The sequence below is a fragment of the Chanos chanos genome, chromosome 7 (assembly GCF_902362185.1).
Source record: "Chanos chanos chromosome 7, fChaCha1.1, whole genome shotgun sequence".
Lineage (NCBI taxonomy): Eukaryota > Metazoa > Chordata > Actinopteri > Gonorynchiformes > Chanidae > Chanos > Chanos chanos.
Window position 1 is genome coordinate 27,078,579 of NC_044501.1, and position 105,876 is coordinate 27,184,454.

The window sequence follows — 105,876 nt, forward strand, 5'->3', positions numbered from 1 at the left end:
CCCTCAGGTAACGAGCACTCTCTTATAGATAGCTTTGAACGTGTACACCGCCCGCTCACAGAAATGACGACCTGATTTTGGGCTGAGGTCTCATAAGAAAAACCTGAAATATAGACAGTGTGTTAGCTTGGACGATTCTGTTCTAGTAACTCAATTTCATTTTTCATTTAAATATTACTTTATTATTATGTATTACTAAAATATTTGAGTTGATATAATCAGTAATTTGATTTAACTTAAGTTAAATAGTACAAGCAATTCTAACTTAAAGAAATTAGCTTTGAAAAGTTCTCACTTTTGAGTTAATTTACTTAGAAACTTTTAAGGCAATCAGTTGCCTTAATTTCTTTAAGTTCTGCTAACTTATTCGGGTGTACAGTGTGGCTTGCTTGCCAACCGTATAGCTAGCCTTTACGTGTATGACAAAAAGGAGCTGATGAGCCTGCTGTCAGGTATGAAAGAAAGTGGTTAGCTAGACTTTTCATGTATGCTGAAAAGCAGGTAGCTAGCTAGTTGACTAATTTGCAGCTGAGAAACTGTTTATGTGTTGCTTGACAGCACATGTAAGTTCACTACTTGAAACAGCCTTGTTTGTAGAACTTTGCATAAAAACAATATCACACTCAAGGTCGTGTTGTTATACTGTATATAAGTACAGTATATAAGTATATACTATATATAAACTGTGATTATCTAAGGCACTCTGCCTGCAGCCTCTACCTATGGCCAAATCACATCCGTGCTGATGTGCAGTTTAAGAGTACTCCCTCTTATGTTATATTGCTTAATTAATCTCAGATTTATCCAGATTTTTAAATATAGGAGGAAAGGCCTGTTAAAGAAGTGATTCCTCCATTTTATTTGAAGAGCTCCCCAAGTAGTGATACACTGAAAGAGGCTTAAACAGTTCAGACATGTTTTGTCTTAGCAATAGCATGTGGATGATATTCTTACTTTAAAGAAAACACTTACAAAGTGAAACATCAGATGGATGAAATAATAAAACATCAGATGGATGGAATATTAAATATAAGGAATGTTTAATGTAAGAATATTAAAACATTGTTGCATTAACATGAAATTAAAGCCAAAACGGGGAAGCAAAGCAATGTGTTAATTACAGATGAGAAACTGTAGGGAAAGAAGAGCCAAATCCAGAGACAACATTCAGTAAAATGCTACATGCTAACTGTACACATACACATGAAGATTAATCAGTCACACTCTGAGGAACAGCTGCACAGCTATGCTATTCAGAGAAGAATGACCAGCTATGTGAAATAGGAATCGCCGAGCACCAAAACATTGTAAGCCTCGTCTATGCATTTACTGTTAAATGTTATTGTAGTCTCAGCTCTGTGAATGTTAAACCAATGTGATTAGATGCCATGGGCTAATTCACACTACATACCGTAAATTTGTGATGGCTTTCATTCTTATTTAAAAATGGAACTGTCTACTTTTTATCATTTACTCATACACCAGTATCTGTATTTCCTTCTTAATTTTTTTTCGAGGGGATATGTAACATGATTTCTCATATGTTACTAAGATGGCATGAGTCACTGTAATGGTGGAAGTCTGGAAGCAATTTAGCAGATTCTGTTCCACACATTTTTAGCTCACAAGAGAATTTAACCAAAGTTAAAAACAAACAAACAAACAAACAAAAACTGTTCTTTGTCTGGGCAATATCAGTTGTTTTCAGTAGTGTTTCAGTGCAGACTATATCAGTTGTGTTCAGTAGTACTTCAGTGCAGACTATATCAGCTGTGTTCAGTATCGTTTTAGTGCAGGCAAAATAAGTAATATTCAGTAGTGTTTCAGCTTGGGCAGTATTGAATAGTGTTTCATTATACACTGTATCAGTTGTGTTCAGTAATGTTTCATTGCAGACTATATCAATTGTGTTCAGTAATTTTTTATTGCAATATCACTTTTGTTCAATAGCGTTTCAGTCTGGGCAATATCAATTGTGTTTTGTTGTGTTTCAGTGCAGGCAGCATCAGTTGTCTTCAGCTGTGTTTTAGTCTGGGCAATATCAGTTGTGTTCAGCAGCAATTCAGCGCAGGCTATCCTGGTTGTTTTCAGTATTTTTCAGTCTGGGCGATGTAAGTTGTGTTCAGTAGTGTTGCAGGCTGGGCAATGTTGTTTGTGATCAGTAGCATTTCAGGACAGGGAAGGTACATTATGGCAGACCAGTGGGATGCAGTGGAAGTCATTTTTGCGGACTTTAATCAACACACCCAGTGGACTGCATTTCCCGCTCCATCATTCCCCCATCATTGCTCTGAGTTTATGACAGAATACACTTTTGCAGATATGTTGTGTATTACACGTGTGCAACATAGCCCAGGCATTCCATGTTTTCCTGCCTGAGCTGAGAAGTTATGTGATCTGGATGTGATCCCAATACACATCAGGTATCAGTGTTAGAAAGAGAACTTACTCTGTTGTCTACTACTGTTTGTTTTGTATTTACCCCCAGGGTCAAATCAGACGGATCTAAATTCAGTAACAACACTGACTGATGTTTGCTTTCAGTTTTTCACATGTGCAGAAATGTTACCTGATTACCCACGTTAGATTCCTGAATCAGTTTTACCGATGTTCCAATGAACAATGAACAATTTTCCAGATACTACCTCATATTACATTAACAAACATATTCCTAAACCTGGAATGGATGATGGAATTGATTCTTCTCTGACTAGTGGTGTGAATTTTTATAGGATGTTGGCAGACAAATATCAAACAAGCATCCTTTCCAGCAATTCAAACAAAGGTGTTTTCATATTCCTAGACATGTTAGGGTCCAGATTTTTTTTTTTTTATCAGAACAACTCAAGCAGAAGCAGTGGAGGAAACACCTTACAGCTTAAGATTGCCAAGTGTTAATTAATTTCCTGTGTATTCATACTCCTGCACCTCATGCCTGTGTCCTGTGCAGTCGCTCCAAAAGGGCGAAGTCTGCATAAGGTGTTAACCGTCATCTGACTGCACAGCCAATCACAGGTAAACTACTCCACTAAAAGTCACATACAATTACAAATTTAAAAAAAATTATATACATACATACACATATTTACATATATATCTTCCCCATCTGAAGCTGTGTGTTGAGTCTGCAACTGTGGTTCATCACTAGACTGTGCAGGTGGTCAGTGAACCACTGAACCACCTTACCACATGTCACTCTCTGTTATAGGTGAAATGTCTGTATTTGAGGGAAATAATGTATTGTACTGATCTGTGTGAGAATGTTATGAAAAATCTAAAAAAGATTTTTGCTATGAAGTTGCTTAAGATTGCTGTCTGTTCTGATATTACTGAGGTCAGAGTGACATGAAGTTGCATATTTGGGGGTTCCTGAGTAGCCAGTTGGCTGTCGGGTCATGTCTGGGTCAGCTGATCAGGGTGAGTATACCTCCTGCTGGTCCAACAGAACTCATTCACAGTCAGACAACTGACCGTTACCATGGGTTAAATTCATTCTCTGTTTTAATTATAAAACAACCATATAACTAAAGATATTACCGCAGGATGTAGATACTATTTTTTGTTTTCAACAGTATGAAGCAATAAAAGAACTTGCATGTTAAGCAACATTTCCTGTTCTAGATTTGATATTTTTATGCGTTGCTGTTTAGCTGAGAATAGCAGAGATATACTGAACTGCATAGCAGTGAATTAGCTGGTTTTCTGATGCTTTAAGATCGCGGGTATGCTGTGGTGTAAGTTATGGGTTTAATGCATGCAGGAGGAAGGCTGTGCTAACGTCACTCACCCCCAACTGAGATAACTGCCATACAACATGGGGACTTGCATAATTAGATAGACATAGATATCCCAAAACTGGAATAAAAAAGAGAAATTCTACTATATGTATATACTGTAATTACACTCTTTATATATTGATATGAATACACTTACATATGTGTAGTGATATACTATTTTTTAGCCTATTTCAAGGGCCTATAAGAAAGGCCTAAGCATAAAACACAAATCTGTACATTTTGTTGTGAAAGATGAAACGAAGTGCAGAGACAGAAGGGAATAAGATGAAAAACTGTCTGTTGGTGTTACATACATGTCTCCCTTGTTAACCAAAGTCAGCCACCCAGAGAAAACGCTGACCCATCTTTGAATTTCATGCACATTTTTATTGAACAGGAATATAAAATGCTTTTTCATAGTTACGAGTGCATGCGTCATATGCCAACAGTTTGGAAGTTAAATTACAAAAGCACGGCTTCATATCGTGTAGTGAATTACTTGGGCACTTAAGCAGTTTGTTAAAAAAGAGTGATGGAGTTTTTTTTTTCCTTTTTGTCTTAAAGTATTGAGCAGTAACAAACCTGTAACTGATATACAAAGCAGAGTTCCTAATAATAATAATAATAATAATAATAATAATAATAATAACCAAATTACATTTTTTTTCTGTGGCACGTTTACAAAACAGAACAAAAAAGAAAAAGAAAAAAATTCTTGTATGACACTAACAACTATTCATGCATTTTGAGTTTCACATGTAACCACAAACTGATCTCACAAGAATAGCTAGTCATGCTTAATTGGACTACATGTGCACTTACAAGCATATGCTAAAATATTATCATTCCTCATCCATTTCGAATAGTCCAAATGCTTTTAAATGACAAAAAAGAACAGTTAAAGGCTCAAAGCATTACTGTGGTGTTTCGATACAGAATGGCCTTGTCCATTTCCAGCACATGTCCCCTAAACACACTAGAGTTTAAAAACAGGCCTCCACAGCCAAAGGTAATTGAATTTATGTCTATTTCTTCTGTTTCATTTTAGAAAACATGCATAGGCAGATACTTTCAGTTTGTTACATTTTTTAATAGAATATAGGTGCTTTATATGTACGTTTTTTGTTCGCAATACTTAAAAAGAAAAAAATCAACACTCACAAAATTCCAGCAAGCCACAATAAATCCATTCCCCCAAGTAAAAGAAAACATATTTGCAAATGATAGATAAATGTAAATTCCAGTTTCTTTTTTTTAAACTCCAAGGGAAAAAAATGGGGATTCATCAAGTTAATTAGCCATTATACAGAGATAGGATGAAAGCACACACCAAAGAGACCTGAGATACACACAGTCTGTACAAAACCATAAAACGTTCCTCTTTTTTTTCTCTTTTTTTTTTGGCATTTTCAACAATGTTGCAACATTCTTTTAAGACTGCCTAATTTACTTTAGAGCTATTTTATAAGAGTAGCAAAAAAAGGTATCAATAAATAGTCCTTATTTAGTTTGTACACCCCTTTATGTTAAAAACATTTTTTTATGTTCTGTCCATTTTAGTGCTGTATTCTGTAAACGTACAATAGTTAGTAAGAAGTTACACATTTTTTTTGTATTATTATTATAATTATCCAGTAAATGAGCAAAGGCGGTTGACATAGCATCCCTCATTAAGATCTGATCTCTCTCAGACATGCTCCAGATACAGAACTGATAAGTAACCCCCCCCCCCCCCCTCCACCCCACCCTCCCACCCCACAACCATTCAGAAAAAAAAGTGAACCAACAATAACTTTTCATGGTTTCTACAAGCAATAATTTCTTTTTTTTTTTTAAAGGCATATCCAAAGACTAGAAAGTGACACATCATTCGAAGTGGTGTTTTTTTTTTTTTGTCTTTTTTTTCTCTTTTTTTTTTTTTGAACGCTGCTCCCTGCTTCTCCCGCTTTCGCCCCCTCCCACCTCTCTCTCTGTCTCTCCCTCGCTCTCTCTCTCACTCATATTCTCTCTCTCTCTTCACCCATCTCTCCGGCCCACAATACTAAGCATCCCCACATGCCCTCTCTCTCCAGCGTGGAGAGGGAGGGAGGAGCGTGTGGCCATGGGAACCCTTGGGCAGAGCGACTCTTTCCCCGTCGCCCTGTCACTGGATGTTGCTGCCACTGCTCTTGGCGTCCGTGCCGTTGGTTTCGGAGGACAGGGCTTTGTTGAGCGAGTTCAGGCTAGCATCGGAGGGCAGGGCATCACGCCGTGGGGGCATCCGTTCGTTGATGCGGTCCAGGCCCTTGGCCTCCTCGAAGCTGGTGATCTTATGCTGAGGGGAGAAACCCTTGATGGCTGGAGGTCAGAGGCAGGTTTGGGAAGATGGGGTTAAGAAAAGGAGGAGGGAGGGAAGAAGGAGGAGGAGAGGAGGAACAATGTTAAAAAAGACGTGTGGTTGTCGATTTTTGAAACATCAATATAGTTCATCTGTCATGTCCATTCATCCGTCCATCCATCCGTCCATCCATCCATCCAAGCATCCATCCATATGTTAACTTTTTTTTCTTATATTCCTTTTACTGCCGATAAACGATAACTGGACTTGAATGCATGGGTGTTGTTTGGCACAACAGCAAAACACTCACTCAACCGATCACTCACTCATTCACTCACTCTTCAGAAATTATTTCAAGATAAAGCAGTAAACCAACCAAACTAGCAAATGACAAATTTAGCTCACCAGTCACCGTGAACTAAGTAACCTTAATTACCTTAATTACCTTGCATTGACAAATGGGTAACAGGGTCCAACTAAACCACTCAGTTCTGGAAAGCCATGGAGTAAACTGGTTTTCACCATACCAGTGCTTTCCAACTAGTGATTGTTTCTTCACTTCACTGATACCCAATGAAAATCAGTGGACTCTATGACCCTCCATCACTGAGTTTCCTTCTACACTTTTTATAGAGCAACAACAACTGAGGGAAAACGTAAAGAGGAGGTAAGAAAGAGGAAGGGGAGAAAAATACAGAGTGGAGCTCACTGAAAAAAGCACTACAAAATAAATAAAGTGGTACAGTGATATATACAAATAAAAACTACCATCACATGGAAGACTTGGCCAAAATACAGAAACACTACAAAAAGACGTAGTGCTAACCACATGTTTTGCCTGTTTGAGGCATGCAGCAAACTAGGCTTTTAAATGGTCATTATATCTGGTGACATTTTGGGGTGGGGGGAGTGATCCTTTCCTGGCTTAGAGATGCCATACTAAAGAGAAGATCAGGCCTTTTGGGAGGGGGGCGGGGTCGGGGGGGTACTGTGGGGGGGTCTTAAAATGTACGACAGGCTTTATGTTGCTGCATAGCACAGGTCAGACAGGTTTTTAGCAGCTTCACGGAGTGAGACACACAACAACACAGCAAAGGGCCATGGAGAAGAACCACAAGAGACAGAAAAAAAAAGCAATAAATAAATAAATAAATAAACCAACCAACCAAACAAACAAAAAAATCCCACAAAAAACCCAAAACAGAGGTTTGGGCACATACGCACACCTTCCTCTAAGATTGGCGCTTAGGAGGAATTCTCTGAATGGTTCTGACGGAAATGAAGTTGGGTGACTATTTTGTGAGCAGTTGAAATTGTTTTTGTGACATTTACTTTGTGTCAACATTAGATATCAGAGAAATGCTGAGAATGAATAGTAAAGAGTCTCAAACCAAAGCTGTCAAAGCTTTTTTCCCCTTAAAAAAATAGGAAAAAAATTTATAGTAAAGTTTATTGTAAATTCCAGCAAAAACAAGGTCCAACTGCAGAGGTCACATTGTTTTAAAGGGGAACATCTGTTTGAGCAACATGCACTGCGTTCAGATGTGTGTATGTGTGTATTCACATGGTGTACAGCTGTACACACACACACACAGCCAGCGTTCCTATTTCACTCATTATTAGTGTAAATACTCACATGTGACAGTGACGCTGCAGAACAACATACCCCACAACCCAAAGTATTCAAAAAGTTGATTTAGAAGCTATTCTAATGTTGAATCTTTATTTGGAATTAACTGGAATGCCTGAATAAATTAACAAATAGGATGAAAAAACTGAACCAGGTTCCCTGTATTACAAATGTTACATAATGTCAATGTCCAGTCTTTTTGTGTGTTTTTTTCAGAAGTTAGGAACTAGCTCATAATTGAAGTGTACTTTACCTACAAGGCTATTGTGTGGTTTGATAATCTAACATTCAAAAGTGCAACACACATTGTCCTGAATAACTTGTGAGGTTTATCAGATCCGCTCTCCTGACTATGGCTAAGAACATCCCAGTTCGTCATGATACCTAAGTGATTTCCCTGAATTATCAATATGGGTTATGTATGTTTGCCTCATTAAAACACAATTCCCAGCCCTCCTTAGTTTAGACACTAACGCAACGTCAGGACAGAGGTAATAACCGTCTGATTGGCTTACTAACTGTTTCTGCGGGTCTAAGACAACGCCCTGCTGGCTACATTTACATCTTACACAGAGAACAAATTACAAAGAGGTCTTTCCTTAGTGACTAATCTATGTGGAATGTCAACCACAAGGTGTTTCCCTTTATGGTTCTAGACACCCTTTCCACTCAAAGCAGGACGTATAATAGAGGCAGCTGACAGACTAGGACACAAGCAAGGTAACAAACACCTGTTCCCCTTTAAAACCACTCATGTCTTAATCTCCTGTATTTTTCTTTTCTTTCTTTTTTTTCCCCATTTTGGTTAACACTGTGGCACAAAATTGGTGAACTTCAAAGGGAATAAATAAATGAATACATAATAAATAAATAAACCAATAAATATTAAATCAATAAATAAAAACAAAACACCCAGCACGCTCTAGACAGGCTACAGAAAAATGAATGAACCCAGCGGAAGGGAAACCCTTGTCTGTTGAGCACAGACAACAGAAAGGGGGAACCGGCCTATTTACCTTCATCAGCTTCAATAGCCTCAACAGTAGCTGAAGAGAAAAAGAGGGGAGGTTGCAAAACGTGTGAGAGAAGTGAGCAGAAGAGGGAAATCAATTCATCCAGGAACAGAGTCAAAAATGAGTAGCAAAGAGAGCCAAAATGCACACATCAACAACAGTCAACAACAATAACGGTTAAAAAACAAAAGAAAGAAAGAAAGAAACAAACAAATAAAAAAAGAGATGACTTTCTCACGCTTTAGACATGGAATACAATGTAGTGGGATGGATGATTAGTTGGGGTTGGATGTTTGGGGACATAGACGGAGGTGCTGGAACAGCTGAGGACAGAAGAATTTCGACAACATCTTCGACATGAACGTGGCGCGAGCTTGGCGAAGAACGTGTCCTAGCCAGAGCCCCATGTCGCTCGCCACGCGAAGATACCGCTCTTAGGGAAAGAGCCGAATCTGAAGGCTTCACACAAAAAAAAAAAAAAAAAAAAAAAAAAGGGCGAGTGAGGAACATCTGGGGCGGGGCCAAGGACGAAGCAGAAACTCGCTTTTTAAAGCCATCAAAGACACCTCAGGTGTTGTGAGATGGGATTGTGTCTTTCACTGCTTTTGAAGACAAAGCTTTCTGCTTTTCAATGGAAGAGCCAAAAAAGCTTTGGCTTTCACGCACACAGCGCCAGAAAAGAAAGAGTGAACAGTGTGATACATAAAGAATGCTGAGAGAAGAATGAAGAGACACAGGTTGTAATGTGAGCAAATAGCTTTGCTTAGCCCAGCATACAGGACTGCACTGGAGAAGTCTATGGTGGAAATATCCCGACTTCACTCATGAGAGGGAGCAGATGACAATGAAGAGAGAGAGCAAGAACATTTTGATGTATTGTCTTGTGTTTTGAGACACATAGAGTCTACTTAACGCTCAGATAGCTCATCTGCACAGACAGCTATCTGACATCAAATGTAAAAATATAACACTGCTTTGGTACTGCACAGGAAACTGATCACTTAACTACTGATATTTACCAGAAAGATCCGCTAGCACACATATTCACAACACACATGTACAGCATTAAAAAAAACAACAACAAAAAAAACAATACACCAAAAGGATAGCCCAGCAACTGTTAGCTATAAGCTGAAAAAAAAGAAGGTTAACTAAGAAGGTATCAATATCAGTGAAGGTACGGTGGAAAGATACAAAAACGGCACATGTACAAACATACACATATGAGATCCTAAAATAAGGCAAAAAAAAATAAAAAGAGTGAGTGAGGAGATGAGAGGAAGCAGGCTTGCTGTGGAGGAACACTGTAGTTGGTATGGAGGTAATGCTAATTAAACAAAAGCCACTCCTGTTGCTCGACCTCTGCCCTGGGATCTGCTGTCTGTCCATAAACCCTATCCCATTTCCAATCCAAAAAAGCCTCCTCCACGGACACCCCACTTTTTTAGAAAAGCCAATTTTTATGTGTGGAAGATCATCTATATCTAGGCTGATGAAAAATCGAGATCTGAACATACGTGAATGTCAAATGGACAATGTTGTGTTAAATCCATTATAGTCTCCATTATATTTCTGATAGACATTATTAGTTTTGCTTAATCTTTTGCTTGTTCCAACATGATTGTTTTCACAAAAGTCTTCAGATCGAATAAGGTCAGAAATTCTGCACTGACACTGGTGTGTCACTTCTTCAATGTGTTTAATGGCTTAACAAAAAACAATCGTTCTAAAAAATGTCCACTGTATTTACTTAAAATTGACAGTTGTAAGTAAATACAAATGTAAAGGAAGCATGCAGAATCCCAAGGCAGAGATGGCCACTGCACGTCTAAAGTGGCGAATCCGTAATGAATAATGATGCACATATATGTACATTGGATAATACTGTTCTGTAAACAAACAATGGTAAAATGAGTTTTGAGTTAAAGAACGAGAAAAGCAGATGATGAAATGTTGAATTCATGTGAACTGCTGAACACTGCGTTAAGACAGATGTAAGCACAATAGCAGCCAGAGGATGTGTTTTTTCTTTAGCCTTTGAAACTGTGGATGACGGGATCAAAAGCATTTCCTCCCTTTCAAATACAGCGGTTCCGAAATTAGCCCTGTCTCTGTCTTTGTTTGGCACTACTGTCAGAAAGACAGAATTAAACACAAAAGAAGTATTTGTTTATGGTAATCACTTAATGTCAGGTCCAATCTCAAGTATTTGAAACTCAATAGCATACAGAACTCAAGGTGAAATCCACCCTCCCCCCAATAAAAGTTGACACTTATACTTGCATAACAGTGTATACCTGAAGAGAGGGAGAGAGAGAGAGGAGAGAAAGAGAGAGAGAGAGAGAGGAAGAGGCGACGTTTTAGATAAGCAATTGATTGCAAAGCAAAAGAGAGAGAAAGAAGAGAAAAGGAAGAATTAACAGGGAAGAAGATGAAGAGGAAGAAGAAGAGGAAGAAGAAGAAAACCACAGGTTTTCCAGGTCAACATACAGCAGAAAACACATCACAGGTAACTTTACAGAGCCGTCATAACATTCAGAAAATCAATAGAGACAGCAGATTAGGGGAAAACAAATCCTGAATTAGCTGCTTATTAAATATGTACATAACTAAAGCCTTTGGTTTAGAGTGTGTAGGGAGGTGTATGTTTGTGAGGACACGAGTGAAGGTAGAGAAGTCACGTGTTTGTCCTTGTTTCTATTTAGGTGCTTCAGCAAAGTAGTCCTCACCTGTGACGGTCTCCTCTCTCTCTTTCTCTGTGTGTGTGTGTGTGTGTGTGTATGTGTATAAGAGAGAGAGAAAGGGGAAAGAGAGAGAGTGAGTGTGGGATGAAGTGAGGTTTGTAAATGTAAGATATTGGTAAGTTTGTGCGTTGTAGGTTTATCCCTGGTGGAGCAGCAGCGGATGACAGACAGTGTGTGGATGTCTGTAGGGGGGTGGTGTGTAGGGGTGTAGCTGTGAGTGGGTGTAGTTCTTACCGTTCTGGAGCTTCTCTTTGCCTCCAGACAGCACTCCACTGGGCAGCATTCCGGTCGGCGTGAGGCCTTTGAGAGTCAGCACGCTTTCACTCTCCTCTCTGCACCACATGACATCAGTCAACATCCACCTTTACCCCAAAACACACTCCCCTTTCCCCCGCTAGCCACGGCGTTCCCCTGTCCACCCTGTAACTCACACATCTTTCCCTCTCTCACCCATGATCTTTTTTTTTATCCATTTTTTTACTCTTTCACTCTCTTTCCCCTGCAACCATTTAATGACGAGCATCTAGGCATGTGGCATTCTGCTATGTAAAATTAAAACAATTAACACATCTGCTTTCTGTAAAAATAAACTAAACTGTAGAAAAAAAGCTTTAACGATTTATTAAAATTTAATGATTTATTAAAAAACTAAACTAAAATTCACAAATCAATCCCAACCTGAGGGGATCTGCTCTAATGTCGTGCTAACAATATTTCAACTCAATCTGAACTGCCCTGAGGCAAGATACAGTGAGTAAAACTCCATTTAATTAAGGTAGGCCAGGCTCAGCTGAAGAATGCTATGATAAGGTAATTAAGATTGGCTGACCTCAGCCGAGTCCCAGACGGAGTGGGTGAAAGTGGATAACAGAGTGTCAGGTTCTTACCGGAGCACAGAGAACACTCTGGCCATCTTCCCAATGGCGCGAATCTTATTCCGAATGACCTCCTTACGGGCAGAGGCCGTGGCACCTGCCGCACGTACAGATAAAACACACACAAACACACACACACACACACACACACACACACACACCAAAAGTCAATGAGAACCTACAGAACAGGTGGGGAAAAAAGGCATAACTCGCTTGACTGTAGGTCTCAGTTTACAGTACCACTCAGACAGTGTCTCAGTTAGGAAAATTAACTAATTTAAAAAAAAACAAAAAAAAAAACGTAGAACAAGAAGTTTTGTACGGTAAGGCTGAGAGATTTATCAAAGGTCATTTTAATACATTCATTCATTCAAAGGCAGGGACTCAAGGCAGAGGGTGGCTTTTGCAGAACAGGGTATGTAAAGTGTAACACGCTTGGCCAGCCGTTTGGAGTGGAAGCGTGCTCAGCTTTGTTGACTAAGCACTGCAAGGGCCTCCGCGACTGTGATTGGTGCGGCCCGTCTGTTTGACAGCCTCCCATTGGCTCATTTATGGGTGGTGAAAGGCATGCTGGGTACTCTGCTATTGATTACTTTAGCCGTCAGTGTGGCGGCCAGAGTGCAGTGTGGATTTAAGCAGGCTGACTGCCACACACTCAAACCCACAGCCAAAAACATTCACCTCTGTCAGCAGAAAATTCACAGGCACTGCCATAATCAAAATGAGTTTAGTGTTTCCACATCCATGTTTGTCTTTCTCAGATCAGAAGACTAAAAATTATTATTATTATTATTAGATATTATTATAAGATGTCCTCAACATGATCCAGGTGAAAATACCACACCCAAACAACGGCATTTAGAAGAGATGATAATTATTGACATTAAACATTTAACATCTATTAGCCTTAGCCAATCAGGGATCAACACTAGTGTTTTTAATAAATCTGGCCCAAATATACACTGTTATTTGAAAATAGAAACAATCTTCACAATAAAAATCATTTAAGATCCAGATCCAGGACCTTTTTGTACCTTGACTGTCCATTTTGACACAAGTTTTGCTTTCATTCTGGAGTCAATCAGAACAGATATCTACAGGTTTACACAAAAAACAAAGCTTTACATTTCAGCTTTAGCTTAACAGCTGGGAGTGTGACATATGACATACAAAACAGAACAATCAAACTGGTGTTGGGGTGATGGAGGAAGGTGACATATGAAAATGAATTTGAATTTCTTTAACAGAGTTTTTCCAAAAGGAACGCAATTAAACGTTCTTACCCATGATTTGTAATCTGCATTCTTCAGCTGATAAGATCATCTTTTATGGACTCACACTGAGTTTGCTGTCTTGGGTTGTCTTAGGTTATGCTTAAAAATAAATAACGTTTGATAACACATGGCCTAAACTACAACCAAGAATTCCTGTCCATTTCTGTGAGCCGACAACACAAATCGAAATAGTAAAGAAACTATCAGATCTGCTTGCTACGTTGACTTGCCATGTCGAATTGTGATGCACACACAAACACTGTAACCTGGAGATAAGGTCCATTAGGCTTCCAGGATGCATGACGCCCATGTTAGTATGAGAAAGCAACCATTACCTCAACCTATTGTTATTCAACCTAATTAGTACAAGCAAGCAATCCGTTGCATGAGGCACAACAAGGCATAGTTTGAGGGTTGTACCTTTCTTGGGGGGATATATTAGCTGGCCTTCTCAAGAACCCCCAGAAGAGAACAGAAAAGAGAGAGTGATCAGTGGGTGGCTGGAAGGATGACAGAAACGGAAAAAGGAAGGGAGGGAGGGAGAGACAGAGAGAAAGAGAGAGAGAGAGAGAGAGAGCGCGAGCGAGCGAGAGAGAGAGAGAGAGACAGACAGAGATAGAAGAGGAAAAAACAAGTGCACACTCATGGAGTGATAAAGAAAACAAATGCTTGTCACAACAATTCTGGAAAGAAAAACAGAAAAGATAAAAGATACATTAGATGAGCCAACAGAGGAAGTGAAGAAATAACAGTACGATAATGAGTGAATGAATGAGTGAGCGAGAGAGAGAGAGAGAGAGAGAGAGAGAGAGAGAGAGAGAAAAGAAACAAGAGAAAAAGAACATGAAAGAGAAAATATTAAAACAACGGATATTAAACCAAACTGAAGCAGAAGTGTAATGAGTAGGCAGAATGAATGAGAGAAATGAGAGAGATGTTAGCGTGTGTGGGGTATGCTCACAAAGCCCAGACCTGACACCCTTTTCTCCACTGCCAGTGTCCTGTTTACTCCAAAGACCCGCTTCATTCCAGACCACAGAATTAGCATGTTCCTCACGAAAATATAAGATCTGCTTTCTTTACTGGTTACTGCCATGATTGTGTTTTTCAGTATTAACATAGAATAAGCCAGAATTTGATGCGAGTTCCACGTGTGGTAATGCACTTAATGAGTTAAAACCTAGAACTCCATTGACACTGTAAAAGTCTACTCTGTTTGAGTGGGTGTGTCCTAAGTGGGTGTGTCTGATTGTGTGGATCTACCCAGTTAGTACAAGTCTTTCCTGCCAGTGTGCCCTTACAGGGCTATGACTGATCAGGACTGAAGCAGAGAGAGATTACACAGGTGGGGGTGGAGAGGGTTCTTTTGCATTGGAAACTGGGAGTTTGGAGTGACAGTGTGTTTGGTTACTGTAGTTACTGTATTGGAGTGAGAGTATGTGTGGTTACTGTAGTTACTGTATTGGAATGACAGTGTGTTTGGTTACTGTAGTTACTATATTGGAGTGACAGTGTGTGTGGTTACTGTAGTTACTATATTGGAGTGACAGTGTGTGTGGTTACTGTAGTTACTGTATTGGAGTGACAGTGTGTGTAGTTACTGTAGTTACTATATTGGAGTGACAGTGTGTGTGGTTACTGTAGTTACTGTATTGGAGTGACAGTGTGTGTAGTTACTGTAGTTACTGTATTGGAGTGAGAGTGTGTGTGGTTACTGTAGTTACTGTATTGGAATGACAGTGTGTGTGGTTACTGTAGTTACTGTATTGGAATGACAGTGTGTGTGGTTACTGTAGTTACTGTATTGGAGTGACAGTGTGTGTAGTTACTGTAGTTACTGTATTGGAGTGAGTGTGTGTTTGGTTACTGTAGTTACTGTATTGGAGTGACAATGTTTGTGGTTACTGTAGTTACTTTAGAGGAGTGACAGTGTGTGTGTGTGTGTGTGTATATGTGTGTGTGTGAGCTGAGGAGACCACACAGTGGAGTTGCAATAAGGTTAGAGCGCAGTGGAGCCCATTGTTAAAGAAAAGAACAATTAAAAGAACATTCCTCAAGAATCCTATGCACCACCCCACGGGACCATGTGGGTTGTGTTTGTGTGTGTGTGTGTATGTGTGTGTGCATTTCAGACACAGTTGAGTAATTGTCACCTGCTCTAAAGGATGTTTAAAGTTTTTGCTAGCTCTATTCTAGTCCTTTTGCCTGGTGCTGTCTGATCAGTATGTTTGTCTCCATTTGGTGAAGGCTGGAGTACACTACAGCAAGACCAGCTCTGTATGCAAAGGGCTCCCTCTGGTGGTGATGCATGGTAGATGCATATTGAGCGTGAAGATCCTACTCTCTTTTACTGCTTTACTGTGGTGTATGGTTCTAGTGAAGGACAGGTAAAGCTTGGAAGTCTGCATGTTCAACAGACAACCGGAAACTCTGTGCCAGTGTGTGTATTCGTTACCTTACCATCAATTTCATCTTCAGTGGTCAACTCATCATTGGAGCATATGCTTAGCACGTTGACCAGCATCTCTGTGACTGAAGCAGAGAGAGAGAGAGAACCATCAGAACGGCAAATATGTTAGGAATGTCTGCTTCTTTAAAGATAGCATACAGGGCCATCACCATGGAAATAGGAGACACCGATCTATGTTTTTTTTTTGTTTGTTTGTTTATTTTTTGTTCTGTTCAGTTAGTTTCAGTCAGTCAGTTTCTGTTCATATTTGACTTGTCTTGTCTTGGTTGATAATGTGTAAAAAGCCTTTGTTTGGTTAGACGACCAAGTGTTTTGTAAATGAACCTAGGTCCACCTGTACTTACGCAGAGCTATATAAAGAACAGAGAGTGCTTTGAACCAACCCAACCCATCTTATAGAGGGACACAATGTTCAAGTTATTCTCCAATTATTCAAACAGAGCTTTTTACATTTCTGGGCTAATCTTTCATCTTATAAAAGATTCTTTCCTATATATGTGTATATATATATATATATATATATATATATATATATATATGTATGTATATATATATATATATGTATATGTGTGTGTGTGTGTGTGTGTATATATATATATATATATATATATATATGTATACACACACACATATATATATGTGTGTGTGTGTGTGTGTGTATATGTATATATATACGTAGTGATAATTTAAATACAGAGATGCCAAACTGGGTTCAAATTAACACCAGCACACAACTGAAGTTTGATCATTTCAATGGAAGGTTTTAAATGGAAGGTAATGGCAATAATGGTGATTTGACATGTATGCTAAGGTGCATGTAATCTGGTAATTTTTATTATGATATCAAAAAAGTAAAAATAGTTGACATATGTATGCATTACTCAAGTACATTGCGTCTGTGTGCTAGTGTGTGTCTTTAATAGCACAAAGCATTTAACTGTTACTGTTTTGTTAAGACCTTTAAGGAGAATGTGTATGTGTGTGTGTCTGTGTCTGTGTAAGCGTTTGTGCGTGGCTCACCTTTCTCCCCAACAAAAGGCAAGGACCAGGTGAAGACATCCATGAAGTTTGGTAGCCAGTATGGATGAGGAGAGCAGTTAAACTGTCGGATATTCATAACATTATTCTCATATTTCAGCACTGCAGCTATAGGAGAGTAGGAGAGAGAGAGAGAGAGAGAGAGAGAATTTTTAGCTAAGGTACTTCAGGATACTTTGACAGTGAGTTTCAAAACTGATTTATAATGGTTATGCAGGTGTACAGTTTCTTCTCTATAAGACGCATACACACAACACACACATGCTCTGCACACGCACGCGCGCACACACACACACACACACACACACACACAGAATGCGTCCAGTTTGCTGGCAGGACCCGTGGAAAAGACCAGAAGGGGAAAATACATGATTTATGCTCAAACCTCAAGTATGTTTTCATGAAAGAACAACACATCATAAATCCCATTCAAATCTTTATAAAACAATGACCTGCATATAGTAGGAGACCAGACTGGTTTTACCCGAGTCTGTAAATATGACAAGCATCTGGAAATTAAATTAAAATAATTACAAAATGAGATGTATTTGACCCGGGTGTTCTGCTGTGTGTACAGTTATAATAAAACAAACAAAAACACAAACAAACAAACAAACAAACAAGTAATATAGCTGCAAGCAGTGATGTCAACATGACCACTTGATCTGATCACGTTAAAAGTGTGGCTTTAAGCACTGAACACAAGTTTTATGATAACTGACCTGATACAAGAATCAGTTTTGCTAAGAGAAACACATGATAATTTAAGAGGCACAATGATATTTTTGCTTATTGCAGGGCCCACCAGAGGTCAAATGACACAAAAATTTTTTTTGCACATCCTCAGGAAAGGGTCCTGTGTCCACATACCAAGTTTGGTGCCAGTACATCAAAGCAGAGATACGCCCTCGCTTCCTGTTTGGCGGCTTCACTGCTGATTTTTGATCAGCTGTAAAGTGTGAATGGTTTCAAAAATCAAAAATCCATCTGATAACTTTTGTGAGCCTTTGTCTGAAGATCATCTGTGCCAATTTTGGGGAAAATTGCTCAAACTTTGTGGCCTGTGAAATTTTTTTTAACTCTTCCATAAAATCCAATATGGCGACCGCATCAATTAATTTGACATGACAAGGTACCTTTTCTCAGCCTTGGGACCTCCCATGGTATCACCAGACATGAGAATCAATTATTTAAGGTAAACACATCTACAGTTATTATCCAAAACACATTTTTGCTTATTGCAGCACCCCCCAGTGGTCCAATGAGGCAGAATTTTTTGTGCTTCCTCAGAATGGGGTCTTGAGTCTATGGACCAAGACTGATGTCGATACTTTACAGTCCTGCTGAGATATGCCCTCAGTTCCTGTTTGGCGGCTTCACCCACGGTTTCGAATGTCTGTGATAGACGAACGCTTTCAAAAATCAAAGATTTTTAAACTTTTCAACAATATCCAATATGGCGGCCGCATCAATTACATTGACGTGACAAGTTGCCATGTCTCGGCCTTGGGACCTCCCATGATCACCAGACATCTGCCTCAGTTATTTAAGGCAAACACATCAACAGTTATTCATTTTTGCTTGTTACAGCGCCCCACAGTGGTCAAATGATGCAGAATCTTTTGTGCTTCCTAAGAATGGGGTTCCGAGGCCATATACCAAGTCTGGTTTTGATACATCAAAATGTTGCTGAGTTATGACCTCATTTCCTGTTTTGTGACTTTGCCGATGAATATAATTGCAGAACAGGAAATGGCAACATGTCCAGATCTCATCCACAAAGGCATGATTTCAAATAATAATCACAACTTTAGACCAAACGTGAAGAGTAATGAGCAGAGCAAAAACATGTTTTTTCTTATTATAGTGCCCCAGAGTAATAAAATGCAGCTATTTTTTGGACTCCCTTTGGGTGGAGTCTTGAGTCAGTCTACCAAATTTGGTGATGACGCATCAAAGTGTTACTGAAATATGACCTCATGTCTGAAAATCTTGAAAATTTTTGAAAATCAAAAATCCATCTGATAACTTTTGCGAAACTTAGTCTGAAGATCATCTGTGCGAATTTTGGGGAGGATTAAAATTTGTGACCTATGAAAAATTTTTAAACTTTTACATGAAATCCAATATAGCGGAGAATCCAATTTGGCGGAAATTGACATCATGGGGTGCGCTGAACTCGGCTTGATTCAAGGAATCGAAGGGTACCTCATTGGGCATATGGTTCAGAAGTTCCATGTGTAAATGCACCTCCAACTTTGACCCACTGGTGGCGCTAGAGTGCTCAAGATGCAGTCATGAAACTTGGTGAAAAGAATGAGGGGACTGTCCTTAATCAGTGTGCCAAATTTCACAACGTTTTACCTTATGGTTCTAGGGGCTGCCATAGACACCCTAGCCAGAGGAAGAAGAAGAAGAAGATGAAGGAGAAATGGTAGAAACACAATGGGTGCCTACGCAGCTTCGCTGACTTAGACTTTGTGCAGTGGAATACAGACTGAAGACTAGAAGAAACAGGAAGCAGTAGAGCTGACCAATACCACAGCAGAGACGCACTGTTTTCAGTGGTGTTCAGTTCACATAGGGTGTGACACAGGGTATTATGCAGGTTTAACATACATGTTAATGTCATAGTAATTCTAAAGAAGGCCAGTGTCAGACAGCACTCTTTATTATTAGCGTGTCTGTGAATGTTCATGAAAAAAATAAATAAATAAGCAAATAAAAATAAAAATCTTGTCACGGTTAGGTTTGTAATATTACTGGAATCAGGGCATGTCAGGATAACGTCTGCCACTGATGCCACAAATCACAACAGTCCCTGCCGCAGTAACCATAAGAGAGTGTGTGTGTGAGTGTGTGTGCCCTAGATCTGCTGAAATGCGACACTGTAAGCAAGAGGGTCGTGCAGCGAGGGACTTTCCCACCCTGGCATCCGAAGGGCGTGTTGAGAATAGCAGGTTGTCAAACACACTGTGCTCTTAGAAATGAAGGGGCGTAGAGGGGAGGTTGGGAGGTCAGGAGTCGTACAGGCTGATTTACATGGGGACAGGAGGGGACATTAGCCTACCCCCCCCCCCCCCCAAACCCCAACATGACTGTCTGACACACGCCAGTCAGCTGTCTCACCTCACTCCTCAAACGGTTGCTAAACACACTGAACACATTCTCTCCCATTAATGTCTCACTTCTCAAAATATAGGCTATATCCAGCACTGCCCATAAACAGTCCATAATTTATCAGTTGCACTGTAAACAGGCCATAATGTGCAGTCCCTCTGACAACCACTAGGTGTCTCTGATGCTCATTCAAACAGTCAACCCCCTGCAGGCTTAATTAGCGCACAGAAGTATCTGAGTCCAGTTTGGATTTAGGAGTGCAGAAAATGTAGGTGATTAAAACACAGGATTAAACCTTTCATATGTAAAATCCGATGCCAAATATCAGTTAAAGTAGCTACACACACCTGTCCTTTTCTTAAAATGAGAAATTGCAGGCACTTTGAAACAGTCTACAAAGTCGCGTTTCATGCATGTTTGTGTTATCATCTGATGTCCTCATTCTTCCCTCCCTCTTCTCACAAACTACATAGTAGAAGTATTGCACTTAAGCCCTAAATCTCATCTATACAGCTACAGGGTGTAGAAAAGTGACAGATCCATGCATGGAACGTAAGCCTGGTGAGAAGACTATGTGACAAAGTCACAGACAAAATCCCCCACGACAGGCAGCATATATTGCTCTTCTTACATTATTCACACAATTAACATACATATTACGAATTCATTTACATACATATCAGTGGAGAAACGTATGGTAAATGCCGTGTTAATACATGGCATTTTGAAAATGAAGATGCAAATAAATTACCACAGTATTAAAAAAATTACCACACCACTCAAGCATATTCAATGATGTTTAAAAAAATAAAAATAAACAACATGACAGAGGAAAACACTTTCAGTTAGCCACGAGGACTTGGTGATGAAAAAATAAATCACATTTGAAAGAGCAAGGATGCTAACTATTTCACTTGCAACATATATCAAAATATTTAAAAAATAACTTTTTTTAGTGGTCATCATAAAAAGTTGCCAAAATATAAAGGACACAGGATTTAAACTCTGTGATGAGTTAATTAAGCATAAACCTGTTCACAGATACAGATCGTTCCTTCGGACAGTGAATTGTGTGGCTGTAACTCACTACATAAAGCAGGTAGAGAGACATTTGATTACTGCTCATTGGCACCTCAGGAGGGGAGACAATGAGAGACCAAACTGACATAGAACATGTGTCAAAGGCACTGGGGTGGCCACAGTGGGCACATGATTGCCAACACTCACACCAGTTTGCAAGTTTTCTTCTCCTTTCTATCCTTCCCTCCGTTACACTCCTGTGTTCCAATGTAGCCATTAGGCCAAAAGCACAATTCCCTTACACTGGAGCAGAGCAACACTGGCCACTAAAAGGAACAGACAGAACTGCACCCTGGCAAGGGTTGTGTAATGTGTATCGTGTGAGTTTTACAGAGACTTCAAGTCCCATGATGCTTTGCAAATGTATGATGTGGGATTATCTGAGAGAGTAAAGCACGTTCATGCAATTTTCACCTTAATGCTGTCTGTCTCCCACACATCACCTACTATCTAGCACAGTTTACACTTCTGTCCACTTTTCAAATACCAACACCATACATCCTTCATTTACAGGTCCTCTAATTTTTCTATCTCTCAGATGGAACAATCAGCCATGTTGATGCTTGGAAAGTGGACAGCGAGGTTAGTGAAAGTCCCTCATGGGAACCTGTGGAGAGTGGAGCCTCTCCATGAAGAGTATGAAACCTTCCATCCCACACCCCTACCCCCATCCCAGCTCCAGTGCTAACGCACACGCCCACGCCCACGTCCACGCACACACGCACACACGCACGCACGCACGCAGGAACACACTCACAAACACACCACACACTGTTCTTCACTATGGTTTCGACAGAGGAATAAAACTTCTTCCCTCTGCAGTCATCTGTCGTCCCGGTCATCACAAAGGGGATGTTCAGCCCTTCCCTTCACTGAGTAAGTTACATATACAAACAGTAACACACAGGAAAAAGAGGCCTATTATAACAGCTTGGCAAAACACACGTCTCCTCGCGCGGTTCCCCATAATGCCTTTACCATCTCATATGGCTCCCACTCTGCTCTCACAACTCCGTCAGACGAGAACCTTGAAAATTTGTTCCGTCTCACTCTGGAGTCTCTAAAGTCCAGTTACTTTTTTGTATCATGGTGAGAATCCACACTGCTGTTCTGCTGTTCTGTGTTTCTGTTGGAAAAAAATAAGACATGTTCGAGTGTCGTTCATTTCTCTCTCTCCAGGGAGTCACGTTCATTTGGGGAGGTTATTTTGTTACTCTAAAATTGTGGTCATGCTACATTACCACAGCTTCAAAACAACTGATCACCCGCATTTGTATCCAAGCTCTGGCTAATTTCTCTTCAATGAACGCTTGGGGGTGGGGGAGCAATTCAAAACCAATTTCCTGCCGCATCTGCTGGGAACCGGTTTCGGAGAGTGGAATCAATATTTAGGTGATATGCTGCTTGGGTGATGTCAGCCACAGATAATCTAAGGCATGGATTTTGGTGGGGGTGTGGGTGTGGGGGGGGTGAGCAGGCAAGTTACTGCATTCAAAACTTGCTTCATCACTGTGTCGCTCTCTTTAGCAAGACAGACAGGAAGGAATTTACCTAGAACTTCAGCCAATCACCAGGCGTGGCCATTACCAGTAAAACCACTTATATACTCGATTCTGATTGGTCAGTGTGGACGCCAAGTTTCAAGGGGTGCTGATTATTTCCAGATTACCAGAACATTAAACAGGGCAATTAACTTGCCCAAACACAAACTTGGGATAAAAAAAAAGAGAAAGAAAGAAGAGTTCTGTTTGTGATCTTGATCTCATCTGTCATACATCACTAAACATGTACAATGTTTCCCACTGAGTGATTTGATAACACGACCATAACGTATGGGCATGCTGGGAAACCTCTCTAAATGGCCAGAGTGTCATTAGCACCTCCTGCCTGGAAACACACCCCGTTTTTCATTTCCCTCCTTCCCTCTGTCACACTCCAGTGCTCCACAATGGCCATCATGAGAACAACACAATCCCCCCACACTGCACCTGAGGAGTAACATTAGCTACTTATAACAGTGGACAGAAACGGACCCTGGAGAAGACTGTGCGATGGGTGTCGTTGTATGAAACTTCAAGTCCCATGATGCACTGCAGATGTATAATGTGGGGTTACCTGGGAATAAAGAATATTTATGTGGTTTATGTCTTTCATGTTTTTGGTCTCTTCCGCACTATTTGCTGTGGGAGGGATGGAGGAAAAAAAAAACTCCAAGACCCAAGCGTGAGGGGGAAAAAAACCTCCAGAAAGGTATGTGAGCACAGGATTTGATAAGATCTGCAAAAAATGCTAATTAGCCATAACTGAAGCGATAAAATCTAGACGACATGCTATGTATCTGCATAATCTAGCACATCGCTCACTCATCTTATCAAAACGACATCGACTGTCATATGCGAGACGTGGTAACAGCGAGAACAAAGGGAGTCGTTGTACTTTTTGCTTAATGACAGTCGATACCTGACATTATGGTGTAGAGCCATGATCAGAATGGTCAATGTTCCATAGAAAGACACTCTGGAAACAGGTTATCCTGCACCGGTTTAGACACAAACCATCCATAGTCAAACAACAAACTGATCGAAGAACAATCTGTGGCTTCTCTCAGTGACGCGTTCATCATCTTCACCTAGAGCACCCTGGTCTCTGATGAATGGACCAACTCAGTTACGCTTTAATCAATGCTTTCAATTAGACCGCACGCTGGGCGCTACCACCTGTTACATTCTGCTTCATTACAAATCTTATTATTATTGTTATTAGTCTAGAGAAACAAAAACTGATGAAGTGTTGATGAGGTTAAATAGGAAAAAAATGAAGATGTTTCAGCGATTATGAAAGGGCAAACAGTGGCTTTGGCCTGATGGCTTTCTATCGAATGGAGCAGTGTCCCAGGGCGAGGAGACTGATGGGAACAGCCCCCCCCCCACACACACCTCCCTACTCCTCACCCCATGATGGATGGCAGGGAGACACGTCCCTCTTTTGAGATTTACAATGACAGTCGATTGCCATCAATCACGACGTACGCTTGCTCCCTCAATCTGGGGGAGGAAGAGAGAGAGAGGAAACCAGAGAAAGAGAGGAAAATAGAGAGAGAGAGAGAAAGAGAGAGAGGGAGAGAGAGAGAGAGATAGAGAGACAGAGAGAGAGAGAGACAGAGAGAGAGAAAGGGAGACAGAGAGAGAGGGAGAGAGAGAGAAGATCGATCCTGGCTTGACTGGTTCCTTTAATTTAGAAGGGCTAGGCTTTAAATGAGATGGGCTCTGAGCCACACCAGAGCAGCAGATGACATGGGTGAAGCCAGAGTGAAATCAGAAGGCATTAGCAAGCAACATGCTTATGGCTCATGTCTCTCCACAGATCCATAAATACTTGAATAAACTGATTAGGTCAGTGGAACACAATCATCACAATGTTGACTCTGCTTAAAAAAAAAAAAAAAGACATTTACTCCGTAACAGTAGCTTCAGTGTGATTATTATCCATGTACAGTAAGCAAGTTCTCATCAAAACATTGCAAAATGGCAAAACCGATGGGACAGAACAAATGCCAAACAGTGTTTTGGCAAAGCTAGCATCCACACCATAAAAAAAAAAAACAAAACCTTCCACTAAAAACAAATTTAAATGTTTTTAAATTATTCATCACATCACGAGATATGTCTCAAAGCTAACACAGATGTTCTCAGTGAAAGCACAATTAGATGAGAGTGTGTATGCTTCTCTTCTGTGTTTGAGAAGAGAGACGTAGTCCAGTTCCCCCCTAAGGTATTTTCTGCCTGTGGAGCATGAGGGCATGACCGTGTTGTTCTTCTGATGTGTAATTCGAACTCATTTAAGGCCTTTGCCTTTAGACTGACAAAGCTTAGATCAAATATTAAAACCAGAGATGGATTACTGTCAGAGCATACACTTAAGGGATCTACGAGTACATCCAACACGCAAAAAAAAGACTTTTCTTACAGCTGAAAGCTGCCCCCCGAAGCAAAGCTCCGAAAGCAAACGCTATTTATTATTCATGTGGTAAGCCCTACTCATGTTCTATTCTATTCTTTTTATTATTTCTCAGACAAATTCTCATTGGCTGGAACACGGGGAATGACAGTGTCATTTTCATTAGATTAGAGAGGATCTGATCCAGAGGAATCTTTAAAACACACACACACACACACACAAACACACATCCCCTCCTGACTTGCTGCCACTGTCCATATCAAAACAGACACTGTGAACGAATCAGAGAAACTCATCAGTGTGCGTGCGTGCGTGCGTGCATCTCCACGTCAAGTTGCTGCACTGTCACGGCAGATCTGTCAATACCTCTTCATTACCGAGACGACAGATCCAACCTGATGAGCGAGTGTAAGGCAGTGTGAGGCACTTTGTCTCTATCTGAGTTCAGTATGTTAAGACATGTACACAGAGTGTAAAGCAGTTTGTCTCTATCTGAGTTCAGTATGTTAAGACATGTACACAGAGTGTAAAGCACTTTGTCTCTATCTGAGTTCAGTATGTTAAGACATGTACACAGAGTGTAAAGCAGTTTGTCTCTATCTGAGTTCAGTATGTTAAGACATGTACACAGAGTGTAAAGCAGTTTTTCTCTCTCTCTGAGTTCAGTATGTTAAGACATGTACACAGAGTGTAAAGCAGTGTGAGGCAGTTTGTCTCTCTGAGTTCAGTATGTTAAGACATGTACACAGAGTGTAAGGCAGTTTTTCTCTCTCTCTGAGTTCAGTATGTTAAGACATGTACACGGAGTGTAAAGCAGTGTGAGGCAGTTTGTCTCTCTGAGTTCAGTATGTTAAGACATGTACACAGAGTGTAAGGCAGTTTTTCTTTCTCTCTGAGTTCAGTATGTTAAGACATGTACACAGAGTGTAAAGCAGTGTGAGGCAGTTTGTCTCTCTGAGTTCAGTGTGTTAAGACATGTACACAGAGTGTAAGGCAGTTTTTCTTTCTCTCTGAGTTCAGTGTGTTAAGACATATACACGCAGCGTGAGGCAGTTTAAGGCAGTTTGTCTCTCTCTGAGTTTTGTGTTTTAAGACATATACATGGGTCTGATCATCCTGGGCGACTCCATACCCAGGCAGAGTCACCAGTTTACAACAGCCCTACACACACACATACACACACACACAGGCACACACACAGACTCACACGCACTGCACGTGCAGATACAGACACAGACACACACATGCAGACACACGGAGACACGCACACACACGTACACAAACACACACACATGGTGCAGGCACACGTGCAAACGTGAACACAGAAACACATGCTTCTCTTACCTTTATTATTGTAGACATCTAAGTAGTTTGGTGCAGAGAAGATGGTGATGAGGGAGGGAAAGCCTGTGGTCTGGCTCTTTCTGTACATACGATACCTGAATGAACAGAGCAAAAACCCAGCATTAAACATTCAAATCTACACATACTATTCATAACACACAAAGGTATCACCCACACAACTGTCAACACTGTCTCCTTTAAGACTGAGATTGTCTTCCTCCTCCTCACCACCATCATCATCATCATCATCATCATCATCATCAGTCTCCTCTTTTTTCTCAAGACTGCTAACACTACCTCCTCATCCTTACTGACAGAAACACGACCACTGCCATCATCATCATCATCATCATCGTCAACCACACTGGTTTTATTACATCATCATATTCTTCATCATCTGGACCATCACCAGTATCTCCTCCTCTTTCCCGTCATCAAAATCACCACTATCATCATCATCATCATCTTCACGATTATCACTAGAACCGTCCTCCACTCACACACAGGCCAAACCAAATCTCAGCGGCTCTAGTTTAAGCAGTCTGTGGATTCTGTGAACATCTCTCAGCAGTTGTAATGTAGTCTTGCGCAGACTACTTGGACAACAACTTCAAAACACAAACAGACAAACAAACATCAAGGAGACGACCTGCAGAGCGGGCTGCTAAAATAAGCGAAATGGGCCAAAAACGAGACAAAAATAGCCTCGTCACTCTGACGCTTTGGAGCTTGTTGGATTCAGTTGCTTTGAACAAAATCTGTCTCTCACGTCTTAGATATTTGGCACCACTTCGGTAAACAGTCGGCACTTAGCTCTGGCATGAGGACGTACACAAAAAAAAAAGAGGCCAGAAAAGTCTTCTGTCAATAGCTATGACTTTAAGAGTCAACTCAATTTGAGCAGTAATGCACAGTTAAAAGTGCACACGTGTGTAAGGAACACTTTATTCTGATCAGGTCCCCACAGTGTGAGCATGCCCAGAGACCTCTGGATTCACTTAGGTTTCTGTAAACCTGTGCCTGACCCTTGACCTTTAGCACTGTGAGTCGAGCACTACGGGGAGGGGCAGAGTGTGTGTATGTGTGTGTGTGTGTGTGTGTGTGTGTGGTGAGTTCTGTTTGCGCAGACAAGGCTGAAAAAAGAAACATACTGCACTGATTCTCAGCAGGGGTCTTGCAGTAAACACACACACACAGACACATACACACACACACACAAACATACACACACACACACCTCTTTCCTCTCCCACATTCTATTACACAAGCTCTTGTCAGAATCAGAGCAAAACCTGTGTGGAGGTTTACCACCATTAACTCCCCTTTGACTTTCAATGAATTATTTAAGAGGCACATGAAACAAGAAAAACACATATACATTTTCCATAATAATTTTCCCAATCTATGAAAAATTCTGATGAACTTCAGTCATTAAGTGAGGAGGCACTCTTTAGAAATCAAACATTTTTTTTGGGAATATCCTGAAATATTCCCTTGTTTTTCCATCTTAGCTCCGCAGTGAGCTTCACTGAGTACCAAACGCCTGTATCTGGACCACAGCTCTGCGTCCTGATGGAAGGAACTTCATTAAGAACTGAACGTGTATCGTTTTTTTTTTTTCTCTGACGCTCTCAGGGCTTTTTCATTTCCTCTTAGGGCAGACAAACTAAAAAAAAAAGACAAACTCAAACTCACCCAGCATCCTGTGCTTCGTGGGCTCGGATGATGGATAATAAGTTATTGTGTTGTAGAAAGTCACAGACAGCGGGGTAACTGGAAGGAAAGAATAGATGAGATCGGGTTAGCTGGTGTGTGTGCGGCTGTCATTAATGGAAGACAGAATTGTGAACAACATGCTAATTCTTGTGTGACTTTGTGGTTTGTACAGATATGGTGCCAGTATCGTACTTATACAACATATACACTGTTCCATTAATCCTTATTAAGTATTGAACTTTGTCTCCAACTCAGTTTAACTGGTTAACAAGGGAAAAACAATGTAGTCAACTATGTAAACTATTTACATAAAAAGTCCACAGGCTCAGGGCTGTGTGGTACACCGTAGGTCGTAGAGTGGGGTCGGGGGTGGGTGGGTCAGCTTGCTGACCAGTGCTTGTAATACAAAGGTCCGCTTTCTGGGGACAACACTTGTTCTACTCGGTTGGCTACAGCACTGTATACAGTGGGACTGAACCCATTCACTTTGGAGTGGACATTACCAGACCTGAATACTGATTGGCTGACATGTGTTCAAAGCTATGGTTATTATACTATATAGTTGGACTTTTGTGCTCAGTCTCACCTATGACAAGCTTACATGCTTACCTAACCTAACTTAGTCTGACTTGGCCTTCTGGTTTGCTAACAAACACTGGGCAACACAGTTGCAAATGAACGTTCTGTTGTCATATGAAAATACAGCACTGGCAAAGTTCTCAGTGCCAAGCATTGCTTTTGGTTGCAAATCTGAGTCACAAACAATTCACCTGATAAAGTTCAGTTCAGTAGTGTGTGTGTGTGTGTGTGTGTGTTTGTGTGTGTGTGTGTGTGTGTGTTGGGGGAGTGGGAGAAATCTTAACACTCTTGAGAAAAGCAAAACACAGAAGAGGCCAAGACTAATTAAGCAATGCAAAACTAGGATGTTTCCAGAATCTTCCACGCCACCACCTTCCACCAGCCAAAACCCACTGTGAAAGGCCCATGTTGACAAACAGACTCAGAGAGGAGGGTGCTGGTCTTCAAAACCTGTACAAAAAAACCTCAAACCCTCTTTTTTCAATCCGACCAAACCTGGCTTTCTGCAAAAATCTGTAGATTGCTTTCAAAGCATTCAGTGTCCAGAGATGTCAGATTCAATTCAAAACCATGTGTCCATTCAAAACACACCAAAAAGAAAAAAAAAAGGGAAAAAAGGAGCTTGCAAAGACAGAGCCATGTTTCCATAAGCTGAAGACAACTGTGAGGTGAGTAATTAGCACGTGTACTTAAGGTTAATATTTAATAAAGAAGGCCTCACCGTAGACAGCCCTCATAACAGTTCCAGACAAAAACGCCCACCAGGCCCTTTCAACTACCGGCCGCTCATGTACATCAGTAATTAACGCCAGTAAGACGTTGACGAGACACTGTTGATGGGGCCTGATTTACAGCATGCAAACATCTCAGCACTGGAGGGAAGATAGTGTCTTGCTTTTCTTTCATTAAACAAAGACTCTGCATTGTCATTAGACGAACACAAAGAATGTGAAGGAGGACCTCGATGGTTGGAGGCTGTTTACAGTTGGAGGAGGTTCTCTTCACAGTTCCGTGATGTAAGTTCATATGTTAAAGCCGCTACGAGAACACAATTCTCATAACAACAGCAGGAAGAAAAGAGAAAAAAACAGGGAAAAAAATGCTTTCATGGTCACAGAGGTGAAAAGGTTGGCTTGTTTTGGTGTCATGCATAATTTCACAGAAGCAGCTATTGAGGAGAGTTGCCAAGAAGCTGCTAGAAGTGGCATAAAATGGGAATTTACCAGTAACTACACAGTGATTCCAGTGCTAAGTCCAGTTCTTGGTCATTCACAAAAAACACTGCAGTCAAAAAAAAAACAAAACAAGGAAACATGGCAAGCTGAAATCAAAAGACCCAAACTCAGCATGACTCTTTGTCATCCCATGGTTCTGATGTCGGGTTTCAAAGGCCGCAAATTTGATACGAGTGCAATTACACGCCTCGCTAGCATGTGTAAAAGTTACGAGGGCTTCCTGCCAGGGCGGGACAGGATGTTTGTTTGCTGGGAGTCGAGGAAGAGGCACGAAAGAATCCCTCTCTCGGTGAAAAGAGTCTGCAGATTTTAGGGGACTGGCTCGTAAAGTCAGCAGTCCAGTGTGCTTCCAATTACGCCCCTACCAGCCTCCAAACTGCCAGCCAAAAACACCACTACAAAGGAGCAAAGAAAAGATGTCAGCACAGACAGAGACAGATAGAGAGAGAGAGAGAAGAGAGAGAGAGAGAGAGAGAGAGAGAAGTGTGTGTGTGAGAGAGAGAAAGAATAAAGAATGTGTGTGTGTGTGTGTATGTGTGTGAGAGAGAAAGAGAGGGAGAGAAAGAGAGAGAGAGATAGAGAGAGAGAGAGAGAGAGAGAAAGAGACAACCCTTGGATAAAAGTTAAAAAAGGGAAAAAAAAACAATTCCAAGACTTGTATTAGACCCACAGTGGAAGGCATTCTTTATTTCCATGACTACAACGTCATTAGCGGTGTGACATGACATGACTACAGTAGCTACTGTCCAAAGCATATGCTGCTTCCTGTTGATTTTCTCACTCACATCTTACCCCCAGTTCACCACTTCATTTCCCTCACAGTCCTGATAACACACACTTATGCTTGGCGTCCTCACAAACAACTGTCACCGAACACATGTGTCTCTTATGATCTGAGTTATCCATCCTTTCCATATGACCATACCATCCTGAAGATGGAGATTCCGGCAGGAACGGATGCTGTGATAAGCAAACGTGAATTGCCAATCTCTCTGCTCTCCGCCAACACTCGAGTCATCTCTTCATGAAATGGAAGCCTATGCATAAATCGGCTGTACGTCAAATCACATGAGGCATTCTCGGGCGCCGGCTGGGGGGGGGGGGGGGTGGTGGGCGATGGGATTCATTCCAGACAGAGCCACTTCATTGGTGTAATTTCAGTTATATGATATGGAGCTGCCTGCTTATCAGAGCATCTGTGAGAAATTGGAAAAATCCAAACCTATTTGTGCACAGGTAAAGAGAATACAGAACATTTCTTCCGATACACAGAGCCGGGACGGATTTCTCCTCTTTGTGATCCCGTCTGCTTGACCGCAGTGGGTTGATAAGGGATTTTCTTCGCGATGGGATAGACTCAGATGGGATTCTGGCCCAAACACATTCAGTGTTGAAAATGATTCAGTTCCTTCTGCAAGGATTCTAATTAGGATCATCAGTGCCTCATCAAACATGATTTTCATCCAGGACATGAACACGACCGAGTGAAAGGAGATGTTTTATGTGTTTGGAGTCTCCTGGAGAAAGGACAGGACTGAGTGAAAAGAGTAAGAGAGGCCTAACGATCCAAACTCCCCACAGAACCTGACCCAGTTTGGCCATAACCAACTGCAGTACCATCTGTGGGAAAGCTGGAGACATGGTCAGATATTACTCACAAAACCAAGACTACACTCAAATATTTGGCTGCTTTTCACAAGCAGGCACACAAAACAGAGCAAAGCACCAGACGCAATGGATAGGTCTTAAAAAGTCAGTCAGCATCAAAAATGCTCATTCTTACTGTGTAGTTTTACACATTTATTTATGTGTGTGTGTGTGTGTGTGTCAGAGAGAGACAGAGAGAGAGAACTACTCCACAATTAGAAAAAAATAAGAGCAATTATGAGTAAACAACACATTAGTTTAAAAGGCAGAAAATGCGCTGAATGGTTGTCTCTGTGCTGGCCTGAGGGTTGTACCTGTAGAAGTAGGAGCAGCCTCGGACTGTGTTGTGTGTGAAGTGTTCTTGGGTCTTCTCATTGCCGAAGTCTTCCAGCGGATCTGACCAGAGCAGGTCACACATTGGTCCGTACGCTGGGGGCTCTTTGAATCTGTCTAACTGATGGGCAGAAGAACAGTGCCGTGGTTAGGTTTGTTCATATGCTAATTATCTCCTGTGTGTGTATGTGTGGTGTGTGTGTAGCACAGGCTGTGATGTCAGCTGTTCATGGAAGCAGCAGTTTTGAGTTAACCTCTGTCAGAAAATACAGCACAGGCTCTGTGAAATTATGTGAACTTATACTGAATCACTCTACCCTTACATAAAATCAGTCTGAATACTCCTGAATACGCCAAGTGTAACAGAAGTGGGGGGGGGATCTACAGGGGACAATAGAATCCAATCTAGCACTGAACTGGGTGCAGAGCTCATTCGCATTGGTGATCACCTTCACGGCAGACGGTCAATTAGGTCTCCGGTTTCACCATAGAATTTCCCCTAAATCATCTCCTGCATTGTGTTTAATGAAATCAAACTGAAGGGGGTGCAGATGGGTTTTTTCTTTCTCTGACAGAGATCTCCTGGAAGGGGAGAAGCAGATCCGTAATGGATCCTACAAGTGGGCTGATTCAATTAGTGAAGGACTATGATTATGAAAACCCTAGTAGCTTTATTCAATTTGAGGCATTTGCCACGGCTGATTCTTAAACATTTTTTAATCAGGGGGACTGGCCCCTCCAGCCCAGCTGGGCCCCTGTTGCATTTCTGTAATTTGGTGGGTGGGAGAAGAGGGAATGAAGAGGTGTGGGGGTGGTGTAGGGGAGGGGGGTCTTTGGTGAATGACTAAAGGTTCCATTTCAAATGAAATAGTTTAAGGAAATTGAAAAGGTGCAGTCGCAGTCGGTGGCTGGAAAAAAGGAAAAAAAAAAACCCAAAAGAACTGAGGCAGGACACAATTATCTTTTTTTTCCTCCTGTATTTTTTTCTTTCCGGCTGACCCGACTTTGACTGTCGATGATTAAAAAAAAACAGCTACCACTGTATAACATAAAGGCCTGTTAAACTGACTCATATTGTGGTGCCTGAACAGATGTGTTTGTAAATTACTGCATCTTTTCCTTTGTCTTTGTTCTTAGATCTCTCAACATCCTTCCAGCTGTATGGAATGGCCTGAAACTTTAATAGCACAAAACATTCAGTTGTTAATGTTTTGTTAAGACACTTAAAGAGAATGTGTGTGAGTGTGTGTGTGAGTGTGTGTGTGTGTGTATGTGTATGTGTAAGTGTGTGTGTGTAAGTGTGTGTGTGTGCGTGTGTGCGTGTGATTTTCAGAGGCGTTCTGAGGCTCCATTCAGCTGGCAGAGATCATTACATCAGTACTGCCAATGCACAGTCCCAACCACTAACATGCGTCCAGTGGGAGGCAGGAGCCTGGCCCTGCTGTGGGGAGACTGTCGGCAGACACACGTACTTTCCTGATGTCGTCGAGGTTTGTGATCTCTGGGGATAGCCCTCCGTGTACACACAGGAACTGCTGGTTCATGAGAGCAGCCAGTGGAAGGCAGTCAAAAGCATCCATACACGCATCATACACTCTCTCGGAGTACTTAATTCTACCTGCAGAGAGAGAGAGAGAGAGAGAGAGAGAGAGAGAGAGAATTAGGAAGAGAGGAAAAAAAAATACATGAGCCAATCAAAACATCGTTGGACTCATGCGTACACACTGGGCTACTGTGCTGCTTAAAGACAGAAAAAAGGGGCATTTGAATCACATCTGCTGGTTCTTAAAAAAAGCACAAACCAAACCAAACCAAAAAAACAAAACAAAACAGGTTTAATCTGGGCTGGGTTCTCTTTGAGCTGAAACAAAAAAAAAAAAAAAAGAATAAAAATAAAAGTAGCTATCCCATGTATAAATATCAGGATAAGCAAAAACATTGTGTGCTACCAAGAAACATTTTTTTTTATTATTTATTTTAAATACCATGAAAAAGGTTTCGGTATATGTAAACAAAACAAAAAGAGCTCTGACAAGCCTGGGTTTTACATTAACATACATTAAACGTGTAGCTTACCGATGGCTATAAAAATCTTTTAAATGTCAGAGTTAATTGGTGGAGCTGGTCGTAGCCATACTTACATTCCTGCTTAAACGTGAAATATTCTGTTAAATGTCTACATTCATGGTTCCCACGAAGCAGAAACAGCGTTTTGGGATAAAGGATTTTTAAGGCCCATAAGTACAACACACACTACAAAACAGGAGAAAAAAAAACAGGAATTTTAGAAATAAAAATACATTTCATCTATTTAAATAATGAGCAAAAGATAGTCATGAACTCATCATTCATAATATATTGAATATGTATATTTTTTATATCATTGCTATAAACCTGTGATAAACCTGTGGGAGAAAGCAATTTATTTTGCATCGATAGAAAATGACTTGTTTGAAAAATCCTGCCTGAGCAGATTTTGAAAAATCCAACACAGTGGGTCATCTGTAACCTCAGATAACATGCAAACAACATTAATGCATTATTTACTTAGTCCAAGAGAGAGAGAGAGGGAGAGAGAGAGAGAGAGAGAGACTCACAAATGGCATCACCCTACTTACTTCAATACTGAAATAACCTCTGTCCACATAATCACCCAGGAAAAGGTAGCGTGTGCTTGCTGGCGACCCTCCAACTTCAAATAGCTTCATCAAGTCAAAGAACTGTCCATGGATGTCTCCACAAACTACCAAAAGAACGAGAGGGAGAGAGAGAGAGAGATTTTTTAAATTCATGTTATTTCGCTTTTACCGAACCAACACTCACAGTACTATCATCATCATCACCATCACCATCATCATCAACGCCATGTCATTCAGACTGGGGCTGCTACTACTACATCTACACAATCAAACTCCACCTGCACTGTTTCTCTAAATAGACTCTCAACAGCATATTGTTCTGGGCACAATACTAAATATGTGTCAACCTTTGAAGTCTTCCAGTGGTACAGAGCAGCCGTTTTGTTTCTGTTTTTTTTTTTTCTATCTGTTGCCTGCCAACGGGCCCTTATGGCTTTCTGAATAAGGATGTCACCTGGCGTCTCCTTTCATGAATAGTAAACATGGCACATGAAGTACAATGTATTTTCAGGATTGTATTTTGTTTTTTTGTGGACTAAACAATATGGGCAAGCCTGGAGCTAAAGCTCACATTTACTGCAGAAAACGCATGAATAGAACCAGTCTGTATCTATCATTGGCAAAGGCCAATACTGCACCTTTGGTTTTTTTTTTTTTTGTTGTTGTTGTTGTTTTTTTGGACTCGCATCTTGGGCCCTGAGCAAAAAATTGTAGTTGTACACTCAAAGGTCACCGGTTTATCTTGGAGAAACTGTTTTTTTTTTTATTTGTTTTTTTTTTTGGCAGTATACGATTTCAGTTGGTATATGAGACATTTGACCAACCCTGAGCAAAAAAGGATGTTTGTCAGAGAGCTCTCGCCATATCTCAATTGCAAACAGCTGGCGCTACAATGCTAACATCTCTATAGCTGCTTGATCAAACAAGAGAAGAGAAAACAGCTGACGCTACAATGCTAACATCTCTACAGCCACTGGCTCAAACCAGAGAGAAGAGAGAACAGCTGACACTACAATGCTAACATCTCTACAGCCACTGGATCAAACCAGACAGAAGAGAAAACAGCTGACACTATGATGCTAACATCTCTACAGCCACTGGATAAAACCAGAGAGAAGAGAGAACAGCTGATGCTACGATGCTAACATCTCTACAGCCATGTGGCCCTGGCTTGAGACAGACAGACAGACAGACAGACAGATAGATAGATAGATAGATAGATAAATAGATAGATAGATAGGGGAGACCTCCATTGTGACACTATGTGGACAGACATCACCCTGTGTCTCTGCATGTGGAGACAGCTATCTTCTGAAACAGGTGATGTGACTGCAGGTCCTGCTTGCTTAGTGCTGTGGGCAAGACAATGTCTTAGCCAACTTAACAGTGGTGGGGTCCTGATGCATTATTGCTCAGTCTTTATCACTCTGTTTCAGGGTTACACTGTTATTGCTGTTTAAGTACAAAGTGTTACTCTACCATAGTAAAGGCTGATTTATAGTTGTACGTAGGTGTCACAACCTGCACCGCCATTTTGGACTTTTGGTTTGACATGTCTTTGTGCTCCTGTTCTCTGTCTGTCTCCGCCCCTCACCTGTACCTGTTTGTCTAATTATTACCTTGTTAATTTTATCCAATCCTGTTTTGCCCTGTTTAGTTTCCACCTCTATTTATGCCCTAGTGTTTTGCCTTGTCTTTGTCTATCGTTGTTTGTGTTTTGCGCACACTGTTATGCTGCACCTTTTTGTTATCGACTTTTGTTATTAGTTTGCACTTGTATTTTAATCTTCAGTTTGTCAGTAAAGTCTTCCGTTTTTTCACCGTCAACCATTGTGTTCTGCACTTGGGTCCTGCACCACACCACCAGCGTGACAGTAGGCTCTAAGCAGAGGCTATGCCATAGCCTACGCCGTTGTCAGCATTTATACGTCTGCGCCGCTCTGCAATTACACCAACAAAACGCAGCTGGAAATGCGTAGGAGAAACGCGATGCTACCGAGCAGACCCATCACAGTTGTTGCAGTCTGCGTTGTCATGACATGCAGTTACATTTCTGGGGAGGTGTGCGTCAGGTTACGGCATAGGGTACGCGGCTATGGCGTAGATTATATGCAGAACTATAAACTGGCCGTTACACTGCAACTGCTGTTTGAGTAGAAACTGTTACTCTGCCAGAGTTATACTGTAACTGCTGTTTGAGTAGAAACTGTTACTCTGCCAGAGTAACGCTGTTACTGCTCTTACTGTTACTCTGGTCTCACTTTATATTCAGTGGAGATAATTCCTGTGAGCTCACACATGCAGGTCATAAGTACATCCATAATCAAATTAATAGGCTGTTGCCTTCTGGACAGATATATAGATATACTGTGTTAGGGTTGTGTGTGTGTGTGGTGATAGTGATACTAGTCCAGACACAGTGAGCTGGGACAACTGATTTAACCATGGTGCATAACTTTTGAATGAGAGACGTCTATGCAATAATAAGTGTCCAGACCAAATTTAAATAAACACAGAATGCAATTTCTATTTCAGAGTTGCATCATGTGGCAGTCAAACTGAATGCCATTAGGTAAACCGTCAGCTCTGACAGGGCACGACCAGTGGTAACAAGAACATGTTTGGAATGACAACTGAATCTGTGAACCAACACCTACAGAGATCAGAGAAAATCTCACTCACTATACTACAGTATGATAAAAACACAAATCTAATACACTACACCAAAACATCCTTGTAAAAAAAAAAACCCACCAAAGGTAGAAAACAGTAAATTTTAAGTTTAAGCTGATAAGCTGATATGTGAGATGGTGCAGCTGCAGCCGGCTCAACTTGTGCTCTTTCTGACTGACAAAATTTTAAAGGTCAAAATCTCACAGCTAACTGATTTTGCCATTGTCTGACCTTTTCTTTAATAAAACAAGAAACTTAAGAGTCCAAACATCCAGTTAAGCTCTGCAACCCCACTGTAGTGACACTGCAAACACATTTAACCGTCAAATTACTCGAAAAAAATAAATTTCTCATGATATCATGCAATAATATGATGATTGTTTTAAAAATAAAACAGATGGCTTTCATCAAAGACCAGTTCTAATGGTACTATATGTCTACTACAAGGCAAAAAAGATGGAGCAACGCTATATGTGAGTGCAGAATGAAGCTGGCTGTGACACTGAACTGAAAACACACGAACACCAATCAAACAGTTACCGACAGTCATTTCAAAAGTAGGAGAAGAACAACAAGAACAAGTAGGAGGGGATAAAGACCGGACAATCAAACTGCTGACACTGAATCCCCCAGAATGAGCTAAGACATATGTTTCCGTGGTTACAGAATGAATTACAGACTCCTTTACCATGACAATTTGAAATACAGATGAGCCATAGAAAACTGTTTTTCCTTTGTGCTAGATCCTATCAATATTTTCCCTCTTTCCTGTCAGGCGCGTCTGCGTTAAACTAACCGATCCCCCTAGCGTGTAACCGCCTGCTAACAGCTCGGTGGTATGTGCGCTGATTTTGTTTTTGTGGTTTATGTTTACATTGCTTTGTTAGTCTGTCAATCTGAAAACAACATTAGTCAGTTCCTTTTATTTCTGCATTTCACACAATGCTAATGAATTCTGCAAGGAGACGCTTGACGGACCCGAGCCATTCAACAGCAACATCAAGGACAACAACAACAACAACAACAACAACAACAAACAACAACAAGCTGTAAATAACATGGCAAGTAGCTGAGAGGCCACGGGCCTGCATGCTCCAGAGATCTGTCGTAACATCTGCGTGACTGGTTTCAAAGGTTATGTTGCCAGCATTAGTTAATAAAAAAATGTCTTTCATCCAAAAATATCCAGCAGTTAAGATGCCAGACAAATTACATTTGTTATCTCTTTATCTTGTCCCACGACTAAGACCACAAATCATTAATGAACCGTATACTGTAGATCAAGGACTGTAAACTGGCCCACTGAGTACTGCTCCTCCCCCCTCAAATATATAAATATGTATTTTTAAAAACAGAAAATGGCTGTTGAGAATGAATGACATAACTGCACTCAATGCATCCTCAGCCTTTAAAAGTAAATCAAATAAAACCATTTCTGATAAGTTCAGAGATAAAATCCACAACTTGCGTCAGAGAAGTCACTTGGTCACAGGGTTCTTGCTTCCGTAGCATAAACCACAGAAAAACACCACAAACTGTGTTGTCCTGGGTGAACAATGAAGACAAGCAGTCCCCATCATGTTCTTTTGAGTCAAGGAGAACTTTCTAGCATGTTCCATTTGCCCGTCAGTCTTAAATGAATCTCTTAAATACCTGCTCCACCTAGGAGACAGACAGCATTTCTCTGGCCACTGACATCGTGTACAGACTCTCTGTACGATGCATGTATGTCACTTCTGATTGATATCTTTTTAATCATAACAGACACAATTACCTCTTAAGTAAATGTTTTATACAAACTCCTTTGGAACGTTCCAGAAAACAATGGCTTGAGAAAATATTCCGAGAGAACTTTGTCACTGTTTTTGGTATCTAACGTAACAAAACATTATCACCCTAACACAAAAACTACCAAAGGAATATTCTGGACCAAACAGAAATGCAACTCTCATTGGCAACAAACCGCCTTTAGGGAAAATTGCTTGAAAATTCCAGTCCTCTAAAATGAAAACAAACAAAACATAACAAAACTTTGGAATGCCAGCGGCACATATGTTACCTATCCCACACACCTCCACGCTTTTCGCTGAAGCACTCTCAGAAAGCTCTGAAAGTGGAAATTATGTGGTTGTTTGGACACAAATTGGTTCCTTGGCGATGATTTACAAACTTTGATCTGCAAATCTATTTATCTATTTATTTGTGTGTGTGTGTGTGTGTGTGTGTGTGTTTCACTCTAATGTCACTGAGCACAGAAATGTAATATGTCTTTTGGAACCATCCAATTAGCATCTGTTGGAGCACTACATTGGGAAGCAATTAGCTGGAGTTAGGAGTCTCCAGAGACAACAGACACGCTGCAGTCAATCCACTCCCTTCAGGCACGTTGTAAACACTTGCTTTCACCGTTTCGACAAGAGCCCTTTTAAGAAAACCCATCCTATGCAAATTACGCAGTTTAGGGAAGTGCTTCCCAATCTGTTTTCCCTACAGCACCCCCCCACCCCCCCCAAACATATCCATGTGTTGCGTTTGGGATGTAGCATATCTGATTAAGATTAACTAAGACTGTGGCCCTCAAATTAGTGCTTCTCAGGAGGGTGTGAGTAAGTCTCATTGGGTATTCGAACAAAGGCATTTAAATACACAGGTAATACTATGAGCTCTTTCATTAGAATTACATCTCTTCCTGTTGATAATAACGCAGGTAACTGAGGGAATTTAAAGTCAGGGCAGAGTGTAATTCACTCTTACGATACGTCCATAAATGCAGAGCGGTCTATTCTTCTTATCGCCAAACTTTCGGTGCCGTTTTTAATCGGCAGGCTTGGAGCTAATTAAGATGAGTAATCCATACCGACGTTCAGACTCCTACCTTACCACTTCAGTCATCAACGCCTGGTCTTTTAGCCCCGGAGCCTTCGGAACGCCGGCCCGCCGTTGCCGTGGCAACGCTGCTTATCGGCATGGAAACGGCCCAGCGACGGTGGCTTGTGTTTCTCTGGAGGAGTGACTTTTCAAATAGCCAAATGTACACACAGGGCTTTACTTCCCCCTACCACTGCAGCTCAGTCTAACAGCATGCCGACCTTCTGAGCATCAGCTTAAATGGCTTCTATGTTTCTGCTGAGTCGCATTACCAGTCTACCACCAGTTTCTCATGATTTGTTATTGCAGGTTCCCTGTGCAGGTGTAGCACAAGAGCACACTCCAAATGCTGTAGGAAAAATGTTAAAAAGTAAGGTGTTTATAATTAAAATAAGTGTCTGGAGAATTCTTGTGAAGTCAAGGCATCACCTCACACAGTGAGATGTTAGTGGAGACTCTAACGTCACTGGAAACTCTGGGCCGCTGACAGGTCTCGCTGAGAATCGAACGAACGAACGAAACCAAACACTTAGGTGATGACCGTTAACAACACAAGAGCTTGTCGAACCAGGTAAGTAACACGACACCAGAGAGGAGTCGGACTCGTCCGAGAAGAGCGCCGGGAGACGGGAACCAAGAGCAGGCCTCCTGGGTGCAGTCGTATGGGCAGATCTGAGGGTCTGAGCATACAGGGCTTTTGTTAGTCGCTCAACAAAGATCAGTGATAACGCTGTAACCACGGCGATTGGCCTGACAAGCTTCATTTCCATAGCGATGGATTACCCTCAAGGGTCAAGTGGACTGTATTAAAAATCTCTCTCATCCTTTGCAGATCAGCCCTGAACAGCAAAAGCCCAGTGTGTGCCTCTGTTACAGGCTACAGAAGAGGAGTACAGCTGTTTGGGGGTTTTTTGCTTGTTTTTTTAAAAGCACATGCCGCATGAGCAGGTAATGTGTAGTTCACTGGCCAGTAGCCTTGTGAAGGAAGATATGTAAACTCAGCATTATCTTTATCCAGTTCTATCCTCTGCAACTGGCATGTGCTTGGTGCTTGGAGGCATGAAGTTGATCTTAACTTCGACAGTGATATAACAAGCAGGTCCTAAATCACACTGTCTCTTGGTATTTCTGGACTAACGATTAATCCCATACATACACTGATTCTGAGAGCTGAAACCGCAGCTCTGGTTCAGTCAGTAGTAATGGAAGCATGTACCAAGTCTTCCATATGCTGGATTAAACCGTGAGAAATCTTTTCTCATAAGTGGTTCTGTCATGTTTAATTACTTCCAGATCAGAAGCAAAAAGCAACCTACATTCATTTATATTTACATAAATATATGTTGAACAAAGTGTGCCTCCACACCCACACCCAGACCCAGGTGGGGTTCTGAATGAAACTTTCCTGGATTTTGCAAGCAAGGATTTCAAATGGGCAAGGCCACACAGAGCAGGTACTGACTCATGGCCCTCTTCCACAGGCGTTTCCTCCCTCTCGAAAAGTGGATGATGTTCCCTTCAGCAGCCTTTGAGTTCAGAACCATTTAAAAATGCTCTTGTCTTGAATGGTGAAACACCACTAATTAAAGAAAGTGTATTTGAACAGAACATTATTGGGACAGACATAGGAAAAAAAAAACTTACATGACAGAATGTAACAGGGAAAAGATATGTACTGTCTTTTATATAGTTCATACAGAGCACAGCCTCAGTGACAGAGAGAGAGAGAGAGAGAGAGAGAAAGAGAGCTGACACACGTTTGTTCATGTACATACCACACAAAGCACTCATACAGGCTACATCCATAGCGAGAGTCACGATTAGCAGCGATCAGAGCAGCCCACACTGAACGAACATGTGTGGGAGTGTATTATCTCAAGTGAGACCAAGATTGTTCGCGCTCGCCCTGTGTGAGATTGATCTCCCCGGCTAAGTACCTATCAACAGGCAGCGGCTGCTGGCATGTGGGCGAGAGCGTTGCGTAATGCCACTCGCTGGCCTACACAGGCCAATCCTGGGGGCAAGCCCACCGAGTTAGGCCATTGTATCACCACCACCGCTACGCTGCAAAAAGAGGCAAAATTACCCTCCGATTAAGGCAGGCGGGTAAAGGGCCTCAGGGAATTTTTTTTTTCTTTTTTTTTTCTCCTTTCTATTTTGCTAACAACTTTAACCCGCAAACGAGCTAAAGGCTGTTGAAAACAAGCTAAAGTGTTTTAGATTTGTTCTTTAAAAGTGACAAGATGTCATTGGGCGACATGTTTTTTTTAATTTTTTTTTTATGACACCCCCTGCAGATAATGGCTAAGCTAAATTCCAAGGACTCAGCTATTTATTTAACTAATGTTACAGTAACACCTGCTGACACAACCATGACTGGACGATTGTAATGGGCTTAGACCAATCACAGTGAGGACCTTGACTGGGGGGGGGGGGGCACACCCCAGTATAGCTGTCAAATGTACAGAGGTGCCCTGAGTCACAGACCAATCAGACGGTGACAGTGACGGAGTGGCCTTGCAGACAGAAGCATCTCCCCACAGAGTGTAGGGGTATTACCGTTAGCTTTCCCATTCATGACCACACAAACACACACTGTCTCTCTCTCTTTCTCTCTCACTGCAGGCGTACAACATACACACACCATGCGCTCTGGATCATTAGTGTCCTCGTTTGAGGATTGATGATTATGTACAGCAGAAAATGGGTTTGTTGCCCTGAGAGAGGGAGAGAGAAACATGAGGACAGAGAGAAGGGGATGGAGAGAGAGGCTTAGGGGCAGGAAGGGAAGCGAGAGATAGAGAGAGAGAGAGAAAAAAAGGGAGAGGAGGGGAGACAGAGAGAGCGAGAGGAGACCACACACTGCTGGTGGGGGTTTTGAAGCCCACGGAATGAGTGTGCAAGTGGGTGTGATGAATGGCTCCATTCCAACAGTTCATGTGCCTTGGAGAGCCTCTTAATGTATATGTGTGTGTGTCTGTGTGTGTGTGTGGAGTGTGGGTTGAGTGAGTGTGTAGGTGTAGACAAGTCCCTTTGACCCTCTATCTTAACAAACATACCAGACACACACACTCCTCTTATGACGGTCAGTCAATACACGCACTAAACACACACGTATACTTACTCACACAGACACACACACATACAGACACACACACACACTCACTCACTATCTAAGCCGCTTATCCTGATTAGGGTCGCAGGGGGTGCTGGAGCCTATCCAAGTGCTCATAGGGCAAAAGGCAGGGAAACACCCTGGACAGGTCGCCAGTCTATCGCAGGGCACATAGACAAACACACTCACACACACATTCATACCTAGGGGCAATTTAGTGTCTCCAATTCACCTAACCTGCATGTCTTTGGACTGTGGGAGGAAACCGGAGCTCCTAGAGGAAACCCACGCAGACATGGGGAGAACATGCAAACTCCACACAGAAAGGCCGGGAATCGAACCCGAGACCCTCTTGCTGTGAGGCAACAGCGCTACCCACTGCACCCCCCCCAAGATGTAACAGTGCGCACTGTAAAAGTATCCCAAACAGTCACTGGCCTGTAGGTTTGATCGACTGTGTACCAACTGACTTAATGAGCTTTGACGGCTAAATTAGCCGATCGCTTAGTAATGAGGAGAAACATCAGCGAAAGGGAGAAGAGTAAGGGAGAACAGAAGTAAAAACAGGTGAAAATTAAGAAAGTACAAAGAAACAAAGATAGTAATACTGGGACTCTTGAAGAGTTTGTTGGTACCAGGGGTGTCATCTAGACCCATCATATGGAACTGGTTTGGATTCAAATAAAATGAAAAATCTAACCTTGAAGAAAACACTAGCAATTTATTCCTTGACCAAAAGTGTCCCCCAGAAGGTGAGAACTACCATGACATGAATCAGTCCATAATACTAACACACTGCAAAGCAGAATTCACAAGCTCATATATATGTGTGTGTGTGTGTGTGTGTACATATACATATATATATATATATACACACACACACACACACACATATATACACACACACACACACACACATATATATATATATACACACATATAAACACCCCTTCCCTTCAAACAATGAAAATATATTCATTTGTAGTGCTTTTTCTGTGGGATTTATTCAGTCATATCACATGATTGCCTGTCAGTGCAAAAGAATCTGAAGAAACACAAGTCACGAGCTGACACACTCTCTCTCTCTCACACACACACACACATATATATTCTACAGCCTCTCTCTCTGATCCACTTCATCCACAAAACGGTCAGTGCTGCTCCAAATCCAGTTCCACTCGCTGCCTCAAACTCCACACAACTTTAAATGTCATGGATATTAGGACAATAAGGTTGGAATTTTAAGGTACAGAAAGAACACATCAGCAAAAACAACCAACTATAATGGGCTTCCAAAAAGGGAGATAGGTTTCATTACCAAACCCTAGAATACAATGTCTAGAAAGAAAAAAAAGTTTTTGCTTTCTTTTAATTTTTCCTTTTTTCAGCATTTAACAATGACTTAATTTTTTGCCGGAATCTTCTTTTCTGCTGATGCTGTGCAGTTCTGATCCCGCCTCTGGACTAAATGAGGGCCTGAGCTAAAAGCACTCCACAATATGGCCTTGAACATGGCTCTGAGACAGCAGTGCCTTCCTGGATTTTTAAACATTTTGTCCCTTTTTTCTCTCAATTTGGAAAGGACAAAGACTGACCTTCTTAAGTTTTAACCTCAAAAGTCTGCCCCCCCAGCCTAGTTGTGTCTTTTGATGCTACAAGTGGCTTAGCATAGCCAAGCAAACAAAGTGTCTGGAGGATGACGCTATTCCAGGACGACATCTACAACCGTACAGTCACCTGAGCACCAAAGGCCACCGGTGAGTGTTGAAAGGGAGACTGAGTGTGGACAACACACCTGTCCAAGGGGGGGAAGGTGGTGGGTTGATTTCACATGGACACCTGACAATGGTTGGCCAGTGTCTCCTCTGTGCTGTGAGGCAGTGCCTGAACTGGGTTCAACCTTCAAGAATCTTCTCGGACAAAGTGTGTCCAACAGCTGACCTGCTTAATTTTGTGCCGATATTCGGACAGGGGTGTGTGTGTGTGTGTGCGTGTGGGGCTACGGTGGTGTGGAAATCATTTATGGCCCGGTGAGAAAGTAATAAGCCACAAATAGTGCAGCAATAGTGTAAGTTGGCTCACTGTCTCATCTGCGTGTGACCTGAAGATCAAAAATTGGAGTCATGTGCTCTTGGCCCATTCCTGACAGCACACTGTGATGGTGTCAGTCAAGAAACAAGGTAACCTCAAAGAGAGAATAGACCAGTGAGGATTCTTCACATGGAAAAAAAAAAGAAACTACCAAACTTTATCGTGTCGAAAGTCTGGGAGAATCTCATAAGGCCCAAGACAATTTGTGAGAAAAGTTGCAAGAAAAGGGTAACATTCGTTCAGTGACACCATTCTGGTTCCTCTTCATCAACGACAAGTCAAAAGACACAGAAATTCTCAGAGATCAAAAACAAGGCCTTAAAAATGTGAGCTGTGGGTCTGTTTTTCTTTTTTTGGGAGTTAGGAACTGGTGAACATTTATGCAAATTCACAAACATTTAGACACCATCTGCATAGCTTCTGTGCTTCCCTTTTACTTTCCCTGTCTTAAAGCTGCAACAATCCACACGACTGAAACCTGTCCTATTAACATATTAAAAAGTGAAAATGTCAAATTCTTAAATGAATGTGACAGGAGAAGAGATCACTCAAAATGAGCTACGAGGAGAAAAAACTTCAAAGCCTTTGATATGGAGTAAAATGACTTAAATCCAGTGTTTGATACCAAGTGAGGTCTCCCTCTACACATGCTCTCAGTTCTGACATCATTTCTATGCTACCTCTGCCACCACCAATCACCATGGTGAAATCATTATGGCATTGTGAAATCACCATGGTGTTGTGAAATCACTATGGCATTGTGGAGTCACCATGGTGTTGTGAAATCACCATGAAATTGTAGAATTCAAACAGACAGTTCTATAAAACAGATTTAACAGATGCATTATAAAACACAGAACTGCTGGGGCAGTATCAATATTAGCAATTTTAACAGTACATACAATATTTCCTCAGACCTACATTTCCGTTTGAGAAGTCTCCTCCTAAACAAAGCTGTCCTAAATGTGTCAATTCTAGCACTCAGTATTCATTACTGTAATGCACTTTGAAACTGGATTTAGCTCTTTCATGAATGCTCAGGTGAGGATTTTACTATGGGAGGCAAAAAAAAAAAAGAAAAAGAAAAAAAAACAACAAAGAAAAACAAAATGATACCACAAAAAAAAAATCTCTTAGCCAACTGGAAAGAGGGAAAAACAATACCACATAAATAGTAATTGTACTTTTGTCACTGCAACAACCACAACCCAAGTGAGCCTGCCTCTCTAGCCTAGCTTACACACACAGACCAGCCTCTTTGAGGGGAAAAAAAGAAGAAAAAAACGCCTTAAAATTCCTGGAAAGCTTGACTGTACTTTAAAGAGGGTTTAAGCGTCGGTGGAAAAACAGAGGACAACAGTAATGAGAAAGGGAGGAGGTGTTTACTTCAAGGGCTTGCAAACACAGCTTACTCAAAAAGACAGAGAGAGAGAGAGAGAGAGAGAGAGAAAGAGAAAGAGAGGGAAAGGGAAGGAGAGAGAGAGAGAGAGAGAGAGAGAGAGAGAGAGAGAGAGAGAGAAACCCAAGACAAATCCAAATGCATCTGGAGGACATTTTCCTTGAGGGAGGTTGATGAGAATAATTGCCATTGTTGTGGAGGCTTGCCCTCTGCTTTGTGTTAATGGAGCCATCAAAGAGACTCATCATAAAGTCTAATTAAGTCATGTAACACCAAACAAAATGTAGACTGTGGGGTGGGGGGGGGGGGGGAGATAAGGAGAACTGGAGCAGAGCTTTGTTTTACAAGTGTTTGGCCTTTGTTCACTGATTCTCTGAAAACAGAGCCACACAAAGAACCCTGGCCTTGTTCTTTTTTTTTTTTTTGGTTTCTAGGTCACTGGATGGTGTCAAAATTACCACAAAGTACAACAGCACTAAAATGTACAGAGACACGTAATATAAGTCTAAAGGCTTTTCTCAAACTGTGTGTCTCGGAATTGTTTCTAAAAACCAGTAGAGTAAATTGCGACAGCCAAGGGACATGCTGAGGACAGTAATAACCAAAAAAAAAACCAAAACAAAGCATAAAAATGCCAAAGCAAACTGGAGGCACAAAAACAAGGGCAACACAAAGGCATATAAAGACCCCTGTTACACTGGGAATTGACTTTTGTCATCCAAACATGCTAGGATGCATTAACCGCTGGTATGGATGCTAGGAATAATCTGATTTGGCCCATGCTGGAATGCGACAGTCCAGACCACCTCACAAGGTCGTCCTCAGGCCAGTATTATGCTTTGAGAGTAGTGCTGGTGAAATCTGGACAGAACGTGGTTCAAACTCCTCACTCATCAAAAACACACAGTCATGGATGTGTCACCATAGAAGCTGGTAGCACCAGAAGTAGTGCTGCAGCTGTTCTCCACCCAATCAGAATGATCACATGCTTTCACCAGTAACGACTGTGTTCTCAGACACGTGTTCTTCCTCTTTACAGACGCTGTGGTGTTGGTGAGGAACGTGATAAACCTGTCCAAAAAACACCTCTACAGGTCAAACTACACTAGATTGTTGTCTCCTCAATAATTCACACCTACTGGACTACTGCCTCCCTGACTACTCAACATGTGGAACAACATAAAAAGGCAGAACTCTTTCTCCCAGCTCAGAGCCCAAATGTTAGTCTACGGGAACACGAAATCCAAACCCACATCTGCCCACAGCGTTAGTACGCGAGCGCCGATGGTGGATTCACGGAAGTGAGTGGAGGACATAACGATGAGGCCTGGAACTGTTCCCATCTAGCATAGTGCCGCTGGACTGAGGACGACAGAACCACTAAGTCCATACATCAGCACGCGCTGTTTACGTCAGACTACGTCTTTTGTTTCCGCCTCCAGGGCTTATGAATGGTCATGAACGCCAAAAGAATGTAAATCGACTCTGATTGGGTCACGTTTACGTTCTCTTTTCTTTTCTCTCTCTCTCTCTTTTTCTCAGCTTGAAAAGTATCTTTGGAGGCAACCCTGTACTGTCCCCATACAGAGGGGGTTCATGACAGGCCTGGTTACAGCTGAAGGAAAGGCTATACGGGTCTGACCTGTGACCGGAGCCTCTATGTCCAGAAGGTTCTTCTCTGAGCGTAGGATGGCGGCTCCTTCGCCGATGAGCCTGAGGGCCACGGCCTCTTCCACACGCCCCTCCTTGGTAAGATGGGCCTTCAGCACGTCCACTTTGGGCTTCCCCTCACCGTCAAACACCTCCTTCACCGTCAACCTGTGGCTCGGCGGGAACGGGACGGCTGAGGAAAGTCAGGGGGGAGAGAGAGAGAGAGAGAGGGAGAGAGATTTAATTAGCATTTAGTTAAATTGTAGTTAACTTGTATGGTACTGCACAGGGTTGTAAGTAACCAGGCGAAAGCAGTTTTTAATGAAGGATATGAAATGCCATAAAAAGGTCATTATTTAGCCCACGGAGGACTGGTAATTAGACAAGCTAATCCTTCTTAATATAAAGATGATATCAAAAAAGACCTCGGGACCAGAGCAACCATAGCATGCCTTTATACCTGATATAAGTCACTTAGCACACACAAGGATGCAATTAGAGCAGGACAATATCTTTGTTCTAAGGAAAACACAATGGGCCATTAACAGTCTTTTGACTGCTGTCATGTACCTGATAGAGGCTTTGATTTAAAGTAATGACTGTCTGGAGGAGGAGTCTGCTATCTCATTGAGGTAAAAGAGAAGAAGCCCAGCATCTATGCTTCTGACATTCGGTACGAAGACTCAACAAAGACTTTTTAAACTTTTAAAAAGGTTAAAAGCATCTTCATAGCAAAGCGTTTTCATTCTAATTCCAGACCTAATCTGAGAGGAAAATACAGAAACCTTATTGATGGTTTCTTTAGAGTCTGAGGGAAAAAAATACACATGTGAATTCTTAAAAAATGGATTTATTTAAATGTAAGAATTTAAATATCACAGATTAGATTGAGACCTGGTCCTGGGATTGTTATTTATCTGGTATTATTATTATTATTACTATTATTATTTTATTTATTTATTTTTTATAGAAATGAAGACACAGCTCTTAATTGGAATTTTTGTTCCTCTTTTGTCTGAGCAGACAGCTGCAGGCAAAATAAAAGCTCTTATCCAATGGTGATTCATTTCAAACTCGTTTGCTCCAGTCTAACACGTACAATATCTCCTATTCATTCACTATTATGCTAATTAAACCCGTGAAAGCGTTACCATTATTTCGCCTAAAATTTCACTGGAAGTGTAGTCCTCTGAGACAATGGCTATGTTAAGCTGAACGCTGAATGGCAAGTCGTTTTGCCTTCCAAATATATTTCAAAGAAAACAGCCCCCAGTGAAACACAGGGCTTGGTCTTGGAAATACATGTAAATTTATGTTTCCATAAGATGTCAAATTTCCAATGGATCCTTCATGTACTGCGACAGAGCTAGAGTTCAAACAAAAGAAGAGCTTTTGATGTATAAACAAACAAAAAGGCTTTCCACGCACCATGCGCAATCTGGTAAATTACACAGAGTCAAAATGCCTTCCGGACTCTTCCTACCCTGCAAACTGTCTCTTTAACCACAGCTAATGAGAGCTTTGAAATGATGGAATTAGTAAAGCTAACATTTTGTGGCCTCCAACCAGTAATTGTGTCTTACCACACACAAAACGAACAGAGCCTTCTCAGCTGACCTTGCCAATGGGGCTGACTGAATCAGTGAAACAGTTCACCTCAAAAGAAAACCGAATGAAAAAGAGGAAATCTCGATGAAAAAAATAAGACTCTTGGTGCCTCTGAATACACAAAGCTGAATATTACCTTAATAAGCATCCTTATGCTGTACTGAATCTTGATGATAAAAATTAAACAACCAGTTGTCTATTTCTAGATAATGTACCATTGGCTATCTCCATAACCTGGCTAATTGTGTCATTGTTTACATGTCATTTACATACGAGCATTTGTTAACAGTGCTGTTTATTAGTGTCCAGTCACACAAAAATATATTAGATCACAATTTTTTTTTCTGGTCCAAGTCAGGAGTTTCGATTTTATATCACATGATGCCTCTGTTCCAATTATCACCCTGAGGATCTCTTCCTGGACCGAATGTTTGGTATGTAGACAAGGTCTATATCCAATGTGTGGAAGTATTGAAGGGTAAACAGATATAAAAAGATAACTGGAACACCATGACAACATAACTCTATCCTTGGTTTCAGATCGCCACTCAGCCAAAATGTTTCTTGTTGCTACATGAACTGCTAACAATGGAACAGAAGAGTGCGGAGACAGTAACTGGTATCACGGAATATAAATTACAATGCGTTTAACCCACACATTACTTACTAGATGACTGACCAATTAACGAGATGGTCCCATGAAAAGACACTTGATCTCTGCTCAAGACACGAAGAAACTGTCGAGTTTCTCATTTCCACCGTGTGTGATCGTGTCTGCACCAACTACTGTCATTAGCCTGAACACCATGACTAATCACATTTTCCAGGCTCAGTATAAATGAAATTGGGTATAAGCTTGAACTTGGCTCTGGGGCTTTGTGCTCATTCAAAAGGTTATACTATGAAATACATTTCATGTCATCTGTCACAGGCACTAAACACCATGACCAAATGTGTAGTTAGCAGGCTCAGTTTGTAATAATGTATAAATTAACCATAACAATACAGCTTTTTGTAAATGTCATCTGATGAAATACATGTCAGTGTAGCCTATCCAATGAAGAAATAATGGTTTCTCATCAAGCTTTGTGAGTTTGTAAAGTTCTGAAGCAGTTGTCTAAAAATGTTAATGATTAATTTTGATTGTACTATATTGTTCATGCCTGTCAAAACAGCTGATCATAATCTGAGTAATGGGATATTGTGAGGATTTCAGGGTGACGCCCTGTGGTGAAGTCAGAGGCAGTGCCTTACACACTAACATACCACTGCTCTCTGTAACACAACCTCACACTGCAACACCACTGCTCTCTGTAACACAACCTCACACTGCAACACCACTGCTCTCTGTAACACAACCTCACACTGCAACACCACTGCTCTCTGTAACACAACCTCACACTGCAACACCACTGCTCTCTGTAACACAACCTCACACTGCAACACCACTGTTCTCTGTAACACAACCTCACACTGCAACACCACTGCTCTCTGTAACACGACCTCACAATATAACACCACTGTTCTCCATTACACAACCTCACACTGTAAAACCACTGTTCTCTGCAACGTAACCTCACACTGTAACATCATTGCTCTTTGTAACATGACCTCACATCTGTAAACACCAGTGCTCTCTGTAACACGACCTCACACTGTAACATCATTGCTCTTTGTAACATAACCTCACATATGTAAAAACCAGTGCTCTCTGTAACACAACCTCACACTGTAACATCATTGCTCTTTGTAACATAACCTCACATATGTAAAAACCAGTGCTGTCTGTAACACAACCTCACACTGTAACATCATTGCTCTTTGTAACATAACCTCACATATGTAAACACCAGTGCTCTCTGTAACACAACCTCACACTGTAACATCATTGCTCTTTGTAACATAACCTCACATATGTAAACACCAGTGCTCTCTGTAACACGACCTCACACTGTAACATCATTGCTCTTTGTAACATAACCTCACATCTGTAAACACCAGTGCTCTCTGTAACACGACCTCACACTGTAACACTGCTGCTACACATTACAAGACCACAGGGATACAGGCGACAACTTACTACAGGCCTCCACTGTCCTGAGGCCAGCTGTAGAAATCCTCAGATCATCAGTTCTACCTGTTATAGAGCAGGAGTGATAATTAAGGGACCCAATTAGACAGGGTGCCACTTATTAGAAGACATTTTCCATCATTTCATCTCGTAGTTTAGAAAGTGCTAGTATGCACTAGGTACAATAGGTTATTCATACATTTTACCTTCGAGAGGGTTATCATCAACCATTCTCCTGAAAAGCCTAGCAGATCCTTGCACACTGGCCATACCAGCCTTACACACTGGCCATACAGCAGGCTTTCTAAACATTCATACTCTGCAATTACCATGACAATGAGGAGAGTAAATATTTATGCACATCTGGTCAGTGTTAACACAATAATCTTTTTTTTCGTTGCTCTATTAATGATGTGAAATGAGTTTATTTTCAATCTTAGGTTTAATCGTTCCCAAAACTGAGATTAAAAAAAAAAAAAAAATTAGATCATGGCCCCACTGGACCCTTCAGCTATTCCAAACTTTAACAAGCAAAACTGAGCAGTCTGGGTGTTCCAGTAACACCTACACATGCGCGCTGTCTCTCTCTCTCTCTCTCTTTCTCTCTCTCACTCACACACACACACACACACACGCACGCACACACACACACACACACACACACGCGCGCACACACACACACGCACAAAAGCATTGGCTTGGACACAAGTAAATGACCCTTCTTGACCTGTTCCCACGAAGAGCCCACTTACACCTATTCCAACTTCCAAGAGGCTCAGATGTGGAAAAAGTGATCACTGTTTTGTTTCCCAGACAAGGAATTTTGGAATAAGCAGGGAAATGAAATTCTTTTTTTCACTATAATACCACACACACACTCTAAGCAAAGTGCATTTCTAAAGGCAGGACAATGTTCAGCCTGAAAAAGAAAAAAAAAAGTCAGTCAAAAGGAAAAACAATTTTGCTATTAATGTTGACTCCCTACTTCTCCATGGTTGTGACCAGAGTCAGCAGTGCTAACTCTCTCCATCTAAACTCAGCAGACAGTCTTCAGTCTTAATCGAAATTCAAATGAAACTTTAAGTCAGATTTCAGATGTTTTGTCTCTTCCCCTTGACTTCCCTTACTCTGTACTTTCACTTTATGTTTTCTGTTTTAACTTTTGTCCTAGTTACATCTGAGTTTTACACCAAGCCAAGAATGAACGGGACAGCCACAGTCATAGTCCAACAAGATCAAAAATATCCTTTGAGAAAGCTGTTAGCATAATAACGTTATGTATGTCTGCAGGGGTTGGTAAGTGCTTCCTGACAGCGATTTTCTATGTGACAGACAAAAAATAAATGAACTCAGTCCTATACAAGGTTCCTAAACACTTTGTGTAGATTTGGCTGCCTCTGTCCTCGGTGGAAGTGCACCTGGCTCAAAAGCAACGTAGCTACACCATTCTGACCATGCAACACTAACACGAACACAACTGTGTTTTCACCAATTTCATAAACCCGGGCTCTTAACTAACCCCAAAATACACCCGTCCTTGCGGTGTTAAAACACACTGTGCTGGCTTAAGAGTGAGTCGTTCTGTAAACACTCTTTTGGACGACCATACTTGAACTCTTGTGAATTGACAATGCAGAGTGGAGAAGCAGGACTGCTTCCTGATGCAGAATGACTCAGTGAAGTCAATTCAGTTCAATGTGAAGAGCGCTTTCTCTATAAACAACAAACACTATCACAAAGTAGCTTTAAAGAGTCCCATCCATGGGTCCATAGGAGGGCAATGCCCGGGGGGAAAAGTGGTGAGGTAAACTACCTTGAACTATAAATAAGGATGAAACCTTGGGGGGTCGCCGAGACTCCAAAGGAAGAGGGGGGTCCGTTCAGTAGGGGCTGACACTGGCTGGTTAGATTACTGTGTCAAATCAGTGCTCGATAAGGTAACAGCACTCTTTTGGTAACTTAATCTGCTGACCAGCATCTGAGTACCTGGATTCTAGAGCTCCTGTCATAGCACACAGACCAACTCCATAAAGACAAGGGCCACCTCACTGCTAGGCACAGTTAGATTGTTCTTATTTTGAAATCACCACGGAAACCATTACAACAGCGTAATGTCTGAAGTATATACGTTACAGTGTAACAAATGTAACAGCAGTGGTTACAGAGGAGACACTGGCACTAAAGTAAATAAATACAAGATTACTATTGTTGTCAGACATGAACATGGTTGGTCTGAGATAACTGTATAACATCTAGCTTTGATCTTCTACATGCTGTGCCATCTGAGGGATTTTATGATGATAGTGCTGAAATGTAGGTCCTGTGTTTTCTTCAAAGTCAATCATTTCAACATCTATTCAATCAAGCAAGGAACAGAAGGCCTACCAAATACTACCAAATCCAATGTCTCCGTCCCATTCCTTAAAAGGATAAATGTCACGATATTCAGAAATGGGCTTAAATTAATCTCGCCTTTCATTATCCTCCTAATTGATTTCAGTTGGAAATGGAGATCAGAAAAGGGTTTGGGAAAAAAAAACAACCTAACACAGTACAAAACAATGCAAACCACCAAATGATGAAAATGCACCAAATCTAATGAAGCAATTCTCAAACTGAAGTGTTAAACCACTTCTAACCCTTTTAGAGCTACCAGAACAACCTTTGTTTGAAACAAGGAGAAAACAGACCTTTATGTGCCAGTACAGATTTTTTTCTCCATTTTCTTAAACACTTATATTCTCTCTATACCATAGACAGAGTCTAAAACTATTCTCCTCTTTGTTTTGACCTTATTTTTAACAGAGAAGCGACAGAAAAAAAAGAAACACTTCCCTTCTATTAGCTTCCTATTTTGTGTGTACAGACTTTTTTTCTATCTCTCTCTTTCTCTTTGTCTGATGCCACATCAAAGACCCTGGCTGCCTGTAAAAACATCATCTTCATCGTTCTCACAGGCCAGTGACTACAAACAGTCACACAGTGATAAAGGTGGATTTGTAAGTAGGGTAATTTCAGCCTAAATAATTGCAGAAGAACAAAAGATCAGAGAGACTAGAGTTTAGCAGAACACCAGAAAAGAACATGTTGTTTTAAACAATTTATCTGCCCCCGTTATTATCCTCTTCTACCGTCTAATCAGTTCTGGTACCAGATCCCAGTCTGGCAAGTCTTAAATCAAACAAATTTGACGAAAATTCTGGACATTCCTCTATGATCTGTTTTTAGGGCATGTTGCTGACACTCAGAAGAAACAGATTGTGTTTCTTCTGAGCTAAAAGTCAAAACAAAGATCAAAATTATCACAAGACAAAAAAAAAAAAAGAAAAGAAAAGAACAATAATCACAAACAGAAACGATGAAAAGGCAAAAATTGCTGTTTCCCTCCCTTATGCACTGGCCAATTATCATGAATAATGCAGAAAACTCATCTTGTCACTGGCGTGCATGTATAATCGAGGCTTCTTACATTATTCCAAACAGCCCCGGGGGAATAGAGCTAATTTCTCAAACAGATAACGCCGCTGATACAATGCTCTGATTATGATACGACGGTCTGATTATGCTGAACAATATCGGCTCCGTTCTGGGTCAGAAATATTACTGGAAAAATTAATGGAGACGTGTGATAACTGGTCTAGCATTTCCTAGCACACTCGGATAAAGACATCGCCATGATGATGACATCACCGCTTCACTCACTCCTGACCAAGGAGAACGTGTTAGGTCGTTACTATTGTTGGTGAGGTTTAGTGAAGGTCTTGATTTCTGACGTGTCACAGACATGTGGTATACACAGCTGGTTCTAAAACACAAGTGCTATTCCATTTTCTTTCTGCAACTCATTGCCCAAACTTTTCAACATCTTGACATATTCCTCTTTCACTTTGTGTGTGCATGTGTATGTACACGTGCTACAGCGATTTAATAAGCATGCTAGCACTACAAGGAATAATTCTATTAATTCAACGAACCAAATAACAAAAGACAACCACAGTTTTAGACTACACTGCCTAAGCTACTTTATCCCACAGCACTGGATTAAGTGTCCACGATAACTAAACTATTGATCACTTCAGTGCAGCCTGAATGACTTAAACATGGACGTGTTGAGCTTACTGCTCTCTTGACCCATAGCCCTCCCAGCTCTTCTATATGTACCCTCCTCAAAAGAAAGGAAAGGAAAACGAAAAGAGGAAAGTCTGATTTCCTGACATCCAGTCAGTCCTTTAAGTCCAAAATAGCCCCAATTAGAGCTGAGTAAAGCTGCTCTCACTGTGCTTGCATTGCTGCCCGCTTGGATTGGACTTCAGAGGGCTTCAACTCCGAGTCTGGAGAGATGGGCTACGGGCCTGAGGCTATTTACTCTGCTGCTCCCATAACGTTTGGGAAGCAAATGTCTACAAATCAGTCCGGTCTGTTCCACAAAACGACCTCAGCCGAGGCTTCACTCAAGGCCCAAGCTTTAGCCCTGCTTCCTCAGAATTTTCTGTTTTCTTTTCGTTCAGTTGAAAAGAGATTCCTAGTGAGCTTGCACTCCTGGAACAAAAGCAGTTGAAGGTGACATGAATTTTTCAACACCTCGTTGACTGTCTTATTAGTGTCTTTTGTTGCTTCATTTGTTTTCATTTGAAATTCTGTCTTATTGAGTCACTAGTGGTCAATAAATAATTTGTTGAAGGCATAAATGTGTTACATAGTGGACAGTCTTATTCTACAGCAATGCAAAATATTAGGTTGTATTTGCCCTTTACAAATGATTTGGTTTCCATCTGAGTTTAACACACTGAATCAATCTACGGAGTAGTCACTCTCCTGTCCGGTCAGGCTTCGCACTAATAACTCCATCATCTTTAAACTCTGCTTAACATTTGAGAATGATAATACCTCAACACCTTTAGCTTATCAAAACACAATGACAAATCTGTTCTCTAAAAATAATTTACCATATTCCACCCATATTTGCTTAGTTGTTTAAAATAATAAAATGACAAGTAGAATGCTATTGTGTGGGATTAAGGAGAAATTAAGTGAATTGTAGTAATCAGATTGAGATGATTTAGTACAGGACTGGGAGCTTTAGAAAGGCCACTCTAATCTGGGCAACTCTGATCAGTGCGGTATGGTTTATTAGCCATCACTCAAACACTTCATACTGGATTTGACCCGCATTATTTTGGCATTCCGGGGGATTTGTGTCAGTCAGGCTACAAAAGCTCGGGCCAGTTTCTGCCCCACCGTAGCTCAACATTTGGGATTTGCAGTGGTGCTTGTGTGCCAATCAAAGGTCAGTGTTTAGTCTCAGAGCCATTCCACTGAGCAGTTTGTGCCTGAAGAGAAAAACAACAAGCTGACGAGCAGTGGGCAAAGGAAAGTCAACGGTTTTTATGGTGTAACCTTTGGTCTTGTCATTCATGCAGGCTTTTAAGAACACAAACATGAATCCTTATCCTTTAGTCTATTCAAACTTCACATACATGCACAAACACACACCCCCCAAAGACAAACACACACATACACAGACACACATAGACAAACACACACATACACAGACACACATAGACAAACACACACATACAGAGACACACACACAAAATACTGGAACTTACCTTGGTGAGTGAAGGAGCGAGATGAACATGAAAGAGAAAGAAAAGAAAAGGCAAAAATTAATGATCACTTACTATAAAGACACTGTTGGGCAAATGAGCAATATGTACCTTACAGATATGAATTATTAATCCACAAATCAGCCTCCAAACAATTCCAACCATGCTTGAGATAAACAGGGAGAAAAAATACTCATTTTAAACAATGACGTAGGTCAGATCCCAACAGACACACGGTCTTACTCTGCCAATACCCTCCAAGTTTAAGAAACTCAAATATACAGTGTGCGCAAATGACACATGAAAAGGACACAGACTGTGATGCTGTAAGAGAGAATGGGGGCACAAGTAAGTTACAACATCCCATTATAAAGCAAACACCAGAATGTTTACCGATGAACTATTCTGTCTAATGTAATTCTGCCAATGTAATACAGAGAGCTCATAAATGCATGACGTGAGAACCAATAAGCAGACCAATATTTGGTTATGCCAACCTGTCAAGATATGTCATATCTTTCAATATTTGAAGAGCAATTTCCCTGAGAGCTCACTGAGCACTAAAACGTGCCCATTTCACTGGTTAATAAATTCTTAAAAAACTATGGCCAAAAACTGCAGGGCTTGGTCTGCTACCTTATGTGCGAGGCATTGTGTTCAGAGCTAATATGTGCTGTACACAGCATCTTTTTGGCCCAATCAGATGTGAGGCAGGCGAAAATGCTGACTTGGCTGGGACAGGCCCCCCTCAGGGTGCGTGGGTGAGGCCTTTGGTTGGCACAGTTCTCATCGTCATCCTCAGAGTCTTACCAGGCCAGCACTTTCACCAGCATCCCCCTCCCCACCAGTCACAGACACAGAGAAAGACAGAAAGAGAGAGAGAGAGAGAGACGGATGGTGAGAAAAAGAGAGTGACAAAGATGGAGAGGAGGAGGGACAAAGGACAGGACAAAGAGGGTGCAAAAAAGAGGGGAAACCACATGAGGAGAGAGAGAGGGACACACACACACACACACACACACACACATACAGACAGAGGGAGTGAGAGAGAGAGGGAGACATAAAGAGAAAGAAGATAAAGAGAGAGAAAAGACACACACACACAGAGAGAGGAGAGGAGAGTTTAGCCCTAAAAACACAGTTCACAGAGTGCTGTGGCTTTGACCACCAAAAGCCCAGAATTCATTTCTTCACACAGAGAGGAGAGTGAGAAAGGCATGCACACAGCATGACCAGTGAACGATTGGACAGGAGACAGAGATAAAGAAAGTCAGAAAAACTTGTAAAAAATAAATAAATACATAAAAGACATAAAGAAAAAAAGAACTGAATAAGTGGTTTTATTTGCCTGGAGCAAACAATACTTTATTAGTCTCAGAACCTCATCTGCTTTTAACATTTTTTCTGTTGTTTTATTTATATATTTTTATGAAAATCATATTTTAAAAAAGGCTTGATTAGGGTGTAATTAAACTGACATCCATCAGCACTACCCATCAAACCAAAGGTTTAAAAATTTAAACCTGCTTTAGCCAGTTCTGTGTCCCTGAAATAAAGGAATCTACATTTAGCTATCGGCCTTCATATCGCATCGAGCTCTCCGAACATATACCTTGAATCAGGATTTGTTTGTTCTGAAAGAGTAAAATACTGCTAACACAATATGCCCAGCTGCTCAACTCATACAGAGACTCTGGAAAGTCTGGAATGGACCCCAGCCAACATTCTCCTTCACTCTCAGTGTACGTTCGTATGGAGAGAAAAAACAGTAGCTGGAGGGTCTGTGGACGATATGTGACTACGAGCAGGGGTGGACTGGGAGCACTTAGCCGAAAATGAAGGGTGAGGTGATGACTGACGCCCCAGGGAGGAAAGTAAGGATGAGCCGCAAGATGCTTATTGCTGCTCTAATAATCTCCATGCAAACTTCATTCAACTCCAACCACACCGCACAGCCATCAACAGAAATCAGGTTAGACGCCTTCAGATTAAATAATTCATGAAACAATATTCTTAATCTGCAGTGGATGGGGTTAAAGACTAACTGATTAGATGACATGCCAAAGAAAAACAAAGAACAGCGACAAAAAAACCTTTAAAAAGAAAAGAGAACGTTGAGAAATGAATGTTTTGCTTTTGTGGTTTAGTTTGATTGAATCAAGGCCACAGAGTTTGAAATTTACACTGGAAGAGATGATGCACAGTCAATGCCGACAGGTGTCAATCATCCATCACTCTGTGGTACGTGACAGGGCAATGAGGAAGCAGAATGCAGGTTATGGTGTTGTAGCTCGTGAGAAATTCTGCTGTTATTTCTTTTTCTTTTCTTTCTTTCTTCTTTTTTTTTTTTTTTTTTGAAGAAAGACTAACTGTTGCTTAAAAAAAGCATGAAAAGCATGTTTGGAAAACCAGCGCATCCACCCAAACCAACCCTGTTCCCTCCATACCTCCTCACCACTCCACTCACATCTAACCAACCCCGTTCTCTCCATACCTCCTCACCACTCCACTCCTCACATCTAATCAACCCTGTTCCCTCCATACCTCCTCACCACTCCACCCCTCACATCTAACCAACCATGTTCTCTCCATACCTCCTCACCACTCCACTCACATCTAACCAACCCTGTTCCCTCCATACCTCCTCACCACTCCACCCCTCACATCAAACCAACCCCGTTCTCTCCATACCTCCTCACCACTCCACTCCTCACATCTAACCAACCATGTTCCCTCCATACCTCCTCACCACTCCACTCACATCTAACCAACCCCATTCTCTCCATACCTCCTCACCACTCCACTCCTCACATCTAACCAACCCCGTTCTCTCCATACCTCCTCACCACTCCACTCACATCTAACCAACCCTGTTCCCTCCATACCTCCTCACCACTCCACTCCTCACATCTAACCAACCCTGTTCTCTCTGTACCTCCTCACATCTAACCAACCCCGTTCTCTCCATACCTCCTCACCACTCCACTCCTCACATCTAACCAACCCTGTTCCCTCCATACCTCCTCACCACTCCACTCCTCACATCTAACCAACCCCGTTCTCTCCATACCTCCTCACCACTCCACTCACATCTAACCAACCCCATTCTCTCCATACCTCCTCACCACTCCACTCCTCACATCTAACCAACCCCGTTCTCTCCATACCTCCTCACCACTCCACTCACATCTAACCAACCCTGTTCCCTCCATACCTCCTCACCACTCCACTCCTCACATCTAACCAACCCTGTTCTCTCTGTACCTCCTCACATCTAACCAACCCCGTTCTCTCCATACCTCCTCACCACTCCACTCACATCTAACCAACCCTGTTCCCTCCATACCTCCTCACCACTCCACTCCTCACATCTAACCAACCCTGTTCTCTCTGTACCTCCTCACATCTAACCAACCCCGTTCTCTCCATACCTCCTCACCACTCCACTCCTCACATCTAACCAACCCTGTTCCCTCCATACCTCCTCACCACTCCACTCCTCACATCTAACCAACCCCGTTCTCTCCATACCTCCTCACCACTCCACTCCTCACATCTAACCAACCCTGTTCTCTCCGTACCTCCTCACATCTAACCAACCCCGTTCTCTCCATACCTCCTCACCACTCCACTCCTCACATCTAACCAACCCTGTTCCCTCCATACCTCCTAACCACTCCACTCCTCACATCTAACCAACCCCGTTCTCACCATACCTCCTCACCACTCCACTCCTCACATCTAACCAACCCCGTTCTCTCCATACCTCCTCACCACTCCACTCCTCACATCTAACCAACCCTGTTCCCTCCATACCTCCTCACCACTCCACTCCTCACATCTAACCAACCCCATTCTCTCCATACCTCCTCACCACTCCACTCCTCACATCTAACCAACCCTGTTCCCTCCATACCTCCTCACCACTCCACTCACATCTAACCAACCCTGTTCTCTCCATACCTCCTCACCACTCCACTCCTCACATCTAACCAGCCCCGTTCTCTCCATACCTCCTCACCACTCCACTCACATCTAACCAACCCTGTTCTCTCCATACCTCCTCACCACTCCACTCCTCACATCTAATGAACCATGTTCCCTCCATACCTCCTCACCACTCCACTCCACTCACATCTAACCAACCCCGTTCCCTCCATACCTCCTCACCACTCCACTCCTCACATCTAACCAACCCTGTTCCCTCCATACCTCCTCACCAATCCACTCCTCACATCTAACCAACCATGCTCCCTCCATACCTCCTCACCAATCCACTCCTCACATCTAACCAACCATGTTCCCTCCATACCTCCTTAGCATGTCACCACTCCACTCCTCACATCTGACTCAGCATGAAGAGAGTTCAGACTTTCTGCTCTTCTGTGCCTAGGGCTCTGGAACCTGTCTGCTCTCCATGACTTTTAACAGACACTCTGGGTTTTCCCCTGTGTAAAATCTTCTCACTCGTCTGTTCTCTTCACTGTGTTGAAGTTCCTGTGGCCCTATCTTGCTCTTTTTGCTTTTGTATGCTTGCTGTTTTTTCCCTTTTCTGTGCTGTTGTTGGCACCTTACTTTTCGATCTCTGTTCCTTTTTACCCTTATCTATGACGACCTTGGCTGTTACGAAAGACAGACCATCAAATTAAATGCGACAATTTCGTCATTGTGGACACACACACACATTATCCATCCATTTCATATGGCCACGGAGTTTCAGTACGCGTCAAATCTCTCAACATGAGAACATAAAACCTCCGTGTTGCTGAGTCAAGTTGAGAGACTGTCGTTGAAAAATGCGGCTGTATTTTCGGAACACAATTAGGAAGCGTTGAAATAGAACACAAAAGCAGTGAACAGCAAGGCACATAGTATCTCAATGCTGTCTGAACAAATGGTCCCCAAACAAGATGAACCGCAGAAACAGAGGCCAACCGTAAAGACTTCACAAGAGAATTCATCCATCGTTCATACCGTAACTTACAAATTCAGGTGTTCTTAAGAACGATTCTTTATTGTGTTGCTAATCTGATTTAAAAAAACAGAACAAAACAAAACAAAAAAACAAAAACAAACAGACACCTTCCAATGCAGGCCAAATGTAAAATCTGATTATTTGGCAGGTCGTTTTTTTTTTCTGAGAAACTGTATTAGGTATTTTTGCGCTGACAGGACTCTTGCAGGCAAACCCCCCCCCCCCCCCCCCTCCTGCCTCTTATTTAGAATATTCACAACAGTTCCAATAAATGTGTGTGTTTGTGTGTGTGTGTGTGTGTGTGTGTGTGTGCGACATATATATATGGAGAGGGGATTAGCAGAGTGTTTAAGGGCTGCCAGTTTCATTTAGCGGCTATTCAAAAGAACGGCAAAGCCAGAGCACAAATGAGCATTAATCCTGTCAAAATCCCCTTTTCCCCATAAACAGTGTTTGTGTGCGTGTGTTTGTGTGTGTGTGTGTGTGTGTGTGTGTGCGCGCGCCTCTGCTTGTGCGTGCTCGCTTTGATTTCAGATCCAGACCTTGTTACGAGTTTTGAGGATGAATTGGAAACTAGACCTTTTTTGCATTCAGATGAAATGATGGGAGGGTTTTTAACTGACATTGTCGTTATGACAGGTCCGACACTATAAAGGATTCACAGAGAACAGCAAAAATGATCTGTCTTGAATTAAATCCCCCAGTGAGCTAAAAGAGCAGAGAAGTTAAAGACCTCTGCTTGAACTCTGGCCGTTCTGATAAAGGCCCTCACCGATGACTGGGGCTGAAAAAATGACCTTCTTTAATATGCCGAGGATTAGATTCGACTGCTAAAACTTCTTTAATCCATACAGTTTAAATCCAGTGTAAACTCTTCTTTACTCTTTACTTCTAGATTCCAGTGCACCTTTTGGTGAAACATCTTAAATTCAAGTGCTAACTGTTCTTTGAATTTCTTTAAACTAGGCTACATTTTAGATTGCAGTGCTAGCTTTTCTTTCAACAGAACAGTTCAATTCCTACTGCTAGCTCTTCTTTAATCTAAACCTGTTAGATTCCAGAATGAGCTGTTTTGCCTGATCCATAACACTAAATAAATTTCTTTGAAGGACTATACCATTCACAAACACACACACACACACACGGAAAGCATTTCACAACTTTCACTGAGATGAAGCACTTCACATATCCAGTACTTATTACATGAATCAAAACATAAGATCAAAATTCTGCAAACTAACGTCTGCAGTGTGTTTAAGAATGACAAATGGTCTTATCAGCACCCAGTCCAGGTGTGATATGCCTCTGCTCTGTGTTAGTCTCCTTCAGAGAGAGCAACAGGGGCTTCTGCTTCAAACAGCAGCCCGGCTTCAAGGCAACCTTTGGAGGGTCATTTAAGCATTTGTTTGGGTCTCTTTTGCATGCATTAGTAGGCGGGGGGCTGGAAAGGACAGAACCGTTATCAAGGTGGAGGCTTTGAAGCTAACGCCTTTCGACTCAAACCCCAAGATGCTAGGTTAGGCTGTGAATGAGAGATGCAGAAAGAGAGAGAGAAAGAGAGAAAGAGAAAGGGAGAGAGAAGGAAAACAGAGGACAAAGCTCTGCATGCCCACTGGCGAGTTTGAGGGCCAGGAGCGGATGAAAATGTTTGTGCCAAGCTACACCCACACACACTGCGGCTGGCACCCCCCAAACACACAGGTTAGTGATGGAGAGGAAGATTCCAAAGGAAAAACGAAGAAAAAACTGAAAGAAAGAAGCATGTAAAAGGACAGATCTGAGAGCAGTAAAGCTTGTCTTCTTTGCTTCTATGGACACAGCAAAAAGGAATCAATCAATCTATGCAAAACAATAACTAACAAATAAACAATACAACACCAGTTTATGCTTTTATATTGTGATGCATATGTACATAGGATGTCTTTGGTGCTCTAAGACATCAGCTAACACTGCAGGTCATTGCTTAAGCACTACATCAACATGCCACGGGTGTGCACATTTTAGGGGAAGGTAAGAAGTCTTGATGTCAAAATATGCGTCTTTATCAAATTCTTTGTCCTCCCTGTCTCCTTAAGAGAGTCCAGACTGGCATCACAGAAGCTGGCAGCATGTGTGTGTGTGTGTGTGTGTGTGTGTGTGTGTGAGAGAGAGAGAGAGAGAAGTTGCTCTAGCATACTGCTCCACTGTTTGCTAAAACATTATTCAATTACTGTAGTAATTACTTTCTCTTATTGTCCTCTGCAAATATCTTTTGAGAGCCACAAAACTAGCTTAATTGGTTTCCTTATTGCAACTGCACCCAAATAAATAAAATATGATCTTGCAATTATAACTGTGGCATGCCCATTAAAAGCAACAAATTGTTTTCCTCCTCCATCCTGTGTCATTTCGTCCAAAACTAAACAAACAAATATCATATGCTGAAACTATGAGATGCTGGCCTTTTTACGCCATCATGTGACAAACCCAAAGACTTTGAAGCCAAACTGTTTCCAGGAAAAAGCAGCCACAGGAACAAACAGACAAATCTTTTCCCGAATCAGTGCGGAACACAAACTATACTCACAAAGAAGCATGACCACTGGACTGTGAGCATGCCTGTGTGTGTGTGTGTGTGTGTGTGTGTGTCAGAAACCCCCTCTCACTGCAGTTGGTGAAGCTCTCTCACGAGCGTAACTCAGTAATCTGTTTAACCTTCCAGTTTCTGGGAACAAAGACCCTGCTAACTATGCCTGTCTTCCTCTAGACTGTTCTGATTCCTGTTTTTTTCACCATGCAGAATGAAAAGTCAGAGGCCTGATCAGTTCCGGAGGATCGGGTGTGTGGTGACAGAGCGGATTTGGGATTGGATGTATCTGCCAGATGCTAAACTGTTTAGGACCCATCTCCTGGAGCTGCGCTGACTCGCTCATCACCTTGACAACCTCCGGGGCACTGCCACCGTGCTGAAAATGTTACAGCCTCAGGAAGCTGTTTACTGCATTCACGCCATCCGTTACAGCAAAGTAGCGTGACAGAGGATCAGGCTACATAAACTGAGAGAGAGAGAGAGAGAGAGAGAGAGAGAGAGAGAGAGAGAGAACGAGAGGGAGAGGGAGAGAGAGAGGGGGAGAGAGACCAGCTGTGCTGCTCAGGCTAAAAAAGCACAGTGAGTCAGCGAAGCACAGGAGAAGAAGGAGAAGACAAAGAAAGACAGAGAGGAGTTGCATCAGGCTGCAAAGGGAGACGACAGGAGGGTTGGAGGTAGGGGGGCACACTCACTGAGTCTGGTACAGTTAAGTGACTCGACACATCCTGGCCAAACAGATTTGTCAGGCAGGTTACAGTAAGTCACAGCGGTTGTAACAGTAAGACGGTGCTGTGGGAGCGTTGGTTGTAAAACCAGCCATACAAACTCCATAAAACATTAGTGCTAATGGCATTCACCCTGGCACTAAGAGCTGTAAAATAGTACCAGAAGAGTTTGAACTAATGATTGTAAATGGAGGAGGTTAATATTTGTAACAGAAACAGTTGCAGCTGTAACACAAGCAGCAGCAGAATTAGCAACTCAAGATAGCTTCAGAGAGATGGCATGTTTTTTTTTCTCTCTCTCCCTCTCTCTCTCAGACATTCATCCAGATTCCTGAGTGAAGGTCAGAGAGGAAGGCACCTGGCCAGCCTGTGTGTGTGTGTGTGTGTGCGTGTGTGTGTGTGTGAGTTTGTTTGGGTTAAGAGTGTGTGAGAAGGAGCAACGCGTCTGGCACGCGTACACACGGGGCCTTTGTGTTTGGCGGCATGAGTCCTCCATCTTGCTGTCAGGTTTTGGTCGGGCGACACATCTGTGTGCAGTTAAACGTGCCCCTGTTCTCCCAGCGGGAGGCGTTTTGCGATGGGCGCTCACAAAGATGCCTCTGTGCTAACAGTGACATTTTGGCCAACCTCGGATTTATTCCTGGAGCCACACGCCGCTAGGGCACAGAGTGCTCACCCCCGTCATCTGACAACAACGTCTTCTGGGCACACCAAAAAGGGAGTCGCTCCTAACATTAGTACAAGAGTGTTTACTAAGCACAAACAGGCATGCGGAGGAGTTCTAGAACTCGTTTGGCCCAATGATGAAGCTTATGTAGTCACAGGGAAAAGAAAAAGAAATTAAAAAAAAAAAAAAAACAGTCAAAGGAATCAGAATCTTCCACTTCACTGGTGGCAGTTTAAGAGGGAGATCCAATGAGATGAAGGGTTAGTTTGCAGTGCTTTGTAACGTTCTCTCTCCAATGCTAAGAGTTTCTTTGGGCTATATATTGCATATATAGATGTGAACAATCACCCCCTCAGGGAAGGGTGGGACAGCAAGACTTCAAAGCAATATTACTGTACACTATTACTGTAAAATTACTGTACAATATTACTGTAAAACTCTGGAAAACTATAAGAGTCAGAGAGTTCTTCACTCTGAGGGAATCAGAGAGTTCTCATATCTGTTCAGTGCCAGTTTTTTTTTTCTTCTGTGCTCAATGGTAGAGGCTACAGATATAGGCATATAACTTTCAGTGTTTAACAATAAACTATGACCAATTCTGTTATGAACACAATTCTCACTCAGACTGACTTTACATCTGCCTTGTGTTGGAAGACAGAGACTGAATAAAGCGTAAATATTGATAAAAGTCCCAAAGGGGGATGAGTCAGACCGAGCTGACACAAATACACAGGCGCGTGAGTAATGTTCACTCCTTTTTTTCCTTCTTTTTTTTCCCTTTGTTTCCTTCATTCACAGCTTGAATTGGAACAAATATGCCTCGGTGGGGCGAGATCGCACCTCCGGAGTCTGGGACATCTCACCAGACACCGTTGGCATTTCTGAAATGTGGTTTAGTGTGCGGAGAGCAATGGGGCTGGGGGATGGGGGGTGTTGAAGGGAGGGGGGCAGGAGCTATTTCAGTGTGTGTGGCAGGGGCAAACTGGACCCCCATGATCACCTAGTACGACTGACCTACATGTAACCGTTCCTGAACACAGGATTACACTGATCGGAGTAATTTAAGAGAGAGGGAAAGTTTAGACGCTCCACTCCCAAATACCCCCACCCTCCTCCTCCCATGTTCCTCTTCTAAGCCGACACAGATATGAAGTCTTTAACAGAGGTGAGAAAAGGGCAATGAGGAGATTCAGCAATGGGAGCTCCCTCAGGATCAGTCAAAACCAACGCAAACTGACAGCTTTTAAAACTTTTATTATATGTCACTATCTGCAGCTCTGGGCTGGTCTAAAACAAACCACACTCAAACACATCGACAGTGATTTCAAATTTGCAGAGAATACAAATTTCTCGAAATTGGTGAGGTCAGGGCAGGTTGAGACATGGGATAAAGCCTACACAAGGACGGCATTGTTGTGCAGGCTTGAAGCAGAGAAATGTAGCTACATTTAGCTGGCAACAGTTGCAAAACAGGGCCTTGTGTTCAAGGTCAAAAGTTTTGAATCAAAACCAGTTCCAAATGACAGCCCCAGAGGAAAACTCCTTTCCCTTTCAACCAACAAAATATCTGTCAGTCCCAATCACCCCCTCCATTTCTTGGTTTTAACTCATTTTATGCACCTAAACTCACACAGTCCTGTCTTTCTTTCTAATATTTGTCTTCAGTTGTCGGTAAAGTGCTAAACTAGCTATAAAAGCTAGTTAGCTCTCAGCTAGGTTAGCAGCAGGGGTGGAAGTAACGAATTACAACTACTCCCGTTACTGTAATTAAGTCTTTTTTTGGGTACTTTTATGAGTATCTTTTCATGTCTGTAATTTTACTCTTGCTTAAGTATGCATTACACTATGTAATCTACTTTGCTACTTTGAAAATCATAATTCGCTACTGAGTAGACCTACAATTTAGCCTGGCATCACCAGACCAAATCGCATCTGCCCGAAAAAAATAAAACATGAGCTAGCAGATTCGTCTGGTTCCCAGGCTACCTACAATTTGAATTATATCCAAACCTTTCATCTGCATTTTTGTAGCCAATAAGGCTATCAACCGATTGCAAACAGACCAAAGAAAACCATGAAATGTAGATGAAAAAAACAAACAACAACAACAACAAAAATGCTGCATCAGGCAGAGGTGACCACTGACCAGAACAGCGCAGGAGTTGGGAGTAATATAGGGACAGAGGACGAGCGCCTATGGTCGCACCTGGAAGAATTCTTCATGTACAGGGGAAGGAAAGGAGATAGCTTGCAAATGCAATGCAAACTTTGCTTGTGAGATCAGCTAACAAGAATTCAGCCTCTAATCTCAAAAAACACATTGAGGTGAGAAAATTTACAGCTATTTGTATGTTATTGTTTTAACCACCTTTAATATGTTTAGGGTAATTAGCTTGACTAACATAACGCCAGCTAGCATAATACTACACTATAGTGTCATCAGTTAGCCTGGGATTCAAGTAGGACAGAGCTAGCTAACACGCGTGCACATGCATGCTTAAATAATTAAACTACAATTCTTAAAAATGTTATCACAAAATATTAGGGCAACCACTTTCATTACAATAGGTTAAATCAGTAGTCACACTTTCACATCATGCTAAGCAATTAATGATTCATTAAAATATTTACTCTGGTTGAATGATTTTTACTAAGTTTTTCCTTTGGTGTTAATAGCGGTGGATGTGATGAGGTAATGCGTAGAGATAATATTTATCTTTACAGAGGAATCATCCACTGAAGATTGACCAGTACCATGACATCACTGTGACAGCAGCACGTCAACGAAAGACCACAGCTACACCAAACAAGCTCTCAGCAAATAAGCAAACCAGGTTACCAGATGTGACATTGGCAGCTGCAAACAAACGTGTCCCACAAGCAACTGTTGACAAACTTGTCATCAATTTCATAAGTGAAAGTCTATGGCCATTTGCAGTGATAGAACAGCCAGCTTTCAAAGAATTAGTTACCACATTGCAACCTCAAGCCAAAGTCATCTCCAGACTCACTGTCCATACTAGAATCTGTGAAGCTGCTGATCACATGAAGAAGACTATGACTGCAGGATTGAGTAAAGTCAAATTTGTAGCTACCACCACTGACTGTTGGTCAGCCCATCAGAAAAGTTACCTTGGTGTCACATGCCATTGGAGAGAGGAGGAGTCCCTAGAAGGAAGATCTGTGGTACCTGCTTGCAAAAGCTCGAGAGGGTCTCATACATGCTGGTGTTCTTGATGATGTCCATTGCCAATACAAGATTAGAGGCAAAGTTGTATGAACCACAAGTGATAGTGGATCCAACTTCATCACAGCTTTCCATGTGTTTGGGGCACAGAATGAAGCTGAGGTAGACGAAGATGAAGCAGACCCAGATGCTCTTGACCTGAGTGACCATAGTGAATACCTTGATGCAAGTGCGATCCTTGATGAAGAATCTGGTCTGGAATATCAACCACCCCCATCAACAATGTGCAATGTCACCTGCTAAGTCTTGTGGCAACAACAGATGCTGCCCTGCCAGAAGGCATGAATGACACCTAAAAGAAGCTTTCCTATGCAACCTTTGCAAAATGCCAGGGTACCTGGAACAAAACTGGGCGACCTCATTTGGCTTGTGAAGTGATAGAGGACTAGTGTGAGCTACAGATCATTCTCCAAAATGCAACACGGTGGAATTCAACTTACGTTACCACTGAAAGGATAATACGCATTATCGATGAGAAGGGGGCAGATGACATCAGGAGGGTGTATGAGGAGTTCAAGGTGAAAATGTGAGTAAAATTAGATACCTACCAAATATGCAGTCTATCCCTAATATAGTCATGATGGTTTTAGTTCTTGTATGTCATATACATGTTGTATCTTACAAGTTGAGTCCTGCAGAAGTTGCACTCCTCAGGGAGTATTGTACCACCATGAAGCCATTGGTGAAAGCTTCAAACATCCTCCAGTCAGAGTCCAGCTCCTTCAAGGGATGGCTGCTGCAAGTAATCCACCAGCTATTATCCAAACTTACCAGGCTGGAGACGTCAAGTAAGACTCGCATGCCACTTATCAGAGCCCTGCAAAACGGCCTACAAGTGTTTTGGACAGATGATGGAGAGGTTCTCTTAACCAAGTTCAAGACCTTCTGGACTAATAAAGCAGATGTAATAGAGGCTGGCAAGGTCAGATTTTGTCAAATGATCCCATTTGTGTGTGTGTGTTGCTATATGTGCACACATGTATTAGTGTGTATACTTTATAACTCCTCCGTCATGGCAAGCCTAAAGGTTGTTATTTATTGATGAGCTCCCCATTATACAAAAGTATCCTTTTTTAGCTGATCCTGCTTAGCAGATTTAAGTGTGTGCGTGTGTGTTCAGGAATATTCACTGAAATTGAAATGTACTAAAATTTACAAAAGCACCAAAATTGGATTGTCTACTTGCAATTACATGCTTGACATACGTGAGACAACGTCTTGAAACGACAGAGCATCAGAGTGAGCAACAGCAAAGAGAGTCACCCGATGACAAGTTCTTCTCCAAACCAACCCCCAGAGAGTCACAAAGTACAGTCGAGCTTGATGGTTATCTTGCTTGTGCCACAGACAGCACAGAGCTGCTTCACTTTTTTTCCAGCCGTTAAGAAGCTCTCCTCTCCTCTGCCTGCCTCTGCCACATGTGAGCGGCTTTTTAGCTGTGCTGGTCTGCCCTTCACATCCAAACGAAGACGGACAGAATCTGTTAACCTGAAAACTCAGCTCCTGCTGAAACTGAACAAAAGGTTCAGAAAGCGAACTGTGCAAGATATTCTAGCATGTCCAAGACTTTTGACACTCCCATTAGGCCCTTGTCTGGCTGTTTGTTCGCAGTGGGTTGGGAGAAGTTTATACTAATTACATGTGTTTTACGCAGGTTCGAAAACATTTTTAGTATGCTTTTAAGAGACAAAATTCTGGCTTTATCTGTATATTTGTTTAGAAAACAAATTGCCTTAGTTTGATCCATTCATACCTTTTGTCATTTATCAGAGAAATGTGCTTTGTTCAAAGTAGATATTTTCTTCATGGATCTCCCCTTTCGAATGAATGCCTGCTACTGATAATGCATTAAACATCAACAGTTAAAAAATAACTAATACCCTGAGTAGTTTTTGAGAACACTTTGAACTTTTACTTAAGTATATTTTGAAACCAGTACTTTTACTTGTAGTTGAGTAATATTTCAGAAATGTAACAGTACTTCTACTTGAGTACAGATTTTCAGTACTCTTTCCAGGCCCGGTTAGCAGGTACAGTTCTCAGCTCCAAATCTCATTTTCTGATTGGCTGAGATACAGTCTCACAGCATATGAACCAATAGGAGGTTTTGCATTTTTGTTGGAAATGAGAACAATGTAGAGACATCAACATTTGTTCTGAAATATAATATCTATTGCTGTGTTCACAGCATGTCCAAATCCATCTAGTATCACAGCCAGACGCCAATATCCATCTTACCATGCACACCCTTAATGTAGAAAAAAAGAAAAAAAACAACTCACATGGACAGCACTGTGAAATATCATTTTTAAATAAAAGTTTTACATGAAAAAAAGAAAACAGACTGACCTTCCCCTCAAAGGAAATTACAGGAAATACTGCATTTGTTAGTATAATTTTCTCAAAATGGAAATTTAAAGTTAAAAACAGAGCACCTCACTTAAGTGTACAGAAAGATATACACTGTAACTCAGCACTCACTCAGGAGGTCTGTAGCTACATTCTGATGGCCTCTGGTAATTGTGAGCTGCAGAGAGAGTCAGCAGTCAGTGCTGGCTGTTAAAACAGCAGCAGTCACAGACAGAGGTAAAACCATGCATCCAACACCGGCCCTAAAGCAGCTGCCTGTTGCCTGACATAAACCTGCATCAGAACTGGAAAGACTGGAGGAAGGTTTGGATTCTGGAGGAGAACAACAGGACGGTGAACTATATGGGACAGGTGGGTAGAACCGAGCGGGGGATGGTGGGAGGAGGGGGGGGGGGGTAGGAGGGAGAGAGACAGATTGTGGAGCGATTGTTAACAAAAGGCAACTGGCAAGAGGGATAAAGAGACAAAAAAGACAGGAAGAAGGAATGAGGAAAAATAGAGATAGTGGGAGAGACAGAACAAGGGAAAAAAAGAGAAACGAGAAATTGACAGAGGGAGAGAGACAAAGAGAAAAAGAGTTTAAAAGAAGAGAGACAGGACAAAAAGCAAAGAAAAGAGAGAGAGAGAGGGCAGGGGAGAGAGAGAGACTCGCAGAGCAAGTTAGAAAGATTAGTTGATAAGGCACAAACCTGGGGGGGGGGTGAAGGAGAGTGAAGGAGAGCGTGAGAGAGGGGGTGAGTGGGGATTCTCCAGCAGACGGAGAGTGAGAAGCCTGACTCAGCAGAGCGACTCCGTCCTGGTATTTTAGGGTGTCTGATGAGGTTCGTTAGGCATTCACCATCATTATATAACGATTTCGGCTAAAAAAGGCCTCATCAATCAAACGTCTTTACGACATGTCTCGACCCCATAATAGAAGTTAGTCAGTCACTTAAGAATGTGCCAGAACACGACAGGGTCCACGACAGAAAAAAAAAGACAGGAAGATTGGTCTTCTGTCCTTCATCTGCTCTAGCAGGGCAGTGATAGATTTGGATTCTATTTTTTTTTCTTTATCTTGGACAATTAAAGAGAGGCGCAGATCCATCCTGAGAGGAGAACAGTTTTATTTTCATTGCAAAATGAACTGAAATGAAACTGCCAACATGTTCCAGTCCTGCAGTCAATGCAGGGTAGATGAAAGATTAATGAAGCTATACCTAAGACTCAAACCATCACCCAGACGGAGAGTTAAATGGTTTGCTGATGCATCAATCAACACTGAGAAAATCAAATTCAGTTTGGTTTTAGGAGTTACCGTGTGGCTGCGTTGGAGCCATTTTTTATACACGGAAATCTGTCGTTGTTGTTGTTATTTTTAACTTAATTGGCTGTAATTGGTTATTTTATAATCTGCTGTCTTAAAACAAATAAAATCATATCTGAGAACTGACCTCCAATATTATGAACCATAAAAAACGTCTAAATATCCTCAAAATTTCCTAATCACCAGTCCTCTCTTGTCATCTAGGGCACTGAATGGCTATAGGAATACAAAGTTTCTGAGTCTGGCCCCGCCTCCTGAGACAGTGTTGATTGGTCCACGCTATAGGATATGGGGAAAGGGGCCACAGAGGGGTCTCTTAACTGCATAGCTGACGAAGCACATTGCAGTTACCCCCCCCAAATGAACAGGACCTTCCACAGTCGTCTGGTATTGTGAACTATAAATACAGTCTCAGCTACCAGCACTGTTTGTGTGTGTGTGTGTGTGTGCATGCGTGTGTGCGTGTGTTTGTGTGTGCGCAAAGCTGTTGTTCAAGTGCAGTCGGACACGTATGCGGGCTCAGATCCTCCTGGAGATATCCAATCCGGAGCCTCGGCTGGCACTGCCGCCCGGGAGCTGGATTTGGCTGTCCCGGAGGCCTGGAGCATTCCAGCGGGGGCTCCAGTTACTACCAGCTCTACGCAGCGGTGGGAGCGGGGGGGGGGGGGGGGGTGGAGGGGTGCTAATGCAGGGCAAACACTTGGCTCTGGCTTTGGTCTCAGATTGTCTTTTTCTTCAGGACAGTCAAGCAGTCAGCTCCTAATGGAGACGTGACATCAGATCGATAGATATGTAACAGACTCTCTCTCAGCTCTACCTGCCTGTCATTACACCTGACGCCAAGACCAACACAAGTCCCTGATAGAGTCTTTATTACCAAACTGCTATATGCTCATGAATGCTCATTATTGCTGCAGTGGGGTACTGCTCTGTTGTTCGTATTGGGAGAAATGGGGACAGATTGTTAGTCCAGGAGTGAAAGATGAGAAGACAATATCAGGCAGAAACACAGTAAGGGGAAAACAAGCCAAGGCAGCGTTGTTAACTGTAGAACGCGTGTATCCAAATCGGATACTTACGCAGACAAACTGTCTCACAGAGCTGCTTTGCATGAACAAATGTTTACAACATGTCTCTGCTGCTACAGTCACTCAATTATTTGAGTTTCTCCAGTCTGTAAATACACTGCCACGCCCACACACACACACACACCCCAACCTCACACACAAGCAGGCATCTATCTATGAAGAATTGATATCTGAACTCAAAGGATAAACAGGACATAGAGAGTGGGGGGGGGGTGGAAAGTGAATAGTGGGCCAAGGCAAAGAAGTGACAGATGAAGAAACAAAGCATACAAAACAGAAAAGCACGAAAAAAAACATATTTCAGGAAGAAAGACAAAGACAGTGACAGGAGCCAAGGTGTATGTATGTATGTGTGTGTGTGTGTGTGTGTGTGTGTGTGTGTGTGCGCGTGCGCATGCATGCTTATGTGCGTACGTTGGGATAACAGAGAGACTAACAGACAGAAAGGGGTGGGAAGAAGGGTGAGACAGAGAGATAGAGAGAGAGAGAGATTGGATAGGGTGAGGGATACATTATACACACTCTGCTCTGTGTCAGCTGGGCCACGTTAACTGAGCTCATTTCCAGCTGGAGGTGAAGACTCAATGAAGGACGAGAGATGTCTGACATTGTGTTCTGTGAGCCTCAGAGCATGTAGTTAGGCCAAACCAGTATACACACACACACACACACACACACACATGCGCGCGCACACACACACACACACAAACACACACCCACACCCACACACACAAGCTGTTGTGGCCCAGCTCTTAAGCTGTACCATATTGCGAGAGTGTTCTCTGTGCCAGTCACTTTCAGTCATCTGCCAATAACCACCATAATGTCACAGCACACAAGTCAACAACACTAACAATAACACTAACATTAACACTAACACTAAGGCTCCAGTCCTGGTACTGCTAATGTCAGGGATCACCACACCCCTCCCTAACACACACACACACCCTGACACACAAGCGCACACACATACACACACACGCTCTGAGAGTGAACCTTTTTGCTTTACAGACTCTCTGGTATTGAGTGCATGCAGACAGATACAGGGGCATCCATGCATACCTAAAGTAGAGTCCTATCTGGACCAATCAGTGACACCCCCATCTGTTCACATAATACAAACTGCCTGCTGATTGGTCAGTTGGATTTATATATGGTTCCCTATGGCCAAGAGCATATAGGGAAGCAGTGACTCAATTACACTGTAACTGGTGCATCTTAGGACAGCACTGGTATGTCACACCACAGCTTATGGATCCACAGTTCTCTGACTTTACCATACACTACACATTAGAAAGTCAACTTTGCTGTGAGTTATAAGTCATAAAGATATCAGTCATTGAGTTACTCACACATTATGGAGTGCATCCAAATTACGATATAAGTATCTACTGTATGGATTCAGGGTGAGGCTATGAATTATGGGCGAAGTAAAATCGCACAATGTATTTAAAACAGCCATAGGATGAATCCCACAAAACACACTCCAGCTGCCCTAATCCGGCAATCGCCTTTTAAAAGCCACCACCCGTTCATCTCCAATTTTAGTCACGTCCAAAACCGAAAGGAGACAAGACTGCATCCTTCCGTGACACCCCCCTGTTGTTCTTTCTGGATTACCCACCAGCTACAGAACAAAAATCTGCTAACACAGCATAGCTGTGGATGAAACAATCAAAGCTAATATGGATCTAAACTAATCTGAAGAGATAATGACATGAAACAGGTTTGAGTACTACAGTATTACTGTCCGTGGAGAGAGTGAGATGTGGATGTCCTGTGTTTGAAAAGGCCAAGACTCTGTATGAAGTTATGTTATTGTGCCGCGGATGTCCACAGAGCCGCAAACAAAGAACACAGATGGACAATTTTGAAATGAGACACACCTTAGACCAGAGAATTCACTCAAGGCCAAAGCAAATCCATAAGGAGAGTTCCCATTAGCCCTGCACTCGTGAATCAAGAGTTACAACACACACACACACACACACACACACACACACACACACAGCGAGCTTTGGCCACGACACAGGCTGGTAAGCCCATGCAGCAGGTCTTGCATCCAGCTCTCAGTGTGGGAGGAGGAGGGAAGAATGGGGGGGAGGGGAGTATTCCTCCTCCATGGTGTTGTGCATGGGTAAAATTGACAAAGGACCTCCTCCTAGCTCTGCCACATCCCACCTCCCTCTCAGCTCCACAAACACACAAACCATCATTGACAAGGTTAACTGCCCCCTGTCTATTTTAAAACAAAACACAAAGTCAGCGTCATATTCTCAGGTTTGTGCGTTTACACAAACTGAAAGGCTTCCAAACCTGGACAGAGACATGTATTGAATGTTTTTTTTTATTAAGTACACTGAAAAAAAGGCTAAAGGGGATGCTCTGTCATCCTGACCAAAACCTTGACATAGCCTCTCCCTCAACGCCACATCTTCGGCCAACCACATGGGCAGAACATATCTGAGCACATTTTTGAGATTTTTAGTCTTTTTAACGAGTTAACTGGTGCATATGAACAGCTCATTTCAGAGGGGACAACAACATGAATAGAGTTTCAATGGTGCTAGTCTAAGACGAGATCAGACATAATGGTTCTTCTGTCTCAGGATAACCACCTGAGTCCATCGGGAGTCGTGTCCCACTACTGCATCGCTGAAAAATCAACACGTCTAATCTCACCAAACACACGAGCCATCATCGCTGTGGTTTGGACAGTAATATACAGTACTTTACAGGTGAAAGATGTCTTTTATAGGCATCCCTGTGAGTGAGCCTGCCAGCTTGTCTGTGTCAGTGTATCTGCATGTGTTTTACATAAGACCTTGATTTGTATACATGGTATGGATCTGTGGACATGCTCGGTACATAAACCTGTCCAGGGCGGATTACGTGAGCATATTTTTTAAATGTTGGTGCGTGTGCTCACACACACACACACACACACAGTTCTCCCTGTAGTTAAAATGTGCTGTTAGGAGCAGTCCAGACTGTTCTCTGTTCTCCTTCGGTGAAGGAACCGGACAAGCAGTGGCTTCGACACCTGTGCGTACGTTTTCATACGTAATTAATGTAAACATTGGCTTCTCAAACTGTAATTAACATAATGAAGTGTTTGTGCAAACAGCTGCAGTCTCACAGTCTCCAGAGGTTGTCAGTGGTGATGGTGAGAACAGGTCTGGATCAGAACATGGATCCGACTACTAAACGTCAGCACAGAGAGAAGGAACAAAACCAAACTACAGACAAGAACAATCAACAGATGCCCTCATCTCCACACCCAGCATGTGCACGCACACAAACACACACGCACGCACACACACGTACGCATGCACGCACGTACACACACACACGCACACACAAAGAGAGGATTGATTTCAGCAATTTTGAGCAATCTTGAGGTTGATTCCTGAGAAGCGACACTGCAGGTATCACACTAATGCTAACGGTGTGATGACATACACTGGTTTGGTCTGGCCAAAGCAGCAGCTCTTCATCGCTCCAGAGAGACATTATAACTTAGAACTGTTCGGTCCGAAAGCGCCTATTAGCATCAGTGAAGGTTCCCATATAGAAACAGATAAAACAATACTACACCAGGAAAACAAAACTAATACATTTCATTCAAGCGTAATCATAAATCATTTCCAAAATGGAACAATGCAACACAATGTGGTGGAATGGTGGGTATTCCTATTTCATTTGTCTTTCAATTAGTTCATCAGATTCATTCACTGATTAGTACTGTAGTTATCCAGTGCAGACCCATTTTTGAAGATTCCCTGAACACAGGAAAAGTGTCCTTTCAGCAAAGGTACCAGGCAAGGTCTCTTTACCCTAACAATGCATGATCTGGCTAAAGGTCTCTTTACCATAACAATTCATGATCTGGCTCAAGGTCTCTTTACCCTGACAATACATGATCTGGCTCAAGGTCTCTTTACCCTGACAATACATGATCTGGCTCAAGGTCTCTTTACCCTGACAATGCATGGTCCAGTTGTACTGTACAGCAAGTACTCTATGCAATCTTTTGATTTGTTCCTGCCTTGTACAGATAGTTTGACTTGTGATGGTCTGAAATGGACCAGAATAGACATGAAACATGGCCACCATGCTGTTGTCACCCCCCCCCCCCCCCACACACACACACTTTTTGTAGATATTAGTGACGACGCTGAAGCTGATTGAGAATCTCAGTGATTGGTTAACCCTGGCTGTACCATGGCTTTCAGAGGGAAAGTGTTACGATGCCTCTGTGTCTCTGCCTGGTCTCCACTGATTCTACTAATAGTTTGCAATCTCACCTGTTTTCCGTGGATTCTGTGGATAGCGTGACATAGAACAAATCCTACAAAAAGCAAATTTAATGTGTTGTTAAAAAAAAAGGTTACTGTTCCCTTTTTTTTTTTTTTACACTTAATAATGTGCATTTGGGAGGGCTAATTGTCCCTTCAGGTGACTTTCTGTCTCTCTCTTTATTTCTTTCCCTTTTTAAAACATAAAATACTTTGAACTGAATATAGCTCTACAACTACTGTGTCCTCCTCTGAGGGAAATTTGGATCATTCGTTCAGTAAGTTATGAATATGGTATTTGAGCAATTAATTCCACGCTATTGACTCCAACTAATACAATTAAAGTTTCTTAAATGTTAGCACAGTGATTGTTTCAGCATGTTTTAGCTTGTGAGTGTAATTGTTCACACTATCGCGATCGCTTACAATGCTTCTGCATAAAAAACATAAAAACACATTTTAATTGCATTTTAATGATAATAATAATGAATGATATTGTCGGTTTATGCAACATGTCCTGGTAAGACCAAGTGTCCCCATAATGCTTGTTAACCAGCAGTTGGACGTTTTTCTTTTGAAGTTGCTGTTGTCAGTTTTCTTGTGGCTTTCATAATGAGGTGGTCCCCAGGGCACTCTGCGACTGCCACACTCTTCACACACACACACACACACATACATACACACAAGGGAATAATGAACACAAACACAGGCAACCCCCTGGGGGGGAGGTATAACATATCTTCTGAGAGAGTGAAAAACAGAAAACATAAATCCACACACACACAACTGCGGGTGGCTGATTCATTACCAAACGCCTTAGATGAATGTGCTGCGTTTCGTACTTCCTGTGTGTTTGTAACCTCGTTCTTAGATCACCGTTCACAGTCATTTTGGGGGCCAAGTATCTTGACTAGAGATACCCTGGGGTCCACACGGAGCAAGTCTCCAGGAGCGATGAGGCCGTCTGGAGAGAAGCAGTCCCTGTGAGGAGTGGACCTCCCCCTCTGCGTGTTGCAATTCCCAAAAGTTGCGTCCAGGGCTCTTAAAGCCAACACGGTTCCTCATGAGATTCTCCACTGTGTGGCAGGTATTCAGAGAACCTCCTTTCTCTCTCTCTCCCTATTCTCTCCCTCTCGGTGCATTCCAGAGACACACTGTCATGGTGGTGTAACCCTCCCTCCCCCCCCAACACCCCCCTCCCTCCCCCCGCTCCCTCCACCAGGGCTTTTCCCTCTCTCGCTTAATCCTCTGTGGGAGTGCACAGCTGGCTTTTCACATTTCGCTCACTCTGTCTGTCAGAGCCAGGGTCCTAGAGAGGGTAAAACATGCCCACGCCTGTCCTTGCATCGCTGCGTGTCCGCAACGTTGCAAAACGAAAAAAAAAAAAAAGGCAGATTTTGCCCTGCCACATCCTCAGAAAACAATAATAACAACAACGACAATAAAAATGCTTTTATAAAACAAGAAAATCTGAGAGCGAGGAAAGTGAAAAAGAATGGAATTTTGATATTTATGCCTATTGCTGACGATGCTGAATTTACTCCAAATCAATAAAGAAAACACACACACAGGCCATGTCAGTAAACAGACAAAGCAGCGAAAAAAAATGACAGACGAGTCCTAAATCTGAAAATAAAAGTCTGACATTCAGACTCTTTACAGTAAGTGGACAGTGGACAGTGGGAAGGTTCGGTGGGAAACGGTGGACTGTAGTAAAATCCAAAGGGAATCATGTCCACAAAAGCAGATGTTTTCTTATCAAGGCCATTAATGGTCTTTAACTGTATGTGTACAATTGAAAATGTGCAAAGCTTACACAGTCCAATACTTGGTTGCACATGATTATGATTATGATACTAAATTCAGACAGTAAAATGGAAATTTACAGAAAATCGGAATTTCTTTCTCTCTTAAAAACAAAGGGTAAGAATAAGAGCAGTGTGCCGTAAGTCGTAAGTTGAATAGCTGCAGTAATGCAAAAACAAACAAAACAAAACAAAAAACAGCAATTGCTTGCATTATCACACAAAACATTCCTTTATCAAAGTCCTCTGAGAACATGTACGAATGCCAGGCTAAAGAGCTAAAAGCTAGCCGCGATCTTTAACAGACACGGTGAAGCCCAGAGAGTGGGAGTGCAGGGTGCCACTGCTGTTGCACGTGAAGACATGCATGGTTGCAGGCGAAAACTTGTGGAACTGAGAAATATGACACAGGATGTCGCAGCTATTGTGAATGCTGCTTGAACGAATGCATTCAAAAAGTGTTTTGACTGTGCACGATTACAAACAAGTTGTCTGAAAACGAGTTGTCATTGGAAGCAGTCATATATGAAATTCCTTTTTGCCAAAGCCTCTCTCAACCAACAGAATTCTCTGTTTTCTACATTCTGAGGATGTCCGCCATACCTCGGCAACCTCACCATAAGTACTGCGATCCTGTTAAACTTTTTAATAAATGTTATAGAGTGATCTGGCCTACAGGTCAGCTCAACCTTCAGATTACATTTTTGGCCAAACGAGACAAAAAAAAAAAGTCTTGGCTGCTAATGGTGAGAAGAACAAGTAAAATGTAGTAAAACACAGTAAAACCACGAGGGGGTGGGGGAGGAGAAAGGAGAGACATGCTGGCGTTGCAGGTATGTGCGAGGAGAGCGGCTATTGTGTCACACGTCAAAGAGAAGTTTTATCTTGGCATGTTTGGTATGCCTGAGAGTCGACCCATCTGCGTGTTACGACACGGTTCTGGCTCCAGGAACCACTGCAAAGTCAGTAAATACCCGGCAGGTGTGTTGTGTTGACATGTAAGCCTACTGCTCTCGCGCTCTCTCTCTCGCAAATATCTAGGGAAAAAAAAAACCCTTAGCACAAAGGCATTTTATGGGAGCCTGCATACTACCCAGTAGAAGCAGCATAGCTGTTATCTCATTTTATCTGTGTGCTGGTGAAATTTATGTGTAAAGAATAGCAGCAAAAAAAAAAAAAAAAAAGTTTACAATAAGATGAAAGAACAAACGGAGCTTCTTTCAATGTTCAGCCACTGGCATGTTCACGGCTCTGCACATTTCTCTCTCCTTCAGCACTAGCCTTAGCCATGCTAACATCTCTCTGTACCCCACAGCCGTTTTCTGGCTTTCCTTCATATGGCCATGTCTTGTCTAGCCCCCACTGGTATGGCTCCATGCTGCCATTCCCTCCGACCACGGGGCTTTCATATAAACGGTTTGTTTGCCAAGTCACAAGCCTGGATGCCTCTCCGAGCTCCCATTCCGTTGTGCGTCTCCTCCCCAGTGCCACGGCGACAGCGTTCTTGACTCGTCTTGACGACAGCCAGGCCTGGGTCTGGTCTTGACAAATGTATACACGTCGTTTAAAGGCAGGACTGATTTGGCAGCCCTTGAGTCTTCTGCTCCTCCTCAAGCATTAAAAACCCAGTTTGAGGCAACGCATGGTCCTCGATGGATTGTGTTTGTTTCTGTCAGGGCTCCTTCTTCGCTGTCTGCTCATCCGTCCATCAGTCACACCAGGTTGTTTGGAGCAGACATGCCACTGACTGATCAGTGATGATGCATCTACCAATTTCTCAAGAGGAGGATGGTGTGTGTGTGTGTGTGTGTGTGCGTGTGTGTGTGTGCGTGTGTGTGTCTGTGCGTGTGTGTGTGTGTGCGTGTGTGTGTGCGCGCGTGTGTGTGTGGGGGGGGGGTATTGTCTAATAAACACATGACTGTTTCAACTCTACGACGAAGTTAAAACACATAAACACACCCCTCTTTTGGTTTGAGAGATGTTTCTCCCCAGTCAAAGAGAAAACACATCTTAGTTTCATTTTGAAAAGCAGAAGGGCTGGGAATGAGTAATCCCCCTGTCTCAGACAGCTGGTGGTTTGGTTGCAACGTGAGCCGAAACTGCGCCAGGCACAGCTCCGTCTGGCACTGTATGGATAAAGGAGGGGACACCCTGGACTCTCCACAGCCAATGGCAATGCAACCTAAAATGGCAGAGACCTTGACCATATGCTTATCTGTTTTCAGTGTTCAACAGCAAAGGTTCATAATACTAATCAACATAACAACAGTGAAGTGAGAGAGACCTTAGAGAACAATTCTATAGTTCAGCACACTGCCACTGCTGTTTACATAAAAAGACAGCGGTAGATATTACCACAGGCACAACACTGTCAATCACACATGTAAATGGCAGGCTTATTTCAAATACACAGTGACTGACATATCCACAGATAACAAAATCAAATAGTAGAACACTTAAAATAGGAATGCAACACTGCTGTATGTATTCAAAATCCTAACTCGACATTAACAGTGAGAAAGTTGGCTTTTTTAAAGTACTCCAGTGGTTGTACATACGATGAAGGTCAGACGGTTACACCATCTTGACATTGTTGATTTTTAAACCCCAAACAACTGCTGTATTAAAAAATAATGAATATTCCTGATAAGTGACACTGATATTGTGTGATAGTTTAATGCAACAAACATATCCATCTGTTTAATGGTTTTGTGAGAAAAGGATGGATAGATTCATTGTCAGTACATCTAATATTACTGACCCATTTAGCAAACTGTTCCCTGCAGACCAATAATGATGACACATTCCTTAGGACTCGTCCTGTGTCTCTTTCTTTTTAACACTGGGGTAATCCCAGTCTTTGCTAGACTCTGCTTAGTGTCTGTGCAAAAACTCCAAACAGAAAAGTAATACAGTGAAAGGTTATGCTCCATGACTTCCATCGCTGTCTCACCCCATAGAGAAAGACATGACAGGCTGCTGTGATATTCCACCACCTAAGGTAAACACCGTTAGTGCTGTCTGTGTTCAAGCTCTGCGGGAAACACTAGGGCTGACCTGGAGGGAATGAGCTTTGAGAGCTTTGACTACGATCGAACGTTTAACTCGAGACGCCAGTGAGGCCAGAGGCCTGGTCTTACGCTTATACACTCCTCAAACCCACAACCAGGTAAATACATGGGATCTGTATTCTCAAAGAACAATTAAAACTGCCTGGAGTAACATAAGGTAAAAAATAAAAAGCCATCTACCGCTGGCATGGAAACAATAGTGAATAAAAAAGAGAGAGAAAAAGAGCCGAGCTAAAGATGAGTAGAAACATTGTTGGCGTTTGTGCAGTAGTCCAAAGAGAGGTCGTTACACTGAAACGCCCTAGTCTTCACGCTGCGGCTGAAATTGAAGCTCTGTTTCCGCAGAAGTCATTTGCATAAAGTCCAAGTCAAGCCGAGTCCACGGCAGAGCCAGGAAAAAAGACGAGGCCTGTCGTTTATGTGTGTGGCGTTCCTGCGGCATCAAAGTGAGCTGGCATGGGACTGATTTGCATGGGGTTCTGTTCACCCTGAATTAGCAGGAGAACTGGTTACTGCAGGCTACCGTTTGCAGTCAAATTTCACTCGCTGCCCCCCCACCTCCTATGCCCCTCCCCACACACAGGCGCACACGCACACCCCCATCTGAAACGGAGCTGCTTTCATCCACTTATATTGGTCATAATCTGAGCAGGTTAGCTGCTTTACCGCGCCCTTAATCCACCTATTGCTTGACTAATTCCTGTGTAATCTAATGAGAGCTGATGGACAGATGATTTGCTGAAACCTGGTTCCACGAAGCCTGTGAACGGCTGTGCGAGCGTGTGTTTATGTGTGTGTGTTGCAATACCACTCAAGCTCACCCAGCGCGATGATGTCATATGGTTCTGGGATCATGCCAGCATGCTAGAGCTCTAAGTAAGGTATATAAGCAGTAAGCAGAGTCATATAGTGATCCAGCAGAGGAACCAAGCCAAGTATAACTTTTCACAGTGCACTTGGGTTATGTTCCTCATTTGTGGAGAAATACATGATACATCCATCATCATGGTTTGCAGGTATTATTCTGTTTTCTTAAGGAAGCAGCTGTCCTTGCACAACCCTAATGATGTTTCCGTGTCCTGTGTCGTGAAACACTGTTTCTCAGAGGGCACCACACGTTTTGTAAGTTGCTGACTTGACCAAGAGTAACAACCAACTTTCTGTTAGCAACCAGGAAGCCCGTAAAAGTCACAACATTGGGTGAAAAAAACATTGTTGGTGGAGGTGCTCTGGAAAACTGAGTTCCTTTGATAGAGCTAACGGAGGAATGCCCATTCTTGTGAAACTGACACATCTTGCACATCATAGAAGAAATGAAAGAATGAAAAAGCAACCAGAACATTGTATCTTAAGAACCAGCACACACCCTGTTTGATGTAACTATACACTCCAAATGTTTTCCCCAATTCATTTTGCAGTGAGAGTTCAAAATCATTTTTGTGTTTTTGTAACCGGCATGCCTCGGCTACAACATACTAAATGTACTTTGTGTATATGTTTAGTCATCATATGAAAGACAAAGCAGTATTGATTCTCTATCATCACACTAAATGTTATAAACAGCTGAAGATCTGCGCACGCATTCCTTGACATGCTGTGCAACTCAACGCTGTGGAAAAATGTTCTCCAACCTTGAACATTTGTGGTCTGGCGGTCCAGAGTGGTGGGATTGGCCAGAAAGCTTATCAGTATTAGAATGGCTTCAAAGACAGAGCTTTGATACAGCTCATACAGAGAAAACATTTCCACTCCAAGGACTGACAGGGCTGCCTCCTTGCTAACCTTGACAACTTTTCCCAAACAGCTGCAGAGCCAACTAATCCGAAAGCTATGGAGAACCAAACAGCTTTTTTTTTTGTTTTCCTGATTCTGATTATGTAACCAACAACCTTTTCTTGTTTTTCATTAGGTTCTCCTTGGTCCTGAGCAATGTCCTACATTAGACCACACCAGCATCAACAACCACACAAAACCTTTTTGATTTTTCTGATATTGTATGACATCATTTTATTGTCTTTGCACTTGTTTCTTTGGACTTTTGGCCATCTTCGTAACAGAGCCCTCTCTCCAATTGAGCAGTTGAGTTTGCACTGATCAAACCCCTAATTACCAGACTGTCATACATGTCCATATGGTTTTCCATATGGTATTCAATACTTCAGTATGGTTTTCACAACAGCACCTCATAAATGACTGTGCTGAACTTGATGATGGAAGCTTGTTTGCAGGCCAGCACATTTGGGGCTAGTCTCAGCTGTGTATGGTAGTGTTGTCAAAGCTGTAGCTCTTATGATATATGTCTATGATATGTATTTGAACACGTAAATGGAGCTAATAAATATGATTCATCTACCAATACCTTTCAAAATCCTAAACTGCATGGGATAATATGCATAAAAGCTTCTTTCCAGAAATCAATCTGTATGTTGTGTGTCTGATTTGGGCGGAATATTTGACTATATTTTAATCAGTCGAGGATTCGGTGTTTGTTGGCACAAAACCCAAATAACTGATTTTTCATTTGCAGCAGCCTGCAATGGGATAACCGTGAAAACTTTGACTTGTGAAAAACCCTAACTCATATACTCACGAGCCTGAACACATGAACTCATCCTTGTTCTTGGTTTTCTTTTTTCCTTAAGGACCTCATGGCTGGCTGAGTAACGCCTGAGGGAAAAGTTCTCACTGATTCAGTTTTAAGTTCAGAAAAAAAACAGGAGGAGGGCCACATCTCTTTCCACATCTCCACTGGAACTCCAGTGGGTAAAAGAAAAAGAAAAAAAAAGAATCACCTTTGGTGAGAATGAAAGAGGAGAAAAGCCTTACTGAAGATTCACGGTGTATTTGACACAGTACTCTGTGCTAGCCAGACTATGACAGAGAAGAGCGCTGTTCCACTTTTATGCTGCCAGAGAAAGAGAGAGAGAGAGACAGAGAGAAACATTGCAGAGGTGGGACTGTATTGTCGCTGCACAGAGTAAGTGGGTGAGGCAGAGAACTGGTCGCCGACTCCTGAAGAGGAGAGAAAGTGTGAGCGTCTGATGGCTGTCTCCTCCTCGGCTGGTTCTGAGAGGTCGGTAGACCCTCTAACAGGGAGGAGAAGCCTGTTCATGTCCTCTGGCTCTTTTGGCAAGGCCCTGAGACTGTGACAAACTCTCTGCACCCTCCTTCTGCTACTGTATCAGAGTGGGAAGACACACACACACACACGTATACATAACTGTCTTCACACCCAAGGTCACAACGATAAGGGATACCCCAACAACATACCGTTGCAAACAGTCCTCTGAGCCTGAATCCAACGCACCCAAAGGGATTGTTTTTGCTCCTTTTATAGCACAGCTGTCGTGCTCATGCACTGCAATGCTGTGGAGCAGCTCCACACAGACGTGTAAATCGAACCCATAAACCACATGACAAATGATCAAAAAAGAAGAATCCCATCGAACAATGAAAAATGAAACTATACGTGTAGTCATCAAAACTGGGATTAATAAAGAAGTAAGGACAGAAGTAAAAAAAAGCCCGTGCTTGCATGCATATCAAAAATGCCAAATAGTTCCATCTGTGTGTGTGTGTGTGTGTAAGTACAGAAAAGGGGCCTTTCTCCACAGGTGATTGCAGAAGGCAGGGAGGGAAAGTTAGACTGGAGGGTGGGGATATAAGGGTGGGGGTGGGGGTTTGGCGTTACTTAATGTTCCGTTCTAAAAATGACTCAGCTATCCGTCTGCCCGGGCATGAGCAGCCGTGGAGGACCCCCTGTGCCGCGGTGCGCGGGGGCATCTCCTCAAAAGTCAAATGTCAGGCGCTATCTGTCCACCTCCATGTCACAGACGGCATCAGAGCAAGGTGGCGTGCTGTGCTCAGGTGGGCAGGCAGACGAGAAACGCTTTCACCACACAGAAAGAGCTCACACCGCACCGATTCATCCGTGTCATTCACACGTCTCCTAGTGCCAGTCAGACAGACCCCAACCACTTCTAACAACTCCTGCAGAATGAAACAATGACTCGGTTGGAATCTGTCTCGACTGAAAATCAAGACCGTTAATGGAAACTAAGGAGCATATGCAAATTATTCACCAATTATTATGAGTCTTGCTTAGCGACATCACATGAAGAACAAGTTAACAAAACTAACAGCTTTTTTCTTTTCTTTTCTTTTTTTTTAAAGCTTCAGAACAAGTATCTTGAGTCTGTGTCATTTCTGAAGCAGAATTCTGGTCTGTTTGCAATGCTAAATTAAATCCATGGTTCTTTGAGGGATCTGGTCATTTTGATAGCAAAATCCATCTTTAGAAGAAGAGGAAACTTATGTTTAATAGACACACTTGATCTAATGCCTTTTCAGCTAAGGAAAAGAGGTTAGATCTAAACGCAGCTATTTTCTGGCTGCCACTATAATACTTATCATATAAGACCCATTTAGTAGATGGGCTGGCCTGTTTTATAAAGGTACTGGAAAACCGTACAGAGCGTAGCATTATGGAACAGTTCTGACTGACTGGGTCGAGTGAAACAAAGAGCGGCATTAGGAAAAAAAAAAAAGTCAAAAAACAAAAACAAAAAAACACAGCAATTCACCCTTGCAGTTTTCAGTAAACAACAACAACAACAACAAATCAGTTTCAGATCACTGCAAACTGCATGGCCTCCCTACAGAGTCTGCAGCACTATCCATGTGTCAGCAGAGAGAGGAGGGGAAAAAAATCTTAAGGCTAAAACAAATGACTTCACTGCATTTTGCCTCTAGATACTGGTAATGGTGTTTAGTAAACAGAGTGACTCTGACAGGGTCATGGAAAAGAGAGAGAGAGAGAAGACAGTTACTGTGTACCAGAGAGAAGAAATAGGTAAACAAGACCAAGCCTGAGCCAGCTGCCACACAAACTATGCCTCATAAAACCAGGACAATGAGTGACACCCCCCCAAAGGTATCATATCATATCATCTCATCTCATCTCAACATTTCTGATGAATCAAGCAAACATCAACATTAACGTGGAACACACAAGAGTCCCTCTGTGAAGGTAAGCAAACTGAGATATGGGTAATTGATCTGTTAGCAATGCAACTGGTATACCCTTAGCCATGCACACACAGAGCTATACCCAGAATGCCCCTGTCCCACTGTTCCATCAGGCAGTTGTGCGCAGTTTGTGTAAACAATCTTTGAGTATCAAAACTTTCATTTGCCTCAAGCAATCTTTTCAAAAAGGGGGGGGGGGGGGGGTAGCAATATCCCATTTCCATCAGAAGTCATTCAACTGACCACAGCCAATGTCTTTTTGGTTGCATTCTGTGTCCCGTTTGAACGACTGAATAGAGTTGGAAGTGCATTTGAGCACGGTATTGCTATTAAAGAGATCTCGTCCATCAAGCCGATTCAATGAACTACAATCTCTTAAATATTTAACAAGACTCTTTCCCGACTCTCCTCCCTGCTCCGCTCCTGGGGGAGATTGCACTTCGTAATGCTTTGCAAAGGGATACTGCCAATGTAATGAAACGCGTTTGTTTCTGATGTTGAATCACTGGGAGTTCCTTTAAGAGAGAAATCAATCAATATCAGAAAGAGAGAGAGAGCGCATAAATACATGTTGCTATTACCATGAGCGAGTCGGGATGAGAACCGAGACTAAATAAACGGTTATTTGCCCGAGACGGTGAGACAATATGGGAAGGAATTATTCTAAACATTGAGAACTGTGTGGAACCCCCGGAGATCTTTGCTCATGTGTGGACACGCTAATGGTGCAATAAAAAAAAACATATATCGAGACTCCATATCGGGGGAGGGCCACCATGTCTCTTTGGAGGTAAACCAGCTTGTGGTCGACGACAAAATGATATGTTGAAATTACCTGTCAAAAAACAACTACAGTTACAGAGAACAAGTACCCTCAGAGCTCCGGAACTACTAGTTGTTCATCATGTTTTATTAATGACAACAGAAAGTACATCTCCGGGGTCTTGCAATATGGGTTAGAGATTCTGTGCTTTACTCGTTGCAGTCTAATGCCGAAAAAGGTCACGGTTCACGTTGACTTCATAGTGAAAAGGTTCATAACATCGCAGTGGCGAGGACTTGTGTGTGTGTGTGTGTGTGTGTGTGTGTGTGTGTGTATTGGGGGGGGGGGGTACAAACAATACGGAACACCATCTATTGCAGAATGTTGTCCCTAATATGTACACAGTTGAGAGGGAAAAAAAAAACTTAGCCTGTAATGCAAAACGACAAAAAATAAACTGGTCGATCTTTCGTCATGCAAACTGAATTGCGATGCCTAGCGTGCAACGCCTGATTGTTTTAAAATTGGCAGGGAGCTTTGGGGAAATTAATATTACGACGTTTGACATGAAAACTTGGACGTATGCAAGACCATTTGACTGGTAAAATATCTAAAGAGTATTCTACTGTGCAAGCTCACGCCTAAAACGAAGGTATTTCTGCGGACCAGTCATGCTTCCCAGTCGAGTAATAACTACCTTTACTTCCTACTTTTACCAATACAGCCGGCTAACACCCATTTTCTCCATAAGCAGTCTCTCATATCAGCACACCATTACAAAACGAACGACTATCGAGGTCTGCGACAGGGAGACTCGTTAACACTGCGATTTAAACATTTCGTTGCATTTAAAAACAACAGGAGAGCCATTCGCATTCATTGTGACAAGAAATTTACACTTACATTTAACCACCCTGTCCGTCGTGGATAACTTCGGATCATCACTCGGCTTATTTTCAGACATTTCCAGTCAATATATTTGTTCAGTTATGTTTCAACTGAGCCTGAAAACGACCCGGTGTAGTCCTTGTTCAACAACTGAACTCTTCCCCAAACGGGAGACTGCAGTGATATCACTTGCTCCGATCACTCGCCAAAAATACTTGCAACAGGGTAACAAATTTCAACGCTGTAACTGTAGGTCCTTCTGATTTACTGCTACACTGTATCAAGTTCTATGCCCCCTCAACGATGAGCGCAACCAAACCCCATGATTCGTAAGATACGCCTTCTCTCAAACTTCCAGATCTCATTGGACAACGGGCCTGCGCTCGCTCTAAATGTGAGTTCTGCCTGAGGTCTGCCAATGTGTCCATCACACATTTCTGTATAATTTTCAGAAGAGACTACAGTACGTTGTTCGACGCAGGAGGAAAAGTGTGTGACCATAGCTCACGTTGCTGTGCATTTTTGTAAAATTACGGGTGTTTACACACAGTTTTGTCATTTTTCACCACAGTATACGCCTTCTCCTCTCTCTCCTCGCAATGATACTGTGTTTAACAGATTGGCTCGAACTATCCTCAGTCAAAAATGGATACGTTCTCATTTCTGCTGAAGCATCACCTGTTACATTTCGATGTGCATAAGTCAACACATTTCGATGACTTCATGCACACGCTATGTTTTATAACAGTCGTTTCAATATATTTGTAGACCTAGTGTTAGTTATCTTATCTCGATTTAATGCGTAAATCAAATTCAGTGGTCTTATTACATGGCACTGTTTTGCACCAGTTTACTACGCGCATCGCAACGTTCACAAATATATCATTAAGATATCTGACACCACTAAATGGCTTTGTATTTATGCCGTTCGTTATACGGACCGTAATGTTATTATTATTACATGCAGATCTGAAACATTAAACGTGCAGGAGGGTTTCTTACCATTGATGCAGTTTATATTACACCTCACAGAACCTATAGAAGCAGGCCACACTCCCCAGTTCATAAACAGTTTCAAAAATAAATAAAAACGGCCGTTTTTTCCAGTTTATAATAGGTCAGAGATTACTTACAGATGGTATAAGAATGGGTCATAAAACCTGTCATAAACACTAATACCGATGAGAATCACAACTGAACTACCCACCCGCAAGTGGAGTAAAATGCTATAAAGGATGCTATTTTGGGCCGATTTCTATAGAAAATGAGGCCAGTGAGGGTAAATGCGCATGCTTATGCATGCAGTTGGCAAATGCCATAAGTCATTAAACATACTGTTTACTATGTAGAGGCTTAACACACAAACTATCGTCATGAAAAAATAGGGACTCTTGAATCATTGTCGGTCTTATATGCACACGGCACAGCGAGTCGATGATAATTATATTACCTGGATTGCGAACGTGGCTTATAGAGGAGCAGTTGGAATTCCGTGCTTAGAAGACACGAAAGCATGTGAATGTGGCCCAATTCCGGTTTAACAAAGTAAAGCCTTCGTGCACCTATAAAATGACTTACAAAATTACATTTTTTTGTTTCTTTGTTCCATACTAATTTCATAAAGTGGGTTGGACGTAACTGTTTTGTACATCCCATGGTTTGTACTGACCTTTATTTGTATTTGGACTACACAACATTTCTCAGAAATATGTCACCACCCCAACTGTAAACTCAAGCATGTAATTTAATTTTCAGAAATAGATTATGAGATGGTTTGGTAAGAGAGCGGCAGACACAAGAGATGAAGAGAAGCTTACCACACGTTGAACCTGAGACGTGTGTGTCTGTGTGTGTGTGTGTGCGTGTGGGAAAGAGAGAGAGAGAGAGAGAGAGAGAGAGAGAGAGAGAGATTCCATTTGAAATCCTTTTTTTGTTTTGTTTTTGTTGAACTGTATCAGATAGCCATCAGTAACCCCAAAAGGCTAGTACACTGTATCTCGGAATGGCTTCATCATATAAACATGTTTAGTTAATGTGGCACACACGTCGTCTAAGGTTGTTTAGACTCTGTTCCAAGAGATCAACAACATTTTATATATTTTATAATTCTGAGGTCCAGAGACTGAATAAATAATGGTATCCTTTCTGAAAGAGTTAGTAGCGCCAATCCTTTTAGAAAGCCTGTAAAGTGTGTTGAAACTTGTTACTTCTCATTGTTGTTACTGGTCTGGCTTTAATCCTCAAAGCTCTTAACAAATGTTACAGGATTACCTCTGAGAACCCAAAACACACAGTGCAGCAGTTCAATTCTTCACCATGTCAACCTCTGAGAGGAGAGACCCATTAAGGCTACTGCTAGAGTTTCCCAGGGCCATACCTCAGGGACCCAAAGACAGACATCTCACATAGTTACTCTGAATGAGCTCTACCATGGGTGAGTTAAATTGTAAACACATTGGCGTGCTTGTCTTTAAACAGAGATCTGCAGAGGGCTTTTTGTATTATTTCTTGCGTTCGTTATCTCATGCAGAGTAATCTGCGTGCAGCGTCACCGTCTAAACATTGATTTTCTTCGACAGATAATTAAATAAACGATTTCGTTACCACAGTGACAAAACTTCCAAAAAAAAACTAAAAAGCAGAGTGAAGTGGTTGGCCTATAGGAGATTTCTTGTCAAACAATACGTTGCTCCTCCTTTTGAAGTGACTGGTTTCCAATTGCACAGCTCACATCTGAGTGGCGCTACTATTTTACGAGAAAGTAGCAGACGGTTCGGAGTGAGGAAGACGGAGGGGGTGGGTTTTGTTGTCAGCGTTCGTTTTGGCACACTCGGCCCTGATATGCAGATATGCCCGTCATCGCAGCCAATTGCCTGTGCGTTACCGTAGCAGCGACGATCAAGTGTTGCCACTCCCCTTCGGCCAGAGAACTGTGACAACACTGATAGTGGCTGTGCTATCGCTTAAGAGGACCGTGTTGTCATTAAGAGCCCCAAGGTAATCAGCGCTGACCGTTCTAAACGAGCACTTGTTAAACATTGGCTCGATTGTCACAAAGCCGCCACCATCCAAAGATTCAGAGCGATCCGGAAATTGTTCCGTGTTGAGCAAAGGTGCCGAAAGGACAATAAATAGTCAGGTTTTTCGAACCCCTCTCCTCTGTGCCTTTAATTGTCGTAAAGTGAATGCATATTAGCGGTAACAACTTATTGTTCTCTAACCGATTTTTACTTACTTTCTTTATTGCTAATGACGTTATCTAGAATTGATCTGTATTTGTGTTTCTAAAATATATTTTTAAAAGCAGAGTATAACTGTCTGAAGTTACTTGAAACATTCTTCTCACTTTTTTCATTCTCTTCTTATTTTTCTTCTAATGAATGCAGCTTTGTTTCAACATAATGTGTCCTTGGAGACACAGAGATGTTACTCTGTGTTAATCCACAGGTTCAAAATCTTCTTATTATTTGATCATCTTCCATTCCTTTGCTGTGTGTTTGCATTTTAACATTCACTGCTGGGATTTGAGGACAGTTGGTGCTGCTGTGAAAACAGTACTCTCTAGCATCTATTAATCTAACGTCTCTTTGACGAGAAGATCAATAGAGTGACGATGACACAATTTCCCATGATGACAGTGATATGAATAAGGAGCCGTTTGACTGTTAACTGGCACGCCAGAGAAAGACGCTCAGACTAGTGCGGAGGTGCTGTCTGTCCACCATATGACATCAATTAGAGAGAGAGAGAGAGAGAGAGAGAGAGAGAGAGTTAATAAAGTAGAAACGTGTGTTGGGAGATTGTTTTCATCTCTTCAAAGGATGTGGCAACACAGATACAATTCTTCCATCATATTCTTTAAAATCACAATGCTTCAGCAAAACTACAGCAAGCAGTACTTTACTGACTTGTGCAAAACTCTGAAATCCTCAGTTCAGTAATCATCCCATCACGTTAAATGTACAGATAATGTTCTCAGTTCTCTCTCTCTCTCTCTTTCTCTCAGCCCCCCCCCCCCCCACCTTTTTCTCTCTCTCTCTCTTGCTTTCTCTCTCTGGCTGTATTGATTTGTGCTGACAATTTTCCTGCTGGGCTATCCCTTCCTATTTCAAAAACCATAAATGTCAGGCCAGTGCTGAAGAAGCTGGCAGATTGAATTTGTGCTGACTCAACATACTTCAGTTGTAAATATCCAGTGTACAGTCATACTTAGGGTCAATCTAAGGTCTCACCCACTGCAGTTTCTCCCTTTATTGATGGAGAATCTGAGGAGATTCCAATGGACCAGGTTCAAGACCAGAGAGAGTGTGAGCAGAAACAAAATACACTCATGCTTTGAACACACTGTATTCCTTCTTTTTACCTCATACACCCCTTCATTCATTAGTGTAACCAGCCATAACACACTTCTTTGATATTGCTTCTTCTTTGCTATTTGCTGTAATACATAGACAGAAAACTTACTTCATGATTTTTTTTTTAAATCAGAGAGATAGTAGAAATGTGTACCACTTGTATTTGGAATGTTCAAAATGGCCTCACATTCACTGTTAATTTGGGGTTTAGTTGTGGGTTGGATATGTTTGGGTTGAAAAAAAAGGACAACGTTCACTTCTTCTTTTCAACCTCTCATCTCTCTCTGTCTCTCTCTTCCTCTAACCTTCTCTCTTCTCTTCCTCCAACCTTCTCTACTCTCTCTCTCTCTCTCTCTCTCTCTCTCTCATCGCCCCCTTCTCTCCTCCCTCCTTCCCTCTCCCTCTTTCTCTCTTTCCGATGTGTGCTATAGTTGTGAAGTTCGGTGTAGCGGGGAGTGGCGAGCACAGAGTGATGAGGTGATCGTTTAAAAGCAGCAGTTGGCGGCCTGTCTATATTATTCAGCAGTTTTAGCTGCGCGTGATGGATGTGCTGGCAGAACGCGTCCCAGGAATCTGGGCTGTGTGCTCCCTCCTTCACTAAGTGGCCTAAATATCTCTTGGCAGGACTGAGAATAAGGGGGTGGGGGGACATGGGAAGGTGGTGAAGGAGGAGGCTTATGGTTTATAGGGCAGAGGAGGAGGTAGGGTGTGAGGGAAGGGTGAGGCAATGAACCTTAGAGTGGGGTGGGGTGGGGACTTAAATTATTCCCTACTCTTACCCGGAGCGGTGATGGTAATCTGGCATGATCACAGTAAAGAGTAAAAAAAAACCTCACAACTGATTTTTTTTCTCCTTCACAAGCCCTCAAGAGGCCTTAATGAAGACCAAACCACTGACTGAGATTCACAAACAAAATTTGGCTCGAATCAAATGCCTTTTCCTTTTGGGCAGAAATCAAATCCACCCCACCCTATTCTACCACCAACCCAAAAACCTGTCCTGCATGTTTACTCTCTACCCAAACCTACCACCACAAACCACTTCAGATTGTTTTCTTCCAAAATTGTTGATAATTAGTTGAAGAAGTGAGTCATGTGTGTTGGAGATCTGGAGATGGAAAGTGGCAGGTGTTCTCAGACGAGTTCACTGGGACGGTATAGCCAGGGGTCGGTTTAAACATGTCCAGTTTTGGTGAGTCAGTAAAAGTACAGTGACATTTTAGCTTTAGTTCAGCTCTGAGGGACATAGCCTTTTGTTCAGAGATGAGTCATCGCTGACTCCTTTTCCTGTGCTCTAAACTCAACGAGAGCTTTTTGCTGCTGTCTACGAAAACTCCCAAGCAGTCCAGAATCAGTCCAAATAGTCAGTCCAGTGTGAATGAGAAAAGGATTGATGGAATATGAATTGATTATTGTGTCATCCCCTGGTTGTGATGCAATAACTTACCCCTCTGGTACAATGTCATAGCTTTTTGTTTTGTCATAATTTGTTTTCTGATCACACTTGTGACCTCTCAGGAGGGGGTCAATTCTTATGTGATTATGAACCCCATCCTGATTGGTGCTTGAAGTCTCAGCCCACTGACTGTTTGTCAACCTCTTTTATCCATCGCTCACATTATGCCAACACCACCCTGGTCACATTGTTTGTGTTAATTCTTTTACTACCTCATAATTTGTTCTCAGTCCAGTTATTCTTCATTTTCTAACCTTTGATCTTATCTGTGCAAGTGACTCTACTGGACATTCTGGTAAAGTCCCAGAATTCCCAGTCTGGGCTGTCATGATTCGAAGAGCTCACAAGTTACATGGGGGGGGGGGGGGGGGGGGGGCTGTTTAGCAAGGACTTGAGAGAAAACAATACGAGGTGGTGGTTTATATTTTCAGGCTGACTTTACAGTGTTTGTATATCATTAAGCATGTCTTGCTCTGCACCGTTAAAATCTGTTTTGTCTTCACATGGTGGTTTTAGTAAATCAACATCATTTCATTTTTTAATCTTAGACTTTCTTTTAATTTATTTGTTTATTCATTCATTCTTTTATTTGCTAAAACACTGCTGTAAATTGTAGCCCATTCCTGAATACTCAGCAAAAACATTTCAGTGGTCCACACTTTATAATCGTGTAACCATGTTTTCAGTGCTCATACGCTGCCACTTTTGAGGTTTCCAATCATTTTTCTTTCACCAAAGGACTGTTTTCTTAGGACCAAATATTGATCACATTCCATTTAATTTTATGTGGTCCAGGAGAAAATAAAGGTTTTGCTCCAGTCTCTCTTAAATGATGTTTTTACATGAAGCAGAGTTTGACACTGATTAAAGACAAAAAGGCTTTGTTCTAGTGTGTGGAACAAAGACTTTTTCATTAGTCATCTCAGTTTCCTTGGCTTATACTGCCAACAAATTCATACCACATCAAATCATTTCATTACTGCTGGCCTTTGTCAGGGGAGAGAACTTCTGTTATAAGGTACCCAGATTCCTGAAACTTTGTGAATTAAATAGGTTTGTGAGTATAAAAGGACTAAGGCTTTTTTTTTTCAGGTACCTGACCGTGAGGTCTATGGTATTTTTACATTGCTGGTGTACCTTCCACTTTTCTACATAGTGTTTAAAAACACAGGTTGTATATGCGTAGGTTAGTTACGTACATGTGCAAGGTAGCATTCGTACTGGCTGTTTACAGCACAGTTAAATGATGAGGTGAATTTAGGATACAAACACTGGGAAAGAAGACAATTTCTTTCTCCTTTTGCTTGCGCATGCAATTCAACCATTCAATTATATGTGCTATTTAAAATGAATCATTTCTCTTACAGTGTGTCCATAAATGCCAGTGTTATCAGAAAATGGAATCCGATGGCCTTCAAATATTCCATGTCTTAAGTTTCCTTTTGTTAATGTACACAAAACCCATGCGGATCGCTAATGGTCATATTCATTAATCGCATTCAACGGTGCTGCGGATATTGCTGCAGTATGGTGAACAGAAGTACGCCAATCGCCATGACAACCTCAGTATAAAACAATTCCTGGAAATGACTGATACTCTGTTTACCACGCCACTCTTTGGTTTCGCACTGTAAATCTGTAAATGGTGCGGTGGGAAAAGAAGAAGAAAAAGGAAATAAAGAAAGCAGTGAAAGACAAAGAGAGAGAGAGACAAAGAGAGAGAGTAAAACATTTAGTCCAATCTATTCTCTTAAAGAAAGGAGCGAGAGAGGAGAGAGAGGTATCCTGGAAGAATGTGTATTTGAGCATTCTGCAGAGGAAGGGTGGAGAGAGAGAGAGAGAGAGAGAGAGAGAGAAGTACGAAGTAAAGTTGTGCATCATCCCCCCACCCATCCACACACACATACGCGCACACACACACACACACACACACACACACACACACACAATTAGAACCATGCTCATCCATTTGAACAGTATTAAAATCAGCACATAACCTCACATGCAGGGGGTATCACTAACTTCAAAGGTCTGTTTTGTTCTGAAGAAACATAATAAGAGATCTGTTGAAGCCCAGTGGCTTAATTGTGGAAGATTTCACCCATGGATATTGGCATGGTATCACTGGGTTTTTGTCATCGTGATCATCGTAATCGTAGTTGTCATCGTTGTTTTTGTTATTGTCGTCAAGGTGACCACTCTGAACCTTTAACCTATGGAGCACATGTCAATAACATTGGAAAAATATTCCTTGGACAGTGGAGAATATATTCCTTTACAGAGTTTGTTTTTTTTGTAGTGACAGTGTTGTTATGGCCTTGTTTGATTTCTATATAGTGACAGTGTTGTTATAGCCTTGTTTGATTTTTTATGTAGTGACAGTGTTGTTATGGCCTTGTTTGATTTCTATATAGTGACAGTGTTGTTATGGCCTTGTTTGATTTCTATATAGTGACAGTGTTGTTATGGCCTTGTTTGATTTTTTTTGTAGTGACAGTGTTGTTATGGCCTTGTTTGATTTTTTTGTAGTGACAGTGTTGTTATGGCCTTGTTTGATTTTTTTGTAGTGACAGTGTTGTTATGGCCTTGTGCCAGTCTCTTGCTTGTATTTGTTTGTTTTCTGAGAGAGGGGTTTTGGCGGCTCAACATCAGCAAACCTGTCAGATTCCTGATTGGCCAAAGAATGATTGACAGGTTGACATAATGAGCCTGCCCTTGGCCTGGAGTCTGACTCATCCATATGACATCACTGAGTGCCAAGGCCTTGTTCTCCTCTTCTGCCTCGTCTTCACTTCCCTTTATTTCCTGCAAGTCCATCACTTGGCCTTTGACCTTTGCAGCATTTACAATCTCTCTCTCTCTCGCTCTCTCTCTCTCTCTCTCTCTCTCACACACACACACACACACACACACACACACACACTCTTTCCCTGTCTCTCTCACACATACTCTCTCTCTCTCTCTCTCTCTCTCTCTCTCTATCGATCATGATCTAACCCCTTTTTCCTCAAGGAGAATTGAAAACACTGTATCTGTTTTTCTGTTTTATTTTTTTTAAACTGTGACTGCTCGATGCCAAAGGGAAATTAAGGCACAAATTAGATCTTGAACCAACAAGTTGCTCTTTGACATTAATTAATGAGGACTGATATTTACAGTTGACATATCAAAGATGAAGTTGCCAACAAGTGAATGGAGGAAAACAAGTGGCACAGACTCATTTTATTATATCCTTTGCTGAGGAAACAGCAAGCTAACAACACATATTTCTGACATTTACCAAATAATTCTTAAAGAAACCCTTAGGCTTCACAGCAACAAGCAAATGAGAGAGAGAGAGAGAGAGAGCAAAAGAGAGAGAGAGAGACAGCAAAAGAGAGAGAGAGAGCACGATTTGTTGAGGTAATAGCGCATCATGGTACACTTTAATTAGCTTGTATTCTAGCTGTGCTTTATTTTAATGATGTAGGCTAAGAACAGAATCGGCAACTTTGACTACGCCAGAACGGCAAAACAACTCTAAATGACAGGCGACGCAGTCAACCACATAGCTAATTAGTTTTGCTACACAAACAGGCACATCTAGCAAATAAGGCACCAGGAAAACTGAATTTCTTAACAGATGCTCATGGTAGGTGTTCGCGAGTCCATACAAACAGACAGGCTAATCATCAGATTAACAATGTGGACTTAATAGCTCCATATGAATTTGGACAGAACCAGCCAATTAAAGTACCGACTGGTATCTGATGAGTGAGGCCAAAATGACACAAAGTGTGTGTTCAGAATCTTACGCATGCTGTCATCTAGAGCTTGTTGGAAACGTAAACACCACGTATTGTGTCATTTTAACTCTGTGTCCTCTCATTGTCTTTTTTTTTTTTTTTTAATTCTTCATTCTTTATTGGGATCGCCATTACCTTCCACAAAGCGGTCGCCAGTCTTCCTGGGATCCGCTCGACAGCAATAACAATCAGTTAAAACAAACAATATTAAAAATGATACTGTATCAAGAACAACGAAAACAAAAAAAACCAAAACAAAACGGGCCAAAACTAAAAAAAAAAAAAAGTACAATTACTCTACATATGAAACACTAATCAATAATAGCCTGCACTGAAAACCAAAATGAAACTGTCACAAATGTACAGCAACAAAATGAAATAAAAACAATCCAAGGTTCAGAAACAGTAATAACCACAATAACATCTATTTAAGATTCATCAGATTTTGTTTTAGCAACTTTTTGAAAGACAATCTATTTTTTGTCTGTCTGATGTTGACTGGGAGCATATTCCAAGCAAAAGAAGCCCTGTAAGGAACAGTTCTCATCATGCAATTTGTTCATGGACTTGGAATCCACAACACTGTCCAGATTACTGTTTTAGTCCAAGACAAATAGACAGTTTTATGGGTGCTTAGGTTTAGGTTTCACCAAAAGACCATCTTAGGTCATTTGTTGTCACTGTCATTTGGTAACAATGGTCCTTCTCCAATGAAAATGATTCAAACACTGGAGCCATCGTGGGCATATCAAAGGATACTTGCGTACATAAATATATATGTGCAAATTACATGATCATATAGGAATTAGTCTACACAGCTGATTTTTATATGTATACACGATGATTTTTTTGTTAAACATTTTGTTTATGATGTGTTTGAATTCACAACAAGATCCCCCTTGTATTTACTTGACTGAGCCGTGTAAGAGAGAGATAAATCTTATTTGACATTACAGGCTCTTGTGAGCTCGTTATTGTGCAGTTCTATTAAGGTGGATTTTATGTGACTTTTTTTCTTGGACAGCCTAAAGAACTAAAAAGCAGTGTGAAAAAACCCAGGACAGAGTTAATTAGGAGACATTTGGGAATTTGAATTAATGTGCAAATATCATGGGATTTGTACTCCAGTTCACCAGTACTTTCTTTCACTTGTACCTGTAAGAGTCGGCAGTTCCACGGTCTTTTGACTTTGGAGTCTTTTAGTTGGATTAGGCTAGTGCTGACAAGTTTGCAAGCTTCCATACAGTGTGTTTAAGTCTCTTTCTCTCTCTCTGTAGATAAGGGGTACAAGTCTTGTGTTTGGCTGCTGTTCCTATGGAGATGATTCCTTCAAAAATTTGTGCACGTTATGAGAAAACAGAAGTTTGGATGAGATGAATCATGAAACATGATGCATATTTACAGTGCTGTGTTAACTAGTGGTGTTTAAGAGATTTCAAACAAATGGGTACTCAATCTTCAGAGGTGTTTTAGCTTCTCTGTGGTACCAGTCCAACAACAGGGAACTTCCCACTTTGATTTTTAGCTATGTTTACACAATCAGGAAAAGTGATCCATCATGGATTTTTTTTTTTAACTTTATTCGACACTGATTGATTATGTTCTTGAATCTGACAAAAAAACAAAACACAACACATGATCATGCTATCAACACGTGCTGTGATATTAGCAAAATATCAGATCTGGGAAAGAGTTCAAATATTTCTGTTTTTTGTTTCTCAGTATACATTTCTGGGGCTCCATTCTTTACCAATTGTCCCCGTGGAAACAGTGGCGCCATGCACCTATCAGCTTGGATTAAAGGAAACATTTTGAGGACATTCTGGGGACCACCCACACCTAGTGTTGTAAGGAGAAGCTTTGTAGGATGTAAGGAGCATAGAATGAGTTTGCACCATCTTTCAACAAATCTGCCAAATCCTGAAATGTGCTATGGCCTTCATAAGCACCCACCAGCCTCAAACCAAACATTTTCCCCCTGCCTCAGAGGATCTGGAGCCACATCCAAAAAAAAGAACCAGAAAAAAAAACCCTCCACTAAAGACATAGACGCAAAATAGACCTAGATTTTGACAGAAAAAAAGCCTAATTGAATTTGAAAAATAAGGTCTAGCACAATTTTTAAAAGAAAATAAAAGAGTGAGGGAACCTTTTACTGTTTCTGAGATCTCCAAGGACCGACCTTAGAGGTCATAAAAAAGACTGTTCAACAGTTTTATCTACAATGTTTTCCAGTTTTTTTACACACCCACGCAGGACTTCCGAATGAGAAGAGGCAGGAGGAAGAAGAGAGATCTGTTGTGATGGGCTTCTTTATTACACATCCAGGGCTTAACAGGAATGGTCTTGTTTGCCCTCCTAGTTTTATTCAGAGAAATCAAGCTATATGCAATACATATACATATAGTATACTTTTGCATAGGTTTAGTTCTGTTCAGTCCAGCAAATAGTGTGCCAATACACTAAAGAACAATTACTCCTCTGAAAGGAAAAAAGTTTCCAAAGTTCACATTTAGTGAGGGAGCAGAAAGTGATGACACTGGAAAAAAAAAAGAGGAATATCTACAGCAATTAGAGAAACATTGGCTGCTTCTTCAGTGCAGATCGTTTAATGAGAGAAATGGATCATCTCAAGTTTGGGAACTCTTAGTTCTCTTCCACAGGGAGAAGCAGAGGAGATGGAGGAGGAGAAATAAGCTGTGTAAGAGACAGTTTGAGACTTTGGCAGCAGGTTCAATGGCTGACTAGGTGAATTCTCAACTCACAATTCATTCACACAATTCCTCTCTCTCCATCCTCCTCCTCCCTCCCTTTCTCTTTCTCTCTCTCTTTCTCTGTCTCCCTCTTTCTCCCCACTCTTCTCTCTCTCTCTCTCTCTCTCTCTAAAAACTTCTAACTAACCACACCACATATTTTTGCCTTATGTCAGCGTTTTCTGTTTTCCTTTTTTTTTTTGCAGAGAGTATTTGGGATTGATTAGTTCCCAGGACATGTGATGGTTCATTTAAGTTTCCCTCAATCTTGTTTGTTTAACAGCTGTGTATAGCACACACATTTACAGCCTGTGTAATTCCCAGACATTCTGATACAGAACCAGTACAGCAATGGTAATAAACAGTAAACAGTGAAATCACATGACCAGACCCTCAGGATTTTAAAAATGCATTAAATATTGATTATTAGATCTCATTACTTATTACTATAGCAAGCAAACAAAAAACAAAACAAAATAAAACAGAAAAACCCTTTAAGCTCACCATAACATATTGCTGATAGTTGTTACCTTAAAGAGGAATGCAGTCTATTTATGTAACTGTCATTTTATCACAATAACATAAATAATAAAATACAAAATAAATACATATGCGATATTTGCATAACCACAGGACTGAAAGCAGCCAGTGTCTCTGTTCTTCAGTGATTATTGATAGACAGATGTAAACTTTTATAAAAAAAAAAAAAAAGTATTGTGTGATACAATGTGGGACATGATCTTATTCATTTGCATAACTACTTAAAAAAACAAAAAACAAAAAAAAAACACTTCAGCTATTCTCTCTCATTATGTCAGGGTCAGACGACATAGGCTGACTGTCACAAATTGGCTTTTAAATGCAATCCGAGGGGTGGCCCCCCCCCCTTCCCTCTGGAATTACCCTGGTACTTCACAGATGAGAAGGGCAATCTCCTCGGATAACCTCTAAGATCTTTGATTGGACAATATTTTCAAAAGCCCATTTAATTTTCACAGGGCTGTCTGTCTGACATAATTTATCTTCTCTCTCTCTCTCTCTTCAAAACATTCTCAAATATACACTACTTCCCAACAAATTACTGGGGATGACAAGATCACAGTTTCTTCCTCATAAAATGTTTGGCTTCACACTGCACATTAGTGCAGGGAAGCAAGGCTTATCTCAGAGCCTGTTCTCCCCCCAGAAATGATGACATCAGCGTGAACGAGATGGTTATTAGAACGAGTGTGAAAATCAGAGAAGGGATGGAAAGGGCTCGGAGCGGGCCGGCTGCTAATAAAAACATAAAAGCTCGTTCTTTCTTTGGTCCAGTGATATGGAACTGAGGACTTTGAAGCATTTACGGGTAAATGAAAACTGCACACTGTATGTGGTTTTAGAGACGTCTAATTGTTCATTCTATTTATACCTTCATAAAGTGGCTACAACTGAGCAAATACCACATGCCTACAATGCTCCCTTATTCGTGTCATTGAATGACAAGCTCATGGTCAGAACCAGGTGAGTGGATATGAATGTGAAGAAACCGCTAGTGATAACATGTATGTACATACATACATACATACATAAATGAATGAATAAGTAAGTAAATAAATATCTATCGATCTATTTATCTATCTATCTATCTATCTATCTATCTATCTATCTATCTGTCTGTCTGTCTGTCTGTCTGTCTATCTATAGCTGTTTTCACATGCGCAATATAGACTATAACTGCAGAATCAGGTTCACATTATGTCCGAAGTTGCCCTTTCACACAGGCAGCACACAGCAGCAGATAGTCCGAGTCAGACGCTTTCACACATGCTTGAAATACTGCGTTTGGTTTAGGCAGGGGGTGGCACCTGGGTAGAGCGTGCAGGAGGCAGGACATGACGCAAAAAGTTCTCTGCGAAAACCGCAAATCGAAACAAGCGGACGAGGCTACCGACTTTTGTCTGAGAATTTCAGCGTCTGCCCTTACTGACAGAAGTTCCTGAATCTCGTCATCTCTCCAGTTAGACATTTTCGTTCGCGTCTTCATGTAAATGACCCTTCTTCTTCACCCTCGGATGTTTGTATTCTTCCAGTTTCACACCAGTCGCATGTTACAAACGTATCAACACACCCACTTGCTCCCTGTGCATACTCCAGATTATAAACCGCTCTATTCACACATGGACCCAAATGAAGAGAAAACAGAGTTTGTACTAGGGGGCTGGTAGAATAAAGTCTGTTTAGAATCCAAGTCGACTGATCCGGGCATTTTTGTTCGCACATACAGCCTCTCCAGTTAGAATCCCAAAAATTTTAGGGTTGCAGTGCATGTGTGAAAGGGGCTCATCTATCTGTCTATCTATCTATCTATCTATTAGTTGTAGATATTAATAGCATTTAGCACATTTACACAGTTTGTCTGTAACCATCCAACATCTGACAGATAAAGGTGAGTAAAACTTTGCTTTTAAAACCAGAAAAGTTGGTGTGTAATACCATATGTGGCCTACATATCCAGCTGTAGGAGTTCTAGGTAACTGACAAGGGAAATGGCCCTGCACCTAGTCTTAGTGTGAAAGAAAGAGTCACTAAATTTAATTCCTTTTCCTTTAAAGTCATCAAAAGCACACCGCAGTGATGAGTGAGGTAGTGGTGAAAAAGTGGAATAAACAGGGTCTTTTTTTGTTGTCGGAAGCCTTTGTATATAACAGCATTCAGGGACAATGAAAGGCTAAGTTCTGAAACTTTACTCTGTTGACGTATTCTCCAGAACGATGCAAATAAATGCAGAAAATTGCAGAAAAGAGAGGACAAATTGCAGGAAAGATTATTTCTTGGTTCCGTGTGTACTTTAAGCATCACTGCAATTATCTGTTAATC

At 41.8% G+C, this 105,876-nt stretch overlaps 1 protein-coding gene across 2 annotated transcripts; it reads right to left on the reverse strand.

The window, feature by feature from the left end:
- Positions 1-5,641: 5,641 nt before the first annotated feature.
- Positions 5,642-90,789, reverse strand: LOC115816745 (serine/threonine-protein phosphatase 2B catalytic subunit alpha isoform). Of its 2 annotated transcripts, XM_030779838.1 has the most exons (14): positions 90,684-90,789; positions 48,576-48,776; positions 34,767-34,891; positions 34,290-34,401; positions 33,621-33,766; positions 32,130-32,269; positions 28,334-28,411; positions 26,639-26,733; positions 17,120-17,245; positions 16,090-16,161; positions 12,368-12,452; positions 11,715-11,812; positions 8,740-8,769; positions 5,642-6,113 (listed from the first exon to the last, which is right to left on the reverse strand). In XM_030779838.1, exons 1-14 carry the CDS (start codon positions 90,742-90,744, stop codon positions 5,920-5,922), a joined length of 1,563 nt encoding a protein of 520 aa, XP_030635698.1. In that variant the 5' UTR covers positions 90,745-90,789; the 3' UTR covers positions 5,642-5,919. The 2 variants fall into 2 exon arrangements, with proteins under 2 accessions (XP_030635698.1, XP_030635699.1); XM_030779839.1 differs by lacking the exon at positions 8,740-8,769 and having other exon boundaries at positions 33,621-33,762; positions 34,286-34,401.
- Between the last annotated feature and the right edge of the window lie 15,087 nt (positions 90,790-105,876).

Coding starts and splice junctions, on each gene's coding strand:
- LOC115816745 (XM_030779838.1), bottom strand. CDS start 90,744: ATGTCTGAAAATAAGCCGAGTGATGATCCGAAGTTATCCACGACGGAC. Junction 33,767..34,289: donor TTTCACGTTTAAGCAGGAAT/GTAAGTATGGCT, acceptor CTCTCTCTGCAG/GTAGAATTAAGTACTCCGAG. Junction 28,412..32,129: donor GGCTGCTCCTACTTCTACAG/GTACAACCCTCA, acceptor CTTTCCTTCCAG/TTACCCCGCTGTCTGTGACT.